The sequence below is a fragment of the Hibiscus syriacus genome, unplaced genomic scaffold, assembly GCF_006381635.1.
Source record: "Hibiscus syriacus cultivar Baekdansim isolate YM2019G1 unplaced genomic scaffold, ASM638163v2 tig00116997_pilon, whole genome shotgun sequence".
In the NCBI taxonomy this organism is placed as follows: Eukaryota; Viridiplantae; Streptophyta; class Magnoliopsida; order Malvales; family Malvaceae; genus Hibiscus; species Hibiscus syriacus.
In genome coordinates, this window is record NW_024063513.1 from 221,365 (window position 1) to 364,572 (window position 143,208).

General features: G+C 34.5%; 13 protein-coding genes, 2 long non-coding RNA genes and 4 pseudogenes across 20 annotated transcripts; 5 read left to right on the top strand and 14 right to left on the bottom strand.

Annotated features, from left to right (window-relative positions):
• Positions 1–3,799: 3,799 nt before the first annotated feature.
• LOC120194224 (probable L-type lectin-domain containing receptor kinase S.5) lies at positions 3,800–5,975 on the bottom strand. Its single transcript, XM_039196603.1, has 3 exons — positions 5,529–5,975; positions 4,722–5,447; positions 3,800–4,620 (listed from the first exon to the last, which is right to left on the bottom strand). Exons 1-3 carry the CDS (start codon positions 5,950–5,952, stop codon positions 3,800–3,802), a joined length of 1,971 nt encoding a protein of 656 aa, XP_039052534.1. The 5' UTR covers positions 5,953–5,975.
• A 1,040-nt stretch (positions 5,976–7,015) lies between these two features.
• LOC120194460 (DEAD-box ATP-dependent RNA helicase 15-like) lies at positions 7,016–11,257 on the bottom strand. Of its 2 annotated transcripts, none has more exons than XM_039196771.1 (12): positions 11,159–11,257; positions 10,953–11,072; positions 10,657–10,757; positions 10,148–10,320; positions 9,807–10,038; positions 9,587–9,705; positions 9,010–9,066; positions 8,742–8,926; positions 7,818–7,962; positions 7,657–7,740; positions 7,523–7,581; positions 7,016–7,175 (listed from the first exon to the last, which is right to left on the bottom strand). In XM_039196771.1, exons 2-12 carry the CDS (start codon positions 11,066–11,068, stop codon positions 7,031–7,033), a joined length of 1,416 nt encoding a protein of 471 aa, XP_039052702.1. In that variant the 5' UTR covers positions 11,069–11,072; positions 11,159–11,257; the 3' UTR covers positions 7,016–7,030. The 2 variants fall into 2 exon arrangements, with proteins under 2 accessions (XP_039052702.1, XP_039052703.1); XM_039196772.1 differs by having other exon boundaries at positions 7,054–7,169; positions 7,525–7,581; positions 11,159–11,256.
• A 1,221-nt stretch (positions 11,258–12,478) lies between these two features.
• Positions 12,479–15,314, top strand: LOC120194225 (annotated as a pseudogene).
• Positions 15,315–15,630: 316 nt separating this feature from the next.
• Positions 15,631–27,824, top strand: LOC120193957. 2 transcript variants are annotated; one of them, XR_005522921.1, is made up of 7 exons: positions 15,631–15,902; positions 25,305–25,648; positions 26,269–26,494; positions 26,670–26,757; positions 27,119–27,185; positions 27,265–27,498; positions 27,584–27,824. XR_005522921.1 is itself a non-coding variant. In XM_039196373.1 (6 exons), the coding sequence occupies exons 2-6, from the start codon at positions 25,496–25,498 to the stop codon at positions 27,310–27,312; spliced, it is 582 nt and encodes a 193-aa protein (XP_039052304.1). In that variant the 5' UTR covers positions 15,631–15,902; positions 25,305–25,495; the 3' UTR covers positions 27,313–27,824. The 2 variants fall into 2 exon arrangements, 1 of the variants encoding a protein (XP_039052304.1); XM_039196373.1 differs by having other exon boundaries at positions 27,265–27,824.
• A 2,979-nt stretch (positions 27,825–30,803) lies between these two features.
• LOC120193966 (protein WVD2-like 5) lies at positions 30,804–34,613 on the bottom strand. Its single transcript, XM_039196376.1, has 9 exons — positions 34,350–34,613; positions 33,531–33,768; positions 33,207–33,449; positions 33,060–33,100; positions 32,783–32,851; positions 32,539–32,638; positions 32,384–32,455; positions 32,194–32,304; positions 30,804–31,558 (listed from the first exon to the last, which is right to left on the bottom strand). The coding sequence occupies exons 2-9, from the start codon at positions 33,762–33,764 to the stop codon at positions 31,070–31,072; spliced, it is 1,359 nt and encodes a 452-aa protein (XP_039052307.1). The 5' UTR covers positions 33,765–33,768; positions 34,350–34,613; the 3' UTR covers positions 30,804–31,069.
• An 8,033-nt stretch (positions 34,614–42,646) lies between these two features.
• On the bottom strand, positions 42,647–45,092 carry LOC120194432 (G-type lectin S-receptor-like serine/threonine-protein kinase SD2-5). The gene has a single exon (XM_039196746.1). The coding sequence runs from the start codon at positions 44,109–44,111 to the stop codon at positions 42,723–42,725; it is 1,389 nt and encodes a 462-aa protein (XP_039052677.1). The 5' UTR covers positions 44,112–45,092; the 3' UTR covers positions 42,647–42,722.
• Positions 44,122–45,260, bottom strand: LOC120194433 (G-type lectin S-receptor-like serine/threonine-protein kinase SD2-5). The gene has a single exon (XM_039196747.1). It carries the CDS (start codon positions 45,228–45,230, stop codon positions 44,487–44,489), a length of 744 nt encoding a protein of 247 aa, XP_039052678.1. The 5' UTR covers positions 45,231–45,260; the 3' UTR covers positions 44,122–44,486.
• A 4,167-nt stretch (positions 45,261–49,427) lies between these two features.
• LOC120194528 lies at positions 49,428–52,311 on the bottom strand. The gene is made up of 4 exons (XM_039196803.1): positions 51,931–52,311; positions 51,722–51,836; positions 51,320–51,434; positions 49,428–51,153 (listed from the first exon to the last, which is right to left on the bottom strand). The coding sequence occupies exons 1-4, from the start codon at positions 52,029–52,031 to the stop codon at positions 50,591–50,593; spliced, it is 894 nt and encodes a 297-aa protein (XP_039052734.1). The 5' UTR covers positions 52,032–52,311; the 3' UTR covers positions 49,428–50,590.
• Positions 52,312–53,309: 998 nt separating this feature from the next.
• Positions 53,310–76,445, bottom strand: LOC120194533. The gene is made up of 3 exons (XR_005522976.1): positions 76,435–76,445; positions 64,391–64,396; positions 53,310–53,488 (listed from the first exon to the last, which is right to left on the bottom strand). It is a non-coding gene; the product is annotated as an uncharacterized LOC120194533 (long non-coding RNA).
• Positions 55,779–56,969, bottom strand: LOC120194530 (auxin-responsive protein IAA29-like). 3 transcript variants are annotated; one of them, XM_039196807.1, is made up of 4 exons: positions 56,658–56,969; positions 56,335–56,582; positions 56,153–56,246; positions 55,779–56,042 (listed from the first exon to the last, which is right to left on the bottom strand). In XM_039196807.1, exons 1-4 carry the CDS (start codon positions 56,915–56,917, stop codon positions 55,991–55,993), a joined length of 654 nt encoding a protein of 217 aa, XP_039052738.1. In that variant the 5' UTR covers positions 56,918–56,969; the 3' UTR covers positions 55,779–55,990. The 3 variants fall into 3 exon arrangements, with proteins under 3 accessions (XP_039052738.1, XP_039052739.1, XP_039052737.1); XM_039196808.1 differs by having other exon boundaries at positions 55,779–56,039; positions 56,335–56,585; XM_039196806.1 differs by having other exon boundaries at positions 56,335–56,585.
• On the top strand, positions 66,543–68,052 carry LOC120194532 (adenine phosphoribosyltransferase 5-like). Its single transcript, XM_039196809.1, has 6 exons — positions 66,543–66,849; positions 66,936–67,046; positions 67,321–67,413; positions 67,535–67,684; positions 67,773–67,831; positions 67,980–68,052. Exons 1-6 carry the CDS (start codon positions 66,759–66,761, stop codon positions 68,049–68,051), a joined length of 576 nt encoding a protein of 191 aa, XP_039052740.1. The 5' UTR covers positions 66,543–66,758; the 3' UTR covers position 68,052.
• A 6,905-nt stretch (positions 76,446–83,350) lies between the features above and the next one.
• Positions 83,351–85,267, top strand: LOC120194529 (vesicle-associated membrane protein 711-like). 2 transcript variants are annotated; one of them, XM_039196804.1, is made up of 5 exons: positions 83,351–83,481; positions 83,548–83,781; positions 84,263–84,453; positions 84,625–84,788; positions 84,988–85,266. In XM_039196804.1, the coding sequence occupies exons 2-5, from the start codon at positions 83,565–83,567 to the stop codon at positions 85,073–85,075; spliced, it is 660 nt and encodes a 219-aa protein (XP_039052735.1). In that variant the 5' UTR covers positions 83,351–83,481; positions 83,548–83,564; the 3' UTR covers positions 85,076–85,266. The 2 variants fall into 2 exon arrangements, with proteins under 2 accessions (XP_039052735.1, XP_039052736.1); XM_039196805.1 differs by lacking the exon at positions 83,351–83,481 and having other exon boundaries at positions 83,562–83,781; positions 84,988–85,267.
• Positions 85,268–88,225: 2,958 nt separating this feature from the next.
• On the bottom strand, positions 88,226–91,263 carry LOC120193884 (probable glycosyltransferase At5g25310). The gene is made up of 4 exons (XM_039196309.1): positions 90,875–91,263; positions 90,476–90,645; positions 89,043–89,394; positions 88,226–88,918 (listed from the first exon to the last, which is right to left on the bottom strand). Exons 1-4 carry the CDS (start codon positions 91,127–91,129, stop codon positions 88,253–88,255), a joined length of 1,443 nt encoding a protein of 480 aa, XP_039052240.1. The 5' UTR covers positions 91,130–91,263; the 3' UTR covers positions 88,226–88,252.
• A 1,245-nt stretch (positions 91,264–92,508) lies between these two features.
• Positions 92,509–94,383, bottom strand: LOC120194064 (annotated as a pseudogene).
• A 3,476-nt stretch (positions 94,384–97,859) lies between these two features.
• LOC120194380 (topless-related protein 1-like) lies at positions 97,860–104,554 on the bottom strand. Its single transcript, XM_039196694.1, has 25 exons — positions 104,536–104,554; positions 103,833–103,943; positions 103,545–103,724; positions 103,343–103,456; positions 103,079–103,237; positions 102,760–102,937; positions 102,545–102,665; positions 102,389–102,456; positions 102,154–102,301; positions 101,950–102,059; positions 101,786–101,855; positions 101,617–101,711; positions 101,438–101,533; positions 101,265–101,360; positions 101,053–101,180; positions 100,741–100,975; positions 100,454–100,621; positions 100,054–100,197; positions 99,696–99,806; positions 99,404–99,583; positions 99,039–99,167; positions 98,852–98,947; positions 98,570–98,758; positions 98,288–98,454; positions 97,860–98,184 (listed from the first exon to the last, which is right to left on the bottom strand). The coding sequence occupies exons 2-25, from the start codon at positions 103,913–103,915 to the stop codon at positions 97,965–97,967; spliced, it is 3,285 nt and encodes a 1,094-aa protein (XP_039052625.1). The 5' UTR covers positions 103,916–103,943; positions 104,536–104,554; the 3' UTR covers positions 97,860–97,964.
• On the top strand, positions 98,809–123,933 carry LOC120194381. Its single transcript, XR_005522963.1, has 3 exons — positions 98,809–98,819; positions 114,373–114,382; positions 123,794–123,933. It is a non-coding gene; the product is annotated as an uncharacterized LOC120194381 (long non-coding RNA).
• Positions 115,815–118,667, bottom strand: LOC120194378 (annotated as a pseudogene).
• LOC120194377 lies at positions 122,426–124,650 on the bottom strand (annotated as a pseudogene).
• Positions 124,651–135,243: 10,593 nt separating this feature from the next.
• On the bottom strand, positions 135,244–138,988 carry LOC120194077. Its single transcript, XM_039196471.1, has 5 exons — positions 138,441–138,988; positions 136,424–136,480; positions 136,248–136,310; positions 136,084–136,152; positions 135,244–135,905 (listed from the first exon to the last, which is right to left on the bottom strand). The coding sequence occupies exons 1-5, from the start codon at positions 138,789–138,791 to the stop codon at positions 135,684–135,686; spliced, it is 762 nt and encodes a 253-aa protein (XP_039052402.1). The 5' UTR covers positions 138,792–138,988; the 3' UTR covers positions 135,244–135,683.
• Between the last annotated feature and the right edge of the window lie 4,220 nt (positions 138,989–143,208).

Here is a 143,208-nt window from a genome sequence, read left to right on the forward strand (position 1 = left end):
ATTTTTATTAATATAGAATGATTACAAGTGAAGATATTTATTTTCTATCGTCGATGGTGCTTAAATTCAAAATTTTTAAAAATAATAATCATCATTTTAATTAATAAAATAAATCGATTCGTACAATTGACTAATTTTTCATATGCATAATAATTATTTCTATTACCCACCAAAAAGAGTCGATTTGGTTTCTCCATTTTCATTGTTTATCAGTATATAATATATAAAAGATGTCGGTTCACATTTGACGATGTAAAATAATAAAGTATGGTTCATCAAATTTTAATTAAGTCCGATAATTAATGACAGCCATTATTAAATTAGATGATTAATTAAGATCGTGAAGATGAGAGAGAGTGGAAGATCGATTGCCAGTTATATAGGCCAAGAGAGTTTATCTTGACATTTGTGAATATGAACATATATCGCTAACTACGTAAGTACAATAAAAAAATTGAATATTTCGATTATATTAAACTATATTTTAGTATATATATTTAATTTTATTATTTTGAAATAGAATAATTTAATTTTAGTATCAAGTTTTAGTTTCATATTTAATTAAAGCATTGAATCATTAAACCATTAACAATCAAATGATATGATAATTAGATCAGATGAGCATGTTATGAATTTGATTACTCGATAAAGATATAAGCTAGAACATGGTGATTTAAATTCGATTCAAACTTAACTAAGCTAAATCTATATCGATTTAAATTGATACAAAAATCTATAATTTTTTCGAGATTTGGAGGTTTTCACATATTTGAGAATTTTGAGGTGTTTATTCAAAAACTAAATAGAAAGAAATATTATTTTAAAAAGATGAACAACATATATTGAAACTAACATAATTAGACAACTTTATGATGAGATCGAAACATTAAAATATTAAAAATTTAGATGAATTTTCGTCCATTTTAAGTAGGTTTCGTAGAAAATGAATCAAAGAAGAAGAAATAAGAGCAAAATACGAACGTTATAGTATTGCTTTTACTGCAAATGATAACCGGTAACAGCCAAGGATTGACCAATACAGATTATCAAGAGAGGTGACCATTTTATGGAGATATCAAATTGATAAACAAACTACCAAAGTTTTATGCTTAAATTTAATATTTTTAAAAAAAAAATTAATAACAAAATCAAATTGAAGTAATTTAATTTAATAAAGAAAATATTCACAACTTAAAGTTTAATGATAGTCGTGGTAATTTACCATGTATCTAATTACTATTTTCTGATAACCCTAATTACTGCTGACTTATTGCTTCATAATGATTCTAAATAGCCATTGAGCTTATTCAAATTGGTTTATTTTTTTATGCAGCAGTTACCCAACTCTTCTCTGTAGCAGTTATTCTTCTTTGGTCGCCGGTTACCCAACGTTCTATCTTTGAGGCAGCGGTGATGGTCGTACACAGCCATCTTCCTGTCCTTTTGTTTATTTTTTTCCCGTTATTTCTTTCTATTTTTACTAGTTTTTTAAATTTCAGTTTAACATACTTTAATAATAATGTTTTCTCTCGACTCTTTTTCTGATAAATGATATCATAGCTATCGGTGTTTATAGACTTCTGATGCATGTTTCTTTTATTAGTCTTCTTCTCGGTCTTGTGATTTTACGTGATTCTATGGTTGATTGCTTTTCAGATGCATGGTTTCTCAGTTCGTTTGTGTCAGATGAGATTGTCGTTAAGGGGAGACTGCATTTTTTATTGGCCGGTTTAATTATTCTTCAAGTTGGAGTTGTTGGTGTGATCCGTTTATGTTTGTCATTGTCTCATTTGTTTGTGCTTTTACTTATCAAACTATCACTAAGCAATCATTGTTATATTTTACTTATGATAGTCTTGATCGTATTTGTTCAATCTGTAACACCGTAAACTCTGAACCATAGTACTATTTTCAAAAAAGAAAAAATGGTTTATTTTCATCGGGGCAACGAATGCGTCGTGTTCATGATCCATGAAGCCAAGTGTGAGAGATGGATTTGCTGCCTATTTACAGAGTCCCATCAAGAAGATTATATATGGTTGAATTTTTGGAACTTTAGGTGACGAGTCAACATTTTAAGAGCCGATTGTGCACTACATATATTAATTATGTGCAGTTAAGGAGATCAGAAGGTGCCCCATACCTGACAAAATTCCAGGAAATACATGTATATGCTCAAGGACTGTTTAACTCAACAGTTAAGGCGTATGTTGAATTTACTGAGTTGTGAAATCTGTACAAACTTTAAAATGCTGCTTTGAAAGAGGTTTTATTTCTTATGGAAACTGAAAATTGATAGCACTTGTCCATTTTTCTTGCAGTTTACTTGCTGATATTTGACAGTCTTTTTATTCTTAGTAAACTATACGGGTTATTATTAAATTATGATCAAAAATTAATTTGATCACCGATATTTTAATTTGATCAAACAGATTATTCAACTATTTAAATGGTTCATTTAAGCCATTCTCCGTTAATTTTTAACAGAGATGATGATGTGACAGTTAAAAAATTAGCATACTTATATATTTAGTCCTCCATATTTATGTATTTTATCAATTTAGTTCTAAATTGAATTTAATTTAAAAAATTAACCACCAATCTGAAGGTACCATGTGTCACTATATTATTAGAGAGCCAATTTAATTTAAATTTAATATTTTAATTAAATATTTTTTCTCACCAATCAGTGGTACATTATGTAAAGAGAAAACAAAATTACCATGAGTGCTTGCTAAAGGAGTTGAACAAGGGACCCCTTGGGCAAGCCTTCACCGCCAAGACAAATTGCAATTTCAACTTCAAGTTGCACAAGCTTTTATATATTTTGTTTGTGATTACTTCATATATATATATATATATATATATATATATATATATATATATATATATATATATATATATATATATATATATTAAAATATATCTAATAAATAAATAAATAAATTATATTTCATATATATATATATATATTAAATTTTAGTTAATGAGATTTAAAAATAAAAATGAATATAATATTTTTATATTTTGAATTAAATTACAATTTTCTTTTCACAATTATTTTCAAATAATTATAAATTTAAAATAAATGAAAAATAATAAAAATATTAAATTTAATTAATTTAACCCTCCAATAATATAGTGACACATGGCACCCCGGATTGGTGGTTAATTTTTTAAATTAAATTCAATTTAAGACTAAATTGATAGAATACGTAAATATTGAAGACTAAATATATAATTATGCCAATTTTATTAACTGATAGGTCACCATCTCCGTTAAAAATTAACAGAGAGTGGCTTAAATGAACTATTTAAATAGTTGAGTGGTCTACTTGATCAAATTGAAACATCGATGGTCAAAATGATTTTTTACCATAATTTAGTGGTCACCAGTGTAGTTTATCATTTTCTTCTTATCGACTTGGTATGGTTGGATTCACTCGGACAAGGTCTGAGAAATGAGAATGGTTGCATCGTAAAGCTCAATATTAATAAAAACGGTTGATCGGAAGCTTCACGTCAGTTACTCTCTGGTCCTAGAAAACGTCACAGGAAACAATGCAACGCCATTACTGTTGTCCTTCCATGTTGGGCTGATTCATAATGTCGGTGGTCAGAAAACTTATTATTTTTATACAAGGAATGAATAAATACTATAAACCAATTATTTTTCCTATACATTGAGTTCACTGCCATAAATATTTTGGACAAAAACTGAATATAAGTGTTCTTTTTGGTATCCCCAAATGATCAAAGAATCTGTATGGGTCAGAAATCTCATTGAAGAGCAATCTCATCAGTAGATTGATGAGTCAAGTGAAGGCCACCGTGGGGCACTCTTGGACTCAACATTGGTTGTGGTGGAACCAGAGGAAACTGATATATAAACAGCACCGGGTCGTGTTTCGGGGAAATCCATTAGTGGCTCATCGGGGTTCAAGAATATTTGAACCACTTTCCTTATCTTGGGACGTTGTGTAGAATCAGGGTGCAGGCATGCAAGACCAACCATTAATGTTCTTTTCACTTGTTCTCCGTCGAATTCGCCTTCTAGCATTTGATCCACACAGTTGATCAGTTCTTTTGAACCATATGCATTCCATACATAATCCACCAAGCTGTTTTCATCCATGATACCCTTTGATCTTCTCCCACAAACAACTTCGATTACTACCATGCCGAAGCTGTAAACATCGGATTCCGGTGTTGATTTCCCAATGAAGCCTACTTCTGGAGCCAAATATCCTGGAGTCCCAGCTAACATGGTTGTCATTGCTGCATCGTTTTGGAGCAACCTTGCTAGCCCGAAATCGCCTAGATGAGCATTGAATTCCTCGTCCAACATAACATTGTTCGGCTTAATGTCTCGGTGAACGACGCGGTTGCCACTGTCTTCATGGAGATAAAGCAATGCAGATGCCAACCCCGTTAGTATCTTGAATCTAGTCTCCCAGTCGAGATAACACTTACCAATGTAACGGTCGAGGCTTCCATTCGGCATGTATTCGTAGACTAAGAGGAGATGTTCACCTTCATGGCACCACCCCAAGAGTTGCACTATGTTTTTGTGCCTTAGCCGCCCTATGGTACATATTTCTGCGAAGTACTCCTTTTCACCTGTTTGATCACATAAAGAAAACATAAATCTTTGTACAAAGATTGTTCTTAAAGGAATAGAATATCATGTTTTACGAGCAGTGATGATAAGTAGATGAGACCTTGTTTCGATGTTGCTGAAATCTTCTTGACAGCTACAATTGTTGGGGGATCATCCTTGAAGCTACCTTTGTAAACACTCCCAAACCCACCGGTTCCAAGCAGATTTTCCTTACTGAAGTTACAAGTAGCCTTTGCAAGCATCTTCTGTGTGAACATTTTCGGCACGTTTGCTGCAGTTCTTGATCGGGTTTCGATTTCAACTTTCTGCTTAGCCCTCTCTCTTCTCTTTTCTATAAACTTTTGAAATGATGGAAGAAAGAATACTAATACAACCAATAATCCCATGATGATAGGAACTACGATCAACAAAATAGTTTTAACCTTTTCGAGTTTGGAGTCATGGCTGTCCGGATACAGCAATGGAATTGTTGAGAAAGTCCAATCAAGGACCTGATGGCTCTCTGGAACTCTTCCCGTTGCAGCTGTGAAGCCGACAAACACCGTGCTCGGAACTGTGTTTGACATATCAATAGATTGGTTAAGTATGCTCACTAGATTGTCCCCAGAGTATGCCATTGATATCTCAAGCATCTTTGTCCAACCATGATACTCGATTTTAACCTTGATGTTTCTTCTACTTTTGAGGTCAATACCAGCACTGTTAAGGCTTTTAGCTACAACCGGATTCATCACGCTTATTGTATCGATTCCAATATGATTTGCGTCCGGATCCCATTCATTCTTGAAAGTATCAAACTCCACGGCTAACTGTTTAATTAAGCCACCTGAAATTTGGCATGGAATTGATTTCTTATTCAGTTAATAAGTAATAAAGATGTGTAGTGTTTAAAGAGATTTTGGGCTACCTTTAGTGGACGAGTCCATGATACCAAGATAGGATCCAGAGCTGGAAGGAGGCGAACTTGAGTTATCTTGAGCAATAATGAAAGCCATTCCATCACCAGAGACACTAGAATTTGGGAAGGGAGAAATCCTGAGGGTGAAGGTGGTGAAGATGGAGGCTGGCCAGGCCGCCATGGGCACGGGGAAGAGAACCCGGCCTACTTGATCTAGTGCTGACCCTGATGAAACTGAATTGTTGGTAGGCTCTGGTGTGAGGCTCAGGAATCCGTTTCCTGCAGTCGCGGAGCCCATGCAGATTAAGCTGCCATTACTGCAACTGCTAGGATCAAAGGTGGGGAAAGAAAAAGTGCGTGGCTCAACGGAAGGGGTTGAAGAGGCTTGAACTAGGAAGGTAGTGAGGAATAGAAGCATGAACACGGTTGCCATTGCAATTGCAAGTGGAAACCAACAATGTAAAACATTCAATTCCAATGAACATATATAGAAAGGAGAAAACTTGACGTTTATGTTGTCGTTATCGTTTATTTTCGTTTGGAAAATGAGACCTTTAAAAGTAGTTACCAAGGAATATTGCAAAATATAATATTGTTTCAGAGGCGATCAAAATTCATTTTCCTGTACGCATGTGGAAGCAAGGTGTGCCCATCAGCGTTTGACTGGTAAACAAGAAATGCAAGTGCTCGTCCTTCTAACATAGTTCTAAATTAGAGAATAACAGAACCAAAAAAAATCACATCATTATCATAAGACTCCTAGAAGAAATAAAATATCAAGGTCGAAAGTTAATTGAAGAAACATTCTTATGGTAATTAAGGATTCAATTCAACAAGTAATCAAAATATTATCATTTGTCTTTAGTACTATACATAATTCTCATTTCAGGTTGAGAATACTACTTCCTTAGCTTACTAAAACATATTTCATTTTGTAGGCCATTTAATGATTTTAATTAATTTTGGTTTTTTTCCTTTTCTTTTTTCAATAATCTGAGATAAATACAAAATATTATATATTCAAAATTTTCTTAACCATTAACAACACACATCCACAAACACTACTCACACCAATGGCTTTTAAGAAGATAGCTACTCAACCTAGGACTTTTAAGAACAATTTTCTGGTTAGGTTAACACTAATTCCACTTGATGAATTCCCATTTTGTTAAAGAGTATCATATTGTAATAAGGAAGTCTCGAATAAAATTAGAATAGGAATGCTGGACTAAGCCTGAAATGGACTCGCAATGTGATGGAATACCAACCCAAAATAAAAAAACAGAGATCAACATTCAGTGATTTCAAAATCTAACAAACACATAAGGGTGGCTGTGCTCAAAATTATAAAAGATACTATAACATAACATGCAACTCTAGCATAGCCAAAACAATGGCCTTAAAAGCCTAAAATACTCTTAAGAAAATTTCCTCAAAGATAAAAGCTAAATCCAAATTTCAGTTCTTACAAAAAGCTACAATACTCAAAGTTAAAACCAACTGGAACTGCCTCAGCTGCTTCTCCCAAGCAACTGTTTTAAAAGCATTCCTTTTAAGAACAAATACACGTGGCTTCCAGCCACACAAACATTGAATTCATTTGGACTCAAAAACTCAGCTACAGTAGAACAAACCTCCTTTATGATGGCACTGCACACAAAAAATAAATCGCTAAGCAGTAGAAAATTTTGGTTATTAACCAATTAACCAAGAACAATATAATTAACACATTGAAATATTTCGTCTACCGCCCAAGAAAAAATGAAAATGGAACCTAACATCCAAACACTACGACAAAATATCATACAGAAAGAGAAACAAAATTAAACTAATTCAATGTTGATCAGGTCAAGGCGGCAAATAGTACAGCAAATCAAAATCTTTCCAACAAAGCAATTAAAACCAAGCCAAAATCAAGCATATCCTAAGATGCCCTGAAAACTGGCAAGAAATATATATGTCCAACAACTTATATAGGAAGCAGAAGGAAGACATCAAAGGAAACATATGTGTCAATTTGCTCAGGAAGCTCCTTTATATCCACCTCAAACCTCTCTTGGACCTGCAATGGATTGAATGTATTTTGATTAAGGATACATCAGGGGACAATATGTTCAGAAGTTCTCAATATCCCAACCTGGTTGAGCACATCAGAATCTGAAGCAGATGAAACAAACGTAATTGCAAGACCCTTGGTGCCAAATCTACCAGCTCTACCAACCTGCAAACAAGGATAACCACAGATTACATTTAAAAAAAACAAAATTAGTACGGTAATGTAGTCAAAATAAAACCTACCCTATGCAGGTAAGTATCAGCAGAATCAGGCATGTCATAGTTGATGACAATGTTAACACGTTCGATGTCAATTCCCCTTCCAACCAAATCTGTTGCCACAAGAATTCTTTTATGACCCTCCTTAAAACCCTTGTAGCGAGTCAACCTACAAATCATCAAAAGTCAAATCACATCATATTAAATCAAGGAGCACTACTCTTTTGGAGGAGAAATTATTACATGGACTCAGCTCACCATGTCAGAGCTCACCATGTCATCCGTGGTCCCAGCCAATAAGATCCATCCATCCCAAAGTAACTTTCAAATAGCTACCCACTCCTTATTTACATGTAGGAAATAGGTGAAGATTCACCTTGGAAAAAATTAGATGAATGGATTCTATTGGTTGGGACCACGGATGACGTGGTGAGCCGAGTTCATCTAATAATTTTTCCTTCTGGAGACTCAAACGGAAAAAGAAGGTCGATCCTCTAGACCCGTAGCACCCAATAAATAGACATTGGACACAGCAACCAAGCCATAAAGCAAGGTACCTAGATTTGGGGTCACTGGAAATAAATAATACCAAGTAAACTCAAAAGAACAAATCAAGTTTGCATCACTCTTACAAAGGGGAGAAAGGGTGAAATTGTCATGTTGCATTACCCAAAATCATCTTAAAACCAATATTTCTTTTTCCAAGTGCTTATAAATCACAGCAACCACCGTAGCAGAATATACGAAATAAGCAACCAAACAACCATACCCAGAGCATTAAAAACCATGACAGAAAACCTGCTTTAAAAACTTTTAATAAGGATTAAGGATCCTCATATTGAAGGACCTTAAGTAATTTATTTTACAAGAATATGAAGTTGGCAAGCCTCTCATTCAAAAAAGGTGTCAATGTAGAAAGAATAAAAGATGATGCTGATAAGCACAAACCTTTCTTCCTGGGACATGCCGGAGTGAATGCATATAGATGGAAAGTTGCACTCCACAAGTAACTTGTTCAACTCTGCTGCACGGTTCACACTTTTGACAAATATAACAACTTGGTTGAAGTCCAACGCATCAAGGAGGTCATTCAACTTGCGATTTTTCTCCATCTCACTCAATTTGATGTAATGCTGTCATTGGAAGGATTTTCCTAATAAATATCTTCCAAAACAAAATAAAAAATGAGGGAGGTTGAGCTAAGCTTTACAGATACCTGTACAAGACCATGAAGGGTCAACTTGGCTTCATCATCAACATAAATTTCCATTGGCTGAAAGAAACAAATGTCACAGTAAATCATATTAGGGAGCTTTTTCAAGCAAATGGAATCCGGAACAATATAAATTGCACATCCTTGAATTGAGATTCTGGTCCATAAGTCTTCTTGCCTCCTTGCAGATTTGTTACTTAGTTACAAAATGTAAGTGCTGCCTTCCCTTAAAAAAAGATTTTATTACATGACAGCCCCTCCATGCACCCCGATCAAAGAAATGCCTAACCCTTCTAACCAACCCCATCTGTAAACCCATACCTATAGCCTAAACAGACACCTGAAACAAAATTAAACCAAAATAAAACAAATCAACTCACACAAATCCACTACTTTAAAACCCTAAACGGTGCAAACTGGTGAATAACTAGCTGAAGCAACAGCACCCAAGCAGCAGCACCAGAAAAGTATATAGAGATGGGCCCACCAGATGTAGAACTTTACAAAACTATCAGAGGAAGCTGGGCATGAATTAAAAAGATACTTCACAATTCACGTGGTATTGGCCATGGAAAATTACATCTTGCATAAATTTCTTGCAAACCGGGCGAATTTCTTTGCTGAGTGTTGCAGAAAACATCATAACTTGCTTATCATGAGGGGTCATCTTGAAGATCTCTTGCACATCTCTCCTCATGTCTGCAGAAGATAAGAAGAATAAATACCAGAGGTAATTGCATAAGTAAATTAAACACTGAAAAAATAAAACCTTATCCAGTTTTGGGTCAAGAAAAACATACCAAGTGATTCAAGCATCTTGTCACATTCATCGAGAATGAAATGCCTCACATTCTTCAAAGAAAGATCCTTGTCTCTTGTCAGAGCCAATATCCTTCCAGGTGTCCCAACAACAATGTGGGGGCATTCATTTTTCAATAGATCTTTGTGAACTTTGATGTTGACACCTCCATAGAAGACAGCAACCTTGATATCAGGCAGATAAGTACTGAACCTCTCAAACTCATGACAAATCTACAAGAGGAAAACAAAAAGAGTTGACATATATCATATAACTTGAAGAAACAAAGCAATATTTTATGATCACAAAGCTTTCAACAAAAGATACATAACTTGTTCTGACCTGGTAAGCTAACTCCCTTGTATGACATAAAACAAGGGCAATAACTTGTCCTGGACTAGGTTCAATTTGCTGTAGTGTTGATAGAACAAAAACTGCAGTCTTTCCCATCCCTGATTTAGCTTGGCAAATGACATCCATACCCAATATAGCTTGGGGAATGCATTCATGTTGCACTGGCGTAGAACCAAAGAAAAGTGCATCGAAGGAACCCATGGTAAGTAAAATATAACCTCCGTGATCCGGTTAATTGAAACTTTATGATAGTGGTATATTACCTGCAAAAATGATGCATCAAACAAAAAATTAGGCCAAACAATTATTTCATACAAGAGAATATTAAAAATAATCAAACATTATGCATTCAAAACCCCATGCATGGAAAATAATAACATGATAAACAGTCAAAGAACAAGCCATATATGAACTTTAAATTATAACTATGGCTTTAAATATGAAACTGTATACAAGGTCAACAAATATGAAACAGAGAAGAAGAATCAAGAGTTTTCCTTCCGAAGGGTGCTCAAATCCAGAGTCAACAATGGAACGAAGAAGCTCTGGTTTCAAAAGGAAGTCTCTGAATCCTGAACTGTGGATGCCAACATAGCCCCTACAAATACAAGAAACATCATAATTAGAGCGAAATTCCTTCCCCTTGGATTATTTACCATAACACACAAAAGTAAAACAAAATATTCTTTATTCTTTCTCCAAAGAGAGAAAAATTAAAATTATTTTATAAATATTAAATAGCAGTTAAACAAAAGAAACGGAAAGCAAGCATTATAAATGAAGTCAAACTCACTTCTTGGCGCCTTCGCCATTGACTTTAGCAGTGACCGAGTCGGGTGCCTTCTCTTCTTCTTCCTCGTAGTCGAGAAGTTCCTCCTCGTAAGCATCGGCCTCCCTTGTTTCTCCCATTTATCTACAAAATCCCAAAAAAAATGTTAGGGCGTTAAAAAACGTAAGATCAAAAAGAGTTTCAAAGAGAAACAGCTTCGAGAGATTTACCTTTGAGCTTAATTAAAACGGGGAGAAAACTGAAGGCACTAGGGCTAGGGTTTGTAATGTCCTGCAAAGTAAAAAGGGGTTAGCTCTTTAAAAAGTATGTTTTAGTGTCGTACTTGTAGCGAGGTATAAATTGGAGCTTTTTTTATACAGGCCATATAAACAACAGAAATTTTATTTAACTTCCTAAAATACCCTAACTGCTTCTTATTATTTACCATCTCTCGCCGCTATGGCTGCGCTGGACCTATCTGGCTGTTAACGCTTGTGGTCCTTACCCATCCCACTTTTGGCCCAGAATTAAAAATATTAAATTACCGAAAATTTAAAAGCCCAATTAATTCGCATTAAAAATATTAGAATTTTATCAAACCTTCTCTGTGAATTTAAAAAATTAAAAAATTAAAAATATATTAAAATAATAATTTAATTTAAATTCAAGACTTGGAATATTTTTATTTAGATTCGTTATCTTCGATATGCATATATCATTATTTATAAAAATAGATCGAAAAGGGTGTGGAAAGACGATCGTCTCATATATTTTAGTTGTTTCAAGCAAAGGACTAAAATGCATTGTCAAGTTCAAATTTTATTAGAACATTTCTTTCTTTCTTCCATTATTCTGGTTCCATTCACGAATCATGCACTGCTACCTGTGTAAGTAACAATACAAACATTCAAGAAAGAAAACTTAACTAATCAATATGAATATTTGATTTAGGGGATGTTTATTTATTTCAGAATGATTAAGCGCTCAATGATTCAAATGTTGAATGATTCAGAGGTTCTGTATGAATTAGTTCTGAATGTGACATGTTGTTTGATAATGGCTCTGAATCATTCAGAATGTACTTTGATGCTGAATCAGTCAGCACTAAATCATTCAGATGTGATAAACAAACACGCTGAATGTTAAACGATTCAGCATTCAACGTTGAATGATTCCATTCAGAGCCAAACAAACAGCCCCTTAATATTTTTAAGATTAAATTACTTGTACAAAAAGCCAACTCTTACCCCTGTCCTTTTGCACGCAAAACACGTACATTGCTTCTGGCAAAGTGGTTGCCGGGAAGCAAAGTTGGGATCTGATTCCTACTCCAAATTGCAATGCATATTGTCGCTTTCTTCACACTTTCAAATGAGAGAAAAGCAATACGAAGTATAATTTTGGAGAGCATGTCTCATCAAAATCTTAGTCATCCATTAACCTATCTCTAAGGCAATCACCCCAAACCTCTATTCCCCCTTGTTTAGGGATATGTACGGATTGTGGGTGCATTTTTTGTCTGATATTGTTAACGCTTTGCAGGTTAAACAATGGAGCAACAAGAGAAGAAATATTTATTGCATGGGAGACTTTTTGCCACGATATATGGGATTAATGAGCTACATTATGGATGTAAAGAGAATTTTTGCCTTGGGGTAAGCAAGTATTATTTGGGGACTATTTGTTGATGAAGTTTGAGCTGCATTCATCTCAGGAATAAATTCTCATTTCTTTATGTTATCTGAACTCTTTGAACCTAAAAGTAAGGGTGTGCAACCCTCCAAAAATGAACATACTCAACATACATATTGCCATTCACCTTGAGTCTAGATAAGAATAAGTCGTACCGATAGACATGCATATTTGTCATACCGATGGAATTGAATCATTGTGCTCTTGTTTTCTTTAAATGGCGGAGACAATGAGCGCAGGCAAGTTCCAGAAAAAATGTCTTGCCAAAGTCAAGAGAACGGTGCGATACCTGCCTTATCCTTTGAAGTTTCACTAATCGCTTGTGATCTTTTGTGTTCTAAAACATTTCAATGACATCTTTTTTGCAGTTCTTAGGTCCACATCTGTATGCAACAGTCGATCTAGACAAAGAGAGGGTCGCCCGCACAACGATTGTAAGACATAAACCATAGTCACCCCATTGGAACGAGGACTTCCGCATATTTTATGCCCATTTGAACTCACATGTTATATTCGCTGTAAAGGATAACAGTCCCATTGGGCAGTGCTAATAGGCCGAGCTTATTTGCCTGTCAAAGACATAATCGATGGGTCTACCGTGACTCCTGATCTTCAAATCCTTGATGAGGAGCAGAAGCCAATACCCGGACAGTCCATAATCCATATTAGGATGCAGTTTAAAAGTGTTTCCGTGGATTAAAGTTGGTCTAGAGAAATTAAAAACCCAGATTTTGGAGGAGTTCCTTTTACTTTCTTTGAGCAACGAGCGGGATGCAAGGTTACTGTCTATCAAGATGCCAACATTTTGGATCGTTTCAAGCCTAAAATACATCTATCTGGAGGGATGAGTTACGAACCTCATAGATGTTGGGATGACATCTTTGAGGCAATTGATAAGGCCAAACACTTCATATATATAACTGGTTGGTCTGTTTACACACAGATAACTTTGATTAGGGACCCAAGTAAGCAAAAGCCTGGAAGTGAAGAAACACTTGGGCAGCTGCTTCTTAGGAAGGCTAAGGAAGGGGTGAGAGTTCTTTTGCTTGTTTGGGATGATAGTCAGTTTCATTGGCGGCCTTGATCTTTGTGATGGAAGATATGATACTCAAGACCATCTTCTATTCGGGACTTTGAACGACATTCATCATGATGATTTCCATCAGCCAAACTTTGCCTACTCTTCGATCAAGAAAGGTGGTCCAAGGGAACCTTGGCATGATATTCATTGCAAACTAGAAGGTCCGGTTGCTTGGGATGTCCTTTACAATTTCGAACAAAGGTGGTTAAGACAAGCTCGGTTTAAGAAACATCTCCTGTTTCCTAGGAGCAAGCTCAAGGAAGTGACAGTCGGGCCACAAAAGAACCTGCCTTTAGATCACAGTGAAACATGGTGTGTCCAGTTGTTTCGATCCATCGATGATGGAGCTGTTGTTGGCTTTCCTGAAAAAATTGAGCTAGCGAAGAAACTCGACCTTATCAGTGGGAAAAATACCTTCATTGAGCAAAGCATTCAAGATGCTCATATCAATGCAATACGCCGAAGCAAAGAACTTTATTTACGTTGAAAACCAATATTTCCTTGGAAGCTCCTTTGGTTGGAACCCAAAGGACGTTAAGGATGAGGACATTGCTGCTTTAAATCTCGTACCAAAAGAACTGTCCTAAAGATCGCAAGTAAAAGAAAAACAGGGGAGAGGTTCTCAGTCTACATTGTGATTTCAATGTGGCCAGAAGGTATACCAGACAGTGGTCCAATTCAGGCAATCTTGGATTGGCAAAGGAGAACAATCGAAATGATGTATCGTGATGTTGCACAAGCCCTTCAAAACAAGGGTCTAAACTCACATCCCCGAGACTATTTGGCTTTTTACTGCCTTGGGAACCGGGAGACAAAGAAGACTGAAGAGTATACACCTAAAGAGAAACCAGACACTAATTCAGATTATGGCAGATCTCAACAGTCACTCCGGTTTATGATCTATGTTCATTCAAAGATGATGATAGGTATGTAAGGAAACTCGGCATAGTTTTAGTTTAGTAGAAATCTCCTGACCTTTTATTTATAACTTCTTGTTGTTGTTGCTGTTGTTCTTGTTCATCAGTTGACGATGAATACATTATCATCGGATCTGCCAACATCAATGAGAGATCAATGGCTGGTTCCAGAGACTCGGAGATTGCAATGGGAGCATTTCAACCAGGGTTTTAAAAAACGGTCCGCGGCGATATAGCGGTTTCGCCGCCGTCCGAGTTACCTGCGACGGCCGCAATAACGTCCGCGACCGCAATTACGGTAAATTCGAAATAACAAAAAACGCGACCGCGACCGCGATTTAAAACCCTGATTTCAACCACACCATTTAGCCTACTACTCAACCAGCACGGGTCAGATATATGGTCTTCGTATGGCTCTTTGGCATGAACATCTTGGACAGCTTCATATCTCTTTCACTACTCCAGAAACCAAGAAATGTATCATGGAAGTGAATTCTATTGCTGAAAGAAATTGGAATTTGTACACAAAACGAAACGTTTGACGAGGATCTCTCGGGTCACCTGCTTCGTTACCCGATTAATGTTGGGGAAGATGGCTCAGTTTCATCACTTCCAGAGGCTGAAACTTTTCCAGACACCAAAGCTGTCGTCCTTGGCAGCAAATCGAACATCCTTCCGCCAATAGTTACTACTTAGCTTCATTGACAGCACTTCTGAAAAAGAACATGAATCGATTTATGAATTGAAATGTAATTAATATTATAATCTTAATTTTTAGGGGAAAAAAAGGGAGAAGAGTTTATCTAAAAGTAACCAACTTTAACCGCAAGGTTTTAAAGAAACTTGCAGTTTCACGACATTCAATAAAACCATAAAACCGATTAATTTAAGAGGCAACAAAAAGGGACCTTACGAAAACTGAAAAAGAGCATTTAGACTTCGGTAATTAAAACAACTGGAAACCAACCACTTTTCAGGAACAAGATTTATGTTTTCATCACGAAATATCCAAATCTATCTCTAAACATGCCGTTCCTAAGGTGTTAATTGCATTTCTTTCTTCCTTTCTCTCCAAAAGACCTTTTTGCGCTTTCTTAGTTTCATTTTCCACGGAAATTTCCAGGGAAAGGATTTGGAAAATAAAGGTATTGCTTTTTTTAAAAAAAATTTGCAGGAATTTAAGTAATTTTTTTCTTGGAATTTTGGTTTTTTACTTTGGTGATTTTAGATGCAATCCTCTGGTTACCTTCCCACTTGGATCTCTGCCGTTTTTTCCTGCATGGGGTCAGTTCTTCTTCTGCATTCCTTTTCTATTGCAAAGGAATAAAAGTTTGTAGTTTTAAGCTGTTCATTTGTGTGAAATATTATCAAATCTGACTCTTAAGTTTTCTTGGTTATAAAACAAGGTACTTAATTCTTCGTTTGTGTAATTCAAGTTTGTTTGTTTTTTTCTTTTGGTAAGTGTAGACACCTAATTTTCATCTTTTTTTTTTTATGAGTACCACAAATTATATTATATTATTTTAATTATATTATATAGCATAATTTTATTTACATTCATATGTTTATTTTACACTTGCAGGTCCATTATACAAACATTTGCATATGCCCAGCCAAGACCCAAACAGTGGGTGACCCAGTAATTCACGTGACCCGTTGGCACCCGAACCGGATCCAGTGGGGGGTCCAAACCGAACCGGTCCAGCTAGGGTTTGAAACCCTAGCATTCTTTTCCCATTTCAGGATATAAACTCCTAAAAATAGCATCATTCTGAATATAAATAAGCTTGTAAATAACATTCGAGGGGGAGAGAAATCCACAGCCATTGTAACTCAATCATCAAAATCAATAAAAGATATTCTTTTAGTTAAAAGCTTCCCTTTTGTTTCATGCTTTTTACATACATCTTGGTAGCTCGAATAAAATTTGATGAAAGCAGTAACCACCGACGAAACATGCAAAAACAGAATGAGAAGGTAGAGGACAAACCAAAAAACGACATACCTGAAAATTTTGACGATCCAAAGGTGGAAGGAGACAGATCGAAGCAAGAGAAGTCCAACGGTTTTTGACTTTTCGTTAGAAACGAAATCTTTTTTTTTTGAAGGATAAATCCTGGATTTGGACCCAAAGGACCGATACGAGTCACCCGTTGGATTTGGTGTCCATCGGCGACCAATCACGATGGTAGCTGATCGACCGACGGTCGTGACTGACAACAATGGAGAGCTGAACGTATAAGAAAGGGAACAGGGAAAGCTTCTGAATTGCAAATGAATTAAAAAATTTTGTTATTTTGCTTTTGCAGGAAACCAACTCATCCCACGTGAAAGTAACTTTGGGGTAAACTCTCCCATTGGTCCTTCAAGTATTATGGGTAAAATCTTATCAAGGCCCTCTGAACTTTGTAAATTTCTATCATGGTCACTGATGCAATTTTATTTTTTCTTATTCCGATCTCTTAATTCCGTAATAGTTTCGTTTTAGTCACTATTTTTGTGTGTTGGGTATTTTGGGTTGATTTCGAATTTTACCTTATGATTTATCCCTTTTCTTTTAGTCACTATTTACATTTAGTTAATTATCATTTAGTCCTCCATATTTCTTGATTAATTTAATTATTTATTAATTTGTTTTTGTTTTATATATATATATATATATATATATATATATATATATATATATTATATATATATATATATATATATATATATATTATATATTTTACTAAATTTCATTTATTTATTTTATCTATTTTCTTATTTTTCTTTTTACATATTTACTTTTATTTTCTAACATATTTTTAGTAGTAATTCCAACCCATTGGAGGTAAATAATTCAAATCGGGTAGTTTAAATTTAAATTTAATTTTTTTTAACTTTTCACAACTAAGACAACCGATAAATTAATTGGTACCGAAATGGCAGTTCAAGGGTGCTAATCCTTCCTTGACTGTAACCGACTCCCGAACCCGTCACATTTCTGGTACAACGCAAATCAGTTAAGATGATGTCCGACCCACCTAAATTCGTTTTAAAATGGTCGGTAGCGACTCTAACCACATTTAATCTAAGTCGAAGCCCAATTCCGGGGCCAACCGAAAGACGGTTTCGACAGCTTGGCGACTCTGCTGGGGACAGGTAAGTGAGTCAGGCCAAAATTAATTTTCGGTTATCTTTTTATGCGAAAATTTTAATTTTAAATTTATTTATTCGATTCCAATTATTTATCTTTGATCATTTTTCAAATAAATAGTTGTACTGACATTTTGTTCAATGATTTTAGATTTTTGAAAAGTTTCTATCTCTGGCTCTATACCCGAGCTCCGAACCCTATTTAAGTAGGGGGTAAAAGCGACGCCTTCGTGTGAATTTATTCTCCGTATGGGCCTAGCAAGTAACCTTCGGGATTCATATACCTTATGCCTTCATGTGAATTTATTCTCCGTATGGGCATAAGGGAATGTATCCTCCCGAGTTTAACTTAGTCCACACAAGCCTGTGATGGGTTTAGGACTAAGGGTCTGGTAAGCCCAACGGGGCACCAACAAGGAGAACTCGAGTACCTTTTTAGAACCTAAACCGGGAGATTATGGAGAACTAGAGCCCACCCCGAAACCTCATTCCAAACCCTAGGCTGCTTTGATTTTATTTCCTGCTTTACTTTCTATTCAAAGCATGTGAACTAGAAATGTATGCGGTTAGGATTTGTTTGAAATTAGCATGCGGGATAGAGATTACGTCCGGGTAGGATTAAAAAACATGTGGGGTAGATATCATGTGGGGTAAGACTTTTCATTTTTATCATTTTTTTTATTATCATCATTATCTCACTAACTTTTTTTCCTCCTTTCATTTGTATTCTTTGGCATTTTTTTATCATTCACATCATTAAAACGAGGTGTTGATCCACTAAAAATGTGTTTGTTAAACGTAAATAATCTGCATTAACGGACAAAGGGGTTATAATACAAAGAGATAAAAAACTCAGAAGTCCAACTGTGATCAAAGAATACTCAGAGGCAAAGGTTGCAGGGGCAAGACGAGGAAATTGTTACTGACCCAGAGAGTCCTTTCGAGAACTACGAGAACAAGATGGTGAAACCCTAGCTAAGCTGGAGACCATTATTGATGAATTCCAAAAACAAGTAGACAAACTTCGGATGGAGGGCTCCAATGGCACTTTCGTTTGGAACAAACTCAACATAGAGTGAAGGCCGGAGATGCAGTCATTCGAGACCTTTTTTTTTTTGGGCAAACAACTCGGCACCCGCAAAAGTTTTGCCAAATGAGCCGGAATGGTTCGACAGGATATTCAACCAGTGAAAAAGCGGAAGACGAATCAACTTGTCAGAGGCTGTGCGGGATCTATACCATCAAAAAGTTTTTTGTCTCTTCAGACGTAACATTTTTTGTCCCCAATAAGGATTATTTAGAATAATAGGCACATTTTTCGGATCAATGCCTTGGATATGTCATGCATCATGCATTTAAACATTTTGCATTTTGTTTATTTCTTTACATTCACATTAACTATCTTCACATGTTTCATCAAAAATGAGAACATTTCGATCCTATGACCTACAAAGAGCTCTACAAATAACTTTTTGACACTCACATAGTGTCACCATATCCGGTGGAACCCACGAAGCCCGCATACCCCAAGTGGTATGATGAGAATGCACATTGTGAATATCACGGCGGAGTCCCAAGGCACACAATTGAGAACTGTTACCCATTCAAAAGGGTCATACAAAAGATGCGTAACCAGAACTGGATCGACTTCAACAACTTGGGGGCATCCAAGTGAAGGAGATCATTTCATCATTTGAGGCATTCTGTTTGAACTTGTTTTTTTTTCACTTTTTCAAGTTTTTGTAAGAACGTTTGAATAAATTTATGTTACTTTAATGATGACGAGCAATGAATCACATTTGTAAACTTGCAATTCTTTGAATATCATTTGAATTAAGAAACTCTGTGAATGGTTCAAAGTTTCGGATCTTTGACAAAGTAACATGTTTTAAAACAAGGACCTTGACCTTACCCAGAATATATACCCTCAAACACCGTACCCTGCTCTTACAATTAACCAATATAACCTTTTCTTTTCATAAGGTGCGGACAACACGGGGCATCATTTGCATATGACAATTACTATGTTTTTTATTTAAGACGTTCAATGACGATGAGAATCTTTACAAATGAAAGTCGAGTAGGTGAATCCGGTTTAGGTCAGTTGCTTGAAAATTGAACTCTAAAGATGAAATTTTTTGACTTTCAACAACACCTAGACTATAACAGGTTCTTCTTAACAATCTTAAGAAATTAAATCCGTAAAGCTGAGCTATTCCACTAAGGCAATTGGTTATAGAGGAAACTCGAAAGCCCTGGCTTTATGAATAGATGTCATTCAAACCATGACATTGCTCGGACACTTGGCAATTCGGTGTTTGCTCCACTGCTTTTGTCAGGCCGAAGACTTTGTGATGAGATGAACCCTTCAGTTAACTTGATAAAAATGATTATAATGATAAGTTGTCCCTCTAAAGCAATTGGTTAAACGCCCCGGCTTTATGGATTCAGCTAGCCAGATAACGAAATTAAATCGAATTTATCTAAGCATGAAGTTTCGGTAAAATGGACTAAGGGAGTTAAGGAACACCTATTATAGTCGACTACACACGAGCACTCAAGAATTTCATTTTTAGACCGATATTTTTCGCACTGCCTTTGTTGGAGGAGCCTACAAAGCTTGAACAAATGGAAGATTTCAGAGGACCGAAATAAAATATCTAGTAATTGGTCATTCTAGTTGCGTCATTATGTCCGCAACCAAATGAAATGCCAAAGCATATTTCGATATTTAAAAAAAAATGACATTTTGGGTTACCAAAACCTTAGAAAGGAGGCTAACCTAAAGCCAACTCATCCATTTGAACATTTGTCAAAGATTTGTAACTCTGAAAGCATTAAAAGAGCTCTTGATTCCTTTGATATTTTTTGAACTCACATTTACAATTTGATTCAATTGCGAACAATATTTTACAACATTTTTATCATGTCTCTCTCCTAAAACAAGAAATAGGAGAAAAACATTTTTAAGCAGAACAATCTCATATATGAAAGGTCTGTAAAGCCAAAGCTCGGGAAGCAAATGGGGCACGATCCATTCCAAGGACCTGATTGACAGACAAGGCACGAGACTCCATCCAGAAGATAACACGATGAAGGATACTCGATTCTCAAGTGCCTTCAAAGAAGGATGGTGGTTGATTAACTCGGTAGTAAGAAGCTACACCTCAACCGACTTGACATCTTAGAACCAATTTCAGATAGGTTCGAGAACCAGTTCAAAACAAATCCAGTTCGACACAAGCTCAACCATGAGCAGCATGTTTCCAGTTAACACTTTCAAGCCAGATTTCATTTCCACGACGAAAGATATCCGGCTCACAAAATTTGGCGAAGGGGCCATCATTCATATAAAGGAAATTTATAGCACAACTTAAGTCAAGAAAAGTTGTCTGTCAACAAACAACTTTCCAATTTCATTCAGAGTCTATTTCAACTTCGCAGCGAAGAAAATTGGACTCCAGACAACACAAGTTCAACTTCACGACGAAGGGACCGCTGGTTGTTAATAAACAATTTTCCACTTTTAGAGCCAATTTCAATTTCACAGCGAAGGATATTGGACTCCAGACAACGCAAGTTCAACTTCATGACGAAGGGACCGCTGGTTGTCAATAAACAACTTCCCAATTTTAGAGCCAATTTCAACTTCAAGCGAAGGATATTGGACTCCAGACAACGCATGTTCAACTTCACGATGAAGGGACCGCTGGTTGTCAATAAACAATTTCCCAATTTCAGAGCCAATTTCAACTTCACAGCGAAGGATATTAGACTCCAGACAATGCATGTTCAACTTCACGACGAAGGGACCGCTGGTTGTCAACAAACAACTTCTCAATTTCAGAGTCAATTTCAACTTCACACGAAGATATTGGACTCCAGGCAACGCAAGTTCAACTTACGACGAAGGGACCGCTGGTTGTCAACAAACAACTTCCCAATTTCAGAGCCAATTTCAACTTCACGGCGAAGGATATTGGACTCCATACAACGCAAGTTCAACTTCACGACGAAGGGACCGCTGGTTGTCAATAAACAACTTCCCAATTTTAGAGCCAATTTCAACTTCACATCGAAGGATATTGGACTCCAGACAACGCAAGTTCAACTTCACGACGAAGGGACCGCTGGTTGTTAACAAACAACTTCTCAATTTCAGAGCCAATTTCAACTTCACAATGAAGGATATTGGACTCCAGACAACGCAAGTTCAACTTCACGACGAAGGGACCACTGGTTGTCAATAAACAATTTCCCAATTTCAAAGCCAATTTCAACTTCACAGCGAAAGATAATGGACTCAAGACAACGCAAGTTCAACTTCACGACGAAGGGACCGCTGGTTGTCAATAAACAACTTCCCAATTTTAGAGCCAATTTCAACTTCACAGCGAAGGATATTGGACTCCAGACAACGCAAGTTCAACTTCACGACGAAGGGACCGCTGGTTGTCAACAAACAACTTCTCAATTTCAGAGCCAATTTCAACTTCACAACGAAGGAAATTGGACTCCAGACAACACAAGTTCAACTTCACGACGAAGGGACCGCTGGTTGTCAATAAACAATTTCCCAATTTCAGAGTCAATTTCAACTTCATAGCGAAGGATATCGGACTCAAGACAACGCAAGTTCAACTTCACGACGAAGGGACCGCTGGTTGTCAATAAACAACTTTCAACTTCACGACGGATGATATCCGGCTGTCAGAATTTATCAGTGGGCTTTTCCGTAAAAGGGAGTCATCCGAAGATCGTCTTACTAGGTTCAGACTCGCTCAAAGGAACCACCTGAAGAATCATGACCATCTTAGACCCGTGAAGGGAAACCATTTTTTTTAAACTTTTATTTGGCTGCATAGCTCAAGGCAAGAAGGGCTATTTGCCAAAAAAAAAAGACATTTGAGTTCGACTACGCTCAGCTCAACGGCACATCATTTGCAGCATAGCTTAAATCGAGAAGGATTGTCTGCCAAAGACCCCGAGTTCGATTACACTCAGCTTCGAGGGCACGTCATTTACAGCATAACTTAAGTCGAAAAGGGTTATCTGCCAACTAAAGACCTTCGAGTTCGACTACGCTCAGCTCCAAGGCACATCATTTACAACATAACTTAAGGCTAGAAGGGTTATCTGTCACCAAAAGACCTTCGAGTTCGACTACGTTCAGCTCCAAGGCACATCATTTGCGGCATAACGCCAGGCTAGGAGGGTTATCTGCCAACAAAGATCTTCAAGTTCGACTACGCTCATCTCTTAGGCACATCATTTACAGCATAGCCCCAGGCAAGAAGGGCTATCTGTCAAGAAGATTGTCGAGTTCGATTTCAGTCAGCTCGATGACACCTCAATCACACTATTGTCCGGCTGCAATCGAGGTTTTCAAGTCGAGAAGAAGACCTGGGTTAACTGTGCCTTAGTGACAAAGAAACTGTTTTCCGGCAGCATAGCTTAAGTCGAGAAAAGCCATCTGTCGATGAAGACCTTTCGAGTTCCATTTCATTTAGCTCAAAGGTCTATCAACTGCATATTGGAGTCAAGAAACTACTTTTCAGTCGAATTTTAACCAAGGTATTTAAACCGAGAAGAAGACTGAAGTTGACTACAATTTGGCAATGAGAAGCCACGTTCCAGTTCAAATCTTGAACTACGACTTCAATTCCTTCAAGATGGACTCGACTTCGCGACGAATGAGCTATCCGCAACACAATCCGACAGGGAGTTATTCTTAATTTATCAGAGTCAAGTTTTCAACTCCGCCTGACGAAAATTTGTGTCCTTTTGTCTTTGTCCTATTTTTTGTTCCACGAAAAATGACAAAGAGGGGCAGCTATAGACACCTAATTTTCATCTTTTTTTTATGAGTACCACAAATTATATTATATAATTTATATATTATATAGCATAATTTTATTTACATTCATATGTTTATTTTACACTTGCAGGTCCATTATACAAACATTTGCATATGGCCCAGCCAAGACCCAAACAGTGGGTGACCCAACAATTCACGTGACCCGTTTGGCACCCGAACCGAATCCAGTGGGGGGTCCAAACCCGAACCGGTCCAGCTAGGGTTTGAAACCCTGGCATTCTTTTCCCATTTCAGCGTCGTTTTGAAGACCCTTCGGCCAGCTGCGTCTCTCTAACCCCGAATCATCCGCCGACCGTTTCGCTCACCACCAACAAACGTGCATGAGTGGAACACAAACAAAACAAGAGTTTTATTAGGATATAAACTCCTAAAAATAACATCATTCTGGATATAAATAAGCTTGTAAATAACATTCGAGGGGGAGAGAAATCCACAGCCATTGTAACTCAATCATCAAAATCAATAAAAGATTTTCTTTTAGTTAAAAGCTTCCCTTTTGTTTCATGTTTTTTACATACATCTTGGTAGCTCGAATAAAATTTGATGAAAGCAGTAACCACCGACGAAACATGCAAAACAGAATGAGAAGGTAGAGGACAAACCAAAAAACGACATACCTGAAAATTTTGACGATCCAAAGGTGGAAGGAGACAGATCGGAGCAAGAGAAGTCCAGCGGTTTTTGACTTTTCGTTGGAAACGAAATCTTTTTTTTTGAAGGATAAATCCTGGATTTGGACCCAAAGAACCGATACGAGTCACCCGTTGGATTTGGTGTCCATCGGCGACCAATCACGATGGTAGCTGGTCGATCGACCGTCGTGACTGACAACAATGGAGAGCTGAACGTATAAGAAAGGGAACAGGGAAAGCTTCTGAATTGCAAATGAATTAAAAAATTTTGTTATTATTGCTTTTGCAGGAAACCAACTCATCCACGTGAAAGTAAACTTTGGGGTAAACTCTCCCATTGGTCCTTCAAGTATTATGGGTAAAATCTTATCAAGGCCCTCTGAACTTTGTAAATTTCTATCATGGTCACTGATGCAATTTTATTTTTTCTTATTCCGATCTCTTAATTCCGTAATAGTTTCGTTTTAGTCACTATTTTTGTGTGTTGGGTATTTTGGGTTGATTTTCGAATTTTACCTTATGATTTATCCCTTTTTCTTTGTCACTATTTTACATTTAGTTTAATTATCATTTAGTCCCCATATTTCTTGATTAATTTAATTATTTATTAATTGTTTTGTTTTATATATATATATATATATTACTAAATTTCATTTATTTATTTTTTATCTATTTTCTTATTTTTTTTCTTTTTACATATTACTTTTTTTATCTAACATATTTTTAGTAGTAATTCCAACCCATTGGAGGTAAATAATTCAAATCGGGTAGTTTAAATTTAAATTTAATTTTTTTTAACTTTTCACAACTAAGACAACCGATAAATTAATTGGTATCGAAATGGCAGTTCAAGGGTGCTAATCCTTCCTTGACTGTAACCGACTCCCGAACCCGACACATTTCTGGTACAACGCAGATCAGTTAAGATGATGTCCGACCCACCTAAATTCGTTTTAAAATGGTCGGTGGCGACTCTAACCACATTTAATCTAAGTCGAAGCCCAATTCCGGGGCCAACCGAAAGACGGTTTCGACAGTAAGGAATCTTTTGGGTTATGTTTAGTGCTTACTTGTTGTATAAGCGAACTACAAAATGAGACGTGCAGACTAGGGGGAACACTTTGGGGGACTTCGATTCTAGGGGCATTCTTTGCTTGAAGCATTGGGTACCTGATTGCATGGCACAAGAGTTTTTGTTTTGCTTTTGAGATTTGGGTTCTACTACGGGAGGTATGGATCCTAGGTGTTGTTTATTAGCCCAGACCGAGAGATGTTTCGGGCAGAAACCATTTTGTTCTTTTGTTTTGGATTCTGGAGCATTTTTGCGTGCTCTAGCACTCCGGCTAATGGGAGCACTCAAGGCTAAATGCAAATCTCTTTTCAGAGTGAGGAACTACTTTTCTTTCTTATGTTCTTCTTTTGTTTGTTTTTGAAATGGACTAGGTTTGCATGTGAGTTCATGTGCAAGATCTAGTGGTTATATATGTTGTCTCTTGTCATGTAGACTCAACAATTTTAAGGGCTCGTAAATGTTCTGCATTGAAGCTTTAGGAAAATGGGCTTGAGTGATATTTGTAGTTGCTTTCAGTTCATACACAAGTTTGGTACCGTGCATGTTGGTTGAAGATTAAGTTGGTGCAATTTGCATTATTTACCTGCCCAGCATCTATGTGAAAATGGGTTTGAGTGGTATTTGTTGTTGATTCCCTTCTTGTCGGATATTAAGGCAGCAAAATTTGCATTATTCAGCTGTACTACGGTCATATATGTAGCTCATGCCAATGTTGACTAAGTAAAATGATTGCTATTTCACTAAGTTTCAAGTACGAGTCCTCGTTGATTGTGTTTGACATCACACATTTCGAAGTTTCAACACTTTTGAGATTTCTACCCTGCCATGGTTGTGAAAACGATGGCTTCTTCCAGCTTCTAGATTTAAAGATTAGGTTGCTGTTGTTGATAGTTGATACCGGATATGCACTTGTCTAATCCTAGTTTGTAACAGAGCAGAGGTTGTTTTGGGTGCTTCACGAAACCCTCACTGATTACCGGTGTGGAAGATCCATCTCAAAGGGAGCCGGACCAGAAAGCTAGCTTTTCTGATGATTCCTGGAATAGCAGTGCATGCGAAATGGAATATAGCGGAGTCCTGTCCCTTTCAGCGAACAACAACGCATCAAATCTTGATCCTTCTGGCAGCACAACTCAACTATCTGATTTTATAAATCACGGCAAGATCAGATAGCTTCTATATACCACTAAATAAAGTTGAATAGCATTCTATTGTTTCACATGTTTCCGTGTTCTGTCAGCGCCATTTTTACCCGATCTATCTGAAAAGATCAGCCTACCTTTTGGTAATCATATGGTGAGATAAATTTTCTAATGATGAAACTTCGCTTGCAGGTCTTCTTCTTTGGAACCAAACAAGGCAACAATGGCGTGGAAATAAGAAAACTGAAAATAGGGTGCTGCCTCGAGAACCCACGACAAAGTAATTTTCATTGTTTTCCTTATTTCAAAATATAGAACATTACTCGAGATGAATAGAATCCAAAAATCCCCTAGAATGACCTCAACTGACTAGTTTTTTTACATGATATTGGTTTTTACTTTCATCCCATGTATATAATATACATTTCAAACATAAGAGGTCCGGTCCAAGAAGGAAGAGGGATCTTGAAGCTTAGAGACCTTAACCTTATTAAGGAGAGGATAACAACCATTAAGCCAAGTTGTTTTAAGTTTTAACCTCAAATTACATGTTAAAAACAGGCATTGTTCATTCTTTGTTTTATTAAGGAAAAAATATATACATTCTGCTGGTGCTTATTGGTTACACCATTTGATTGCAGTTCGAATACAATCTACGAGAGTTTACATGGGGATTATAAGCCATTCCCCCACCCGATTCCGCTTTCTGTAAGTTTTCTATTCCTTTTTTTTATTTTGTGACGTTATTATAAACTGTTCATCCTCCTTGTTGGGTCAACTGTGACAGGAAATGGTGGATTTGCTAGTTGAAATTTGGGAGCAAGAGGGCTTATAAAAATTAAGCTGGATGATGCAAACAGAGCTACAAGATTGGAAGAGGAAATACTTTTTCTCAGAATTTTCTGGGATTGTCCGTTGAATTGTCCTATTCTCTTCTTCTCTGCTGGATTGTTCTTCAATAAAATATAGTTTACAACAAGTCCCTTTCAGATTGGCAAGAAAAAAAATTACACTGTTTCCAGTAATTCTCTGTTAGTTTTCTTGGCGTTTTTGTTGGTCCCAGTGCGGTATTCATCAATAACCCCTTAAAAGCGCCTTATGTGCAGCCCACTGTATCTCAAAACACCATAACAGTTGTCCGATGCCCAATGTGATCAAACATCAACAGCACCTCCTGTCTCCTGGCTCCAGTTGTATCATCAGTGGATATTTACGCAACTCACGACAACATCTACTACTTTTACACGTGAAAAGACAAAACACCAGATTACATGTATGAAAAGGTTAAGGTAAAGATGTGGTTTTTTTAAAGGTTAAATCCATGGCAGTTTACCTTATAAGGTGTTGTTTTCGTGTCGAGAAACCATAGGAAACTTCTTGATCACCAGACAATCTAACCCTTAATTCAACTAAAGCAACTTGACCAAATGCGTTTCACATTTAACTTGATAATATGGCAATAACCTAAACAATTATGTAAAACTTGATGGTTAAAATAAAATTAACTTTATAATTTAATGATTATTTAAGTAATTTATATATTAATATTGCAAGCATGGTTGCAATAACAGAAACTCGCATGCAGGGATAGATCGAGAGGGGTGTTGGGGTTGCTATCGCACCCCTGGAAAATTTGAAATTCTCTTATATTTCAAGTTTTTTTCTTTGTATTTTATATTGATTAGTCAATTTCACATCCCTTAAAATTTTATAACTTCGCACCCCAGAAATTTTTTAAATATAATCTCTTAAGTTCACACCCCGACATAAATTACCGTGTCCATCTTGCTCACATGTGTACGCCACCAAATTCATCTAAACAAAAACTTAATCAAAGCAGATCAAATTAAGAAATTTCCGCTTTATTTCCCCCTAAATCATTATATTGACACACCCAAACCCAAATAATAATATTACTTTTTTATGATAAATAAACAACAATAATAAGATTGTTCTTTTGACCCATACTTAATACCCCTTTTCTCATTTTCTAAACTAACCCACAGTTTAATCTCAAAAGAACATATATTCCTAATTTGCCATTGATAATGCATTATATGAACAGTATAAAATATTTTACCTATAAGAAGGAATTGCATTTGTTAAATCGTCAAAAAAATTAATATGTATAACATATGCCACTTTATTGCTTATATTTTCTTTTTTTATAAATTTTAAATCTAATCTTAATCCCTATATACACGAGAGAAGAAGCGAGGATTCTAAAAAAAATGGAGGGCTCATAGGGGATTTAAAACTTATAACACAAAAGAATATAAAAAAAGAGTAAACTACTCAGTTAACCACTTAACTATTTAGTTCTTTTACTTTTGTCACCGATTTTTCAATTTTATCAATCACACCACTTAACTATTTAATTTGTTTAATCAAACCAATAGCCGTTAATATTTGACAGCATTCATAAATGCGGACGAAGTAGTTAAAAAATTGATATATTTTTACATTTAGTCCTTAATATTTCTCAATTTGGTCATAAATTAAATTAAATTTAATAAATTAACCATTCGATTAGGATTTGACATGTGTCAGCAGAGGAGCATGATACATATCGTTAGTGACACATGTCAATACATGATTGTAATTTTTTTTATTAATTTAAATTTATTTAATTAAATAATTTTTCTATCTAATCAAGACACGTGTCACCAACCGATTGGATATGAAATAAATGGGATGAAATTGCTCTTAGGTGGAATCAAACTTGGGACCAAATGGATGCATAAACAAATTAAAAATCTATTAATAAATAAAGGGGGATAAAATGTATTTTTTTTAAAAATAAGAAATACATAGATTTTTTTATTTTTTAATAATTTTGATGTAAAGTATTTAAAAAATAATTTTTATAATCAACAGTAATTATTTTATTAATAGATTAACTTGAATCAAATATTAAAAAAATTAATTCTATTTTATTTTTATTTCTATTTTCATTTATCATTATCGAGCTTTAAAAGGATAAATACAATTTGTTGTAAGTAATAAATCATTGGGATGTTTGGTGCAATGGTTGGGGCATTGTTTATGCATCCATTTGGTCCCAAGTCCGATTTCACCCAAGAGCAATTTCATCCCTTTATTTTTTTCCAATTGGTTGGTGACACGTGTCACCTCTTGATTGAAAAAAATATTTAATTAATAAAAAAAATCTCCAATCATGTATTGACATGTGTCATGCGTGCTGACACGTGTCAAATCCCGATTGAATGGTTTTTTTATTTTTACCATGCCCTAGTTTTGCTGGTTTCATCTGTGCTCTGAACTGTACTTTGTAACCTCTCTCAACAATGTAACGAGTATTAAAATCCGTCATTGGAAATCTTGTATGTTTCTGTTGCCCGTATTCAATAAAACGTGATTTTACTTTATGCATGTAAAAAAATGATGATCGCTGCTTTGATCTGACTTCCTGTGAGCTCTGCTGATTGTGAATGATCTATAACTTAATGCTTCAAGCATGTTGAAGGAAAAATAAATCTATTTAGATGAATATCAGAAGGCAACAAAAGACGGGAAAAAATTATATACAGAGTATCCGATAAAGGTGGAAACATGATTTTTTTTTAATCAATTATGTTTCAACATCCCAATTATATGAAGTTAGACTCTGTGGATTCCATTTTGTCTTTAAATAGTCGATAGCTTTATCTCCAAATGCCTACTGTTTTAGATAATCACGTATGATTGATCATCAATGTGATATGTCAAATCGTGCCAAAAATAGAATTAAGGGATTTTTCTTCACTTGGGCCTGATTGTTGTGAGATTTAAATATTTTAAGCATTTAAATTTCTTTTTCATAGAGGAAAAATTATTTTATACTTTATTTATGATTATTTGATATATTCATGGTAGAGTTCTGTAACTCTACTTATTAAACCATGTCTCGATGCTTTTTATTTTTTAAAATATAATTAAGAATATTGTTAACTTTTAACCCAACCTACGGAATTTAAACAAATATCAAGTCACTAATATATCAGATATTTATTCTTGAATAAAAAATATTTTTTATTTACAAATAATGTAGTGAATTAAAACCATTTACCCCCCCCCCACCTGAAAGTTGATTGATCGGCCGATGCTCATAGTCTGCAAATAATGTAGGCTCTAAATTTATAAAAAAAACAAAGGCATATTCATGGCACGCAAGAAGACTCGAGTTTAATCCGAGCATATGACTAGCGATACTAAGTTTTCATTTGGTTTGGATACACCCTGTTGGATCATGTATCATCAGACTACCCCAAAATTTCCATATATATATTCAATAAACCATCCTTAAAAAGTGAAAACATGTATTGGAACAACTTGGTAGTAAAGGTGGATTGACAGAGTTGGGTGAAACAGGAGAGAACCAATCCTAACAACAAGCTTTGCAAAGCTGACACACGAAACAACCAAAGCTGCTGCTGAATATATTTGGAGAAGACGACATCATAACCCATAATGTGGAATTTTTCATGCCACGATTCATCAAATGATTCAGTGTTGAGACATCATTCTTATTTACGCAAAACAAAGGGGGTCAACAGCTTTGTACATGAACATCCATGCTCAGTGCAATAGAGCTATTGTTCCAACCCCAGCTGTCCTTGCTTTCCGATCACCAGCCCTTGATCAGTGTCAGGCTGACTTCCACCTGAATCAGCTCCAGAAACCGACCCCCGCTGTTGAGCGGGGGATAATTCCTCATTTGTCACATTAGATAAGGTTGCATTCTCCTTGTTTGTCACCTTAGATGAGCCTGAGTCTATCTTTCCCTCGGTAGTTGCTTTAGATTCAGTTAGAGATATCTGATTGGATTCCTTAGATATATTTTCCTTTATTTTTGCACTCGGCAAGCTAGTCTTCTGAGAAGGCAATTTGGGAAGTGATTTACGTTGCGGCTTTTTTGTATGGACAGGAGAAATTACTTTGGAGGAGACACTCGGAGATGCTTTCTCATCCAAACTTAGCCGGCCTAATTGAAGATCACTATTGCTGTTACCATCAGAGTTTAAAGGAGTTGTGCCTTTTCTTCGACCAAGCTTTGGAGATTTAGCTCTTGTTGTTGGTATCTGCATCAAGGCAATAAAAAAATATCAATGTTGCATAATCTTGGGAAACTCCATGCAGCCACATGAATAGGAAAATAGAAATAAAATCATAATACGGTTAACAAGTGTAGGTCAAAACACAGCATGAAATATATTATCATAAAATGATTAATGTGTCCACACACTCAGGAAAGCACAAATAATTGGCTTGTCAGGTCAGGATTGGACCAAAGCAAATTAAAGCAGTTCAGTTCAAAGTCATCCATGAAAGCTAAATGTATCAACTACAACTAACAACGACAGTTGAGTTGAGAAAGGAGAAATAAAAATTGCAACTCAACAATGTAAAACAGAGTTTTGCAGAAAAGAAAATGGCTCTGGTAGGATGATGAGGAGAGACATGCAAATGGCTGAATAAGAAATGTGTACAACAGGAAAGGTGGCAAACCTAAAGCTAAAACCTTGAAAATAACCTAGGCACCTGCATGTTCAGCATTTCAGCCCTACCCTACCCAAAAGAATATAATAAACAAAATAATATGAATGAATATACATGCCATTGTCATTAAAAATGAAATATCGAGATATTTTTTCTCATGCAAATTTCTTTATTGAAATGGTCATCTAGTATTTTACTCTCAGAAAATTTAACTAACCTTCTTTAATTCCACCTTAGAAGGTGGAGGTTCCTGATAGAAGCTTGGCAATGGAGTTGCTTTAAAGTGCAAACTCTTCCTAAACATCTTAATCTCAGCTTCTTGAGTTTCCTAGGAGAAAATTGAAGTATTATTATGAAAAGAAAGAATGAATTCTGGATCATAAACCATCAGATTCACAAAATAACACCTTGGACTTAGCTTGCAAGTTGCTCTTTTCTACTTCCTTTGCATGAATCTTTTCCTCAAGTTTAGTGTAGAACTGCACAATACAATGTTGAAGACCTCAGTTAAAGAGCTGCAGGAATACACAATATATCTTGAGAACATAATAGAAGCACCAACCTCTTTCCTTTTCTCAGCCCGTTCTCCACACTTGAAACTGAAACCATAATTTGGAAGAGTACCAACCCTACGAGGTTTGGCATCAGTTGAAGTGGGAGTTCTATGAAGCAATTAAGGATAAACATAAACATGGTGAATAGAAGCCTATAGAGTGCAGTGCCAATGAAACTCAAGTATCAACGTATTTCAAACCTCAGTCCCAGTCAGAAAGTAATGCAAAAAACATTCAAACTAGAATGGATACGAGGACTCTGAGTCTGCTTCAGATTTAGTAACAGGCTCTTTCTTGAGAGGCTTGAGCTTGGATCTCTCCCTGTAATTCAATAGAACAACTCAACAATGATAGGAGAACAAACTGTCATCATCTAGCAATAAAGATTCAGGAGAAAATATACAGATAAAAGGTGATCACTATGAACTTCCCCCTTCAGTTGGATAATGAAATCAATAATAAAGGCAAAAAGGCTTTATGAAAAAACGGAAAGCTAATAAATTGAAGCATAAGCACGAGTAGAACATACGTAGTTCCTTCAGAGAAGGCTGCATCAGAGGTTTCAGATTGCTGTAGGAAGATGAGAGGAGAAAAGCAATAATCAAAAAGGCAGGAACAATAATTGAAAAAGGGAAAAAGGAAAACAATCAGAAAAGGAAATGGTAACAACTCTAACCTTAGATGCATTGGCCTGTCTTTCATTAACTGGTCTGTTTTTTTGAGGCAGACTCAGACCTGAACTTGTAGCAACAGAACCACAATTTGAAAGTTTTAATTTCACCTCTGCACTTTTTCCATCTTTGGTTTTCTTCGCCAAAGCTGAATGAACAGTTTTGGGACCAAATGGCTTCTCATTCTTAGTCTTGCCTTGAACCTTTTGAGGTTTGGATTGCTTCACATTATCTTTTATTTCTTGTTCCTACAAATACAGACACTCCTGAATATGATATCAAACCAATGTTAATTAATAAAAGCACTCGAATAATCAGACTTTTAATACCTCAGAATCAATCAATCCCCTGCTATCCACCAAGTCATTTAATCGTTCTCTAGCTTCCTGAGTTGCTCCATTGTCATCCATTCCATTCTGCAAATAGGTTTCAATGGTTTCCTCAACATTTCCACACACATTATCTGAACCAGTATCATCCCCAGGCACCCGAAGTTGTGGATAAACACCATTTTGTTGGGCAGGTTCAAGCCCAAAGGAAGACAAGTTATTTTCTGAATCCATCAATCTGATAAAAATAAAACAAACAAAAATGTGAGCCTAATTTAAAATCTCTCAAAACCCTTGGAGCAATACAAATTTCAATTGGTCTATGTCTTTCCACGTCTATCTATTTCAGCTTCATAAAGGATAAATATCTCTCCGATTGGTTGACGCTTTTTCTTTTTTATTCCCCCCAAACAATGTTTAGTTTTCAAAGAGATCAAATATGGATATTGTAAAATTTCTAACTGTTTATAATATTCATTGTTGATATAACATTCAAGAAAAATGCGCCAAAAGAACAGTAAATTAGATCTATTATTTGCACATAAAATAGCAAACAAAAAGCCCCCAAAAAAAAGCGCAGAAAAGGCGGAATCTAATAAGTAAAAAACCGAGTTAAAATAAAATGACTTTATGTAAAGCAAAGCTCCGATGAGCACAGAGATCTACAACGCCACCAAACAACACATTTCGCTTCATATTTATCCACTTTTACCAAATAATAAACATGAAATTCCTCAGTCTTTCTTAGGAAAGGAACCAAACAGATAATAAATTCAGAAAAGAAAAATAAAAGAGATCTGTTCTGGTTTTCTTTCTTACCTCACAAAGCGCGCGATAAATCAACACTCCATGAAGCCCAGAAGAAGATTAATGAGAGAAATTAGTATAGAAAATGCGAAGGATCTGAGTAAAAGGAAGATAGTAAGGCAAACAGTGAAGAGTAAAGGATCTAAGCCCCTAAACAGGAAGATCTTCAAAATTTTATTGATTTAAAATTTAATTGGAATTTGAACTTTTTTCCCCTTTTCTGTGATAGTTGTACGAATATTATTTCTTTGAAGGCTGAAGGGTATTTTATACGAGCGGATTTCAAATCCATTTCCAGGTAAACTCTGTTCCAAGGAAAACAACACTCCCCATTACAATACGTTCCCCCCCCCCCCTTTAGATTAACAAAAATACGGTTTTTTCCCCTCGGAGAATTACGGACGGTTAAAGTAACTAAATATGTTCTCCCACTCCCCCCATTACTTATTTTTAACCATATTATTCTAAGAAATATTTTTTTATTAGATCCATTAATTGATCATCTCTAATGATTTAAAATACCTTTTTGCCTATTCAGATAGAATATTATAAAGATATAATGAGTTAATTTTTAAATTAATTTATTTTGTACGAAACAACTTACTTCAGTAATTAAAGGAATGATTTAACGCTCATTGTCAAATGATCGAGAGTATTTAGAACATATACTACTTTATAATCACCTTAACTTAATAAAAAAAATTAGTTTGTTTCATTTATAATATAAAGATTCAAATTTTGAATTCTTTAATTAAATAATTTTTTATAATCATTGATGCCAACTCATTGATCTGCTAATTTGAATATAATATTGTAGAGATCATTATGAATGATTTGTTCGACTCAATTTACTCTTCCAACGTTAGAATTTAAATTTTTTTGTCGTACTTGAGAGACCTAACATCTCATCTTGTTGTATCATATGATGGTTGATTAAATAATTTCTTATCTATTTCATATTTTGATTGTATTTAAAATTTATAAATAAAACATTTCATAATCTATAATGGACAAACTTTACCTACAAATTACACTATATCTTGTCCAAGAGCGTGTGTGTTTTCTTTCTTTGGTAGAATAAATAAAAAAATTTAACTTTAGCGACACTTTGATAATCATAATGCAATGTAGCGAAAACCGATTAGAGTCAAACTCAAGAGTCATTGCTTTGCTTTAATAAACTGAATCACCTAAATGGCAAGGCTTTTAAGCCAAGATAAAGATGGCTGGTTGGAGTCTATCTTCAACCTTGTATATTATTACTAATTTTACCCAAGCCTAATGATCTCATCATTTCAACAACTTTAATAATCTTATTAATAATAATAATTTTTGCACTCACCATTGACGGCCGCCAGACCAGGAGAGTTAGGCCAATTTTTTCTAACGGAGTTGAAAAAAAAAATATTGGCTCGTATACGGTCTCGTCATAATTATTTTCGGAGATGGGTGAATGTTACAATACTGGGAAAGACGCCGAGAATACAATACATCTTCCCAATTATTCATTTCTTAAACAGTGAGACCTCTCTAATACATCTTCCCAATTATTCATTTCTTAAACAGTGAGACCCTCTCTATACACCATAGCCCATTTCTTCATTTAATTGGTAACTTATACAGTTCACACCCTTCGGCTCTACTCATAAATATTTCAGTAATAGATCTTTCACAATGAGATCTATCTTATATAGTAAAGGTATGTAAGTACGAGGATTAATTGGGTGGTTGACCATGTTAGTCTGTTCTTTGCAAGAGTCGAAGCGTAATCTCTGAAAACAATAACAATATCAATATAACAATAATATACATATTTCATTCGAACATTTGAATTCAAAGTGGATTCTTATTTTCTATTTTTGTATTCTTTTTAGATTCAGGGACTAAACACTGAATAAAAAAACAGAGGAACTCTTCCTGTTGTATTTTTGCATCTATAGTATTTTTGCTTTGGTGGATCTTTCTCATTTAATAAAAATCTAAAATCTTGGATTACTAATTGGTGGAATATTAGGCAATTCGAAACCTTTTTGAATGATGTTCAAGAAAATATTATTCTAGAACAATTCATAGAAGTAGAGGAACTCTTCTTGTTGTACGAAATGGTAAAAGAATACTCGGAAACACATCTACAAAAATTGTGGACTCTTAAGAAAAATCCCGGGAAATTTAAAACTTTATTTAAAACAAAATAGACTTGATCAGAGTGCTCGTACTTAATGACTTATTACATGCCAACACTTTATACATAACCAATACATACTTTGTCAAATACTTGATCTGATCTTTTAGTAATGATACTGTCTTTGCCACTTCTATTCTTTCACTTCTCGTTCTTGGTACCTACGTGTAAATCACTTACACGCTAAGTCATAGACTTAGTGAGGCATATAAAATATATAATATAACCATATTTTCATATAAATAAAGACATATATACAAACACTATCAATAATCCTTTCCCCTTACCATATATCATATAACACATATAATTCATGTATGTGCATTCATATCATTGAATCACTACATATCAATATGCATGAATCTATGGTATGATAACAATATACAATCAGGTCATGCACACATGCAACTTACCTTCTTTTATCACTTTCACTTTCATTTGTCTTTCAATTTCATTGCCCATGATATTATGAGAATAGAGGTATGTGAGTACACTGAGGTTGTGCACTAATACTGTCACCACAGCTCGTATAAATGTCCCGAATGAGCTATCCAGAGGTCACACAGACCTCGGTAACTATCCAGAGGTCATAAAGAACCTCGGCAACTGTCCATAGGTCCCAAAGAACCTAGGTAACTGTCCATATGTTCCTTAGAACATAGGTATATTGTCCATATGTCTCGAAAGACATAGGTAAAACCCTCGACTCTTGGCATGCCAACTATACCTATAGCTCTCGTATATATATGGGCATTTATTTATACATTTCGTATCACTTGTTCTTTCTTCTGTCACATATCACATGTATGTGTAACCATATATCTCATATCATCACATGTATTATATAATACATGTATTCATGTAAATCATTTCATGTAATTCATATCACGTATATCACATGTGCATATAAGCTTATAGCTTCTTTCACATATACATGTAGTCACATAGCTTTCTTTCATGTAACCATGCATGTCATGTCAAATAACATATATCATATGTTGCATTTCCACTTAAGCATAAATCATATAACATAGCATCCATCTATTTCTATGTATTAATGCATACATGGTAATCACATAACAATTTAGAAGTTACTTCTTACCATAGTAACTCCATCACTGGCTCACAAGCCAATGTTAATTCAATAAAATAAGTACAAAATAAATTGCACTCACCTTAGCTTTGCTTTGATTCGATTCTAATTCCTCAATTGTCCCGAAACGGATCACTTTCTATCTCTACATAACAATACACAGATTCATATCAATAATCCAATTGATATATTCTAAACTGTCACTTCTTAGGCTAAGAGAAAAGCCCATTTCCTCTTTCAATGAATGTATGCATCGATGCACTACTTGTGCATCGGTGCATAAAATGCATTCGATGTTTTTATTTAATGGGGATGCATTGATGCACTCCTTATGCATCGATGCATAAATCCTATTCGATGTTTTCTATTTAAAATCATGCATCGATGCACTGCATGTGCATCGATGCACCTTAAACAATTTCTGGTATTTATCATCGATGCATCGGTGCACAATGAATGTGCATCGATGCACATTGCCCAGAACTGACATTTTAACACGTAAATCATCAACTCTTCCCTTAATTCTTCTATTTTAAGCCCCTATTTTGACATTAAACTCAACTACTATAACTTGAACCAACTTATATCCATGTAAATCATCTTTATCCTCAAAATCCTATCTTCTTTATGAGATTCAAGAATCATACCAAATTTTCTATATGATCTAAATCCAATTCTATCACTCCAAATCTCTTAATTTAACCATTGACAAGTCAAATTCATCCTTAGAATTTCAAAAACCTTTCTATATCAAAAGTTCATTTCTAATCTTTTAATAGAAATTCCTTTCTCATTCTCTCTTCTTGATGTTTTAAGCTTATATAAGCTTTCCTTAAGCTTATATACTCCAAGAATCAAAATCAACTTATAAATCCAAGAATTAAACAACTTAAATTAAACTCACCTTTAAATGAGGCTTACGGGAGAGAAGAAGCTGGAGAAGAAGACTCTGGATAATTATCTCATATCCCACGTGTTTTATAACCCTTAAAAGAAAGATAAATATCTTTCTGATCCAATGACCAATTTACCCTTTATTTCCTTTAATAATTACTGAATAACCTTCATCATATTTCCAATAAATCATTGCACTATTCAATTATCCTACTTTAATCACCAATTTCTGAAACTTTATAATTTGGTCACTAACCCGGTATTGAGGATGTTACATGGTTAGTCTATTTTAGAGAATAAAAACTTCTTATTATTAACTCTTGGGTTCAAGAATTCATATATAATTTAAGCGACACAATAAAATCTTTTTCTATTCTTTTATTAACATATTTATGTATCAAATCCCTTCGCCGAGAACTAATGATTGGCTATATCTACAAATATTTTTGCTCATAATGATCAAACTATATCAGGTCTTGTTTCTACCTTTCCTGTCATTCTAGATACAATTTTTAAATATTGGATCTTTCGTTATTTAAATTGTGTATCTTCGTCACTTGTAGTTATTTATAATTCAATGAATGACTGAAAAATGATTCACGGATTCAATTATAATATTTCCTTACTTTCTATATAAGTGAAGCATGCATAGTCGTATTTATTTTACTCTTTCTACCCATAAGGAGACTCCTCTATTTCAGACATTTTTTTTCAGTTTTAAGTATTTCAGTAAAAGTAAATAGTAGAATCGTGGATATGGAACTATACTAGTGACCTACCTAATTTTATTGTAGAAATTTGCGGGATCAATTATTGGACCATGCAACTAGAAATACTTTTTTCTGCGATAAAGAATGAGATTACTCGATCCATTTTCGTATCGCTCATGATCTATATAATAATCGGGCATCTATTTCAAATGCATATCCCATTTTTGCACTAAAAGGGTATGAAAATCACGAGAAGTAACCGGGCGTATTGTATGTGCCAATTGTCATTTAGCTAATAAGCCCGTATATATTGAGGTTCACAAGCAGTACTTCTTGATATTGTATTTGAAGCGGTTGTTTGAATTCCTTATGATATGCAACTGAAAGAAGTTCTTGCTAATGGTAAGAAAGGGGCTTTGAACGTGGGTGTTGTTCTTATTTTATCGAAGGGGTTTGAGTTAGCCTCTCCTGATCGTATCTCGCCCAAGATGAAAGAAAAAAATAGGCAATTTGTCTTTCTAGAACTATCGTCACACTAAGAAAAATATTCTTGTGATAGGTCCTGTTCCTGGTAAAAAATATAGCGAAATCACATTTCATATTCTTTCCCCAGACCCTACTAGTAATAAGGATGTTCATTTCTTAAAATATCTCATATAGGTAGGCGGAATCAGGGGAAGGGGATAGGAGGAATGTTTTTATGCGGTGCTAACGATTTAGTAACTATCTTTGTAGCTCCAGAATGTTTCAATTTATGCTCCTACCTATTATCTGGATATACAAGAATAATGTACAGTCTAATGAGGCTACTACAAAATATTTACTCATGGGTGGGCAAGCTATTCTATTATGGTTCATGGTTTCTCTTAACTTTATGGTTCATTGGGGTAGAGACCGAGCTTCAAGAAATAGTGAATGGTCTTATCAATACACAAATGTATAACTCCCTAGGAATTTCAATTGCGCTTATATTCATCACTGTAGGAATTGGGTTCAAGCTTTCCCCAACCCCTTCTCACCAATAGACTCCTGACGTATACGAAAGAATGCAGTTCGTTGATAAATTCTTACCTCTCTATTTATCTCTGAGATGTTTGGATATTTCAAAACTCCATGGACATGCAGAAGAGAAATGATATCCCCACTTAGAGCAAGACATGACTTTGACTTGTTCAAATAGCAATTAAGGTGAAGCAGGGTCAAGAACAACGATTCTCTTTATGATAAACACGTCAATTTTGCAAGTTCATTATTTTTTTATTTATGTATTCTTGAAACTCCGATTCGTATTTTTCATAGAGATTTCTCTGATCAACGATAGAACAATATCTATTTTGCATCATATATAAGGGATTCCCCAATTCAAACAGAAGAAACAATGTCATTCGATCATTATCAAACTGACCGTAATCTTTTTTGTCCATGAGGATCCCACCAGAGCACCTTCTACTTCTAATAGTCCATGAACTAGATTAGAATCATTCTCAACGAAACCATAAGAAGTGATCCCATTTTTTTCATCGGGTCTGGGTAGAGATCAAAGGTCTTGAGCGACCGATCTGACAAAACAACTCAAAAGATAAAGAAGTATTGTTAATTTCTTCATGCTCGTTCCATGCTCGAAATATCATTTGTACAAATAAGAATCCCCTTCGTTACATGATTTCTTCTTCGTATATATAGATATAGGATCTAAAGGGAAATTACTTAGAAGTACATTTTGTACAACAACCCTTCCTATATGATAGAAAAGGATCACATGATCCTGAACCGATCTTATCTGGGATCACAAATCCCAAGTTTGTCTATGATTGGTAGGTCTAATTGTATTAGTGTTTATAATTGATTTCTTTTGTGTAATACTAATCGATAGGGCCTCATTGGTAAGTGCTCAAGGATTAAAATAACGGAACGCAAAAGCAACAACGCCCATTATTTTGCAATTGTGTCGTGGTCTGAAACGATATTAACTAGTATAGCGGTGGATAGCAGATTCACGTCGATAGTGGTTCATCGCACCCTCAAATTAGCGGGGTAAAGGTGGATAGCGCCGATAATAGGACACTATTTCCGTTTTTCAACCGTTAATGAAAAAAATAAAAAAGAATGTAAAAAAGTTGGAATTCTCATCCAAAAACGCAAAGATCGAACTTGGAAGACTCACCATCGGGTAAAAAACGTAAAAAAATGCTAGAATTCTCACCCAAAAAAACTTTTAAACTATAAAAAAATAGAGAGCACATCATCGGGCAAGACTCACCATTCACCACTCACCAAGGCAAAGATCAAACCGGAAAGGCGACAAGCTGGTAAAACAAAACTGTTTTGGGGAAAATCTTGAGTCTGATAAACTTCGTCGCCAATAAAGAATATGGTAGAGTGGACGTTCCTGTGAAAAACAAAAGGGTGAAACTTGAAAGTGAGGAGACCTAGAAGTAGAGACTTGAAGAGAATTATATTAGAATATTAAACAGCTTCTGGAAATTTCTTTAGTTTTTATGTTTGGTTTTTAATTCAAAAAAACAGTAAGTATATACGGTCGCCCACTCCCATTTCCCGTTTCCCTTTTTATTTTTTAAATAAATTCTTAAATATATTTTTAAGGGATAGATTAATTTATCAATCATCTCACCTTTTACAATTTATAATTTAATTATTACTTTAGAATGTAAACTTTAGTTTTTAATTAATTTAGTCATAAGTTTGTGTTCTTTAAGTTTATACTTCTATTTTAATTCTATTCAATATATCATATTTTATTCAATTTAGTCGTGTTGTTGCTTTATTTATTATACATCATACTTATGCGTTCTTACTTTAATGATTGAATATCTTATTTCTTTTAAATAATAATGTATTCACAATATCATCAACTCATCATTAATTATCTTATCCTATCATCGGGTTTTTTATGTCTTCTATTTTGTTAAATTATATTATATATATTTAATTATCGTTTAGAAAACATTTTAAACATCATTAAAAATGACTCATTATAATTATAATTATTATTTTTTAAGATAAGTTGTGCGAAATTTAAAAAAAATTCAAAACTGCGATACCTGCAATGATCACGATGATATCTGTTATGTTTACAATCACGATAAATATGACGCGACTGCGACCGCTATTTAAATCCTTGGCTACAATTCCAAGACTTTCAAAATAAGAAGGTATGAGACGCATTGCAGTCGTTGCATCTTCCAATGACACATGACGATCCTGGCGTCCTCGGACGAGTACCGTAACATTCACCCCTCTCCAAAAATAATTTGGGCGAGACCCTCCACGTGCCAATAATTTTTTTCAACGACCCATAAAAAAATAATTCCGGAGAGTTATAATCAACACTAGGCCTTGACTTGTATTATAGCTAATAGCTGATGTTACAAAAAAAAATTAACAATAATCTAATAAATATACATGCCAGATGAGATGTTTTTAACATATTTGATAATAAAAATCTATGGAATAATTCCAGTAACCTCTACTCGTTTAAGTGATTGTTATCTTGGACCAGAAAGCCGTACAGCCGAAAGATAAGCATCGCTGTTGCAGTCCGATGGTGCTGAGGCTGATGCCGAGGACGTGCCCTCTCCGCTCATCGTCATTGATTTGAAGAAACTCGAATAAAGGCGAGATCCTAATGGAGATGACATTGGTGGCTTTGAAACTTGGGAGAGACCTTCTAGCATTTGAACGACTTTTGTCATGGATGGCCTTAAATGCATATCTTCTTGTATGCACCATAATGCAACTTTGATTGCAGTATAAACTCTCTCATCTTCCCCTGCTATGGTCAGCCTCGAATCAAGGATATCTCCCGGCTTCCCTTCGTCTAACATCTTGAAAGCATAGGATGGCAAATAGGATTTCTCTGAAGATTCTCCAGGATCGAAGTTTTTCCTTCCGCCGATGATTTCCAATAGCAACATGCCGTAGCTGTAAACGTCGCTCTTCTCTGATATCGCGTAGTTTGTGATCCACTCGGGTGCAAGGTACCCTCTGGTGCCCCTTAGGGTGGTGAAAACATGGCTTTGCTCTCGAGTCATCAGCTTAGCCAAGCCGAAATCCGAGACTTTGGCTAGGAAATTGTCATCAAGCAATACATTCTCTGGCTTTATGTCACAATGCACAATCTTTGCATCACAATCTTGATGGAGATAAGCTAACCCTTTAGCTGTTCCTACTGCGATATTGAATCTTGTTCCCCAATCCAGCAGCGCATCTTCTCTGTTTCTCTTGAAGATCCATCTTTCTAAGGAACCATTTGCCATGTATTCATAAGCAAGAAGTCGATAGTTTCCTTCAGCACAAAATCCTTTCAATCTCACCAGGTGCACGTGATGGATACTGCCGATAATACCGACTTCAGCTCGAAATTCTTTCTTTCCTTGACCGATGTTTTCCAGTTTCTTCACAGCTACTTGAGTTCCATCCGGAAGAGTCCCTCGGTACACTGAGCCAAATCCTCCATGCCCGAGCTTAACCGAGAAGTTATTAGTGGCGGTCCGAAGGTCATTGTAAGTGAAACGAGTTGGCATCCCAGTTAATGCCTCCAAGAAGTTATCCTCTTCTGAGGTATCATCAGGAGATCCAGGCATTTTCTTCTTCCTATTGTAGTATCGATATGCCACAAAGATTAAGCCCAAACTGACAAGAACCGTAGTTACAGCTATAATCACAACATATGGGAAGCTTTTCTTGCCGCCGCCGCCATCCCCTACACCATTTCCATTGCTTGACATTTTGACAAAAGCAACTAAAGCAGACCCCTGGTTAGAGTTTTGGAAGCTACCAACCTGGTCAAAAAGGAAACAATTCCTCGAGCTGTTTTCATAGAACATAGCCATACAAGAACAATTACTCAAGCAGGATTCTTTGCAACTGCTCATATCGGTATTCGACGATGGAGAAACATAGTTGACTGCAAAATAATCTAGCCCGGTTCCGGCATCTACAAGGCTTACAGATTCCTTTCCCTGACTGCAAGGAGAGTCAATGCCTGTTTTGCAGGCGCTTGAACTAAGCGGTGACGGACACTGGCATCTGGTGTTGCCTGAAGGTCCTGAACAAACAAAATATGGCTGGCAAGCTTCTGGTGTGCCACAAGGATCGTCCGGGATCTTAGTCGATGCCGTTGACCCTTTAGCATGGAGATTGAAGAAAGATATAAAGCCATCACTTCCCAACACTGCAATCCAAGTGGCGTTTGCATCAGTAGGATCCGAGATTGTAAATTGCCACAACAAGGCTTTGCTTTCGTCAAATTAACTCCATGAATTTCTATCAATGGATGCTGAAGTGACCACCCCACCATTCTTATTAATGTTTCTTCGTGTGTCCTTCCCCATTGACCAGTACGGCTGTGGGGTTGAGTAACCTGCTGAAAGAATCATGTCGCCGGACTTGATCTCGAGAATATAGCTCAGGTTACTGGGGCTAGAATCACTTACAAGTCTCATTCCTTCTCTAAACTCTTGGTCCATAACGAGGGTATTGGAAGGATGAGCAAAACTCTGCCATATTAGCGTGCCATCATTCCCTTGCAAAACCAAGTTCCCTGAATCCAGCAACACCATTGCTGAAACTCCTTTATCACCGGTATTTGTCGTCCAAACAACTTTTCCTCCTTTCTGCAATAACACGTTGCCGTTCTTGTCAAAAACAAAGGGATCAGAATTCGAAACAAGAACGTTCCGGTTAGCTGCCCAGATCACTTTTGTGGTCTCCATGTGCACGACAACAAGGAGAAACAATGTGACATCTGAGGTAGTGGTGAGGCCAAAACCAAATTCTGAGTTGTTAGATACAAGAAACAACCCATCATTGTCGATCCAATCCATTTGAGTTCCTTGAAAACCCGGTTCAATCGACCCAATTCTTCGAATGCTAGCTATACAGATTTCAGAGAGGAAAAGGCCAGAGAGTGCAAAAAATCCCAGCAAATGAAGAAAACCCCTACTTCCCATTAGAAAACTACCAAGTTGAGAACCAAAACAAGGAGTTTTCATAGCAGACAACAACAAAATAACCCAAAAAAAAAGAGAGAATATTTTTTTATCCTAAGAGGCTAGAACCAAAGAGGATATATAGAAAATAAAAACAGGTTTTCTAGTCAACAATAATTTCTGGGTTTCAGAAAATCAATCCACTAAACTCCTCTCAAAACATCATTAAGCTATGGAGGTAGCAGATTTGAAGATGTAGACATATTTAAGTTAAATATTCAACAAACTCTGGATTTTGAAATACAAAGCATAAACTTCAGTTCAGGGGTGAGAAACCAGACTATTGATCTGTCACCAGCTCAAACGGGAAAAAAATTAATAAAATTGAAGGAAGAGAATCAAAAGAGCCAGCTATAAGTGATGGCACTCTTCATTTAACCATGAAATGGAATTTACAAAAAGACCCGAGCGACTAGAATCGATGGATGCTCTTCACCTTGCCATGAAAGGAAGACTTTTTGGATGAACGCAAACATCAGTAGAAGGAGAAGCGAACTCAGAACAGAAGTACTCCCCTGTTTACACCAGCAATTACCTATGAAGGAGAGAGTGAAGAGAAGATCGAAGATGAAAGAAAAGGGGTGGGTCGCACATTTTGTTGGATGAGATTGCATAAACAAGTGCATCTGCAAACATGGGTCTCTGGCCTTTTCCTAAATCTGTTTCTGCTTCTGTCATGGAGTTGAAGGGAGATCAGAGCTGCCTTTTCCATCCCATACAAGCTGTTGTATTTATATATATATATATATATTGGTTTAGAAAATTGTTTTCATTTTGTGTTCACTGATGTTTTGGTCTTCCAAAGATGATATAGAAACTGTCAAAAAGCATGGGGTGGGGTTGGGTTGATACATCCAATAAATGAATGTAAGAGAAGTGAAAAGAAGCACTAGTCAAAAGTGTCGTGCCACAAAAACATGGGATGGAACTCCGTTGGCTGTTGAATGTACAAAACTACACATAACTGTCTTCATTTTTTTTTAATTAAAATAATCCCAACCAATACAAATAAACATCCCAAATAAAAAAGTTTTTAACTTTTTTTTAATAAATATCAGCTGAGCAATGTTTTCAACTTAATATATATTAACCTTAATAATAGTTTTGTTCGGTTCATTTGTGAAAATATAATATTCTTTTCTTTGGTTGAGATAATATAGAATAATATTTTTATTTAAATTTTCTTAATCATACTTAGTGATGAAAGAAGTTTAATTATATTGATAGTGAAAGTTGACTATAAAAAACTAAAGGTGACACGATGACAATAATATACAACATATTATAATTTTATTTAAATTTTCTTAATCATACTTAGTGATGAAAGAATTTTAATTATATTGATAGTGAAAATGTCAAATTTAGACATTATGTTGTAAATTTAAAATATAGTATTTGAATTATATTTGAACTATTAATACTATAATATTCGAGATATATCAACTTAGACTATAATAAAAATATAAAAGGATATTTTGCGATAACCCGTTAATAATGTTTTTATATATAAAATATTTTATTAAGAAAAACATGTTATTAGTTATTCATATGCAAAATAAATAAAATTATTCATATTCTAATATATGAATTAATCATAATTTCATTTTATACTTTTAGTCAGATTTAATTTAAATAAAATCAAATAATAAATATTTTAAGTTATATGTCGATAATTAACTAAGTTAAGCCTAGGTTAAACAAAAGGCAATAAAACTTGTAACCCAGTGGAGTTAGGTGGAGAAGATCCTGAAATTTGTTAACCCAAATAAAAATTATAATGAATAATTTAAAGGATTTTGATCACTGACTTTGATGAAATTTACAAACCAATATTTACTAACTAGTCGTTGCCGTGCCCGATGTAAAAATTTTTTTTTAATTTATAAAAGAAAAATGGGAGGCTGCCACCAAAAGTTGTACAAGGTTATCATGGAATTGAAAGAAAGAAAATAAAGCATTGTTATTATATAGTTTTTCGTACTCAAATAAAAATTATAATGAATAATTTAAAGGATTTTGATCACTGACTTTGATGAAATTTACAAACCAATATTTACTAACTAGTCGTTGCCGTGCCCGATTGTAAAATGTATTTTTTTTTAATTTTATAAAAGAAAAATGGAGGCTGCCACCAAAAGTTGTACAAGGTTATCATGGAATTGAAAGAAAGAAAATAAAGCATTGTTATTATATAGTTTTTCGTACTTGCTCTTGACGAAATAATTGACATGGATCATAAATGTCAGTACCAACTATGTATTAAATAAATAAATTAAAGATTAAATATATAGTAGACGCAAACACTATTAAAATTTAGCCTTATTTAATCTTTTTTATCACTACATGGATAAAATTAATCCATTTATTAGTAGCTGGATGCCAAAGTCAATACAAGAGGGTAAGGTGGCACCAATGGGGATTTTGATACTGTAATCTGTCCTGAATCTCGATCGATGATCCATGAAGCCACACGGTGGCAGAGAAACAGCATCTCATGGGGTTCTCGCATGGATATGTATGATGGAGCTAATATCGGGTCTGCTCCCATCATTTCACATCCATCTTAATTATCAATCTTATCTTTTACTCATCATTATTTAATCTGGGTTTAGACATGAGTTAGGTAATTAGGAAGGGATAGATGCATGATTTTAAGTTAAGGGATGTAAATTTAAACATATAAAATTTTAAAAGGTGGAAATAAATTTTTAATAAAATATATAAAAAAAAATCTAAAATATATGATAATTTTATATTTTTAGATAAGAGTGACTACCCAACCACGGTGCATGGGGTTCTGTCTTTTGCAAAGTTTAAGGTTAAAAATGCGTCAGATCACATGCACTCAGTGGCGAGTGGCGATCGTGCATGAATATGGGCAGCTTGTTGGAGTTGGAAATCCATTATGATACCATGTTGATGTCACTTTTCTTCCTGTGTATCAAATTCTCATCTTATTTGAACCCCAACAACCACGAAATCATTATATTATTGGAGAGCATCTAGAAACCACAAAATTACTTGGACCTGTTAACTTTAGACTTTATACTCCGTTAATTTCTGAAGATAAGTCGAGTGTTCATATGTATATGCATATCACCACTAATCAACTCTTCTTTACTTTCACATTAAATATATTGTTTTTGTTAAATATAACTTCGTGAAATTAATCTTTCTATTTTAATTAGAGTATTTTATAATTATGGACATGAAAATCTTTGACAACCTTTTGTTGAAGAGTCAACCGCGGTGAGGGAGGGTGGCATGACCAAAAGGTCAAACCGGTGGAGACTGAGGAAGGCTGCAGGTGACAAAAGGTCTTTACTTGGCTTGAAAGAAAGATTAGTGGACGTGTTTGAAGAAAAAAAAACCCAAAACAAAACATAAAAAATGGTTTTTGTTCAAAAAGCATGCATTAGGTAATGCTATAAACCTTTTGAAACCTTCAGCTTTGTGAATCAAAGTTGATAACCCTTGTATGCGTGTTTTGAATTTTGGGTAGAAAAATAACAAAATCGGTAAAAAAAAATGACCGAAAACATTATTATTTTGACCGAATTTGTTTACTGTGTTTACCTATATAGGTAATTAGAACCGGTTAAAATAATGATGTTATAGGTTATTTTTTTACCGGTTTTTTTATTTTTTGTTATTTAAAATAATAACAAACCCGGTAACACTTTATTTTAACCGTATAATAAAACGTCGTACGTGAGTGTTTCCCAATTGCCATGGAACCTTTGCATTATTACCAAGTCCAATGGCCCAATTATTCAAAACCCTCATACCTACTGTTTTTTCTAGATTATTTTTTGCAAGCCCAATCTGCACGGTGGAGATCAGGCTTTCTCAACAACTCGCCACGTAAGTTAATGAGATTATAATGTGTTAGAATTTGATCTCTATTCTATTCTGTGTTTTTTACAAAAAAAAAAAAAAGATTAGATCAAAGATGACTCTCTAATCCAAAACCATATCATACCTAAGACTCAAATGAGATTTACATAAAAATTTACAGATTATCCTCCAAGAGTGATAGTAATAGAAATTTACGTAGTTTGTATAGATTCTCATTATTTTGTTATCAAATAACTGGGAAGAGAATAAGGCACAACTTGTATACTCTCTCTTCAGAAGTTCCCAATTGGAGCCTCTCATGGATTAAGGGACAAGAGTCGGACGGTTCCAAGCTCTGATGCCAAGAAACTAGATACCCTAAACTTTTTTTTAAGACAAAATAACATCACCAGAAAGGTTCATATTCTCCACCACATTCAAGGTTGATGAAACCAAAGGAAAACAAAAAAGATTTAGAGTCTGACCCCACCACTGGCAGCAGCCAATACAAAAAAAAAAGCATACCTCATTAAAAAAAAAGTAGCCACAAACCCACTACTACATCCAAAACTCAAAAGAAAAGAAACGAAAAACAAAGCACACTCACCAGTCATCCATCAATGATTTCTACCCTTCCTAATTACACCGACCATAAAGGGTCCACACATCAGGCATCAAGAATATTGACCCCGAAATAATACCGGTTAGATCTTTGCAGACACCCTTGTCCCCTTAGTCCTACAAACCAACATTTTTCTCTTCAGATTCACATTTATTTACATTTTCCCTTCATCTTAAATCTAACAAATCATACATGATAATATAAAGTCGGTGTGTCACAACCACACGAAAAGCATACGGCTAAGTTTACATTCTCATGCTTTTCCAGTTAACTGTTTTTAAAGGGTGAGTTTTTACCAAATATATTTTGGTCCAGACAGATGGAATGGTGTATCAAAAGTGAACATGATAAGAGTTATGTTTCTACAAGCAGAAAAATGTAAGACAACATACTTTGTACGTCACAGGTCAAGAGTCTCTTCAGTCATTTTGTTGGTGATTCCAACTAAACTCATTCACATATTGCAACCCTAACATTCTTGCAACATTTTAACACACTGCTCATCCACACATAACTTTAACTACAAAAAAAGGCAAAACAAGGAAAAGAGCTTCAGCAGCACATACTCACCAAGACAGTTAATGGTCTTAAAGGACGATCTAGGATCCTACACACTATATTCTTCCAGTTAAATCGCAGCGAGGAAGCTTTTAAGGCAAACAGAATCGTTGATCGACTGGTGGAGCATAAACTGCCTTTCGTTTGCTCAATGTTGCATCTACATTCATATGTCCACCTTCAAGGCTCAATTTGTTTGAAAATGAATTGAAGGGGGCATCTCGGTTGCTCCTTCGAAAGGAAGATAAACTTTTATCAATTGGTGGTGTAAGATGACTGAATCTGTTCCACTCTAGAAAGGTGGAACCACTATTTTCAATTTCCTTGGGTTGACTGTTTCCAGCACTCAGGCAAGGTGTTGAAAGGGGCCCAAACGCAACGATAGATCACAGGTAATTTCATGTGGATTGTTAGAAATATTTCTAACATCTGTCTGGTTTATCTTACTCGAAGAGTCCACATCAGGAGAGAAGATGTCACAAATGACACCCATCTTATCGGATTCTACTATGTTGGTAATTGACTTCGGGGAGATTCCATAGCTATGCTGCAGTTCTTCAACTTTAGGGTGGTTCCCATAGAAAAGAGGATAAACCGAATACATAGTTAGAGCATGCTTCTCCGCATTACTAGGAAGAAAACCATTCTTAGATGGAAAAGAGAACTTGTTGGTGACACGGTCAACGATCTGAGCAACGTGTTTCTGAGCATCAGTGCCCATATGTGCCACATTCATGGTTGTATGTTTTATGAATCCAGAATAACCGGACATGCAGTGTGAATTAGTTAAGAGATTTCCTTGAGTAGTGTTCCCTGCTTCTTGTGTGCCCGGGTTAAGGTAATACCTCGGACTGCAATTGCGTTGACTCCTCAAAGTTCTTCTTGCAGCGCAGCCTAAATTAAGAGCAGCTAGCCAACAATAAAATAGAAATATTACATCTCAGAAAAAAAAGGTACAATTTGAAGCAAGTTATGTTCATAATTAAAGCCAGAAGCAACAAAAAACCAATAGTAAATATGCAAATATTTGGCTTCAAATTCAAACAGAGGAAATTAGGTGCAAAATTGAGAGTACCTTCAATACAAGGTTGAATAAACTCTCCAGTTTCAGTACTCTCATCAAGCCTAATGATCGTGTTAATGGCATCATTGGTTCGATCCCAGAGGGTTTTAATTTCCATGTACTCAGCCTATGGAATAATTAGATTGCAAAAAAAAAAAATATGAGTTTGACATAACCAATCTCATCCCTTTACCTAAAGAAGAAGATAATACTATAAACATGCTTGGTATGCTTCCCAGATATACAAGCAAAAAACAGGTAACAAAATTGTGAACGTTTTAACTCATCAATTAGCAAAAAACAACATAAAATATCATGATCAAGGCTTGTCCTTTTCAGCGAAACTTAAAATGGCATAGCAGAGGAAGAAAGATAAACAGTGCTGAATTTCAACAAAAAAGTGCAAAAATTTACCTCGGAATTGGCTTTAGAATACATAATTTCTTCTGCTTTTAAGACAACAACAGGGAGTTTCTCTTGCCATTCCTTGTTCTTCTTAGTTGCTGAGCTATGAATCTCATTAACAACTCTAAAAAATCCAAATACACATAAAAAAAGGAAACAACTTAGTAGAAATACATTTACATGAAAAAAAATACAAAAAGTAAGAGTGGGGGGAAGACCTGAAAATTTCTTGAATGAGAGAACCTCTCATGGGTTGGTGTCTATCACTGTGCCAAGCTCTTCTTTCACAGATATACGGTCTTGGACCTAGTCTAGGCATCTTCAATGATTCCTTTTACTGAAGAAGAAAGAAAAAAAGAAAGAAAGAGAAGAAAAAAAAGCCCTTTGCTTCTTCAAAGAGAAACAAAAACAAAGGCTTAGCCAAGGCCACCAGGATGTATAGAAAACTTGTTAGTAGATCTACTCAGGAAAAGCTTATGCTTTTTGGTTTTCCTTTTTCATACACCGCCCCCCAGAAACAGAATGCAGTATTGTGGCAAATAAAAGACATTAAGCAGTGAAAGATAGAAAAATAAAAGAAAACGGGGAGTGGCTTCCTTTTCCTGTATCTTTTGTCTCAAAATCATTTTAAGGAGAGTTTAATTGATGAGTCTTGGTGTGTCCCCCAGTTATCCACATGCCTGTTTCCCCCAGCCCCAGGAGTCTATCTCTACCTTTTTCTAATAATATTTTTTTAATTGTGTTTATTTTGACTGCCCAGGAGTCTCTCTATACCTTTTTCCCAATAATATTTTTTTATAATTGTGTTTATTTTTACTGTCCTTTTACATGTTAATTGTGTTTATTTTGACTGCCCAGGATTCTCTCTATACCTTTTTTTCCAATAATATTTTTTTATAATTGTGTTTATTTTTACTGTCCTTTTACTACTACCATGTATCTTCTTGTCCTAACCATACATACAAAATACAAAGGGTAGTAGTAGTGTGGTGGTGATGGTTGATGAATTGATAACATTGTCACTGTCGGTGGCATATCTATGTAACCCCAACCTCTTGCCCCCTATGTCATGTCCTTCCTCTATAAACACTTAACCCTATCAAGCAAATTCTCCATCACATTTCTCACACCCTTTGCACCAAACACATGGTGGCCTCAACTGGTGCCCTTCACCCCCATACTTTCTTCTGCAAACATGCCTGCCTGCTCCCCATTGTCATCTCTCATGCTACTCTCTGAAACCCCCCTCACTTCACCTAATCCAAATAAAACAAACAGTGCCAATTAAGATATCCTTGCGAAATAATAATAATCTAACAAAATAATGCCACTCAATTGAAGGTTCTATATGCTGGTGAAATCTTTAAAGAAATTTTATGTTGCTAATGAAAATTCATTCATTAAGACCACCCACCTTCCGCAAAAACGTTAACTATCATATTCATAACCTCAAATTATATTATCCATGCATGCGTTTTAATGAAAAGATGTGTTGGTTATTATGTTTAAGGTTTTATACACACTCGTTTTTGTCTGAATTTTTAGTCATTTTTATTTTTATTGTATATTAATTATTAAATAATAAACATTATTTTTTTCCAGATTACAAAGCCCAAGCTAGACCTAATTACAAAAGATCAACGGGCCCTAAAATCGCACCAAGGCCCAAGATAGCAAGCCCAACTACTGTGGGATTTCCAGAAACCCTAGGGAGTCAGCTAACCCATGCACCGCCAAGTCAAACCATTCCCGTCGTCGCTTAGGCTGAGCCTGTCCCTTCGCCGCCGTTTCAACCAACAGTGACAGAAAATCAATCAAACAGTGACAGAAAATCAATCAAACAATGAGAAAATCAGTAAAAAACAAATCAAACCCAATAAAATAATCAGAGAAAATTATGAAGCATTGAGTGCTCACATTAGGGGAATCATTCCCTAGGTTAAAGGCACCGGAAGTTTTACGGTGCATCACCGATTAAAATAAGACATTATCAGTTTTGTTATTATTTAAATAATAAATTCGATAAAAATAATTAAAAATATTATTATTTTTATCGATTATAATTACCGATATAAGTAAATAAGATAAAAAAACTTGGTAAAAAAAATAATATTTTAAATAGTATTTTACCGAAAATATTATTTTTACTGTATTTATCTATATCGGTAATTAAAACCGTGAAATCGTGATCGATCGACAGACGATCGACGATGAATCAACGTTTTAAACCGTCCGAACCCTAGGATTAAAATCATGATGCCACGCAATTTCGATGGCCAATCGACAGAAAATACGATGGTGTATAAGTAGGAGGAAGACAGGGACTATGACGGTGTCATGGTAGTAAAGGGCGGTGGTGGCGGAATAAATTTAAGATTGGAGATTTTGGGGTTGTTTTATAATACAAGAAAAGTTAGTTTTTTTTTATAAATATCATAATATTTGTAATATTTTATTTTTAAAAATAAATTTCAAAATTATCAGATTGTGACACATGTAACTTAACGGGGGAATTAACGAAGTTAACGGCCCGAACACCTAAATGGGTAACGGTTGCACCTTTTAGCACATGGATGAGACGAAAATTAGTTTAAGCATATATTTAAAAAATATAGTTTAAACACTTATTTTGATATTAAGACAATTTTTTTATAAAACAATGGAAATATTTATTATTGGAATACTAATCAGTTGCTTTATGACACAATCAGTAAATGAATTTATTATTGTTGCATAAAAGACTTCATTTAAAGAGAAATATATTTTTATATTAATTTATATTCAAATTTTATAATTACTTTTTAGTAATATTGATTCTATATTTTAAATGTCTTTTACGATTGCAATGTATCTTTTTTCTAATATTTTGATTACCATTTCCCAAATGAAATATACGAGACTCTAAATTTAAAAACGGTAACCGCAATAATCTTAGTGATTAATGTGATGGTTATTTTTTTAAAAAAAATTTAAAAAATCTTAGTTCGAGTACCAATAATTGTAAGGTATTTGAACTCTTATTAGTAAATGATTGAAAATCTTTGAAATATATACTACCACTTATAATCACCCCAATTTAATAAAAAAATATCAACTTAAATGAAATTGATAAGATAAATTTATGTGGAGAAAATTGTTTTATTATAAAATATGGGATCAACCAGATTTTTTTATATATGATCTATTGATCAGCTAATTTGAATCGAGTATTACAGAGATAAAGACGATCTTCCTAACTCAATTTGCTCTGTTTGTAAACGTTATGATTCAAACCCCAAACATTACTTAAGAGATCTAATGTATCGTCCCGTTAGACCAATTGGTTGTTCGTGATTTTTTTTAAATTTATCTTATTTTGATCATTAACCCTAAAAACTACGTCGAGTTAAACTAATTAAGGTTAAGATTTTTGTTTTTCTAGTACACTCATAATCATAACAGATCTAAAATATAACCTTAGTTTACCGCAACTATAAAAAATCTTCAATTTATCATAAGTATTTACATTATTTTCTCTTCAATTATTACATATATTGATGAATCCTATTGGTTATTAGTAACTCAAATTTGTTTCGGGAAAAGTACGTATAAATTAAAGTTTCTTGTGCTGTTTTATTGGATTTAACTCATCGTTTACCAAGAATTTTAATTTTATTTTTACTTAGTGTCCAATTTTAACATAAAAATGTGCTTGGATTCAAGCATTTGATTCTGTAAATATACTGCTCTTGAAATGTGTAGTTTAGAACTAAAGTAGACGCTTCCTTTTTAAAAAAGAATCCTAAAAGAAAAAGGTGAAAAAGCACTCAAATAAAATTCTAGTGGTATTTTTTATTTTTGAATTAATCACTTGTATCTGATATATTGATCGACTAATTCAAATTAGGGTATTGTAAAGGCGAGGGCAACCCTTCCAACCTGTTTGCTCTACTCACAAGCGCTAGAGTTTGAACCTCTGACCTTACTTAAAAAATCTAGTACCTCATCCAGTGGTATTACTTTTTAAATAAAGGGTACATACAAAACGTGATTAACAAGAAATATTACTTAAACAAAGCTCAGTACATCAAATAAAGCAAGCTAATCGGAATTAATTATATGCTTCGATCATATGGTTCATGCTAGCTTAGACTATATAGAGATATATGCTCGCACACAATCATTTAACATGTTTTTACAACTACATACTTATCGGAAATAATAATTTGGTCTTCAAAGCATTGATGTTTGGTAAACTAGTAAATTTTCCTTATGACAGTCGACTGTAGACCCGATATTTCAATCCCGGTTCCTTATTATCTTCAGCCGCTGCACACTCCTCGTAAAACTTCTACAACTCCAACATTAAACAAACTTGTAAAGGTACATGTTAAATTTGATGAAAGAATTTGCAAACATTGTTTGTAATAAAAGAAGAGCAGAGAAAGGGCCGATACTCACTGCCATGGAATATCTCCTGCAATCAGCCAATCTCCTTCTTTGTCTTGGTAGGTGAGAATATAACGTGTATAATCGTCGTCACCACATTTCTTGTCTGTTCAAATAATATATATTGAGACTTTGGCTACTTTTTTTTTTTGAATGAATTTAGGGAGGGAATTATTATACAATTTGTGACGTACCTTTGGAAAACATTGCGATCAAGGAGTTGGTGAGGGTTTGATAAGATAGATAAAGACTTATATCAACCTTTCTTGTGATTGCCACTCCTTCCATCTTCACCTTAACATAAATGGATCTGCTCTTCTCTTTATCTGCAACTCGGTTGTTCTCAATTCCACCGGCTCCGTTCGGTTGCTTGAATATTTTCTTTCTCCATGTTTTAATGGGTGGCCACCCCACTACTTGTTCAACTTCCTCCTCATCGTTGCTGCTACAGTTTCAGCACAAAACTCAGTACCTTTTGTTTGGAATCATTAAAAGAGGTAAGAAAAGAGCTGCTTACTCATCAATGGCGGAAAAAGTTGTTTTCTTCTGATCCTTGTGATCTTCTTCCTCGTTTGGCTGACCACTCCAAAGAAGCAAGGTCTTCGTTTTACGGTCTTGTTTGAAGTTTCCAAAAGCCTGATCAAAACTACGTTTGCTTTTGTCACTGAAACAACCCGTTTGTTTCAGGTGATGCAGTCCGTGGTTGTTCAAGTCGAAGCCCTTCATTATGTTTGGTGTTGGGAGAGCAAGACCGAGTTGAAGCTCCATATCAGGCATGGGAAATCAAGAGTAGGAATTAACAATGCTAAAAGCCAATAAAAATATGAAAGAGAGATGGGGGGGGGTTAAAGAGAATGAAAGTGGGGATGCATTTATATACGGGGAATATGAGAAGGAATTGACCTGTGTCATGCGGAAGAGGGGAAGTTAGGGACAGCATGGAAGTTGGGTCGGGAAAAAGCCTAGCAATGATTCGGACAGGTAAGGAAAGGATATTAAATTTTACGTAAAAATACAGATATAACATTAAAGATTCAATATATCTTGAATGATATAGGATGTTTGTGTCTGTGATTTATACTAAATCACACTATTGTTTTTTCAACTAAAATCTTAAATCACATTTATTATTTATAGGGTTGCAAATGAAATGTGTATAGAAGTAAATATATCCATACTAATTTCTTAAATCTCAGTGAAAGTCTAATAAAAAGGAGTACAGTAATAATGTACAAATTTAATATGCTCGACTAGGTGTGCATCCTGAGATTATAGTCCACCGCCTACTTGAAGTGAACTTGGCGGTAACAAATGTAAAAGTTATAGTCCGTGCACGTGAGTTTAGTATTTTAAAACGCGTACCAACATGTCGGCAGATGATCCTCAAACACATCATGATACATGAACTCTATTGTTTCAACAATAACAATGCATGATAATGGAGGGGTTTAAATCATTCCATTCATCTTCTTCATTGTAATGATTTGGAACGTAAACTCTTCTTCCCCATTAAAATAACCAGGTTTCCTTTTGTCGGAGTTTGATTCTACAATCGTAGATCAATAATAGGGGAGAGAGAGGAATGAACTTGGACAAAGTCTGCCAACAACTTATTATACGTTTGGTATGTGTTTTTTTTTTCGGTTTCTTCGCTCACGTTCGTCCATTGTGGGGTTGCGAAATTAAGGGGCGAAGGACTTTATTTCGAAACATATGGAACGAGTTCCCTTGTGAAGTTCACGTGATGGGCTCGACATGTTAGCCCCCGAACCGTGGCCATTTACCCCGATTAATCCAGTTGCTGCTGCTGCTATCCCAATTCTTCATGGTCAGTCGCGTCATGATTCACTCTGGTTTTGGATCATCATGCTCGTGTGGTGGAACCCAACAGGGGATAGATGTATTCCATATTGGTCACATAATTTCCTGTCCCTCTAGCTGGCATGTGCGTGTATGTATATTTCTCACATTAATTTAAACGCTTTGTACCTCTAAACTTGGTTGAATTCATGCAGTTTTGTTATACTTCCGAAAAAAGACGGAAGACTATAAGTTCACTGTTAGTCAAAAATCTCATATCAATTCGTATGTTCATCAAAACCTTCAGAGAATTGGATTCTCTCAAATAAAGGTCATCAAGTTAGTTATTGTTTATGAATGAGACCTTTAGAGATACTTTTAACATACCCACATGACTTAATAGAATGAAATCTAAAATCTGACTATCAAAATTCGCCTAGCATGCGAATCTATGAATATGGCAACTGGCACTTGCAATTATCTCTCCTTTCTCCTCATGACCAATCCTCTTTCTTCATCCAAACAACAGTTCAATCGATCATTTATCAATCGTGATTCGTAACTCTCCACCCAAATCAAAAGAGATAAATCGTTGTTTTCATCCAATTAAAACTAAAAGCAATCGAATCCCATTTATGTACCAAATTTACCGCATATCTAACAGTAAAAAAGTTATTACCACAATGAAATCAGTCTCCAATGTCCGGCAAGACACACGGTCCACACGCTAGGAAAGCAAGTGGGGAGATTTTCTGTACCCTCCTAAAAGCATCCATTCATGTTTTCTCATCACTGAAACAAAAGGTCCCCTACAAGGGATCAAAGCATCCCTAACCAATAACAGCTATTTAAAGAAAGACCCCTTTTTTTCCACCGGCAGAGATGATAGGAAACTCTTCAACAGATGGCGACAACACTCAGAAATTCAATGTCTCTTACTGTTTTCGTAATTCACTGTTCAGCCTTCCCAAATGCGTGTTTATGGGGTCAGTCATGTCCCTTATAAACTCAACTATTTCAGAGGCACACGTGGGGGACGGGATGGCTCACTCTACCTTATCTTAAGGGTACATCTCCATCGCTAAGGGTTAGTAGTACTGCCCTTATTCATGACACGGTTTTAGTCGCTGGCTTCAGTGGAGTGCAATGTGATGGTAACATATTTGCAGTCTGAAAAGCATCCAATGTGTTGTAAATGTGAAAGAGATCCGCCTCTGTTTTTTTACATTTAGGTTCGAACTTTGAAATACCCTTCTTCTTCTTTTATTATTCAAAGTCAAGATTCAAAAAGATTAGGCAGTAGAAAAAATGAAATAGATTTTGCATCATTCGGTTTCTTGATTTTAAACAATCAGCCGCAAAGAATGTCAATTCCCTGAAGGGGTGTTGGGATACAAAGCAAGGACATCATCATTCCATTTTTGTTTTTGCGTATGATTTTGGGTCGTCCTAATTGCCTGCCCTTTTGCACTTATTTCACGTTCATCTTGTTTTACTTTCTTACCTCTAATTTGATAAAATAAAAAATTGAAAGGATGGAAAATTAAAAGATTCATCTCATTTTCTTTCATAACAAGCGCACTCAAAAAACATTCCACTTTTCTATTTAACCAATCAAGACCTTAAATTCGGAGGTCTTTTACGGAAGCTGCTCTCAACCTGGTATTGGGGGCAACCTACTATCTTACCTCCTCCTTATCCCATTACATATGGGAACAAGGGACATCCATTTTTTTTTCTAAACTCGAAGTGTTCAGCATTATCAGACGAGAGAATGAAAATGTTGCTTTTTGTAGGCTTTTATTTACCAGAAAAATGAGTAAGCCCAATTTGAATCCTCTGAACCTACGACGTAAAGATAAAGAATTGAGAAAACAATGAAGTTGGGTTGTAGCCATTATCGAATACAATGTGTTTATATTTCAGTGCATATAGTCTCTTTGCCACAGCCCATTTCGATATATACCCTGAGAGGAAGGCACGCCTAATAACTTGGACCCTGCCATGGTCCTGGAATGAAACCACTCTTAGTTCAAACGACTTAATTAATGGTTTTTAAGACCAAACTCTCGGCCTGAAATTAGATTTTGAATTATTGGTTTCATAATAACAAAAATGGCATGTGGCGAATTCTAGGCCGTAAAAATAGTGCCTCGGTCCACCAACTATGTAAGGGGCTCAAAACGCAAAGGAAATAGTTCAATAGATGATTTTTTTTTTATAAGTGAGAATGAAAAGGGTAGTCTGATATCAAATTCAAGATTTTACGTTAATCCATATTTTATTATAATATTTTTTTTATCATAATACCATATATTCGATATCAGACTAGCTTTTTCATTCTCACTTATAAAAAAACAGTAGTGGGTACCCAAATTCCAAGGGCAATCTTTTTCAAATCTTAAATTGTTAGATTTTCTTTGTCCCGGTACAAAACTAATTGAACATTTGACTCTTCAAAGTATTGATTTGTATGAAGTTGAAAACAAGCGAAGCTAAAGACAATGTTTCCATTGTCATTGGATAGGAGAGATCGTCACACTGATGATCATCATTGAACATCATTATCAACAACGCTATTTTAAAACGAAAACAAAATCAATCGTCTTAGGAAATCTCGTTAATTAAATTTTAGCCATCTTTTAAAAGTGAATACTATACTCATGGTGGATTAAAAGTGAACTTAGCTGGGTAGGAATCATTCAGGATATTCTTCGGTATCAAACAATACGTAAAATTAAAATAATATTATTTGAATAATAAATCGATTTGATGGTGATGTAGACGAAATGAACTGAAAATGTTCACATAACTGGATCAGACTGGAATCCCCGTATGTCGGATAAGCATAAGCTGTAAAGTGGAGTTTGGAGATTTGGTCGAGGCTCGGTATTTTATTCTTCAACGGATAAATCCCATTATGATTTGGAAGTGGATAGTACGAGGTCCAGTTTAACTTTCTAGATCACATTGTCTTTGTGGGTCAAACATTATTTTTATTTTTCTTTATTTATTGACGTGGAAGGGGGAGGGGAGATTAGGATTCGCTACAAGGCAAACATTGCCGACACCAAATTTAAGTCGACATAACGAGAATCACGAAATTGTTAAGTCAACTTAGCTTGCAAACGCCAAACTGTTTTTGAAATATTTGTGTGGAAAAACAGATTTTGATTGTTCTATTACACGACTTGCGTGTAAACATGTTTTATGTCGATTTTCCATATCTTGTCTCTAAAACTCTTTCGAAATGACGAGTCTCTTTATTCAGTAAATACAATTTAACGTCTAATAATTTCAATATAGTTGAAGATATATTATAGTTGAAGATATATTTCTAACCGTGCGACATGCCCATAACTATTGTATAACATTAAATGGTTAACAAATGAGAAAACTTGGCGCGGATTGTTATCTTGCATCTAATTAATAATAAATTAGGAAGATAAATTCGTCATGTCTTAACGTTGTACAATGTTTCTCTATTCCAATCTGGCACATGAAACTCTGAATTTTGAGTGTATAATCTGGTTTTCTCCCTCCATGAGGAGAGAAGACACAAAAAATACAATGATACAAGAGTCTTATTCGTATTTTTACGAAAGCTCTCTTTAGCACGTGACTCCCATAATGCAATCCTCCATTCATATTAGAAGAGTTGTGTAATATTATAAACCCGATCCAAAATATTTAAGGTATATGAGATGTTGTATCGGATCGTTAAAGTGATCAACAAATTTAAAAAGCATTCAATTTCAAATCCAACACATCGAATTTACTTTTTAAATCATCTATATTGAATAAATTCAAAGCATAACAGTAATAGAGTGTTTATTCAAAATGAACATTGAATAAGAAAAAATATAAAATAAGACTATAACAAAGATTTTAGTAGTAAACTCTTATGAAAATGTATGTCTACTAAAGTAAATCATATATTGTATTATGAATATGAGATGCTGGGAATCCTCCTTGATTGTGCTCCTCTAACATGAACTTAAATCTGTTAACTTACGTACGAAAATAAATTAAATGTTAAGTGTTATAAGTTTAATGATATGCATCTATTTCACTATATTTCATGTAATTTATAAATACAAGCATACAAATCAAACATAAATGAGGAGGCATAAGTATCACATGTTAACATTAATCATCGATGCTCAACGAAATAACATTCATACGTCGAATTACATAAGAAAAACCTTAATTTATCATAACGTGATATACATACGTAATAAATGATTGTTGTTATAATTGTAAAACCTTAATTATTTGTTCAAGAATATTAACTTAAAAAATTAGAATGTTATAGGGTGCACCACGACCGGCTAATTAATTCACTATTATCTTCAACCAATCCGACCACCTTAAACCACCGTTGTATAACATTAAAATTAAGGATAAATTGCACATTTAATCTTAACTATCAGTTTTGATCTATTTTAGTACATAAACTTATAATTTTTTCAAAATCATACCTGATGGCTTAGTTTTTATTTCATTTTAGTATATCGATGTTAAAAACTTAATGCATTTAATATTTAAACTATCAGTTTTGACATTTTTTAGAATCTAAACTTCCAATTATTTTCAAAACTTAATGTTAAATTTTGATACGTGGTACTAAAATGAAACAAAAATTAAACTTTTGTTATGATTTTGACAAATCGAAAGTTTAGATACTAAAACAGACCAAAACTAATAGTCTAGGCATTAAACACATAATTTACCCTAAAATTAAATAATTCAAATATAGTTTAAGCATTTCTAAAAGTACTTTTAATGCAGACTTATACATTTACCTTACAACCCAGTTTTTTTTTGTTCCTTTTCCTTTTCTCATACATCATTAGTTCCTGATCTACAGTCATGGCTGCCCCTAACTTACCCATTTTTGTTAACTCTAAATGCCCAATCGTTGTCATTTCCACCATAATTATGATTCATTTCAACCTACCACCCATTACCATGAAATGGCAGTGAAGTATTAACTTTGCTTCTTGGAAAACTTAACTCTTTATGCTACATAATGACAGTCATCTTGACGACAAGAAATCTGATCCATTACCGACAATCATACAAAATGACATCTTGACAATAAGAAGACTGCTGTCTTATATTTTGTTAATTGTCTTGCTTAATTTATGTCCATTACAACTCTGCTGGTAAAACCGTTAAGCCTGCAATCCACTAAGGTTAACGACTGTTAACAGTGGGAAAATTTTTCACAAAAAATAAGAGGAAATGTTGGAAAACAAGGATTTAAAACAAAATGACACGTGGTAGTTAAAGGAGTGGGACCATTCATGATCATAGTTGACGGTGGAGATTGAAGAGAGCAGTTACGTGAGAATATCATGAACGTTGAAAGAGAGGGAGGATGATGGGGTAGAAAAACATAAAGGTAACCATAATTGTGAAAAAAGGGAAAAATCAAAGAGGGCTGTGAGTGAGGATCCATCAAAAACTCGAAAAGTGTTCACGATAATGTTACCATTTTCTTCAGTACACTCGCGTGCGCATGAACAGTACGTCCATTTTTTATTTTGTGGGGTCCGTCATATAAAACTGCGGCACACGCCCGTTCATCTGCGCGTTTATTTACTATTTTACCGTTTTGTTTTATTTTTAAAAGAAAATTAGACCAATGATTATTGGATTATTAATAATAAAATAATACTATATTTTAAGTAATTAAATGAATTATACATATATAAACAAACAAATTGCATGTAAAACTCGAACATTCCCCGACAAAAAGATGTTCATATAGAATGAATTTTCAAACATGGCGTCGTGTTTCACGGGAATTCTTTACAGTGTGTTAACAACATGCATGGGTTTGAGAGCCGTGAAAAAACGCAATCTATATGATGACGTCACGCGTATCTACCTCTGGGCCCCTTGACATTAAAATAATAATATATGGTCAATTGTGGAAAAGACAAAGCGCCTAGATTTCCAATCTGCCTACGTGGCAGTATTCCACTGCGGCTCGGTAAACCCCACTACTTTCTAGAGCCCCTCATAAAAGCCGTTACGATCCCTCCATTATTCCACGTGTATGGCCCATCTAGACTCATTCACGTTACCCAACTTGCCACATCATATCACTGTGAGAGCTCAGTAAATATTTCAATACTTTTCCAACGTAATTATTTTTTATTACAATTTTAACTATTTTTTAAAAAATATCTGATTCTTTTTATGTAAATAAGTAATTATAATTTTTAAAGGAGTGAAGTTTTCAATAAAGAAGGAAGTGCTATGTGATTCTTTTTATGTAATTAATTTATTATTTTTTTAAATTAATCATTGATATCTGATCTATTGATCTACTAATTCAGATCGGAAACTGCAGAGGTGAGGACGACCCTCCCAACTCAGTTTGCTCTATTCGTAAATGCCATGATTCAAACCTCTCACTTTATTTAAGAGATCTAGTACCTCATCCTACTAAATCAACTGATTGATGGTAATTAATTTACTATTATAATTATAGGTATGAAAATATTGTTATTTTATTTAAATATAAATAAAGCGACCACTCACCTCAGGGACAACTTCTCAAAATCTGAAAAATCTTCCGCTACATGATTCTCTGCCTATCGGTAGCCGTCAGTTAGTTCCGTATGACGAGAATGCCCTTACTTCGTTCTTCTCAAAAGACTGAGAACGGCGGGTTTAGGAAAAGAAAAGTTTACAGAGCTCAGCTATTTTGTGGTATTTCATCGATAAAAATTTAAATGTTTCTTTTGCAAGAAAAAAATAAAAGGAAATATTCCAGGTCCAAAATTTGTGTTAAAAATATAACAAATATTTTTTAAGGGTTTAAAGTATTTTTTTTATTTGACTTCTTCATAAAACAGTCTTTTAATTTGAATTAAAAATCAAATACATTTACTTTTTAATCATTATTGAAATAAAAATATTATTTAAAAATGAAGTTAAAATAAATTTTTAAATTTACTAAAATATTTATTTAGAATGCTTCTAGTAACAATTTTACTTGATCCATTATTCAAATGATTTTTAAGTATCACCAGAGAGGCGTATTTTAATTTTGAACGTGTGAAGGATCAATTATAAAAGTAATTGTGGCAGGTCTTAAAAGTCTATGATAATTAGGTTGGACGTGTAAAGATAATTTGTGAATTGCTGCATGCTTGTTTTGAATAAAAATATTTTTATGAAAAATATCACGAAGGATATCAAAGTAATTGTAAATGCTTTGGACAATGGACCGCTTTTTTTGGACGCCAAACAGGCCTACCAAAATTAAAATGTAATATCCAGACAACGTCGATGGGAAGGAAAGGTTTAAAAAAAGAAAAATGAAAAGGGAGAAGGTTTCTTAAGGCTGCGTTTGCTTGTTGTTTAAATAGTAGTGTAATTGGTAATTGTATTGAGATTATGGAAAGAAAGCCTGGGTTTTGGAGAGCCTTAGATTAGATATACTGACTGAACAGTGTAGACATCCAGAAAAATTAGATCTTCTATTGGAAATTGCATCTTCGTAATCCCACTTTCACCTCTACGCGCGTGCTGGAACGAGAAGTGGCGATTCTGACTCACGGCTGATTTGAAACTGCAACACGTTGATTACATAAATTTGGTTTTTCTTCCAAATTTGTACATATCTAAAGATTAAAAAAAGTGTAGAGCTGTAAATATGTTAATTGCGGTTAAACTATTTTAAAATCAAATTTTAATATTAATATTTAATTTTAAATTTAATTTCATAATATTAAATCTTTATATTGTATTTGTTTAAAAATATTGATTCATTCATTAATTTATGATTATAAATTCACGACTTAATAATTATAAAAAGATAAATCATATTTTCAATGCTTCACGTCTAGGTTTTTATCTATTTAAACTTTAAAAATATATTAAAAATACATTATTCAATTAATAATGACTTTTACTTTTAAGATTACTGATTAAATTAATAAAAAAATATACATAAACATGAAGGATAAAAAATGTATCAAACAAGATGGAATATTTATCTCAGGGCATGTAGTGTATGAATATTTATTTTAAGGTTAATGCTTAATATATGCATTCATCATATTATAGTCATTAAGTTGCGATCAAACATAATTAATACATTTTAAAAATACATTAGACTATGGGTTGAAAAGATGGGGAAATCAAAATGAAGTCTCATTCTTTTGTAATTTATCAAATATTTTTTAAACTATTAAAAAAGTCAATCTTAAACTGAATCTCAATGTTTTTCAACACAAAATCTCAATGATTTAACCAACTGTGTACTGATCAGACAAATTTCAAGTTATATTTATCTATTTATGTCACATCGAAATTCAACTAACATTTCTGGAGCATATGAAATTTAAAGAAAATGTAGGTAAATAACACAAGATCGAGGAACGCGGACATGCTAAAAGGCAAGTACTGAAATCAGATTCGCCATAAAGGAATTTAATGGGGAGCATGAGTAATGCGTGAAGCGCGTGGGGTGCATGCCTTTAAGGCGGCGTGATAAGTAACAGTGACTTGGAGCAATGGTGCCCGGAACTGGCCAGCATAAATAGACAAAGGATTATAGTATTGAAAGCCACTTACCCTCTTCCTCTCTTCTCTCACACACACCAGCACCAACACTGGGAAGAAAGAAAGAATTGATCTTTTTAGGAGGCAAGAAAAGAAGCGAAAGAGTCCGATTCAATACTGGACAGGCCCAGAAGTGAAAAGAGGGGACCCCCTATATAATATTAATAATCTCTTTGCTTCTTTGTCTCTTTGAAGAGATTATCGCAGAGGAGAAATCAGAGTTGGAAGAAGAATGTTTGCAGCGGAGAATGGACTCAAAGGTGACCCAAGGCTACAAGCCATATCTGACGCCATTAGAGTGGTTCCTCACTTCCCAAAACAAGGTTCTTTTTTTCTCTGTTATTCAGACTGAATTTGTTTTCTTTAAGGATCTTTGATTAATCTCGTTGTTTGTTTGTATGGTTTGTAGGGATTATGTTCCAAGACATAACAACCTTGTTGCTGGATCACAAAGCGTTCCAGCATACCATCGACATCTTTGTCGATCGCTACAGAGACATGGATATCTCTGTAATAGCTGGTACTCTGCATCTTGTCTATTCTTCTCAAACACCCTTTTCTTTGCTTCTTTTTTTAAGAAAACAGTTAAAACTGCAAATTTTGTTTACGTGTTTTCTGCTTCTACTTTTGCTTTTGTAATAATTATATTTCTTTAGGAAATAATTTGCTCAGTAAACTGATCTTTTACCCTTCACTATTCCTTCTCTCTGTTCTGTATCCTTCTCGTTTCTCTTAGTACTAGTACGGGTTCCTCTTCTTTAATTGCGAATTCAATGTTGCAAATTTATCTGTAGGAGTGGAGGCTAGAGGATTCATGTTCGGTCCATCAATTGCCTTAGCCATTGGTGCGAAGTTTGTTCCTCTGAGAAAACCCAAAAAATTACCAGGTACTTGCTAGTGTTATCTCTTAAGTGTATCAGCGAGGGCTGAAAATCTGAATAGTTTTTTTTTTTAATTTTAAAAAAGAGTAATGATATTTGGAGTACGAAACTGACTGCTTATTTGTAGGTGAAGTAATTGCTGAAGCTTATGAGTTAGAGTATGGAACAGACTGTTTGGAGATGCTCGTTGGGGCCATTCCGCCCGGAGAACGTGTTATAGTAATTGATGATTTGGTCGCAACCGGGGGAACCCTGTCAGCTGCCATAAGACTCCTAGGTAAAATTTGGGCTTTCTTCTTCTTCTTCTCAAGTTTGTTGATGATTACCATCACATGTCATATAAAATGAGGTTAGTGTTTAAATAGAACGTGTTGGTGCTGAAGTTGTCGAATGCGCTTGCGTTGTCGGACTCCGCGAGGTCAAGGTAAATCCTTCCCTCCCTCGTTTTAAAAATTTGTGATAAACTGAGATTTTGAAGAGAACTTTGTTATTTTTGCTGTACCGTAACATTGGTCTTACTGGGTTGGAATGCAATGATCGATGGCATGGGGTTGCTTGTTATCATTTTTCAGGGGCAGCGCAGGCTTAATGGAAAGCCACTCTATATCCTTGTGGAGCCACGCGAAATAGACGGTTGTTGTTAAGGTATTTATGTTCTCTTCATGGATTTGCAGCAACTATATTAACACGATCGTGATTATAATAATGCTAGAATTTACTGGTCATTTTTTTTTAATGTGTTTTGGACCTTTGCAGTAGTTCATGGCTTTGTACCAGATTAGCGGTCGATTATCTCAAGTTGATGTTTCGCAGAGGGAAAAAAAACTAGCGATGAGCAGCCAGCAGCTTTGCTGCTTAATTTATGTCTCCTAATTGTTGGCCAACGGAATATGTCCCTTGACAAGGCTCATTTTGTATGATTCTTGTTTTCTTGTTAGTTTTGTGTAATCTTTGCCCTTGGGCTTGAAATTGTATCCCCATCCACAAATCGCGATCAAAGCATCAATGAAGAAACGCTGTTTCTCCTTGCACATTATTTGTCATTAACCGTGATTTGTATCTCTTAGATTTCCTTGAAGGCATTTAGGCCAGACACGAATCTGAATTCGACATTCAAATTCGAATCGGCATAGGGCACTGAGTAGACTTTCACATGGGAGGAATATAGAACTCCCCATCCCTACTTGTGCAAAACTCAAAACACAGCAGCGTGCAAGACAATGCATCTTCTCAGCAGTACATTCTTTGGAACAGACGGAACCACAAAATTTCACAAGCAATGCTGTTAAAAACAGCAGCGTCTGATTGATTACCAGGAACTATTCAGTAGGGACGTACTATTGAGTAGAGACTGGCGGGTGGGATATATTAATGGATAAAGATATAAAATTTTAAGAAGAGAAAATAACCTTAGTGTCAAAAAATCTCATATAATATACGATTTTAATCAATTTTTTTCGGATTTGTCAAAATGACCAACAAAATCGCAATGCGATCGCTAATTCGCAACGCGATCTCCATTATCGCAAATTCGCGTTGTATTTTCGCAATGCGATAGTTGAAAATCGCGTTACGATGGTCTACAATGTCGTTGCGATTTTCCCAATTCGCAATGCGAATAAGTAAATCGCAACGCGAATTGAGAAAATCGCAATGCGAATAAGTAAATCGCAACGCGAATTGGGAAAATCGCAATGCGATACTGACTATCGCAATGCGATAATACAAAATCGCAACGAGATACTTACTTTCGCAACGCGATACTGACTTTCGCAACGCGATTCTGACTTTCGCAACACGATAATACATAATCGCAATGCGATTTTCAAAGCGCCATTAGTATCCTGGCCAAGTATTTTATTTTTAAATTCCAAACACGAATATTAATATATTGGAACACTGAACCGTCCACAGTATATCTCGTAATCGCAACTCATAACCTAAAACCTAAAATCACAACTCAGTCCCATCTCCATCTCTCACTCTCTCACCCATCTCCGACGAAATCCGTCCCCTTCTCCGGCGAAATCTGTCTATCTCCATCTCTCAGAGCCACCCTCACAATCAGAAATGGAAAATCAACCAAATCAACCAACGAGGGTTAGTTTTTTTAATTATTTTCTTTTTGAAATTTTTGCATTATTATTAGGTTTTTCATATTGAAATTGATGATAAGTTTACTGGTAATTTCAATAATAGATTAACCATTTCACTTAGATTGCTTATTAAATCAACCGAGAATCGCAACACGAAATGAAAATCGCAACGCGATTTTAGTTTCGCGTTGCGATTCTCTCGTTGCGATAGTCATTTTCGTGTTGCGATTTTCATTTTCAGAAACTATTCTTCTTCTGCAAATTGAAACTTGAATGAATTGCATTACTTCAACCAAAAAACAAAGACAAATAAGAAATTCACAGTGTTGCAAATTTAAGTTTGAAGAATAAACTACTACTCTTTATGTAAAATTATTGTTTTTGGTATATCTTCACAGTGTAGTTTTTGGTATATCTAACTTAGTATGTTTATTGTTTTTGTAGAACTTTTATTCGGCTCAATTAACCTTAAGAAATAAAGTCAGCCTGGCCAAAACAATTGCGTCGAAGCTTTCACCTGCACAAAGAAAAATGTTTGAGGATACTTGCTTCGGGCCATGGCTGAAAGTACAACATCCCGGTGGAGATGCGATGTTGACACACCTATTTCTTCAAACCATGACTAGGGATCTACCAGATACTATACAACGTCGTGATGAAGAGATATGGTTTGATTTTCCACCGGCGTATACGTGTTTTGGACGGGAGGAGTTTTGCTTAATCACCGGTCTACGCTTCGGACACGATGATGTAGGTCGGTACACTAGACACATTACCCGCCCATCATGGTTATCCCGAGTTCTGAATCTACACGTGGAAGACCTGACGATATTATTGAATAAGAAAGATGGTTTTACTCAGATGGATGACGTCGACGTTGTCCGAGTATGCCTTCTAATTCTTTTGCATGCCGACTTTTTAGGCAGAGAGGCCAGACAACCTATTCCAAATGATCTAATCAAATTGGTAGAAGACCTAAATGCGTGAAACCTATTTCCGTGGGGCTCGTATTTATGGAAAGCTACATAGAATAAGTTATCGTCTGCCTTGTATGATCAAAAAAGTTTGCATGGCGATGGTTCCAAATACACTTTGACAGGTTTTATTTGGGCCTTTAAGGTAAGAATTTTTATATAATGTTTCCAAAATTATAAGTAATTATTTAACAATTACTAATGTTTGTTATTATATTGTTTGTAGATTTGGATATTTGAGGCCTTTCCCGCCATGAAGACATATGCAATAAAAACTTCAAATAATATTCCCAGGGCTATTTCCTGGAAGAGGAAACGAACCTTGCAATGGGAAGATTTACTACGGTAAAGCGTTTTTTTGATGGAACGGTTGATGAGCAGCCTCCACTTCGGGAGCCATCACCTCACCCAGAGCTATCACCTCACCCAGAGCCATCATCTGATCGACCCAGCTATACACCTCCACAACGACAGCCATCACCTATTCTGTCACATCATCGAGCCTCTTCTCCACCATCACCGCAAGATAGGCGACCGGCAAAGATGGCACGACGTTTATCTCCCTGTTCTCCACCTCCACCTCAACGGGATGAGTTAGGGGAGTTACGTGATGAGGTCAATGCCTTGCGTGATGAGGTCGGTACTTTACGCAAAGACGATGGTGCATGGCGTGTTGAGGTGTCTACATTACGCGGTGAGGTAGCCGCTCTACGTGAAATGGTAGCATCGTTGCAGAATGAGGTTCATACTCTACGCAACGAGGTAAGTTTAAGATTTTTCATACTCGTAATTCATTCGGTTGCTGCCAATACTGCTAAACTGTTTTTGTTAGTATTTGTTTTTGGTTTTGTTTTTGTCTTTTGGTTGAAGTAATGCAATCCATTCAAGTTTCAATTTGCAGAAGAAGAATAGTTTACTTTCGCAACACGAAAATGACTATCGCAACACGGAAATGGCTATCGCAATGCGAAATGAAAATCGCAACGACAAAATCGCAATGCGAAATGAAATCGCAACGACAAAATCGCAACGCGAAATGAAAATCGCAATGCGATTTGTGTTTCGCGTTGCGATTTTGTCGTTGCGATTTTCATTTCGCATTGCGATAGCCATTTCCGCGTTGCGATAGTCATTTTCGCGTTGCGATTTTAAGTTTCGTGTTGCGAAAGTAAACTATTCTTCTTCTGGAATGTTTATATATGTTGTCCTTTTAAATGTTTATATAAGTGCTTACTTCTGGAATGTTATCTGAGCATTTTGTGAACTATGATAGAATAATGACTTGGGTGAATACAATGCTAGTTTGAAACATATTTGTCTTTGTTTAATATCATGTCTGTTTATTTACTGATTTATGTATTAATTTTTTTTAGCGGCCCAATAAGGTGGATGCTTTACGTCGGGTTTTCCTTGCACGACGGAGTTCACGCATCAGACGGCGTGGACGTGCTATTACGTCTCCGTTCACCCCAATGGTGCGAAGACTCCACAAGAAGAAGCCCGACTCACCGGTCATCCCTCAAGAGTCCCCTCCAATCGTTCAAGAGGCCCCTATTCTCCCTCAAGATTCCCCCCCACCGTTCAAGAGGCCACTGTCATCGTTGAAGAGGTCCCTCCCACCATTCCAGAGCCCGATTCACATGGGGTAATATATCGAAGTATTGAGAAACCCCCAACGGTTCCGGACATGATGGATGAGAGTTGGCTCTCGTATGAGTTACCGGCTAGTACCCTTCCGGTATCTGAAGTGGAGAGGAGACAACTACCGGAAACAATTGTGGATAATACCCTTTGGGCTAAGACCGTAGTTGATTTTTATCTACATGAGCGGAGCCAAGGGTGTTACACTGACATCAGCAAACTCAACGATGAAATGTTTTTGTTGCTTGATCGGTCTTGGTGGGGTGTGCTATTAGGGGTTGAAGACAGTGGCTATTTGGATGGGGAGGTCAGTCTTATATTTGTCTTATATATGATTTTGATTAATTTGTTTAAAAATTAATGTAATTCACTAATATATGTATTTTTTTTTGTAAAACAGCATATCGATGCGTGGGTGTCACGTCTACTAATAATAAGGAAGCTTAGGAAAAATAAAAAAAATTCGCTATATACAATAATGCCGACGGCTTTTCACGCAGTTCACTTGAAGAATCAACGAGATGAATCATTTTTGTTGGACAATGGACAAGCTAAACTTTATCCTGCATGGTGGGAGGTCGATAAGGTTAGTGTTTATTTTTTAAATTTTTTAAAGGTGTTCATAAATAAGTGCGCAAATAAATGAATTATTACTTATGATCGCAGGTGTTTATCCCTGTTTTGGAACGTCGTCACTGGCTTCTCGTCCAACTTCAGCTCCCATCCCTGAAGATAATAGTGTATGACAGCATGATCAATTACATATCACTGTCTGATTTGAGAGATATTTTCAAGGGATGGAGCTCTCATTTGGCTAAATTCTTGGATGGGATTAAGTATAGGAGTCATTCTGGACACAAGAAGCCAAAGAAGTTCAATGTCACAGTTGTCAGAGACGAGACCGCGCCACAGCAATCGTCGGGAGCCAGAGGGGATTGTGGTCCTCTCGTATGCCTTTGCTTGGCGCGTTTGACGACGGGAAGCACAGAGTTTTTACCTCCCACCGATAGAGATAGAGCTGCAGTAGGCTTGTGGTTTCGGCATTATATGGCTAGAGCAATATATTCGAGACGCTGCCTACATGCATCCGCGTTATGAAAGTGTCCATTGTTAATTGGTAAGTCAAATGCAAGTTTTGTTAACATATATACTTCTTTTGGTTTGAAAATGTTTGGTTAAGTACCTAGAATTCAATAATTTGTTGTTTGTAGGTTTTATATGTGTAGGAAGTCTTGTTTGAGCAAATGTTTGGTTTCTGCAGGTTAATCCTTAAGTGAGCTGCGTGAAATGGATGTACGGGGTCACAAAGTTGTGGTTTCATTGATTCAATAATTGATGAAGAAATAAGAATTATTATTATTTTTTGATTGTTTAATTGATTTGTAAAAGATGATTTGTAAATGTTGATTTGTTTAATTGATGTGTACATAATTTGTGTTGAAATGTAATAGTTGATTTGTTGATTTTCAATCTGCTTTATGTTGAAGGCAAAACAGACTATCGCAACGCGAAATGGCTATCGCAACGAGAAAATCGCAATGCGAAATGAAAATCGTAATGCGAAATGAAAATCGCAATGCGAAATGACAATCGCAACGAGAAAATCGCAATGCGATTTTCATTTCGCATTGCGATTTTCGCGTTGCGATAGTCATTTTCGCGTTGCGATAGCCATTTTCACGTTACGATAGCCATTTTCGCGTTGCGATAGTCAAATGAATGTCTAATAAGTGATAACAACTGAACAGATCATAGCAATATTCAAACTCAAGTTACTAATACATGCCTAACTGAAAATGTTAAAAGTGCACACATAAAATACACATAATGCAAGTTTTGTTAACATATATACTCCTTTTGGTTTGAAAATGTTTGGTTAAGTACCTAGAATTAATTGTTAAAAGTTTATGCATGTTAATCCTCGTTGCCTTTTTCATTTCGCATTGCGATTCTATCGTTGCGATTTGCATTTTGCATTGCGATGGTCAAATGATTGCCTTTCGCAACGCGATTCTGACTTTCGCAACGAGATAATACAGAATCGCAATGCGAGTTTCAAAGTTCGCAACAGGTTTTAGTTTCGCAAGCCAAATTTTTTGTGTATATATCTACGCAGCAGCAACAACTCATAACCTAAATCGCAACTCATTCCATCTCCATCTATCACTCTCTCCGGCGACATCCGTTCCTATATCCAACGACATCCTTCCCCATCCGGCAACAGGTCTTAGTTTCGCATCTCGTTTGTTTAGTTACAACCATGAAATCATCTAATGTTGATCATGTTTGGATAGATTTGTGTTTTGGAGGGTCATGGGAGAATGTTCATGGTGTTTTACAATATATGCCTTTACCCATGAATCTTCAACTAAAACTGTCAATAAAGAAGTTAACTTATGAAACCCTAATATTACGTGTTTCAAAGAAATTGAATTTAGAGCCCCTAAGTGGATTTAGGCTATCTTATCAGAGAAATGGTAAAGTTTATTTGTTAACCGACAATGAAGATGTTGAACGATTCATTGCTTACATTAATGTTTCAAGTGATGATGTTACATTGTATGTTGTTGAACCTAGAAGTAGTATTGTTGGGTCAGTAGCGGGTAGTAATCAACTAAGTGGGTCTCAAAACCCACAGCCTTTCTCTAATCCAAATCCAAATCAACTTTCAGCACCAAATTCCGGTTTTCGTATTGACCAATTAGACGATGATGAGCCAAGAGAAAAAATTGTGAGTACTAGTCAGTATTCGAAATTTGATCTTGGTCAATACCCGGACTTTGATATTGGTCAATACACGGATTTTGATGATGTTTCAGAAGAAGAAACAGACCCTGCGTGTAATGATTTTGATATTGGTCAATACCCGAATTTTGATGATGAAACACCCATTGCCGAGGAAGATGTTGTTGATGATAATGAGGAGGAAGTTACGACTGTGAATGAACATGTTGAACATCCATTCTGTAATTCATATAATCCTGAAGAAGAAAAAGAAGAAGAAAAAGTCCCCGAAGAAAAGAAAATGCCACGGGAGTATAACTGGAATATGCCAGAATTACTTCAGCTACCGGAAGAAGAGTTGGCAAAGAAAGCAGTTGATTGTTACACAAAAGTTATTCGTATCAAGAAAGATGATTGTTTTGATACAAAGGAAGACTTGAAGATAGCTTTGTATACGAAATGTGTGGAAGATGGCTATCAACTAAAAGTTAACAAATCAAGCAAAGATCGTTTCGAAACAAGGTGTACGATTGACAAAAACTGTACGTGGCGTATGATTGCAAATAGGATAAAAGATTGCGCAATGTTTCAAGTTAGGACTTTTATTGATAAACATACATGTTCAAGAACCCAAGTTTTTCCTCACCATAGACAGGCAAACAAAAAGGTGTTGGGTGGTTTTCTGGCTGAGTTAATGTTTTTGAATGGCAGGGTATATCGGGGACATGAAATTATGACTGACATGAATGCTCGGTTCAAGATTAGTATATCATATTCTCAAGCTTGGAGAGCCAAATGTTATGCCTTGGAATTGTTGAGGGGGTCGCCAGAAGCATCGTTTGCCCAACTGCCGGCTTATTGTCACAATTTAAAGCTGAAAAATCCTGGGTCGGTAACTCATATCAAAACAGATAGAGATGGACGCTTTGAGTTGTTGTTTATCGCCATTGGTGCTGCGGTTAGTAAATCAATATAATTCTGTTGACTCATTTCTGTTAGTTACATGCATTTCACATTTAAATGATTATATTTCTTGTGTATATTATTTTGTAGATTCGTTCGTTTATTACTTGCATGCGCCCAGTTATTATAGTTGACGGAGCACATTTGAAAGGTCGATACCTTGGAGTAAACTTATTAGCAGTAGCCATGGATGCTAACAATGGGATATTGCCAATAGCTTACGGGGTTGGCAAATCTGAAACCTCTGATTCATGGACATGGTTTATGGGGCATCTTAGGGATTGCATAGGTCCTATTAGCAATCTGACAATCATATCCGATAGGGCAAACTCAATTGACAACGCTGTTAGAAGGTGTTTCCCAGATGCTTTTCATGGACTTTGTGGTGTTCATTGTATAGAAATCTAAAATCAAGGTCTGCTGGTATAAAAAAGCACAAATGGACATACTGGAAGGCTGTAAAGGCTTATCGGGAAGTGGATTTCAATAAGCATATAAACTGTTTAAGACGTGTTTTGCCTCAGTGTGCTCAAACACTAGAAGATGTCGGGTTTGAAAGATGGTCAAGAGTACATCAACTTGGAGCAAGATATGGTTTCATGACGTCTAATAGTGCAGAATCAATTAACGCTCTAAGTCGTCATTCCCGGAAATTACCCATTACTATGTTAATGGAGTTTTTTCGAGCCTCTATTCAACAGTGGTACTACAAGAAAAGAAACCATGCAGGTATTATTTCTTTGAATTCGTAACTTATCATATATTTTACTAAGTATTATTTATTTAAATTTACAGGAACATTGGAACATCGTGTTACACCATGGACTGAAAAAAAGATAACGAAACGTGTTGTGAAGTCAACGTCATGGAGAGTTGAACCATGTTCAAACACTTTGTTTGAAGTACTGGATAATAACTTAAATGGGCTTGTCGATCTTAATGCAAGGACGTGTAGTTGTATGAAATGGCAAACATCTGGTTATCCATGTGGCCATGTTATAAAAGTTGCTCTTCATCTAAACCAAGATGATTCAAGCACATACGCTATGGATTGCTACACTACAGAAGTATATCGACAGACTTATGCCGAGATTGTCTACCCTATTTCACATCCTTCTGAGTGGGACATACCAGATGCCTTACAAACAGTTTTGCCACCAGCCATGGACAGAAGGCTACCTGGCCGACCAAAAAGTCACGATCGTATACCGTCTAAGGGTGAAGAGAAGAAGAGATCGACATGTAGTCGGTGCAAGGAAAGTGGTCATACAAGGTTGACATGTGGATCACCAGTGCCATCACAATCATCTTTTCCTCTACCAAAATATGGATCATCATCAAAATCCAAAGCTCATATGGTGTTAAGAAAAAGGCAATCAAAATCGCAATCATCTTTAAAATCCCAATCACAACTGGCTTCACCTTTTGGGACTGTTAACTTAGGTGATTTTTAAATGCAAACGTTGTATTATGTAGATTTTATGTGTGAACTTTTAACATTTTCAGTTAGGCATGTATTAGTAACTTGAGTTTAAAAATTGCTATGATCTGTTCAGTTGTTATCACTTAATAGGCAATCATCTTAATGTCTATCGCAACGCGGAAATTACTATCGCAATGCGAAATGAAAATCGCAACGAGAGAATCACAATGCGAAATGAAAATCGCAACGCTAATTTCACAATGCGATAGTACTTTTTGCCTTCAACATAATGCAGATTGAAATCAACAAAATCAACCATTACATTTCAATCAATTAAACAAGCACAAATAAGAATTATGTTAACATCAATTAAACAAATCAACTTTTACAAATCACCTTTTACAAATCAATTAAACAATCAAAAAATAAGCAATAATTATTAGAGAAAATAACACTTCTACTATTGAATCAACTTTTGCAGCTATACATCATTTTCACGCAGCTCACTTCTGAGATTAACCTGCATAAACCAAACATTTGCTCAAACAACACTTTCTACACATCTAAAACCTTCAAACAGCAAATTATTGAATTCTATGTACTTAACCAAACATTTTCAAACCACAAGCCTATAAACATACCAATTGTTTATGGACATTTTTATAACGCGGATGCAGGTAGGCAGCGTCTCGTATATATCGATCTAGCCATATAATGTCGAAACCACAAGCCTACTGCAGCTCTATCTATATCGGTGGGAGGTAGATACTTTATACTTCATGTGATCAAACGGTCCAACGCCAAGCATACGAGAGGACCACAATCCCCTCTGGGTCCTTTCGTTTGTTGTGGTGCGGTCTCGTCTCTGCTAACTGTAATATTGAGCTTCTTTGGCTTCTTGTTTCCAGAACGAGTCCAATAATTTATCGCATCCAAGAATTTAGCCAAATAAGAGCTCCATCCCTTAATAATATCTCTTAAATCAGCCAATGATATGTAATTTATCATGCTGTCATATACTATTGCCTTAAGGGATGGGATCTAAAGCTCGACGAGAAGCCAATGGTTACGTTCCAAAACAGGGATAAACACCTGCAATCATAAGTAATAATTCATTCATTTGCGCACTTATTTATGAATACCTTTAAACTCAATCTAAAATAAACACTAACCTTATCGACCTCCCACCATGCAGGATAAAGTTTAGCTTGTCCATTGCCCAACGCAAATGATTCATCTCGTTGATTCTTCAAGTGAACGGCGTTAAAAGACGTCGGCATAATTGTAAATCGTGTATTTCTTTTATTTTCCTTAAGTTTCCTAATTATTAGAAGACGTGACACCCACGCATCGATATGCTGTTTTACAAAAAAAGACATATATTAGTAACTTACATAAATTTACAAAAAAATAATCAAATGAAAATATAAGAAAAATATAAGACTTACCCCTCCATCGAAATAGCCATTGTCTTCGACCCCTAATAATACGCCCCACCAAGACCGATCAAGCAACAAATAGATATCATCATTGAGCTTGCATATGTCAGTGAAACACCCCTGGCTTCGCTCATGTAGATAAAAATCAACTGCGGTCTTAGCCCAAAGGGTGTTATCCAGAATTGTGTCCTGTAGTTGTTTCTTCTCCTCTTCAGATACCGGTATGGTACTGGCCGGTAACTCATACGAGAGCCAACTTGAATCCATCATGTCCGGCACGTCAGAGGGTTTCTCAAGAATCCTACATATGACGCCATGTGAATCGGGCTCTTGAATGGTGGGAGGGACCTCTTCAACGATGACAGTGGCCTCTTGAACGGTGGGAGGGGACTCTCGAGGAATGATAGGGGCCTCTTCAACGATAGGAGTGGACTCTTGAGGGATGACAGGCGAGTCGGGCTTCTTCTTGCGGTGTCTTCGCACTATTGGGGTATACGGAGACTTAATAGCACGTGCACGCCGTCTGATGCGTGAACTCTGTCGTGCAAGAAAAACCCGACGTAAAGTATCCACCTTATCGGTCCGCTAAATAATTAAATACAAATATCAGTAAATAAACAGACATGATATTTAAACAGTGAAAACAAAGATAAATATATTTCAAACTTTCAACCAAAAGACAAAACAAAGACAAATACTAACTTCACAGTGTTAAAGTAAAAAGTTTAGCAGTTTTGGCAGCAACCGAATAAATTTACTAAGCAATCTAAGTGAAATGGTTAATTTAAGTGAAATTACGAGTAAATTTATCATCAAGTTAAATATGGAAAATCTTAAACTTACCTCGTTGCGTAGAGTATGAACCTCATTCTGCAACGATACTACCATCTCATGTAGAGCGGCAACCTCACCACGTAAAGTAGACACCTCCACACGCCATGCACCATCGTTATCAAGTAGAGTACCGATCTCCTCATGCAAGGCATTGACCTCATCACGTAACTCCCTTGACTCATCCCGTGGAGGTGGAGAATAGGGAGATAGAAGTCGTGGCATCTTTGCCGGTCGCCTATCATGAGGTGATGGTGGAGAAGAGGCTCGATGATGTGACGGGATAGGTGATGGCTCTCGTTGTAGAGGTGTATAGTCGGGTCGATCAGGTGATGGCTCTGGGTGAGGTGATGGCTCTCGAAGTGGAGGAAGTAGAGGCTGCTCATCATTCGTGCCATCAAGAAAACGCTGACTAGCTTGCCACCAATCAGTGGCAAGCTCAGCCTCCGTGGGTGTCAGTCTCATTAATGGAATGTTGGCCTCCTAAAAATATAATAACTCAAACAAAGTTAAACGTCTACTATTAATAACTTGTTTATATATGATAGTATTTGTGTTAACTTACATTATTTATTGTCGCATATGGTATTAAGGCTTCCCAATCCAACAGATGTTTCCTCTTCCAGGAAATAGCCCTGGGAATATCATTTGAAGTTTTTATTGCATATGTCTTCATGGCGGGAAAGGCCTCGAATATCCAAATCTACAAACAATATAATAACAAACATTAGTAATTGTTAAATAATTAATTATAATTTTGAAAACATTATATAGAAATTCTTACCTTAAAGCCCAAACAAAGCCTGACAAAGTGTATTTCGACCCATCGCCCCGTAAACTTTTGCGGTCATCAAAGGCAGACGACAACTTAGTCCAGGTAGCTTTCCATATATACGAACCCCACGGAAACAGATTCCATGCATTTAGGTCCTCTACCAATAATATTAGCTCCTGAGGAATAGGTTGTCTGGCCTCTCTACCTAAAAAGCCGGCATACAAAAGTAGTAGAAGGCATACTCGGACAACATCGACGTCATTCATCCGAGTAAAACCATCTTTCTTATTAAACAATTTCTTCATGTCGTCGACGTGTAAGTTCGGTTTCTCTATTGACTCATCAGGAAAAACCATGGATAACCATGATGGGCGGGTGATATGACGAGTGTACCGGCCTACATCATCGTGTCCGAATCGTAGACCAGTGATTAAGCAGAACTCCTTCCGCCCAAAACAAGTATACGCCGGTGGAAAATGAAACCATATCTCTTCCTCACTACGTTGTATACTGTCGGGTAGATCGCTAGTCATGGTCTGAAGCCACAAATGGGTCAAACTAGCATCTCCACCCGGATGCTGTACTCTCAGCCATGGCCCGAAGCAGGTTTCTTCAAACAATTTTCTTTGTGCAGGTGAAAGCTTCGAAGCAATTGTAGTGGCTAGGCTAACTTTATTCCTTAAGGTCAATGAAGCCGAAAAAAATTTCTACAAAAAAACAATAAACATACCAAGTTAGATATACCAAAAACTACACTGTCAAGATATACCAAAAACAAAACAATAAACATAAATAGTAGTTTATTCTTGAAACTAAAATTTGCAACACTGTTTTTGTCTTTTGGTTGAAATGAAAATCGCAACGAGATAATGAGAATCGCAACGCGGAAATGACTATCGCAACGAGAGAATCGCAACGAGAGAATCGCAACGAGAGAATCGCAACAAGAGAATCGCAACGCGAAATGACTATCGCGACCAGACAATCGCAACGCGAAATTAAAATCGCAACCGCGAAATGAAAATCGCAACGCGAAATGAAAATCGCAATGCGATTTTTGTTTCGCGTTGCGTTTTTTATTTCGCGTTGCGATAGTTATTTCCGCGTTGCGATTTTCATTCTCGAAACTATTCTTCTTCTGCATTACTTCAACCAAAAGACAAAACAAAGACAAATACTAACTTCACAGGCTAAACAGTTTAGCAGTATTGGCAGCAATCGAATGAATTTAATAAGAAATCTAAGTGAAATGGTTAATCTATTATTGAAATTACCAGTAAACTTATCATCAATCTCAATATGAAAAACCTAAAATAATGCAAAAATTTCAAAATAAAAATAAAAAAAAACTAACCCTCGGAGGTTGATTTTCCATTTCTGAATGATTGTGAGGGATTTTTGACTGTGAATGGTTGTGAGGGATTTCGCCGGCGATGGGGACGGAAATCTTCGGAGATGGGGACGGATTTCACCGTAGAGAGTGAGAGATGGAGATGGGACTGAGTGTTGTGATTTTGGGTTTGAGGTTATGAGTTGTGATTACTATGGACGGTTCAGTTTCCGATTTATTAAGAAAAAATTCGTGTTTGGAATTTGAAAAAAAAATACGCGTTAATACGAATGGCGCTATGTAAATCGCGTTGCGAAAGTCAGAATCGCGTTGCGAAAGTCAGTATCTCGTTGCGATTTTGTATTATCGCATTGCGATAGTAAGTATCGTATTGCGATAGTCAGTATCTCATTGCGATTTTCCCAATTCGCGTTGCGATTTACTTATTCGCATTGCGAATTGGGAAAATCGCAACGACACTGTATACCATCGCAACGCGATTTCCAACTATCGCAACGCGAAATGCAACGCGAATTTGCGATAATGGAGATCGCGTTGCGAATTAGCGATCGCATTGCGATTTTGTTGGTCATTTTGGCAAATCCGGAAAAAGTTGGTTAAAATCGTATATTATATGAGATTTTTGGTCACTGAGGTTATTTTCTCTTTTAAGAATTATAGTAGATTATTAATACAAGAAATAAAAAAGAATATAGTCACTAAAATAAATTTAATAATTTATTTATAATTGAAATTATTGTGATGTTAGAGAGATGTAATTGATATAATGTAGTTAATAAATAATATGATATAATTAATGTTTTATATTATTAAGTTAATTGAGAATATGACAACACTAAAATCACTAAAATAAATTTAATAGTTTATTTATAATTAATTTAATATTTTAAATTAAATTTACTGTTTTCATATTTATTTTGTAATGATTATATATATGAAATCATTACGAATAATTTAATATTCAAATTATAATATATATTATATTATAATTAATGATAATATATATATATTATATATTATAGTTAATATTTAAATTATAATCATAAGATGTGACATGTGTCACAATTTGATTGGAGAAATAAATTTATTAAATTGAATTGAATTTAGGACCTAATTAAAATTTAAGAATTAAAGTTAATCTTGATGATCAAATTGATTAATTATAAAATCTAGGTGATTTAATCTACAAATTTAATACATGACTAGAATAAAAGATTTTAAAGTTAACGCTCAAATTAAGGCATTAGAAAAATTAAAAACAAAATCAGGAACAAATTGGATTAAATGAAAATCCAAGGAAAAAAATAATATACTAGTAGTGACCAAAATGTAAGAAAACAAAATAAGGTGCCAACGTCGAGAATAAATAACTTTACAAGGACTCATGCCCTAATTATATCAATTTTTTTAACTGCCACGTAAACTATTTCATTAAATGTTAACTTCGTGTGGCCATTTCGAATCCATTTAAAAAATTTAGTGGTACATTTGTCACAATTTTAAAAATGATGGTCATTTCGTAACCTGGCCCATAGTTACTTGGTCATTTATGTAGTTTACTCTATAATGTAAGGAAATGGTGCATTTAATTTAAGCCATTTTAAAATACAATGCCGAACTTATCTAATCCTAACGGAGAAAATGCCAACTTGCGTTCCTTCCTTCTATAATAAAGGCGTTTCACTCGTAGTCCACTTGGCCCCTTTCCCATCCTCGTAACGCAATGCCAAAAGCTTGTTCATTGTTTTTTGTTCTCATATCAGCTGATTAATTGAACTACTAGATTAGAAAGAGAAATTCAATGGGGGGCAGCCTTGTTTTCCATTTTCCGAATGATCTGTGAATCTGTTCAGCTTCCAGCAAAATTAATCAATTTAGTGTGAGGGAGAAGGAACTGTGTCCTTCGATAATCGGCCGAAGCGATATAAAGAGTAATCTAGATGGCGATACTGTACGCTCTGGTTGCCCGTGGATCGGTGGTGCTGGCGGAGTTCACGGCGGCGTCTACGAACGCAAGCGCCATTGCCAAGCAAATTCTAGAGAAAACAACGGGAGACAACGACATTAACGTTTCGTATTCGCAAGATCGATACATCTTCCACGTCAAACGCACCGATGGACTCACTGTTCTTTGCATGGCAGACGAAAGTGCCGGAAGTAAGCCCATTATCTTTTCTTTTCTTTTTCTTCTTAATACTGAACTATAATTGATTAAATGAGCAATTTCAGTTTCCAACCATTTTCGATTTGTTCAAAATTAAAGGAAAAAATAAGATTAAATTAGGCGATTGATTAAAAGTTCAAGTGTGCAATTTCAATTCTAGAATGGGGAAATGCTTAAAAAATCATTCCGGTGGTGATCATATCATTTCGGCAACGGTAGCGATGGATGCTATGCTTTGAAAAAATAACACTCATCTTCGGGTTTCGAAGGAATATTTCAATTTTAGCGCGACATTCTGTTGATTTTTCATTAATCAAACCGAGAGTTAATAGTTAGAATATCCTTCTGGGGTTATGGTTAGCAATTTCTTTCTGATTTCTTCTTTGTTAAGAACCCTTTTTGTCCAATGTTGCTGCTGATGAACATTTTCTTTGGTGATGGTGAATGTGTTTATTGTGTTTTTTTTTTTTGCAGGGCGAATTCCTTTTGCATTTCTCGAAGATATGCACCAGAGATTTGTAAGGACATACGGCCGAGCGGTACTTTCAGCCCTCCCCTATGCCATGAACGATGAATTTTCAAGGGTTTTGAGCCAGCAAATGGAATATTACTCCAATGATCCTAACGCTGATAGGATAAATCGCATAAGAGGTGAAATGAATCAGGTGGGTTTCAAATGCTTGAAACTAGATTTCTCTTTGCGTCGCATGAAAATAAAATTTCTATTTTGATCTGTGTTTCCAAACTCCAAAAATTTGACATGTTATGTTTAAGGGAAGCCCTACAATAACTGCAATTATGGCCATATCCTTATGTTTTCTTTTGTGTTGTAATAGGTGCGAAACGTTATGATAGAGAACATTGACAAAGTTTTAGAGAGAGGTGATCGCCTAGAATTGCTGGTTGACAAAACTGCTAATATGCAAGGAAATACCTTTAGATTCAGAAAGCAATCTCGCCGTTATAAAAACACAGTGTGGTGGAGAAATGTCCGGTTTACGTATGATTTCTGAACTTTAACCACATAATTTGTATGTTTACATTGACTAGATTGAGTTTGGAAGTTAAAGTTACAAAAGAATTGCATGATTTTCCAATAGAAGAGGTATCTTTCTGTGTAAATTTGTTCCTCGAAATTTCAGTGATGCTAGCTAGGATGGGTGAATTGATCACTTACTGACTTGCTGGGCATATTGCAGGGTTGCTCTGATAATCTTCCTGCTGATTATTGGTTATATTGTGCTAGCTTTTGTTTGCCACGGGTTCACGCTACCTTCCTGTATCTAAATGGGGTCAACAGTTTGAGAGTTTCCAACTCATTCTGCAGCACCATGCCCCTTCTTCCTCCGTTTTGGTATACTTCGTTTTATTTTTCTTATTGTCTGCTTGGGGATGCTTCTGTTTCAATCTCCTCCGCAATGACTCGCATTTACTTTCTTTGTTTATCTGATATTCCTATGTGAAGAGCTACCACTTTCATGCGGCACTCATTGTTTGAACTTGAAACTTGTTGGTATTTGTCTAACGACATGGGTTGACTAATCATATTTATTCCAAGACAATTAGACAATAAATTTTTGTGTGAAACGTCTACTTATCTTCATTGATACTCTTATTTTGCATACTATAAAGTTGTTTTAGCTAATACAAACATCAACGGAGTGATGCGCAAGTCATTCATGGCCAACAGTTGCATGTCTTCTTGGCATATCATTTGTTACGTAAGTATTGTATCCATCATAGGAGCTCAATGAGATCTCTAGATCGGAATGTAAGCATTATATTCATACTGAAAATGCCATGATCTTTAATCTAGTTTCCAGAAATATTACCAAACATGTCGCCTATAGGCTCTTTTATTATACTCTTTAACGTTAAATTTAGTGAATTATATACATAACTACTATAATTTAACTTTTTTTTTTAAACAGAAACTTATGTACACTTAACTAAACTTATAATCATGACTTCTATTTTAGTTTCCTATACCACGTAAGCAGCCTTTTTAATTGATGTGCCTTTGAGTGGATTTTATTTTTTTGAAAAAAAAAATCAAAGAGAGTTTGGAAAGGAAAAAAAAAAAAAAAAAAGAGTAATTTTAATTCTTTGTTTATTTAAGCATTTAGAGGTAATGACGTTCTAACAATTTAAACAAAAAATGCTACTTTTAATAATAAATTATTACATTATAACAATATTTTCGGCGAATCAAAAATGTAAATAAAATTTTATAAAAAATTATTTCTCAGTGATAATCTTTTCTATAATCAAACTTCCACATAATTTATTTCTTAACCATTAACATTTTCCGTACACTGAGATATTTCACATCATTTTAATCTTCATTTCAAAGCCCAATTTAGATTTTCGATCGACCCAATTTCGGTGCTGGGAGCCTCTCTTCAAATAATCCATTTTCTTAAAACTGAAAAAGGAGAAGAAGAGTTCACGAACGCAGTGATTATATTATATACTAACCTTCATTTCTAAGTATGGATTTTGATTTTCAATTCAGAAATAAACTTTCGGCATTGAAAAGTAAATCATAAAAAGCAGGAATTATCTACCTTATCCTTCTTCTATCATTATTTCATGTTTAACTTCTTTTTTTTTTTTGGATAAGTAAGATTTTATTATCCGAATAAGGTTCAACAAACAACCAACATCCCAAGAGGGAGTAAAAACCCCTATTTACAACAAAAAATAGCTTAATCTAGACCCCAATAATTACAAAGATTAGATTTTATATTATCAGATCTATTGATATCTTTACCACTAAGTTGAATACGAACAAACTCTTTGACAGATTGAAGAACTTGGGATGTTGTTCTTGATCCACCTTTGAAAATCCTTCTGTTTCTTTCCTCCCAAATCAAGTAGTTAAAAGCGTTCCATGCAATTCTTAGAATGATAGAAAGTAAGGATTTTCCCTTCCATTTTTGAGCAGCACCATCTATCATTGAATCCCACATATTGTGAGTATCACATATGCTGGAAAGATTCATGATAGAGTTCCAGATCGAAGAAGCATAAGAACATTCAAAAAACAAGTGATTTCTGGATTCAAGTTTCTCATTACATAGAATACATAAACGATCAGTAGTTATTCACATTCTAAAAAGTCTATCACGAGTAGGGAGACGATCAAGAAGAGTCATCCAAGAAATCATGCTATGTTTTGGGATATGAAGAGGAAACCAAAGTATTTTCTGCCATAAATAAAAACAACACATACATAAATAAAAATACATAAACTATGTAATTCATTTCTATAGAAGGGATCAGATGGATCGGCCAGAGATGCTCGGATTAGCTGGGAACGAATTTGTTCTCCCAAGTGTGAAGGGGGTATCTATGGGGACGAAGAATATTCTAATTTAGAATAAAGCGTGTATGATAAGATGCTTATGATTCTTTTTTGGCTCAAACTAATTTGCTTTGAGTGGCATGGATTGATAAGTATGTTTTGAAGGGCTGCTTCATTTGACAAGCCCCTTCGAAGAGTTGCAATAACTGGGCTTGGAAGAAAATTCTTCGCTTAAGGGACGATTACACGCTTGTTGATAAGTTAGATGGGAAATTTCAAGCAAGAAAGGTCTGGGAATCACTTAAGATGTAAATCGGAGAAGATTCCTTGGTTTAAGGTTCCACTTTTCCTTACTTATTTAAAAAAGACATACTATATGGTCACTTTCGTTTTTATTTATTTAAATATGGTCACTTTCATTTTTATTTAATTAAGATGTGGTCATCGTGGGTTAACTGTCGTTAATAGTTAATAGATTAGGTGATGTGATATTTTAGTATAATCACACATTTGGTCCATGTTATTTACATATTATCTCAATTTAATCCTACTTTTAATAAATTAAAATAAGTTTAATACTCCAATCAAATAATACCACGTGTCATTAGTATCACGTGTCATGTCATATGTCACCATTCGGTTTGAGGATTAACTTTATATAAAAATTATGAAATATTATGAATTTAAATGTATATTTTTAAATTAAAATAAAAATAAATTAATTTAAAATTAAGTTAGTCCTCCAACTTAATTGTGACATGTGGCACGGACACGTGGTACTAGTGATATGTGTCATCATTCAATTGAAGGATCAAATTTATTTTAATTTATTAAATGTATGACTAAATTGAGAGAATATGTAAATAACATGGACCAAATGTGTGAATATACCAAAATATTTAATGACAATTAACTGGTGACCACATCTTAATTAAATAAAAACGAAAGTGATCATATGTTAGGTTTTTTGAAATCAGTGAGAAAAAGCGGACAAAACGCAAACAATAATACTGATTAATCATATAGTTAACCCATTATTTATATATCAAATAATTTTTATAAATTAAATTTAAGGAGAAATAATAAATTGAAAGAAGATTAACGCATGTGCATAATATATGATATATGACTATCATGTATTTGAAAAGAATTAAGATCTATTCGGGTCTTGCATTAATTCTCCTAAGCCATATTGAGTGCAGTATCATGTGAAACATATCAAATCTCTTAGAAGGTTGGTTTAACATAAAATGTTTACGCACGATTCTCACACCGTCTTGAAGTTTCCGGTATTTTTCTTCTGGAATTGCCAATAAAATCTCTTTCAATCTCGGAATCTTCGTTGTTTCCACCTGTACCGAGAAAGCCTCCCACCGCAACACATCACTGAAAGGCAACACATAGTTATCCGATAAAATAACCGGCACACATTCAGAGTATATGGCCTCGACAATCCTTGGACTGGCAACTTCATACCCACTTGGGCATAGACAAAATTTTGATTGCAGCATGTAGGAGTAATAGTCTTTGTTTTTCGGGAGGTATTCGTAAACCTGCATGTCATCATCTCTGCCTTTCCAGTGTTGGAGGAGATGCGGGCGGATTGGACCGTGAAGTCCACCGGCAAAGAAAGAGAGATACGGTCGAGAAGCATTGCACGGTGGCGGGTGGATGAGTTTAGGGGATAAGTAGCCACCGTTGAGGCTGATCTCGGGAAGGCTTACGTCCTTTTGTGGATTAAAGCCTTCGGAGGTGTTGGCATTGCACAACACTCGAATTGAATTGTTGTAGAGGAGCGAGTTTCCTTTTGATGCATGAGGCCCCTGCAAAAGGAACATGAAGCGATATAGTTTAATTATTGATTTCGGTCGGTTATATAAATGGTTGTAATATAATTAATGTAAAAAAGAAAGAAGGAAACATAAGAGAGGAGAAAGAGAAACTGACCCAATCATGACAAGCAAGCATGAAGTGGTCAGCGCCATGAGTTCGATTCCAGAATGGGTGTTTGGTGGATATCACCTTCACATAATCTGAAACAAACTGCTTAAGAGGAGTAACGTTGAAACTAAGAGGCGTGTAAATATACTTGACCATCCAGGTGACACTGAAGGGCATGAAATAAACGTGAGCACGTTGTGGATCATTTGTCCTGAACCTCTTAGCCCCATGCTCCATCTCGTGTATGAATCTGCCTTCTATCGTGTATATTTCCTTACATGGCCCATCGTGGACTATTGGCACCTCTCCTTCTGTGTACACATAAACTTTGAATCTCCTTTCCATCTCTACATAACTCCTGTACTTATAATTAACACAATAAATAAATTTATGCTAACTGTAATCCAAAATTTATTAGTCATGATTTTGACACCTTCGCCTGGTATTAACAGTTAATGGTTAATTATATGTACTATATGAATACGAGCAATATCATCATTGAAGATGTTGCTTAATGATATGGACATGCATGATGAGACTAGATCTCAAGGAGCATATATATACTACAAAACGCGTGCATAAGAACATTATTTTTTCAGATAAAACTTAAAGCAGATAATTCTAAATCTTTTTAACATTCACTCATTGAATCACCTAACTAAAGTATACTGATTAAAGATAATTTGAGGCATTTTCTCTTGTCATCTTCACACCAATTTAACAATAACGACAGCAGAACACCTTGCTACTACCATACAAGTAAAATTATATTCTCCACGTGTTGAGTAATAATTTATGCAAGCAAGTTGAATTTGTGTTTCTTGGACCACATTTAAAAGCCCACTACATTTTTGACCCAGCTCCAAAGCTATCCCTCATTATAACCTTGCAAATTGCATAAGACTTCACCACTAATACAAGATATAGATATATATATGGACCGAATAAAAAAATAGTTTTTATTTAATTTTTATTTACTATTTAAAAAAAATATAAGTTTTTAATATAAAAACTTTAATTTATTTTGAAATTGTGGACAACAATACTTAAATACGCCGTGCACGTGTAAAAGCGGCAGCGGCACTTTTTCAGTAGCTAGCTAGCTATTATAATACTTATCGAGTGTGGAATGTAAAGAAGAAATGAGTGCGTTGGCGAGTGCGCAACTCCTCAATTCGTTTTAATTTCCCCGCCTTGGCTTCAGTCGGAAGAAAACAAGTTCTCAATTATTAAACTCTCTTTGAATTACACAAAAAATATAAAGACATATCTATAATTAATTTACTATACCTTCGAAGCAAAGCAGTTTCGAAGACTCTTTTTAGTAAAACTTTATTAACTAGCAAGTATAACACAGCATAACTTCTATTAAAAAAGTATAGCATGAACTAATGATTTCCTCAGTTTTTTTTGTTAAAAAAAAAGAAATTAACTCTTACTGATAAAATGCGCTTGGATTACGATAGACATCTCCAACGGGAACGTCGTTACCGTTCTTGAAAGAAGAAAGCCTAACGATTCGAGAGATGGCCGCCGAGCGAATCGAAGCTCGAGCTCTGGCTAGTCCTTGTTCTAAAACTTGTTCTCTGCTTAGTTTCTTTGTTTCTCTCTGCAATGAAACGATAACATATAATTAATCATATTTCATTAATATTTTTTTATAATAACAAAGAAAATAGGAACAAAATTGAAGCGAGAGATGAAAAAAGTTATGAAACATTAAATCTCGTTTTAAGATACTGATCTCTGGCATTTATCTTTAAGATTAATCAAACTATTAGCTAACAATTTCCCCCCAATCCGTTAGAGAGGGAGAGGAGGGAGATAGAAAGTTTTACTACAACGGTGCTGTTTCGGTTGAGGTGATGATCATCATCAGTTGATCTGCTGGAACTAACGGCTCTGATTTGACCAGAAGTAGAAACGATTAGTCTCTGCAACTCTAATTTAGGTCCTGGCGATTCAAGAGTTGGAGCCGAGATGCTCATGAAGGAATTGAAATGATTATAGTTAACTAAAACCATAAGGATCGTGAAAACACATAGGCATAGCAACGTGAAAGCCGACACTGAATATCTACAGCAACCCGCCATGATATGAAAGCTTTTTTTGATTTTCAATGAGAAACAATGTGTTTGGATAGTGTGCTACCGTGATCCATTTTCTCGAGCAAATTATGAAGGAAAAAGCGAGGGAAAACGGCGATTTCTACATAGTAAAATTAGAGAAGGCGTCGCGGGAGAAGCATGAAGAAATTTGTTTGGCCAGCCTTGGTGTTTGCCCAATTAAATACCCGTTTGAGGGAGTGGTGAAATTACTTATTTGACCATGAGAGCTTATTAATTGATAATGCTAATTAATTTGTTATTAAAATGTTGGTGTTAATTAAAGTTATATATAGAATCTATTATTTATCTAAAACTTAAAATTTAAAAAAAACTTTGGACCATATATTTTATGATATAGAATTATCTTGATATTATTATTGTATTTTTAAATACAATTTAAGTTTATATCCACAAATAAAAATTTAAAATATAATATCATTTTCATTTAAATATCAAAAAGTATTTTTGGTCAAAATAGATATCTAAAGTATTTAATTTTCTTTTATCCAATTTTTCAAAAAAAAAAAATTGACATTTGATATTAACTAAAAATACTTAAGATAATTACATGAAAAAATTGAATACTTCATATAGCTTGATCAAAAAATTATTTTAGGTGCCTATTTTAACCCAAAAAAATAAATTTAGATATATATTTTTATAAAAGAATAATTTAAATAAAAAAATATAAACTTTTATTTTACAACATCATTATTATCATATTTGAAAACATCAACATAAAAACTCAAAATATTGTTTGATGTAATTTAATAATTTTATATTTTAAAATTTCAAATTATTTGCATATTTTTCTAGATTACATACTTTATATTATTTTTGTTAATATCATTGCTTTTATTATTATTATTGTTAAGTCAAATTTTTTAATAAGATTAATTTTTTATAAAATAATTATGTGTTTAAATAAAATAATCACAAATATTGGCATTTTAAAATTATGTAATATTTAAAAAAAATTCGCCTATTTTGACATAGTTTATACACTGCCTAAATATTTTTCATTAAAGATGAAAATAAAAATACAATTAAGAGAGTAACTTTTATCTCTTGTTTCTCTGAAACGTAGGATTTAATTTTTTTTTAGAAAAGATATAACAAAGTTACATTAAAAAAGAAAAGGAAAATAGAACACATTTTTTCATTATTATAAAAAGTACATATATATTATAACTGATTTACATCTACATATTCGTGTTTTTTCTTATAACGTAGGATTTAATTCTTTTAGGAAAAAAAGAATAAAACTAAGTTCAAAAAGAAAAGGAAAATAGAACAATTTTTTCGTTATTATAAAAAAGTACATATATATTATAACTGTGATCTACATCTACACATCATATTTTATGTGCAAAATATATTCATTAATCTGACAATACTCGGTTAAGCCTCCTAAGCCATACTGAATGCATCACCATATGCATTATATCGTATGGTTTAGCCGGTCGATGGAGCACGAAATGTCTTTGTACGGCAAGGACCCTCCTTTGTTTTTTCAAATATTCTTTCTCGGAAATCCCTTGCAGTATTGTTTTGATTTCCGGTATCTTTCCGACGGGAACATGAACGGAAAATTTACTCCAGTCGAGAACATCGTTGAACGGTAGCACATAGTGATCGGAAACAATCACCGGAACACAACCGGCAAGTATAGATTCAACCTCTCTCGGGCTTGCAACTTCGTATCCGCTAGGGCAAAGGCAAAACTTACTTTGGCTTATTAGTTGAGTGTAGTTTAGGGTTTTGGGGAGGTATCGGAATACTCGAACGTCACAGTCTTTTTGTTCCCAATATTTGAAAAGCATTTTCCTCAATTCCCATGTTGGCCACCTGCGAAGAAGGCTAGAATGGAACGGTTGTTTGGATGTTGGCCCTTTCGAGGCTTTCCCAGCTCCCCATAACGAAGGTACACTTCCGGCAGTGAAACGTCTCTATCAGGTTTGAATCCTTCAGAGGAGTTGGCATTGCAAAGAACTCTAATGAAATGCTTGAAAAGCTTCGGATCGCTGCTGAAACGTCCGGTGCCTGAAAACAATCATTTTGATCATAGAAATGAACCAACTGATAACGTACGTAAAAGTATATATTATATACCCAATCATGGCAAGAGATCATAAAATGATCAGCTCCATCGCTTCTATTCCAGTAGGGATATCTGGTTGATACAATGCCAATGTAGTCCTTTACGATGTTCTGAAGGCGCTCACGAGAATAATTCGTATATGGCCTGTAAACGTACTTCACAATATTCACGACGCTAACGGGGAGGAAAAATGCAATGGCCTCGTCAGGGGTTGGAGCTACGAATGGTGAAATATCGCTCTCCAGTTCATCAATAAATTGCCCCTCGATGGAGTATATATCATTTACAGGACCTTTATGAAAGAGCGGTGCATCTCCTTCCTTGTATGGCCACACTCTGAATCGCTTCTGCATCTCAATGTGGCTCCTGAATTATGCATTAACTAGATTAGCTAGACCGATTCATTCCGAACCCTATCACTGTATCACACGTGCGCTTAATCAAAGGCAAACTCAGCTGTTCTCCCGACTTTCTACTCTTCCAACTGAAGATCTCGGGGTTAAATGTTTAGATGAAATATAACCTTGATTGTAATCATGTTTTCACATGGTCCAATATCCAAATAGAACTATATGCAAGAAGTAATGTCATCAACTAAACTTGCATTAAGCAGTAAAGTTGAAAGGGCAATTTCAGTTTGGTTCTTCTTCAAATGACTAAACACTAAAAGCTTATGTATGAAAAGGTAATAGGAAATTTCTTAACTGATGAAAAGCGCAAGGGTTTCTATAAACTGATCCTTTGGGAACGTAACTCTCCGGCCTGTCGATGTACACCTCCGAGATCGAGATGCCGCTCGTATCGCCTTTCTTGCCCTCCCCAGCCCTTCATTCAGAATCTCAATCTGGCTCTTCTGCGCCTGTTCAAACAAAATAAACAACCAAAACGTTAAAAATAAATACTAAAAGCCACCATGATACTTTCATTATATCAGCTTGACATTATTACTTACGAAGCCAATTCCATTCTGAAAAATCGGAGCAGAACTTGGAGCCGGAGAGATTGAAAAGTGAGAAGAATTTAAATGAGAAGAAAAGGAGTAGAGATGGTGGTAGCGGTGATTGAGGGAAGCGAAAAAGAGGATGAGGAAGACAGATGGGTAAATGAAGAAAGGGATGGTGCAACCGAGGTCAGCCATATAACTGAAAATACTTGGAGTGCAGCGTTGGTCTCAGTGGGCAGGATATCAACTTGAACAAGTAGAGGTTTAGTGAATCACTGACTCTCCTTTTTCTGCAAAAAATCCAATCTCTCTTAACTTAATCAGTAATGTTTGTTGGTAAGCCAACATATATCCTTAAAATTTAAAAAACTCCAACGTTAGGCCTCCTCAAGTTTATATCATAATAACAACTTGATTAATGTTATATCATATGCATTGTTTTTACTTTTATCGGAAAGGTGTTACCAACAATAATGCTTAAGATTATGGATATATTATCATAATTAAAATATAACGATGAAGTACGAGTAGAAGCCCATTAAGCTAACGTATGGGCAGCAATGTTGACAGTACGATAAATAGATCAAACTCGAATGTATTCACGAGTAGACGATAGAGGACACGCTCATCCGAATATAAATTTACCACGAACAAATCGATTGCTAGTTGAGCAATTGATGAACTACATTGACGGTATTACTCTCAGAGGCCAATCCAAATCCATCATCAACCAAATATTTGCTATAAAAGTTTGTGCCTCATATATATATAATAGAAATATACTGTTTTAAAAAATTAATATGTTTGATGATACAAGTTAAATAAATATAATCTTAATTAAAAAAATATTTAAACATGTTTTTAAATAATAATTAATATTATTAGAATTTTATATTTATATTTAAATATTAGATTGAATTTTTAAAATTATCTTTTCAGTCTTAAAATCAAAATCAAAATTGTATTTAAACTCTCTGATCTAGCTATATTTTGAGTAACAATTTTCTTTTCTTTTTTTGGATTAAATGAAAACCCTCTAGTAATTCATTTTCAAGAATTAACATGAACTATTAAAATGCGTAAGCTGAGTCAGCTGCCACCGAATTTTAAGGTTGGCCCATTACCATCAGCCGAACCGGTAATTCACGAACAACAAATTGGATTGAAAAAGTACAGACGGCGATTGATGGCTCAGATACCGGATGAAAGTGGAATGTGAGTAGAAACTGAAGAAGATTCTGGCATACGTTGATATGATCAAAGTAATTGAAGGTTTGGTCACAAATTACATGTTTGGACTGGTAGTTGGAGTTCCCTCAGATAGCTTGCTTCTATCCCTTTCTCCCTTCCACCACATGCAGTAAGCTTCGAATCTAAGCTGTTTTTCTGCAAAAATGGATCAAACATCAAACCAAGTCAATCGACATTTACTTTCAATGCTAAAGTCCCACCAAAAAGCTTCGAAAGATCTGCAGAAGAATCCCATTTTTTTCAACACATGAAACCCAACCCACCATTGATCCTTTCTTAGACCTTGAAAAGGATGCGAAACTCGTTTTTAACAACGACCCTAATCTTTTCAAGCTCTCTCAACTGCTTTGCGACCTCAAAAGCCTGCTTGAAAAGCTCCAAAAATTTCAGGGCTATAGGCTGCCCTGCATCCTCAGACGCCAAATCATCAAATACAAGATTTACCAAGTCGCTTGTGCAATAGAGACTGATATTCAAGCCTATTTTGATCGAGAAATCGTTCAAAACCTTGTGGGAACACTTGAAGGTTCAGCTGATGAGGATGAGAAAGTGAAGGTTTTGGTTGAGTTTGAGAAGCGTCTATCTCGAGGTTTTGATATTCATTTTCAAGATTTAATTTTGAAAGCCAAAATATTCTCGATTCTCGAACATTTACTTTGCGACTCTTCATGCTCGATTAGGGTTCGAGATCAGGTAGCACTAGTGATAGCTTCATTGGTTAGATTTAACATAGATGTTTTAGTGGGACTGGTGCTAATGGGTCCAACTGTTGGAGCTTTAATATCAATGTCATCTTGTTGTTCCATTCGAGTTCTGTCTTTGCTGATCAAGTTTATTAGAATCCCTTTGGTTGATGAACTAGAAGCACAGAAAGAAATCCCAAGAATTATAAGCCTTTTAAGCTCAGAAAATGTGGCGATTCGAGCTGAAGCCATAGATTGCATACTCGGGATCGCGTATTATGGTAGAAGAGAAGCCATTGAAGCAATGCTTGAAGCAGGGTTGGTGGAGAAGCTGGGGAAGTTTCAGGGATTAAAAAAGCAATCCCATGTGGATGAAAATGGGACAAGTAATGAAGAGTGCTCAAAATCAGACCCAGAAATGGAAAGCAACGAAGATGATTTATGTGAGGAATTTTCCACTTGACGATTGTGTTGCAAGATTTGCAATGCAATTAGAATCAGGGGAAATGTTAAGTAAAAAGGAGAAAAGAGAATTTAAGTTGGAGATTTTGAGGAGAGTTAGAGAAGCATCTGTTTCTAAGGCAGAGATAGCTTCCATTGTTGCAGAGGTACTATGGGGTTCCTCCACTTGAAATTTTAGATTTGAGGCTTACATAGAGTTCGTGCTATAGAAATCTGTAATTCATATTTTCTAGTTGTAAATAGTTTTAGGCCAGGAAAGTCGAGAAAAATGTTTTACAAGCATGAATTCCTCATAATAATGTCTTTCAGCTTTGCCGAGACTAGAGGAACTTCAATTTTTTTGTTCTTTTGAAAGGGGTTTTTCTAGAGTAATTTAGACCATTGTTCTTTAGGTTTCGCTTTGGTTTCTTTAAGTTGTCACTATCTTATATTAATTATTTTGTTGGAAACCAGTCATGTCCAAATTAGATGGTCTAGTGTTAAAGGTTCAGCCCAACATGACTGATTTTCGCCGAGCAACACCAGTTGATTTGCCTTTAACAGATTGAAGCAACAATAACCTTGCCTTTCTTAATAAAGTTTGGACCAAATTCAGAATTTTTTTGCCAACCGATACAAGAAAAACATTCAAGTGCAGATATGTATTGCCAAAATTACCAAGGAATCAAAACTAAAAGCACAAAGACTCTCTCTTTACCTTTTGTTCTTTATTTCAACTTTATTGCAAGTTTTGCAGAATTCTATTAAAAAGAGTTATGATAACTTTGGATGCATAATCAACTTTACTAACAAAACAATAATAATAATAATAAGACTACAGGCAGCAGCAGCAGCCAACAGAAGAAAAAAGATCAGTAGGGATTTCCTCCTCGAATGAATTTAGTTAGAAAAAGATGAGGCAGAGTTTTCTTCCTTTCATCCCTCCCTGAAAAACGTTAGATGTTCACTAGAAATTATTAACCCTCTGGTTGGAATCTTGGTATCAACAACTGACCCAGAGCATGTTTGGAAGCAACAAGATAGGAGTGTCTTTTTATGGTGCCGAATACTGAATTGAGCTAGAGCTAAGCCATACAAAAGCTCAACTGCGTTTGTGCATATATGATGCTTCATGAAGTTAAAAAAATCAGAGGCTGGTGAATGAAATACCAACTAAAAGTGAAAATACCATTTTAGAAGGAGAAACCAAGTTTCATATAGGAAAAAGATAAAAGTCTAGCAGTCTATAGGGTTTTACATTTTTTTGGCTAATACAGGAACAGAAGAGAAACTGAGTCTACAAGCTCACTTTGGCCTAGGTCTACCAGGTATTACATTAAGAAAGAAGAACTATATAACCTAATTATATATTCAAGAGTTCGATAAAGCAAAGCAGATTTATCAGCCCTGGGGTTGGGGTTTGGGTTGATCCGAGACTGCAGATTGCGGAGCAATGGTACTTGCCGATCCACTCTCAATGCGTTGCGGTTGGGGAACAACATCCCATTTGCCCTCAGATTCAATTGGTTCAAACACATAAACACTGCCATCGGTTAGGCCTATGGCAAACTGGTTGGGTTCTTGGGGATGGGCAGCAACTGCAAGTGGATGAACAGTTGGGCTGCCATAGATGAACAAAACATGTGTTAAATAGCAAATAACCATCCATTTATCATCAACAAGAAAAATAATGGAAGCAATATAGTTATAGTTGAAGATATTACCTGACATCGGATGCCAGATAGGCAGTGGGACTTATCTGGCACTGTAATTGAAGGTTTGAGGAACTGAATATGCGCACTGTTCCATCCATGAAACTGGTGCACACCAACTGGCTATCACATGAAAATATTCCATGGGTGATTCGTGCAGAAGATTCTCCAATGGCCAACTGAAACGACACGTAACATTCCAATTTTAAAACTTTCAATCGAACAGATACTCCAATTTCATCTGTTTTTCCTTTTTTTGCTAACAAAGAACTCCATTGGCATATATATACATACCTGCTTTATACACTCCAGTTTCCTCACATCATATATGGCGAGTTGAGTTGAGTTTACAGCCAGCAAATGTGTCTGATCCTGCTGAAACTGTATCTGGGTGTCTGACCTTGCGGTTGGCGTCCTTCCTGCAGCAGTTTGCAAGAAACAACCATTCTTCCTTTCCCAATTATTCAAGTCCCACACGATGATCTGTGATATGAACAAGATAAAAGATTTCATGCCTGGTGGGACATCGAACCAACAGTTTTTCGTATGTATGCATTTCAGGAGGGGGAACTTTACCTGAGCATCAGCTCCAGAAGAAACAAGTATATTCAACAGATGGGAAAAGGCAAGACCAGTGACTTTCTTAGAGTGACCCTTAAGCTTGCTCTTGACCTTTTATAGGAAAAAATGTGAACATCAATGAGTTCTCTTTTGTGCTTATAGATGATGAAATTTGTCCTTCCCTAATAAAGATAAAACATACCTCGTCTAGACGAACATTGTATATGTAAACTGTGGAATCATCCATGCCAATAGCGATTATATTGTTATCTTGAGGGTGAAAAGCAAGATATGTTGCCACAGGTGGCGGAGACATGAATGTTATCATTTTCTGTAGTTATTCACAAAAAGTCTAAAGTGGTTAACAAAATTCAATACGCTTCTCAGTACCATTCAAATGGGGATATTCGGATAATGCCTCTTTTGTTCTATAAGAACATTTTATGTTGCAAACTATACAAGTGTTTAGAACCATCTTTCCTGGAATAATACCTTCGAAAACATAGAGCAAATTTTAACACACCTAAACCATTGTAAGTAATTGATCGCATGATTTGAAAAAATTACCTTAAATGACATCATGTTGAACAATGAAATTTTGCCTCCTGATGCAGACATGATGTAGGAGTCATTCTTGGATAATGCAAAACATGGCACAGTTTCAACCGAGTTACCCTCGATAAGATGATTGGTCATCAATATGCCTGATGCCGGTTGCACTAGTTGAGGGGTAATCTTTGTTGTTGCCTACACAAATAGTTTGATAGAATATAACCAAATCAAAAGTTAGCACTTTTCTGTTCATTAGGTTCTTCAGATTGATTAGGAGATTCATATGATATAGAGGCAATTTCTTTACCTTCCCACTCAAATTGAGGTCATTTTGTGGCCATTTCCACAGTAAATGAATAGCGTTAAATGCTAATGCCAAAAGGGCATTACCTGAATTAGTATAAATCAACCTTCCGATCTGAAGCAAGTAACAAAAAGAAGCCTATCAGAAATTTATGGCTACTACAAGAAAACAAACAGTTCATTAGTTTCTGAGGAAAATTCTATGCATTAGTTCTGATGGTCGACTCCATCAGTATATTCAGATATTACATTCAATTCTTTTAAAGTTGTTTTAAGCAATTAAAAAGTAACTGAATAAAATTTATTGATACTCAGTATCAACAAAATATTCAGTGATAAACTTTGATCTGTGAAAATCATACCCTATCTGTTTGGAAACGAGCTGAGAGTTTGAGAGCACGAAATTGAGCAGGTGTGCTGATTTCAGTGAGTTGGCCTGCTCTTACTGGGTTTACTTCTTCCGTTGATTTCGCTCTTGTATCCTCCGACTTTTTTGAGTCACCATTCTAGCAAATGCACCAAAAATATTAGTTTTAAAATTATATTGAATAAACTTGAATAGACCAAGATTCATTAGAGAGTTGAGATGAGAAAAGGAAAGAAGAAAGAGAATCAATGCCAAAATAAAAGGTAAAAAAGAGGATTTAAAGACTGAAGGTCACGGTTGAGAAGGAAATGAACCTCAGGTTATCGCTTTTATAAAGCATTTTCCATAGACTATACTGTATTGGCAATTTAAGAATTCCAGAATAAGTTAATTACCATTGCTGGAGCATCAGATGGAGGTGGTCTTGGAGCAATATGGGAATGAGTTTCATATGTTCGCATCAATCGAAGACCATCAACAGTCGCCAAAATTTTTATTTTATTCTCATTTGCAGAAACAGCCAACAGGGAACCCTCCTTGTTGAAACGGATACGAGGACTTGCCTTGAAATCAGAAAAATTTATCAGCAGAGTGAACTGTGAATCTTATGGTGCAAAATATGTAATATTCATTCAAGCATTTATCCACAGCCTACATAAATGAAAATTAAAAGTGAACTAACCGGTAATCCTCCCTCAGCATCAACAGTCAATAAAAGAATGCAATTTTCCATATCCCAGAATTTAATTGAATAATCATCACCAGCTGCCAAGAAACGATTCTTGGCAGTATCAAATTGCACAACACCCAAATAACGTTTGTAAAATCCTTGGTAGGTTCTCTTCACAGTACCTTCATTTTCATTCCATTCAACCATGTGTGACTCCCCTTCTTTTGTGGTTCCACATGAGAACAACCTACATAAGCCATTGTTCATAAAACAGGAAAATGATGAAAATAACACTAGTGAAAATATGACTTCCTATATATGAACCTTTTTCCATCAGCACTATAGGCCATTGTTGCACAGGAGCGACCAGGAGCATGGTAATCCACCCTGGATCCCATCATGTCATATAACCATGCCTTTATCTTGCCATCCACTGATGTTGAAAAGAAAAACTGAAGAGCGAAATCATAAGCCACAAGATGCAAAGTAAGAAAATATCAACAACAAAAAACCTGTGTATCAAGCATAGGCCTTACATGAACATTTTCTTTGTAATGAGGACAGACAGAATGTACCGCAGCTTCATGACCTTCAAATGTGTATAATTTAACGCCAGTACCTACGTCCCACACCTGAACTCAAGAAATTAGTATAGAAGTTCTGTTATTCTCATTATAAATGAATATATAACTATTCAATCATAACGAACCTTGATGGTCTTGTCATCACCACAAGTAATAACCGATAGTTGCTTAGAGGGGTTACAAAATGCTAGATCATTTACAGAACCAACATGAGAGTCAATCTACAAATCAAATGTAATATCTTTTAGAAAATTAGATAATAATATAGTGTACTACATTGTAGGAAGAAGATATGAGAACACACCTCCAAATGATGTCTAACATCATTCCCTCCAAAATAAGTGTACAACTGCAGCATATGTTTAGATATCCAACTCCTGCTTGGAAAGAAAGCAACAACTTAAGAGAAAATATTGCTACTAAATTGGTAAGCTATTTCAAACACTAAAGTGATGCCATATGTTCAATCTCACCAAACAAAGAACCATCAGGGCTCCATAGTATACGTCTTACTGAGACAGACGGATCTTTGATTAAAGCTGCCTGTGTTGCAAAAATTGTTGAGATCATCTTGGAAAAAAATGAAAACAGCTATAATCTCATTAGATTCTTTTCCTTATTTTCAAAAGAGACATACCTTTAATGCCATCGAACTTGCTCCAATATCCCACACCTGAAAGTTTCTTGAAGCTAACTTCTCTCTTGAACTAACTTCCCACAAACTTATGTCCCCAATGTTTGTTCCAGCTGATAGTAACATCATACAAGGAGATATTAGTCACGATCAAGCCAACCAAACAAAAAAATAATCTGAAATAAAGATCGTAAAAGTAAATCTAACCCAGAAGGAGAGTTTGTTGAACAGGATGAAAGTCCATGCTCGTGGTAACTGATCCTTGGTTCAATGTGCGAGCGACAGTCTTAGGCAATTCTTCAGTCATGTTAAATTGAAAACCATTCTGAGAGGGATTCATTCCCGGAATTATAATCTGACCAACATGAACAAAACTTCAGATATAAGTAGGCTATAACTAAAACAGAAGTGTACTGATGTACTTAGAGTATAACACACTCACCCTGTCAGAAACTGCAGAAACCCTTGCCATTGACATATCAGACCCTAAGAGACCCTTTGACACAGCAGCTAGACCTCACAATAGAACAGATAAAGAAATGAGAAATTATGTTTTAAACCTCTAGTTATAGCTTGTAAAATATAACTGATTACTTACTGGGATTTGACTGACCACCAAGGCCAACTCCTCCAGAAACTAATTGGTGATTCATGTTTGAAGGAGTTGTCACCCACACATTTAAAGGAACTTGAACTGATGTTGATGCAGGTTGGAATGACTTACACAAGAGGAAGATATGAAAAAGTGTTTACTTTATATGGTGGAATTCAGCAAAAGATGATCAGAAAACCAAGCCAGTTGTTTATGCTTACCCCATTTGCAGACACTGGAATGAAGCCTTCTGTTTTTTGTGCAGAAATCATAAGCTGATTGTTTGCTGCTAGTTGTGTGTATGGATCAGTGGAATTTCTACAACTGTGATCCACCATAAGAGTTTTGATATCAGGATTTTGCCTAGGATTTGGACAAAGGGAATGTTGCCAGTTTAAGCTGTCAGATGCAAATTGAAATTAATTTACCTTTTATTGATGAAAGTTTCTAGAAATCCAAAAAATAACAGTAATTTTGATTCAATCAAGAAGAGAACAGTCTCTTCTCTTTCACTTTAATGATCGTCAAAGAGAAGTTTACCTTTGATTAATGAGCATTCGTAACCTCGAACTTTTAATGTTAGGGAACTGCAGCTTATCACATAAAAGAGGATTTGCCTCAATAAGCTTCTTGAGCTCAATCAACATAATCGATCTTGCTGTCTTTGCATCTCTATAAGTTGATAGTTGGTCATTCTCCCTGCGGAAAATGAGTAAGTTACTAAAGTCCACCTGAGGGAAATGTTCATAGAGTTTTAACCAACAAGAAACAATGAAATTCGCAAAACATCAACAGAACATATACCTAAAATTATCTAATGTCAAGAGCTGAGTGATTTCCTTGAATAAATCCTCATTAAAAGAGGAAAAAACTTTAAGATCCTTGGTGAGGATATCGAGAGCCTTGGTCCTATCAAGCCTGATCAATGTAATACCATAAAAAAGCATAGAAAATATAATTAGATGAACTACAGCAAAAAGGATAATCAAAAGACTCTTGATTTTACTTGTCCAATGCCTCCAAGTATTTTTGCTTGCGGATTTCAAAAAATATCTTCATGGAATAGCGATTATCATCGACTTTAGTGAACCCAGAAAGATACTGCTCGACCTCCTCCCATTTTCCGCAGAGGATCAGGTCCTCAAAGTGCTTCGCGCTGAAAAACATCCCTGATTCCTGCTGAAGGCTGTTCAAAACGTTGAAAACTGGCATATTAAAACAATCGCAAACTACTAAAAGGGAAAAAAATATATCATTAACGGTAGTGCTTTTGGTGTTTGGGTTGAAATTTTACATGTGAACAGTTTCCTTGAACTTTTCTTCATCGAGGAACTGCATGATCAGGAAGATTAGATCTCTGCTAAGCGAAGTCGTCATTGAAACTAAACCTTCTTTATCTCTGCAACTTTACAATGAAGCTCAATTAATTGAAATGAAAATGAGAGATTCTCACATAAGACAAATAAACATAACTGACAAAGGGACCGCTTCTTTTTTTTCTTTTTATTTATATGTTATTTCTTTTACAATATATTGTCTAACATGATTAAAATATGAAGCAATGGATTCAAGGTTTGTCTTTTTACTCTCAAATCCTGGGTTAAACGCTTGACAGGCACAAACAAACAAACACCAAACGGCAATGCCGTGATGGAGCTTTAAAATGAAAGCAAAACATCAGAACACGTTTTCAAAACGTAATCAGGAATTCAGAAATCAGAGGTAATTGATTGAAACTACTGATGAAAATCTCAGAAGTGGAAAAAAACAGATCGAAAAGAACGGAAGTACAGATTTACAAGAACGAAATTCCCCAAAAAAAACAAGGGGTTTTTTTAATAAACGATCAAAAACAGTAAAGTAACTTTAGTTAGTGTGTTGAAATTCAAGTTGTTGTAAAGTAGGATGTGTAGAAAAGAACATGTGAACAGAACTTCATGTGAGAGAGAAAAAAACATATAAAGGTAAAAGAAGAAAACGATGAAGAAAGAGCTTACTTGGGCAAACAGAGAGCAAATCGACGAAACAAAGAACCAGAGCTTTCTCTCCTTGTTTTTCTTTTCTTTTTCCAAGGGGATGCCGCTTCTTGGATTCTAAAGGGACTAAGACAGACGGGGGATTATATAGGGTAGCAGCAGTTTCGAGGATAAGTATTGTAGCGTATCATGATAAGGGCATTGCCCAATGATAAGCACATTTTTGAGTTCACAGGGGCTGAAATGTGGGTCCCTCTGACAAAAGCTCGGCCGACAGCTGTCTTAACTTTGCTAAAAGATGACAACAAAAGTTGAGTTATAATCCTCACCTCGTTTGAGTGAGTGAACAGCACTCGCTAGACGGTTTCTTGCTTCTTAAGCGAAGGAATAGTGTTAAAAGGCTCACGCGAATTTAAACAAAACACAAGGTATTTGCTAATAATTTAATACGTAAAATATAATGTTTATATGAAAATATGAAAGTTTTAAAGATAATGATATAAAACGTGTTTAATGTATTGTATAATTTCAAAATATTTAATTAAAATTAGTTTAAAACTTTAAATTTCATTGGGTTAATTTTTCAATATTTCAAAAGTACTTTCACTAATGGCTTAATATACGATTAAGGAAAGACGCTAACGATTTTGTTATTTTTTTAATAAAACCGGTAAAAATTACCGGAAACATTATTATTTTTACCCAAAACATTATTGAGAGCTTTACCGAGTTTGGTAATATATCCGGTAAAGCACTTTAAAATATTATTTTTCTATCGATTATATTACCAAACCCAATAAAATATCCAATAATAATAAAATAAATAAAAATAATAATATTTCTGATAAATTTTACTGATTTTATTTTTAAAAAAATAATAAAATCAATAACATTTTTATTTAATCATATATTAAACTGCAACACGTGAGACTTCCACGATACGAGGATGGAGACCACTCTGATCTTTATAATGCATGACACTGACGTGCGGACAAAATTAAAAGAAGCCTACTTTTCTGTGCAGTCCAAAGTCGAAAATAACGCATTAGTTCTAATGTAACGGACAATAGCACGAAACTTTCGTCCCTCTGACTCGGTTCGAACTCGGAAAGATGCACTTTAAAATCTAAAGGGTAAATTATACCAATATTCACTAATGTTTGATTTAGTGTTCGCTTTTACCATTAATGTTTGAAAAATTACAAATCGGTCACTAATATTATCATTTATTACAAAATGGTCACTAACGTCTGATGTTTGAAAAATTACAAATCGTTCACTAACATTATCATTTGTTACAAAATGGTCACTAATGTTATTGTTTGTTATAAAATGATCATTCGACTTTAACAGCCGTTAATAAACAATTACTGTAGTAATGAAATACTGACACAACACGTTAAACTAGATGACTCAGCATGTTTGACCGACCCTTCTTTTTATTTTTCATCTTTTTTTCTTTTTTTTTTCTTCTTCTTCTTTTGTGAATAAAAAATTATAATTCACAAACCCATCATCCACAACCAAAATAACGACATCAGTGGCAACCCTAGAGCTTTAAGGAGGTTGAGGGCCACTTGTGAGAGGGCAAATAGAACTCTCTCATCAACTGCCCAAACCACCATTGAGATTAACTCCTTGTACAAGGATATCAACTGCTGACAATGTGATGATTGTTTCATGGCGTTGCATGGCGTTTTGCGCCATTATTTCTGTTTTAAATAATAGAACATGTCAGAATTATTAACTCATAATTCTTCTTCTTTATATCGGTTCCTGGCGTTGCCTCTGTTTTGCGCCAACAACTCAATATCATCCTCGCAAGGTGTTACATGGCGTTGCCTCTGTTTTGCGTCAACAACTCAAGATCATCCTTGTAAGGTGCAACTTCCTTTGCTTGGAAATTTTGTTTCATGAACACAACACCATTGGAACTACAATAGCTTGTGGGTTTACCAAAAGTCAAACTCATTGACGTCCTTGGTATTGGTGTCCTTTCTTTTAAGTTTACATACATTTAAAACACAATGAAATTTGGGGTTTAACCGTTTAACCATATTGAGATCTTGGGTGCGCGCATTGCCAAGTACGTTTAGTTTTACATAATGTGCAAGTTATGTTACTTTCTATAGCTGAAACATAAATGGATGTTCACTGTTCATGCAAAAAGGATGTTCATTGTTGTTGTTAGAAAGTCGAACTCAATTATGAAGAAGAATGTATAAACAAAGCAATGTGGCAGTGTACTAAACCACGAATATATGTTGGTAAATATTTTTTCTTTAATTATTTGAAACAACACGACAAACAAGGCAATAATTGAAAAATTGAGAAGCATCTTCAAAGTCGGTTTACTAGATATATATATATATATATATGTATGTATGCTTGTTAGTTTTTAAAGCAATACGAATGAATGGAAAAAAATTAGAGAAAGTGAGGAAAAATACGAGTGAAAGAATTAGAGAGATTTGAGATAGCTTAGCAAAGCTATAAGGTGTTTGTAAACTAGTCGCAGCTAGTGTTATATTATTGTAATATTGGTGTAACGTCGTTGTAACGTATTTTGTTTCGTATCAATAAAAGTTTGAGTGTTATAAATCACCGAATGCTCATCTACGCTTCCAACAAGTGGTATCAGAGGACGAATGAGCAAGCCCTACAAAGCAAGATGAATGTCAACGAAGGAGAAGCTAGCAGCAGCTACACACAAGGACGAGGAAATCGTGGTGGTTATCGTGGTAGATACAGAGGAGGACGAGGAACTCGTGGACGTGGTGGTCGATCATATGGCACCGATCAAATGAGTAAAAGCAATCCAACATCAGGTCGTGGATGAGGATTTAGAGGCCGAGGTAGAGGCAGATATCAACAAGGAAATAAATTCTAGGTACAATGTTATAATTGCAATAAGTATGGTCATTATAGTTATGAGTGTAGATCTGCTCCTAAACAAGAAGAAAGAAATAACGTAGCAACAGTTGAAGAAGAAAAAATTGAAAAATCTCATATATTCCTGACTTACAAAGGAAATGAAGAATTCAAGAAAAATATTTGGTATCTTGATAATTGTGCCAGTAACCATATGTGTGGTCAAAAGGAACTATTTGTGAAATTAGATGAAACAATCCATGGATGAGTAACGTTCGGAGATGACTCGCACGCAGAACTAAAAGGAAAAGGTGAAGTCATGATTACTCAGAGAAATGGAGAAAAGAAATACATTTCAGATGTTTATTATGTACCTGCTTTGAAAAGCAATATCATCAGTTTTGGTCAACTCATGGAAAAAGGATATGAAGTGCAGATGAAGAATCGTTCGCTTGCCATCAAAAATAAAGAAGGAGAATTGATAGCCTAAGTTGATATGACTCGAAATCGTCTCTTTACAATTGATATCGAGTCGGGAGAAGTCAAGTGCATGAAAACCGCGATCAAAGATAATTCATGGCTATGGCATCTAAGGTATGGACATCTTGGATTTTCTGGATTGAAGTTGTTATAAAAAACAAGCATGGTGAAAGGAATACCAGAGATCAACCCTCCAAATCAATTATGTGAGGCTTGCATCAAAGGAAAGCAACATAGACAAAGCTTTGAAGTTGGTAGATCCTGGCGTGCCCGAAGACTACTGGAGATAGTACACACAGATATAGTCGGTCCTTTTGACATACCATCTCTTGGAGGTAACAGGTACTACCTAACTTTTATTGATGATTTTAGTAGAAAATGTTGGATTTATATCTTAAAAGAAAAGTTAGAAGCACTGGAAAAATTGAAAGAATTTAAAGCAATGATAGAAAAACAAAGCGGTCAATATTTGAAGATACTCAGATTAGATAGAGGATGCGAATATACATCAAAGTTATTTGATGAATTCTGTAAGGAGCATGGCATCATCCATCAACTGACAGCCATATACACGCCACAACAAAGTGGAGTTGCAGAAAGAAAGAATCGCACAATCCTGGACATGGCAAGAAGCATGATAAAAGGTAAACATCTACCAAGAAATTTATGGGCTAAAGTAGTTCGATGTGCAGTTTACCTATTGAACAGATGTCCAATAAAAAGTGTGAAGTATTTGACGCCAAACGAAGCATGGAGTGGTCAGAAACCAGGAGTTAGACACCTCAAGATTTTTGGATGCATCGCATATGCTTATGTTCCTGAACATACCAGAAAGAAGCTTGATGACATAGGAGAAAAATGTATTTTCATTGGCTATGATGAAAGAAGCAAAGCTTACAGATTATATAATCCTGTTACAAAGAAAGTAATAATTTCAAGAGATGTCGAGTTCGATGAAGCAGACTATTAGAGATGGAGCAAAAAGGAAAAGAAAGTTGAAGGACTATTTTTTAATGAAGATAAAGATAACAATCTTATCAATCAAGATGAACAAGCTGATGTACCATCGTCGTCAAGCAGCAGCAACGATGCTAGCAACATAATAGAAGATTCTGAAGCACCTTCCACAGAAGTTCGAAGATCCACAAGAGAGAGAAGAATGCCAGAAAGGTACAACGATTATGAACTAAATAATGTTTCATTTTTCTGCTTACTTGTGAACAGTGATTCAATAACATACGAAGAAGCGGTTGAAGATGACAAATGGATGAATGCAATGGATGAAGAAATTGCATTAATATAAAAAAATGATACATGGGAGCTAACAATACAACCAAAAGGTTATAACTCAATTGGAGTAAAATGGGTTTACAAGACTAAGACCAATAAAGAAGGAAAGGTCGAGAAACACAAAGCGAGGCTAGTTGTCAAAGGCTATAAGCAAAGACAAGGAATAACTATGATGAAGTATTTGCTCCAGTAGCAAGGATTGAAACCATCAGACTTCTCACATCAGTTGCAGCACAAAAAGGATGGAAAATTTATTAGATGGATGTGAAGTCAGCATTTCTTAAAGGCTACCTAGAAGAATAAGTTTATATTGAGCAACCACCTGGATACTTTAAAAAGGGACATGAAGACAAAGTTTACTGATTGAAAAAAGCTTTATATGGTCTGAAGCAATCCCTGAGAGCATGGAACACGAGAATTGATGAATATTTCCAGAGAAATGGGTTCATGAAGAGTCTATACGAGCATGCTTATACACAAAGAAAAATGAAGACGGTGATATCATGATCGTGTGCTTATATATAGACGACATGATTTTCACAGGAAATAATCCAGGTATGTTAAATGATTTTAAGAAATCTATGACTAAAGAATTTGAAATGACATATTGGAGAAATATCATACTTCCTTGGAGTTGAAGTGAAACAAATGCAAGAATGAATATTTATATCACAAAAGAAGTATGCAGAATAAATTTTAAGAAAATTCAGAATGGAATATTGCAAGCCGATAGCTACTCCAGCAGAACCAGGAATCAAATTAAGTGTGAATTCAACAAGAGAGCAAGTGAATTCGACGTTGTTTAAAAGCATCGTTGGAAGTCTAAGGTATATAACTATCACACGACCAGACATAGCATACGTTGTGGGATTGGTAAGCAGATTCATGGAGAATCCGAAACTAGATCATTGGATTGCAGAAAAAAGAATCCTCATATATGTCAAAGGTACAACAGATCATGGTTTGTTCTACACGCGATCAGAAAATTCGAAGTTGGTTGGTTATTCTGATAGTGATTATGGGGGAGACTTAGACGATCGAAAAAGCACAATTAGATATCTATTTCATATCGACTCTGCAGCATTTTCATGGTCATTAAAGAAATAACAAACGGTAGTTCTTTCAACATATGAAGCATAATACATAGTCGCAGCAGTGTGCACTTGCCAAGCAATATGGTTAAAGAATCTTTTGAACGAACTAAATTTGGCACAAGAAGAACTGATTACAATTTATGTCGACAACAAGTCTACAATTTCTCTTGCCAAGAATCTAGTCTCCCATAGCCGAAGCATGCATATCGATACAAAGTATCACTTTATACGAGAGCAGGTGAAAAACAAAAATGTTGAGCTAATTTACTGCAAAACTGAAGATCAACTAGCAGACATTTTCACAAAGTCATTGAGAGCATATATATTCAACCGACTCAAAGAAAAGCTTGGAATGGAAAGTCGAGTTTGAGGGGGAGTGTTAGAAAGTCAAACTCAATTATGAAGAAGAATGTAGAAACAAAGCAATGTGGCAGTGTACTAAACCACTAATATATGTCGGCAAAGATTTTTTCTTTAATTATTTGAAACAACATGACAAACAAGGCAATAATTGAAAATTTGAGAAGCATCTTCAAAGTCGGTTTACTATATATATATATATGCTTGTTAGTTTTTAGAGCAATACGAATGAGTGGAAAAAATTAGAGAAAGTGAGGAAAAATACGAGTGAAAGAATTAGAGAGATTTGATAGAGCTTAGCAAAGCTGTAAGGTGTTTGTAAACTAGATGCATCTAGTGTTGTAGTATTGTAATATTGATGTAACGTCGTTGTAACGTATTTTGTTTCGTAACAATAAAAGTTTGAGTGTTATAAATCACCGAGTGCCCATCTACGCTTTCAACAGTTGTAGCAAGTCATGGAAAAAATGGAGAGCTTGAAATGAGTTCACTCGAAATAATTTAATTTATTCTCACTTTTATCAGAATGTTGATAGGAGGTTAAGTTATCACTACAATCTTTTTACTTGTAGTATGGGTGGTGTTAAAATGGAGTCGAGAAAAGTTGAAATCCACTTGTTTTTGTGCATAGGCATTACGTAATTGCATGGGTGGTAATTTATATATGTTGAAGAAGAAGGGTCGAAGGATCGGTCAAACATGCTAAGTCAGCTGGTTTAACGTGTCACATCAGTATTTCATTACTGCAGTAACGATTTATTAACAGCGGTTAACGTCGAGTGAATATTTTGTAATAAACGATAACGTTAGCGACCATTTTGTAACAAATGATAATGTTAGTGAGCGATTTGTGACTTTTCAAACATCAGTGGTGAAAACGAACACTAACCCAAACACTAGTAACCATTGGTGTAGTTTACCCAAATTTAAATTAAATATAAAAATGCTTAATGCGTGTTCTTTTAATTTGTTGAGATATTTGATTTATTCATGTTTGTGTGAACTTTTTAGTTAGTTATAGGTTTAGTTTGAGTCGATTTAGGGTTTATTTTACATTAAAAATAATAATTACATAAAAATGTAAGTGCAATTAATAATAATTATATGAAAGTATTTCAAGCATTAGATTTTTTAGATACATCCTTAATTAATAAATTAAGGCTTAATACATTTTTAGGTGCCTAAACTATACATCAAATTGATTTTTGGCGTCTAAATAATTTTTCGTTAAAAATAAGTGTCTAATGTTTTCTCCGTTACACTTTTAGATGTCTACTGTTAAAAAAATCATTAAAGGACACATGTCACGTTCAAATTTTTTTAAATATATATATTAAAATAATATTTTATTTATAAACAAAAAAAATGACATGTGTCACTTATTTTTTTAACGGTATGCACCTAAAAATATAACAAAGAAAACATTAGGCAACTACGTTTAACAAAAAATCCTTTCAACACCAAAAATCAATTTAAGATATAGTTTAAATACCTAAAAGTATATTAAATCATAAATTAATTACCCAAATCTAATTAAGTAGTTACATTTCAGATTGCACCTTTAGTTAACGATTTGGTGTATTTTGTTCAATATTAATAACGAACAATCAAAATTCGAATATTTAAATTTATTTAAAAAATTAATATTTTATTTGAATGAATTAACAGGTCATTAAATTATAGTCTTACCTTAATATAAAAGCTAAATTAAGAAAAGCGAATCCAAGAAATTTAATTGAGGTTCAAATATAATATTGGAGATAATTTTTAGGTTAATTGTAGGCCCTTGACGTTAGTTTTCAGTTAACTTGAATTTGATTTATAAAATTAGGTTAAAAGTTGTACCAAATTCCAAAGAGAAACTGACGCCTGAAATGGTTTCTGATTCCTTGAGTAGAAAGGTCAAGCATGCATGCGTGCCAAATTTAAATATACATTTAATATCTAAATCAGTTATCTTAATAAAATAATAATCAATATTCAAATTTTAATTATTTTTATTTTTAACATTAACTTTTAACAATATTATGATAGTATTACATGTCAATAACAATGGTATCGTATATTTTAAAAAAATATTTGCAATTTATTAATTAATTAATCTCACCAATTTCTTTCTAATCGACTAGTCTTCACTCTTCTCATTTATTTTATTTTTATTTGAACCTTCAATATATTTTCTTATTTTATGTAGAGACAGCATTTTGTTTGTTTTTTCTGTGTGCAAAATCATATTTTCTCTGTCCCCTAAGTTTACTTTTTATTGATTTTAAGAGTTAAAACTTTTTAAATTTTTATCATAATTATTTTAAATATTTTAAATAATTAAATTTCATAAATATATATTTCAAAATTACTTGATTCAAGGTTTTTGAAATGTATTTTTATAAATAAAAAAATTTAAATAATAAAGAGTTGGTGTTTAAAATAAGAGGTATAGGGTCAATTCATGCCAAGAGCAAGAATTCTACTTTTTTATTTATTTTATCCCCATAGTCGATGACACGTGTTATCATTTAATTGGTTGAATAAAATTAATTAAAAATATTGAAGTGGAAATAGAAAAATGATGCGAAAATTAAAAAATTATAAAAAATTGACATGTCATACCACATCAAGATTATCATTAATGTTTTGTAAAAAAAACAAAGTTTAGGTATTAAAACGAAATAAAAATGATAGCGTAAGTATTAAACATACAATTTACCCTTTTAATATTTACTTAATAAGAACAATTTAATTAGTTGTGTGTTTTAGGGTGTTGCTTTAGTGATAGGGATGGTTACTCGAAAATTTTGGTCATACTTGTCAACCCGGCCGACTCAAAAAATTTATATCCTCCGCCTGACCGGAAATAATATATTTACTAAAGAATATTATTTTATTTAATAAAAATAGAAATTTAATTGAAAAATAATAATACATAGAGCGATATTATTATAATTATTCATAAATATATAATGTAAAATTATATATTTTCTTTGGGTCGGATATCATGTCTATCCCTATTTAGTGATGTGTTGTATGGGATGTGCGCTATAGGCTCATCATTATTATATGTAGCTACTTTTTCAATTTTAATTAAAAAGCTTAATTTAAAATAATTTTTATACTCATCTATTAATTTTTACAACTGTTACCATATTTATATTTCATACTTTTTATAGGTCAACATTGTAGTTATCATATTTATTTTATGAAATTATATATTTCAAAATATTTATCCAAAAAAATACTAATACAACAACTACTAATATTTTTGAATTAATAGAGTTCAAAAGTTATAAATTTGAGCAAACACGTCCTTAAACAATACTAGTACGAGGAATTTGTCAACCCAGTGGGGTTAGCATCGGAAGACAATAGCAACGAATGGACCCCACTATGGGACCCATGTGCAGCAACAGACTTATATAAGGCGCGTACGTAACACTTCCATTTTACCTGAACCCGAGCCAAACCAAAATGACTGAACTGAGAGACAGAGCTTCTCACGCTAGCTGGACCCCCCCCCCCCCTCTCTCTCTCTCTCTCTCTCTATATATATATATATATATACATATATTATTTTAACATCTTTCACTTTAATTTTTCTTCATTATGTGAAGCTCACGGCTTCGACTGTCAACATCAATTTCCCTTTCCTTTTTATTAAATATTTAATTTGGATACTTTTGGTAATTTAGCCGTTTCTTTTTAATTTTGCCATTTGCTCCTTTTATGTGTTTTGAGTTTGGATCTTGACGAATCAATGCCATAGAAGACTGGAAGTAGTTTCAGTTTTTCATGTTTTTTAGGCTTAAAGGTTACTTATGTTTTTGTGGTAGATACAATTAAATTTATCATTTTCACTTTTATTTTTATTTTCACATCAATTTAACTCTGAAAATTATTTAATTGTGTCATTCTATACCATTCTCTTTATTTAAAACCCTAAGTTAGTATTTATAGATAATAGGGTAATGATTTAGTGTTTAAAGATTATGATTTAGGGTTTTAAGCTAGAGATAGTGTTTAAGGATTATGATTTAGGGTTCTAAGCTAGGGGTAGAGTTATAGAATAGTGTAATTGAGCAACTTCGAATGTTAAATTGATATGAAAGTGATAAATTAGATCTAATACATGGGCAAAAGTTTTCATTTTCCTTTTTTTATTGTTTTTTCATTAAGTCTTCGTAGAAATACATGATTTTATATTAGAAGGCAAAATTTATAAAAATTTAAGGGGATAAGCTTATAAAATCTTAGGGGACAATAATTTTTCAATATAAAATATATAAATTATATGAGAAACTAAAATTTTTAAGAAATAACTTGATACATCCATGTCGGTGTCTCATAGTTGTTTTTCATCTGCGATTGTTTTTTTATTAGACCATAGTTGTTTTCCATGATAAGTAATCCCTTTTAATTAGACCAAGGTGAATCGTTTTTTTAAAACCTTGCTTTGTGAATGTTATATTGGCTAGGACCATATTGTCTCTCGATTTTCGAGTTCTTTAAATCAAGTTAAAACTTAGCTCAGTTTAGTTGACGATAACCAGGAATTTGTTCAGAAGACGCCACCGTGACCTATTGCTTTTCGTTCTCTCAGTTGGGAGGATCGGGAGGCTAACGCGGCGGAAAAATGCTTTCAAAAAATTTCATGGGTTGGACTATTGGAGCATGCTCAACGATATTGAAGGTCTACCTTCTTCAAGACTTTGCCGTATATCTTTACCGAGTTCCTAAGTAGGGACAAACATAATATTTTATGTTAGGAGTAAACTTCTAAAATTTTCGAATAGGGTGAACTTTATTAAGAAATGATGAATTATTCAAATATGGTTTTCTCGTGGCCACAACTGGTGGCGATGACAAGATAATTAAGGTTGTTTACGTTTCATTTAATCTCAAATGATAATTTTGCATCATGGAGAAAGTGATCAATCAGTTAGTTGATTCTTTCGGGTGTGGAAGCCATTACCAGGAAGATGTCCATGTAAGAATTACCCTGGATTCAGCTATACAAATAACATGGGACGTAAGATGATCGTCACATTGCCCAAAACCCAAAACACGTTTCAGACGAATTTAAAAGTACGGAAACATCAAAACAAACTTGAGCAAATAAGCAATTGGCAGAAACAAGTAGGCATTACTAATCTCAACCTACGAGCGAGTAACCCATCAATTGACCAACTGATGGGTCTCGCAAAATGCATGTAATTATGTTATATGTTACAGATTAAATCAAATGAGTTGGGACTGCCAGAAGTTCACACCGGAAAGAACATTTTATTTTATTTTATTTTACTTTTCACATCTTCAAGCATCCACCTTTGCTGCAACAGATGCATAACTCACTACTGTCTCTTGTTGTTTTGCACCGACTAGATTGTTCGAGTCGAAGGAATTTGATCTTTATTCTTGTTGAGCTGTTCCTTAGCATCTGAAATATTCAAAGATAAGCATGATCATTAAAAAAAAAATCTGCATCTGAAATATTCAAAGGAAACTGAAACAACCATTCTACTAGTAGGCTTTTTGAGGCACTTACATGAAGGAAAACACTGATTGGATGGCGTCCACAGATAGTATTGTGATACTCCGACAGATATTCTTTGAATGCATCTGCATCTCCAGTTTCTATTATATCCATGCTCATCTTGTCCAAGGCTTCTATCGATTTATGTACGGCACCATACTTCTTGTCATAGTGCATGTAATTAAACCTGGCACCAGAAGGAAAAAGCTAAATATTAGTGACATAATGTAGAAAACCAAAATCATTCATCCAAACATTGAATAAGCTTTGATGATTCGTATCATATAATAGAACCAGGGATAAAAACCATTGAACAACAAGATTTCTTTAAAAAGAAAATAATGTATTTGTACTTTTAACAGATAATCAGTAAATAAAACCATCTATGAACCAGCTGAATAAGTAGTGTTTGAAAATAGAAGTAACATTTCATAGAACCTGGATCATAAAAGTCTACAGCACACAGCTTCCCTTTTAGGGGTTTAGCAGTGAGGTAAGTTTCTGGTATACTAAAAGATGTAGCTAGTATACATATGAAGACATCTTGTACATCATTCATGACAAATATGGTATTTATGCCAAACAAAAAAGTTGAGATTTAAGAGGAAAGAAAGACTGAATCCAGCATACCGAGAACCCCAGTGACAAAAATCTGACGATACAGAGAATAAATTTTGAGGATCATCTATATACTTGGCCAGCAACTTTCCATACATTGCTTCATTTTCGGCACTAAGAGCACCAACCAAAATTGGTACAACTGTCACTGAATGCCTATATCACCACACCCAAAATCAACTTCAATTAGGATCAAGTATAGAGAATTACTTAATATATGTTTAAAAATTACCCCTCAAATACTTTTGCAAGATAAGGCAAGTGCATTTCCATGCTATGCCCAGCTTCATCAACGCGAAGATTCATCAATTCAAATTTTCCTGTGGCTTTCAGTTCCTCGATGACTGAAAGATGAAAAAATTGACTACTTTTGTATGGAGGACAAAGAGGCTTTGGGATTGGGGGGGGAAACACAAGCCGCTCATTAGGGGAAAAGAATTACCAACCAAAAACCACAGTCAATTGGCTCAATAAAATATAGTATGACATTTTACTAGACTTGTCAACAAAGCTAATCTGATATGATAAGAAGAAAAATGATATTTAGTCCAATGTAAATGGACATCACTCACCTTCCATATCAATAGGTAAGTCCCCTATCGGTGTCTTGTACATCATAGCAGTTGACAGAGCACATTTTGGAGTGAAATAATGGTGAGATGGACCAAGAAGGAATATCCGAGAACTGCACTTGTAGATTTTCTTGAACATCAGTCAATTTTAATAATAAATGAAACAGATGAAGTAATTAGTTTTTAGCTCAAACATTACAATCTTCATATATTCAGTACAAAACATCTGAACAAAACATCTGAACAAAATTTGGCTTAAGATAAGAATAATGATTAAAGAAAAGCATATTTCCTGAGAATCGAAATACAATATGTGATATTAACTATAACAATCAAAGAGGAGAAGTATAACGAAAGGTGCACATGTTCGTTGGGTCTATATTTCCAAAAGCATAGGCAGCAGCACGTCCTGAATATGAATAGCCTGCATGCCTGAATTTCCCAAGCCACCACCAAACCAGAGACGAGAATACATTAAAACATCAATTATGTTATACAGAAACAAACAAAAAGGTGACACAACAACTTACGGAGCAATTACACCTCTTACATCAGAAGATTTAGGCAAGCTAGTTGCACTAAGCCACCCATCGAGCTCTTCCGCTAGTTCTTTTGCTAAGAAAATTGCATACATTTATATATGTAAATGTGTGTGTGTGTGTGTAAATATATTATTTCACTATAATTTTCTTAAAAGCCTGAATTGCAAAGGAAATAACTCACACCTAAGGCATGAATAATGAAATACATAAAGCCTTCCAGTACGAGTTGAAAGCATCAATGTTTTCAACTTAAGATCAGTTGAATGAATAATGTTGTAATTCAACACTTAAATAAATTATTAAAAAAACTTTTTTTCAGCTTTACTTAACAGAAGACAAATTCATTCCAGAAATAACTCTGTCTTAATTGAATCTTCGAAATTACTTAGCTTAGCTCCTAAATCTTCATTGTTTTATTGTTTAATTTTCTCGATACTAACAATATTTTTTTGCCTCAGCCTGATCATTCGCAAAAAGGAAAGCAAAAAGCATGAATCGGAATTAATTACGAAAATCGGTAGCGGTTTGGAGGAGCATTTAAAGGACTTACAGTTATCAGCGTACCAAGATCTTGCATGAGAAGCTCTTCTGATTCTTTCCATGGAGAATAGAGCGAAAGCCCCAATCTAATCTTTCGGTGGAAATTAGGATTCAGGCTCAGAAACGCTTTAGCGATCGTCAAAAGAAAGATGAACAAAGAAACAATTTTCTATATATAAAGCACTCTCTCTACTACACTGATTCAGGGAATTGGTGCGAAGTATAACGAGGAGAGACTCCAATACGTTAACTTAAGCTGCTCCTGGAATTGTTACTCTATGCTTCAGCACCATTCCTCCTCCTGGTCCTCTTGGTCTTCTCAAGGCTTAAATATATGGGTAAATTACGTGTGTAGTACCTAAAGTTTTACCTTTAGTACGTTTTAGTATCTAAAGTTTTAATTCTTACAAAATCATACCTAATATTTTGTTATTGTTCCGTTTTAGTAACCCGCCATTAAATTTTTTATTGAAAATCATACAAAAAGAACTCTTACCTAAAACAAAAATATTAAATCCAAAAATACAAAAAAAAAACAAAACTTTTATTGAAAATGACATTTAACATCAAGAAAAACTTTGTAACTTTCACAAAATTTATAGTTTCTATTGAACAATATGTTGTACGAAGTGATAAAAAAGTGATTAACAAACCAAATTATTTAACAGATTATTTCGCTACACAATTCTTATTATATCGATAAATAACCTTTTATAAAGAGGGATCTGACAATACATGATCATCAATAAACCAAACAGAAAATAAATGTTGTGAAAAAAGGTACCAAAAGCCATTAGAAACATGCCACGAGAGCAAATAAAAAGCGTACCAAACTAGAACAAAGAAAAAGCGTGTTGACAAATTTTTTTATTTAAAATTGAAAAACTAAAAAACAAGAAATAATATAATAATAATAATAATCACAAACAATCGATAATCAATATTAAAATTGATGTGACCGTTAGTTGAACAACAAAAAATGAAATGCCTCACAAAAATATTAAGAAAAAATAGATTATAAAAAACCCTAATTCAATTACATAAGCGCTTTTAAAAACACAATTTAATCTCTGAAAATATCATACTAAATTATTTTTCTAACGGCTTCTTAGATGGGCTTTATTATATTAAAAATACCAAAAATTATTTTTTTATAAATAACCCTCAAATTATATTTATAAAAAAATATCATCAAATTGCTCATATAGGATGACCTTGTATTCTGCAAAAAAAACGAGATCAAATCTCACTTTTTACGAAAAATAAATTTTATACATTTATTATTATTTTTATCTAATATTAAGTGACTTTGTCTTAAAAAATTGATAGATCTCATATCCTATAAAATTTGAGGTCCATTAAACACGTGAGGTAATCTTAAGTGAATAATTTAGAGGTATTTTTTAACTAATGCTGTTTGGTAGATATTCATCCAAAAAAATATAATTTTTAAGGATTTTTTATATAATAATGCCTTTAAGATGTTCACTAATAATTTCGTCTCAAACACAAGGCGATTGCCGAATAAGAAATTGGAGTGGACCCAAAAACCACTTGAGAACCAAGAAGAGCTCGCTGCCCAAGGAAAAGGGATTAGCCTTTGAGTTTGTCCACGACGAGTCCGCATTGCATATTTTAGTTTTTCGATTCCAGCTAATGAGAAGACACCACAGTTGCCGCTTCTCCCGGCTTTTAAGCATGATTTTCTTCCCGCCATTTTTTTGCAACATATTTTACGATTCTTAAAAGTATTTAAAATTTGTCGTATATTTTAAAATAGGTGTTCAAAACTTAAAAGTTATTAATTAAGATTTATTCTTTTTCCTAAATTATAGGTTTAATTAAAAATAAAAAACTTTTGAGGAAAAAAAATCAAAGGTTTTTATAATTTAAAAATTAATGTAACCCTCGTATTACGATTTCTCTCAATTTAACATTTCAATTCAGAAAATCAATATTATATGGCCTTTTGATTGATATTTTTCATTGTTGACAATTACGATATCGATGCGATAGTTCACAATACTGATGTAATGATGTACAGTGCTGACATGGCGAATGACATGACATATGTACTAAATTGGGTTTTTGGTTTTGTTCGAGTGTCAAATTAGTTCTTTTATGTTCAATGACTTATATAATTTTAAAAAATAAAGATTATTTTGAATTGTAAATATAAAAGTATTCAAATATTAAAAAAAATAACTAAATATAAAAAATATTAAAAAAAAATAATATACATATTAAAAATGTTAGAATTATTGTAATTTTTTAAAATTAAATATATGTAATATGTTTTTGTATGTCTTTTAACATGTTTTGATCTTTTTTATTTGTTATTTGGTCGATTTCATTGTTTAGTTTTATTAGGGATGAGTTTGATATCCCTTCGACTGATTAAGATGATATTTAGTTATTATCTTGTTGATATGTCATGTTTGGACCCTCAATGTATTTAAATATATCATTTGCATTTGGAGATAATTTTCTCACGATGTTCAATTCTGATATCAATTACCTGTGGTTTTTCAATAGTTTGATCACTTATTGTAGTTTATTTGTCGGTGTAATCAGATTTATTTGCTTTTTTATTTTGTTCAAGCTTTTTTTCGACGTATTAAGTGGCTAATTCCGAATCAATTGTTATATAAAATATTCTAATTACCTATTTATTTACACTTATGATGTAAATTTTATTGTAATTTTAAATATTTTTTCTAATAAAACTAACTGTTGTTACTTTTGTTATATGTAATAGAGAAAAAGACATGTACTGAAAGGGTAAACAGATTATTCCAGGGGCCTGTACTTTTGGGCAAGCTTTTGAAACTCGCTTAAGGCCCAAATATCTTATTACTGTTTTCATTTAGCCGGGCTTCAGAAAATTTATCAAAGGTTACTGTTGGTTTTTTTTGCCCCAATAGGATAAACAGGTAAATTATTTAGGAAAATATGGTAAGCAGAAATTTTTTGGATCTATGTTATTTTTTATAGTTTAATAAAATTCGTCATTCATGTTGAGGTGATGAGTTTTAATAAAAAATATTTTTTATTTAAACTCGTCACGTCGAGATGATAAATTATAATAAAATATATTTTTTATTAATTTTTGTATATCGAGGTGAAAAGTTTAAATAAAGAATATTTTTTATTAAAATCTGTCATCTCGACGTGATGAGTTCCAAGTCACTGTAACAAATACCGTAGATCTCTAAATAAACTTTTATATGACTGTAGGACTAATCAATTACACTGTTTGCCTTTGTAAAAAAAATTCGTTACTGTTTTCATTGTAGAACATAAAGGTCATGTCAAAGGATGTTTTGATTGCATTGGTCTTAATTATTGTAGCTCCATTAAGTTCAAATGTTGCACTGCACCAGTTAGTTACTTGGTAGATTCAAATATTAATGTAGAGGGTAATCTCTTAAGTCCATTTTTTTTAACATGACAACGACTTAAATTAACCCTAATGCATTTTTTTACTCAATTGTTCCTTTAGAAATCGGTATTATTACCCTTTCAAACCTTCATTAATGTATTAATTGGTTGACAATGGCTCTCTGATTTGTTTTAATTGAAGTCCCTCATTGTTTTGAGGTTTATTTACTGGTTGAGAAGGGGCGCACCGTAATTAGATTTATCGTCTAAAATAATTAAGTAAGCCAAAGTTTATTACACCGTATCCTCGCAACATCTTACAATTCTTATTCACAGATACGAAGAAACAAAAGGAACAAAAAATCACAATCTGCCAACCTACAAATGGAATTTACTCTATAAATTAACAGTAAATATAGATTTTTAACTTTCTAAACAGTGTTGCATGGCACCAATCAGGTTCATCGATTTTAACCTCATCCTCTCTTTCTCAGGCTGATTGATCTGGATGCTCTTCCATGTACCCGAAACCGATCTCCATTGTTTTCACCTGCTGCATTACTTAATAATTCCGTGTTCAAGTTCCTGTAAAAGTTGTAAACTATGCTTCTATACGAGGAAGAAGACATGCGTTACTCACCTTACTTTTTCCGTTTGTTCTTGGAGACGGTTGAAGTGGACGGATTGCTATGCCAGTTCCTCTTCCTCTGATTGATGAACCAATTGTTTATTTGCTTTAACTGTAAACCTGTTTCCTGAACCAACCTTGCCTTATCTTCCTCCTGCAAGTTTGTCGGGCAGATATTTAGGAATAGTTGACAAGGGAAAGTTCCTTTGTTTGTTTGTTGAATGAAATTTCTTCATGGTGGCCTTGAACTTACAGTCGGGTATGGCCACTTGGAATGCGACTGCCACCAAGCTTTTAAAACTGAAGTAGTGTCACCGGGGAAGTTTTCCCGCCCTTCTCTTGCGCAGAATTTCTTCCCTAATGTCCTCAATCTTCTCCTTGTAACCCTGTTTGAGTTCATGTTTGAGTTCTTGCCTCACACGCTCCATCAAAGACCTTTCACTCTCAGTCGGGACCAGGGCCCCCAATCCCATTGAATCTGGACCATCCAAACCGTCATCAAACAAATTCGCATCATTTTTCTACTTGGTCTTCGTCATCATCCGACATTGTTGCTCCTGTGCCTTCCCCCGGAGATACTCCTGTATATGTAACGCAAAAAATTGGGAAACTGAAAATCAATGACAGATCGGTTTATATAATAAAGGAGCCTTCAGTGTTCGAGAAACTAGGGGAATTTGCCAACACATCATCTGCTAGATATGTAGACCGTACCTGTTAAGCTCTGTAAGGATTGCTCAATTTCCCAACAAGCCATAACCGCTTCCATTGCATGGACCCGAACATGTTGTTGCAATTGCTCTTTAAATGAGCATAGCAACAGAACATAATGCGTCTACATCATCACCAAAATTACGTTCAACACAACTTCAAAATACAAATGATGCAATAAAATGTAAGCATTCGAAGAAATTGACACCAATGTTTCCATTAATGTAGTTTCCTCTGTGCTATTGTATATGTGATTCTAAGAATCATTATGAATTTGTATATGTTTAATCCAAAATGAATTCTCATAAACATGTCATTATTTGTGTGATGCACTTGCTAAACAAATAATTATCATTATATAGCCGTAAGTATCATAACTAAGAATGGCCCTTGTCTAAATTTCATTTTAGAAAGAACAAAAGCGTACATCTAAATAATTGTTGCATGAACATAGTGATGGCAAAACGTTTGAAAAAGCTTAGGTTCTGGAAATTCGGACAGCCTTATATAGCAAGGAATCAATCACGGAGCAGTCAGAGCAGCAGTTAATTTTTCTCATTTCTCCAGGCATGCAGTTAAATTACCGAATTGCCATGGATATTTTTCACTAGAAAATCAAAACGGGTATAGGAAAGAAACAATAACAGCATAACAGTTTGCAATAGTACTGGTACTGAATGAGCATACCATGAATAGATCAAGCTCTTTCTCATCGCCGACCAAGCCTTGGGCCCCACCATCCAGAGCCGAGTATTTAGCCACCACTTGCTGTGACGTAGCCAGCTGAGCGTCGATCCTCGGAAGCTGATCCACCGGCGTGGCGGTCCTCAGACACGCCACGTGTGCAGACAATAGCTGCTCGTACAAAGGGTGGGCAAGTATCTTCGCCTTGTACCTTGCATTCTGCCAATTTGAAGTCCCTTCTCCTCCTCCGCCTTCCACCGCAAAACCTTGGCTCTTGTTGTTATTATTCAACTCACTGTTGCTTCTCTCCAATTCTCCAGATTCCACAGCGACCATGGATTCCCTATCAACTCCTCCTCCACCTACTGTTTCCACCGCTGCCATGTCACGGATGGCATCACCGTGGTTATGTTGAAGAAACGAAGACGATGAACGGGAGAGCCACTGGTTGGGAGCTCGGGAAGCCGAGGTTGGCTCGGAAGCATTTGTAGTAGTAGTATGAAGGTTAAGGAAATTAGGGTCTGAGAAGTGAGCCTGGGGTATTGGTTGCCGGAGGAGAGCGCTATTTAACCAAATTAGGAGCTGAGGTATCCGTTAGTTGGTTCATTTGTTGCTGTTGGTCGGCAAAGTGCCGAAGTGGAAGGTCTTGAGAGAGATGGTCGGGGTTAAACGCCATGTAAACCTTTTTACCTTGTGTTTTTTCTATAAATCAAGACGTATTGGAAAGAAAGATTACGATGAAGAGGACGATGATCGTGAGGTCATGGTTTGATTGAGAGAGGAGACGACGGAAAACAAGGGTTTTTGTTTCAAAAGTCGGGGGTAGTTGAGTTAAAGATATAGGTTTTGCATTGCTAAAGGTGAGGGATTTAAGGATATTATATTATAAAGGGTTAAGATATGTGTGTGTGTAAGAAACGTTGTTAATGATAGAGTCTGAGTTAAAGCGATAGACAGAGAAACCAATAGCAAGACGGAGGGATTGTTTTCAGCTGAAAATATCTGCTTTTTCTTTTTTATGAATATAGTTGTAGAGCAAGATTTTTATTATGGCAGGGGGGAAGGGACCATTTATTATTTTAAAATTATATAAGTTTATTATTATATTAATTATTATTTAAAATAAAATAATAATTTAATATTTTTTGAGTCACTGGCTTAACATTATTATATAATTTTTAAAAATCATGACTTCGATCTTTAGTTGTAGTTGTTCTATTTAGTATTATATACACTAAATAACATTTTTTAATTTTTAGTATTTTTTAGGTGTGTTTTACTTTTATCGTTTAAATTAGGAAATTATGTTTGTTTCTCTTGATAATTTTCTGAGATTATTCGTTCGATTAATATTTTATTTAAGATTAAACTTTACATCTTCTTCTTAAAAGTACGAAATACTTTATCAATATACTTAAAATTTATTGGCAAAATATTTTCTACAATAATAATAAAGTTAGTTTATTTAATTTCAAATTGTTGTTAAAATTAATATATTAACCATAGTTTTTCTAATATTATTAGCCTATTCACACACGCAGAAAAAGGGACTGTTGTTCTTTAAAATACTATTCGTAGCTTACTCTTAAAAAATGAGAATATTGTTCTTTTCAAACTATTTATAACTTCCTTTTCCTATGCATAGAGAGATAAAATTATTTGACCTTTTGCCATTAGAATATGATTGTTTTCATCCAAACTCTTACGAGTGAAGATACGCCAATAATTTTTTAATTACTATTAATAAGTGATTTTAATGATAGAAAGTCTAACTAGATTAATAACATAAATATATAATTATCGAATTACTTATTATTGAATTAATAAAAGCAATGTATTAATTTTTCTTAAATTAAGTCGTATTTGCTTAATAATCTTAAGTTCTTCTATCTTTTTTCATTTTGATTGATGAACGAAAATACAAGAATTTATGTTGGCTACTATCATATTTTAATTTCTTATATCACATCTTTTTTATTTCCTTTCATTTTCAATTTTTAATAGTTATGGCACAATTTCCTCTTCATTTATGGTACATTTATCGGTGTAATTTTTATGATACTTTTTAGACATTTGGCTGTTATTTTAGTTCATCTTTTCTCATGGTTGGATTTAATATTGTCATGACTGATCAAGATGACGCTTATTTGTTCTCATAGTGATCTTTCCTATTTTGGACCATCAGATTAGATTTGGATACCTCATTTGCATACATGAATAGTTTTTAACTTTGTTCGATTCTGATTTGTGAATTGTCGATGATCTTTGAATAATTTTGTTCCGGCTGCTAATCAATTCAAACAGAAATGAAAATGTATACTAAATTCTCATCCAGATTTCATTTCATTTGAGGAAATTGAGAAAAAAAATTATCCCGACCAGACCTCACGAGGCTAAGTTCTAAAAAGGTATAACAACGAAACTACCTGAAAAATGTCTGGAATAAACCCTTGAGTCACAAGCATCGCTGATTAGTTATGGGGTTTCATTTTCTCCCTTAAAGTGAAAAACTCATACGCGTAATGCGCTGGGTACCGCGTCCGTAAAAGCGGTTACAAATACAAAGTACATCATCGTATCTAGAAACACACATTTGTTTATACTGTGTGGTGAGCAAGCGTAAGCCTGTACCTTCAAACTGTGCGCGTGTTTTCCTTGTCAGTCAGTGTTGCGTGGCGAATGTAAGAAGCTGCCACCGAGGAAGAAAATAAAAATTCCTTGTCTTGTAGTGGAATTGAAAAATTCCGAGTTTATTTGGGTTTTAACGAGTTACGTGAGTTAATCCACTTACGTTAAACAGTGAGGGTCGGTGGGGGGACACCATAAATCACGTCGACCCTCTCTCCGCCACTGTCGGGACAACGACTTGGAGGACGCTCGCCCAGAATTTGGACCACAAATGGTCCCCAGGGCTGAAACACGATCCCGGCTTAAAGCAGGGGCTCACTAACAACCGGAGTGGGGATCACCGGGTATTTTAAATTCCCTGTCAGACGCCGGTGAGTTAATGAATGCAAACAGTTGATGGTAGCTAGGAAGTAGGAAGCCCTAGACGGGAAGAGAGTGGCTAACACAATTTCATAAGTAATTTTTATCCTAAAAGTAAAACCATTTTAATGATACGTAAATTAAAAACAATATAATTAAAATATAATAATTAACTCCGGAATTCACATGTAATATGAAAATGACTATGAGAAATTCAGCTTCAAATTAAAGTATCCGAACACTTGAGTGGAAGGTTATTTGAGGAATACGTGTGGAGCTCCAAACTCACAGAAAGTGGACCGATCATGAGAGCCGCGGACTAAGTTCCGTGGAGCATCCGATACGATTGACCACAGTCACGTGCAATCGGGCAGGTCTTTCAACATTAACGAATGGGGTACCGCCACGAGTACAGTTCTGACCACAGTTACGTGGACCCCACACGTTTTACTGGAAAGACTGCTACGTCGTTTCGAGTAATATGAATTTGTTAAATTTCCTGGTTAAGGTTAAGGACTCCCTGTGTTTGTGTCTGTGATTTTGATTGATCTTGGTGAAATTACAGTGACTGTATCTATACGTAAAAATTAATTTGAAACAAGCTATTAACTAAAGACCGAGTCAACAATCTTTAATTAAAAGATGTCAGTTCACACCTTTCATCTTTTTTAAGTTGGTGAATTTAATATTAATTACGAGTAATTTTTTTTCTTTTTCTTCCCTTTAAGTAGAAAATGTTCCAAAAACATGTAAAAAATGATACACCCTCGTCCCACTAAATTATTTTTTATTGACTTTTTAAAAGGTACAATTTTTAAACTTTGATCATTATTATTTTAAATATTTTAAATAATTAAATTATATATTTCGAAACTATTTGATTCGAAATTTTAAAATATATTTTTTATAATTTTATCAATAATAATTTTTAAATAATTAATAGCCAAAGTTGAAACAAAATGACAAAAAAGTTCAATAAGGGATAGTTTGAGTGAGATGGATGGAGTAATTAAGAGAGTAAGTATATTTGGTGAGTTGGTCAAGCTGTTCATCTTTGTTATCTCGTACTTTTTAGGGCGTGGATTCTATACCTACTAAGAGCACACTACTTCTTCTCCTTATAGTCTCTATTCTCTTCCTCTCTATATAGGATCAAATTTAAAGTTTTTCAAAAATAAATAGTATTTAAGAATTGATTTATTTTTATTATCAGTATTTATACATAGTAAATATAGTTAAATAGTTAAATTTATTAAATTATTTATAATTTATGATAAAATATACAATTAATAACAATCATGTGTTATTATATAAACTTAATAGATTTTTCTCATTGGTGTGCCACACATATTTTTTTTTATCTTTGTTGATCGGTGGTGGCACCAACTTTAATGTTGGTGGTCGACTGTCATTATTCTTTATTTCCTTTTTTTCTATATCGCATCTTTATTTTCTTTTTAATCTTCAATAAGTCTGTATGTGTTACACGTTTTCATATGCCTTTTTGGCACGTTTATTATGCTTTTTGGCATGTTTTTCGGTTCTTTGGTCGTTTTTTATTTATCGTTTTTCTAAGGGTTGATTTTTCATTGTCACGACTGATCAAGATGACTCTTATATGATATATTGTGATCTTCTCTGCTTTGGATCCTTATATTGGATTTGGAAACCCAATTTATGTTTGTGGATAGCGTTTCACGTAGCTCGAGATTGATTTATAGTTTGTCGGTGGTCTGTCAATAGCTTGATCTCCTTTTGTGGTTCGTTTGTCGATGCAATCAGATCTGTTTGTATCTGTCTTTGTTCGAGTTTCTTGATTAGATTTATGTGATTATAAGTTACTAGTTTTGTTTCAATGATTATAGGAAATTATCCTAATTATGTGCTTAATTTACAATTATGATTGTAAATCTTTATTGTAATTTGGGATATTTCTTATTTTGAATAAAATTAAATGCTTCTATTAAAAAAGATATAAACTTATTTAATAGCCACATCAACAATTATGTTATCGTTTAATTGTAAGTGATTTAATTGAAGTCAAATTCATAATTTAATGATCTAATTTACAATTGTTTTTTAATAATTAAAATAAAAATCAATATCATAATTCAGTGTCCTAGAATATAATTTACCTTAAAATTTGACTATATATAAAATTAAAAGTAAATTGTTAAAAGGGATACAAAACTCTTGTAATATTATTTCGTCTGTTCATAAAATATAAATAACAAAATTTTTAGTACTCGAATAATACATGTAAGCAATGGTTTTTTTATCGACCTCCAGTTTCAAGGTTACACTATGATTAATCTGAACCGACTTGAGTTACATACACTTTGTTTTAGTGGGTGCTTCCAACAAAAATTTTCTATATACATAAAGACTCGAACATGGGATCTTGATTTTGCAATGGTTTTAAGAACACTGAAAGAAGAAATAATGTACAACTTCCATTCCATTTGTTATTGGGTGAAGAAAAGAAAGAGTAGATGTCCAAGTCCGTTACGCGTGACAAAGGGCTGTTGTCTTTTCCCCACCAAACCGATATGATTCGCCTTACCCCATAATCATTAAAGGGTTAATTGTGCAGTGTTGATGGACTTAGTGCAATTGTCGAAGTGCACTTGTCATCGAAACGATCGTGCAATGTTAAAAGCCACAATGGGTATCTAATTTGCGAATAGAGGATAATCATTAATATGGTTATGTAGCTGTTTCTAATTAACAAGATGCCTTTAATCATTATTATTCATTTTTATATTGCATGGCTTTTGAATCAGACGTTTGCGAAGGTTGATATGTTGAAATATCAATCGACAGGATCCGAGGATAGTTTTATCATGTTCCTTTTGTTTTTGTTGGAGGGGCTGTGATGTTGATGATACAATGGCTAAATTTGGATACGAGTTTGGCATCAATGGCATGCTGGCTTTCATCCCTTGTTCCCTTACCCCCCCCCCCCCCCGTCCCCAATACCTCAAAATTAAGCTTTGGTTTCTTCATGGTTGGACCACGTGAAAGCTAACAGTCTTCATGGTCCACAAACGCCACCTCCACCTCCACTCCACCGTTCTTCTCTCAACCAAACCCTAATCCCTCAGCCAACCATATTTTATTATCATCATCATCTTTTAGGGTTTGCAGAATCCTACTGGTCCTATTCGATCAATGTAAAGGTTCAAGCCTTTATCTGTTATTTTGTTCTCTCGTTTTTGATATATGAATATGCTTTTAAAGATATAACAATATCTGGCATTTTCTGTTTGGTATTAGTATCCGATCATTAATATAAATCTACGTAATATGGAGTATATTCATTTTCGCCTCTTTACTAGACTTAGTATTACTTTTATACGCCTTTATTGAAATGATGAAGTGATTTATGTAATGTCACGCCGTTTTCTTTTTGGTTCCAGGACAAAACTCAGAGTTTTCATGCTCGACAAGAACTGTTACTGAAAGCTGATTTTCTCTATTCATGATTTGATGTGACCAGGCAAGGACACCCACATGGAAAAGCCATGGACAGAGATTGAATATCAATCATCAATCATGGATTAGTTGTTGTTTTTATCAAAAGAAACAATGATACTTTCTTTCGCAATGTTAGTCTAATTAATCATTTTTAATTTAACTATTATATATTATAAACGTATAACGAGTATTTAATTATAAAAACTTGTAAACATTATTTTATCAAATCTTAAGGTGAAAAATTGTGTGACCCGTCCCTTGTAAATTGGATGGGGATCCACCTCCTGATAGTCTTTTACTTGTAATTTTATAGATTTTTTTTTATCATGGCGTGAGACTTTCTCCTTTAAGGACACCAAGGGATGAACTGTAAAAATATACATGCTATTAATAATTTTGGATAAACTTGTAAATTAGAATTTATGGGTTCGAAATTTTCACATGCTTCTTGACAGATACTGCATATTAGTCGTCGACGACCAAAATGTGATAGAACTAAAAAACATTGTTGGTGGACTGACAGAACAGAATCAAACACTGTCAAAATCAACATGGTTATAATTGCAATGAATTTCACGTGGCAACTTGCAAAGTCGATGTGAGGTTTGTTGGGAAGAGGAGATTCCATCAAAGAAGGTTAGAGCGATTAATGATCGAATATTTTCCATTTAGATCAACCACTTCAAAGAATTTTAATTTCAATGTAAGCAACGTGAATGTTAGGTTCACTGGAATAAATGTTTGCATCTCTTAATAATGTAATATCAACTTATCAACCTCTCTCTCATAATTCTTAGAATTTTTGTTTTTTTTTTTTTATAATTTCTCTCTGTATGTATGCCCAGAGGTGCTTCAATCGTAAATCATCTTCATAGAGGAATCTCATGCCTTTTGGATTCAGTTTTCCAGGTTCATTCTCAAGCACAGTCGATGCCTCCTTCGTCCCCGGATGGCGTTAGATTTAGACTCGTTAACCAACCACCAAGAGCCCCCACTTTCTTAAAGGCATGAAATGTTAGGTTTATCATCTCTAAAAGACATGAAATTTACGATTTAAAACGAGATGAAAACGTTAATTTCGTATCAGAAAAGAAGAGACATTAAAATTTAAAAACGACTTTATATATTCTATCAAGCATACCTTTAAAAAGTATTAATGATAAATATATTGAGTATATTCAATTAGCTCATGTAATCATTCTTAAAAGATAGTATCTCATACATTTGGAGCTCTAATCTCTTTGTAAGAAAAAAAATAAATAAACTACTCCAAAATAATCAATGTAAAGCGGCAATACTTTTTATTTATTTATAGAAAACGCCTAGTTTTATTAAAAAAATATTCATAATCACAATGAAGATTTACAAATATAAAAGTGAATGTAAACTTTATTATAATTAGAATAGTTTTCTATATCCATTGACACAAAAATTAGTCACTTATATCACACAAGGGCCAAAAAATGAAAAGATTAAAAAATCTAGCTAATGCTCGAACAAAATAAAGATACGAACAAATTTGAGTTTATCATCAAACGAAACACAAAAGGGGATGAAGCTAAAGAAGGCCACCAGAAAATCGCAAATCAGAGCCAAGCGACGTGAGAAAACTATTCACTAACGCCAAACGTGTATCCAAATCAATCTGATGGTCCAAAGCAGAGAAGATCAACATGATAACAAATAAACGACATCTTGATCAGTTGTGAGGATGTCAAATCTAACCCTGAGAGAAAAAGATAAATGGAAATAACGGTAAAAACCCGTAGACTACCAAAAGGCAGAGAAAAACATGTCAAAAAGACAGAGATAAATTTGCATCGAGGCAGATAACATGTCACAAAGACATAATTATTTTTATTAAAAACTAAAAAAGACAACTGGCGGGCGACAACCAGAATCAAAACCGATGTCGGTGTCGATTAAACAAAATTAAAGAATAAAAAGTTAGATTGATCAATAAAATTGATACAAATTGTAAATAAAGGGGAAAAAAGGGATAAGAGAGTAGGTATATATATATATATATATATATATATTGGTTCTCAATAAAATATATATCTTTAAAAATGAGTAAAATATAATTTTATTATAATCCCAAGATTTTTCAAATTTTTAATATTTTTAAGGGGACATGAGCCCCAAGTCCCTTCTACCTTCTCTTATTGAAACATAATGTTATTCACGTTTATAGAGATTCCAAGGATAACGTATTGTCCAAAAACCAAAGATTCAAGTTCTGACACGAAACGCTCATTTTTGGGCGTAGTTCATACATTTTAATTGTGAAGAAGTGTAAATAGTGATGGGATGCCATTTTTGTGTACGCATCTTCTGATAGGGAGATGGGCAAGTGTTTGGGTGAGCTAGAGCTACTGGGCTAGCTTCTTGCAATACAGTTAAAATTATGGGGGTGACAAAACTTGTGTACCCAGACCATCTTCAATTCTTTAGTCAGTGAACGATGGTGAACGTCAGAGGATACGTTCAATAATGGTTTTCTCTAATATCTTTTTCGGGAATCTAGAGTCCGAACCCGAGAATTTGATGATAATGTAAGAACAATGTGAGTGGTTTGACTCTGAGAAATCTAATTTTGAGTTGGGCTTCTATGCTATTGGCTCTTTTGTGCTTCGGATGGGCTTGAAATGGTTTAAAAAAACATAATGTATCAAAATACCCCTAACATTTGATAGTACTGTCAATTTTGCTCGTATTCTTTTTTTGTTGGGAACATTTGACCCCAAACTTCTTATTTTGGGTCAGAAAAAAATCACTGTTCGATGAAAACCGTTAGACAACTAATAGTTCATGTATTAGTAGATGATGACGTGGAGTGTCCATGTCATGATAGATGATGATGTGATAATTCCATCTACGATTTTTTTAATAAAAATAAAAAATTATTTTTAATATTTATCCAATGAGATGATGACATGTGTCACCACCTCTGGTTTAATTTTAAAAGCAAACAAAATATGCATTAGCAGAGAGTTGAACCTAAGACGTCATGCATATAATCCAAACAACCAACCACTAAGATAACATTTTATTTTGAATTATTTTTGCAAGGAAAAGTATTTATATAGATATTTTGTTCCTTACACATTTTATCAAAGACCTTCATTCTTTATTATGCTGCAAGTTCTTTTTCCTTCACATGGAACAAGAAAGAAATATATAGCTACAACTTCTCTATTTTCTTTCTCCTTGTGAAATAAAACTCTTACACACAAATTAATTCTTTTCAAGTTGTTCTTCAAAACGAAATCACGAAATCTGAGTACGTAACATCTTATTCCCATATCAATGTTTGAAGGATTATGGACAAAGATCCACGAGGAAGAAGCAAAATGGTACTAGCGGCTTATGGACAAAGAAAATGGTGAGCTTATTCCCATAACACCTTTCCTCTTACTTCACTCATTTTGTAGTGTTAAACCTCTCTATTTTCATTATTTCCTTTCACGTTCACCATTGTCGCATCTATCACTTTCCCACCTTTCCCTTTCCTTCACCACCGAAACCCTTCCCCGATTTCTTGTAACTTTTCTTTCCCAGGTATGGCTGACAATAATGATGACCATCGATATTAGAAATTTAGAATTAAGTAACTGATATCATTAGATCTAGAATTTGATTCGTTATTTGTTTCTTAACTCAGTTTTGCTTAATTGTTTTAGTTGTACAATAACCTAGTTATTTATAGTTAATTTATTTTATAAAATGGATATTCTAATCTTCTTTTACATCTCAGTTGGCTATTTATTTTTGCAAAATGTTTGTTGATTTGTTTGTGTTGAAAATTACAATGAAAGAAGAAGGTGTTTGATAAAATGCGTGAGAGTCGATACATAGAATAAATATTAAATCTTACAAGAGATAATCAAGTTGTTGGCTTGGCTTGTTGGTAATGTGCATAGTCTTTAATCTTAGTAACTCGAGTTAAATACCCCAAATGCAAATTTTACAATTTCATATCTAACCTAATGAGATGATGACACATTTCATCAATGCATTGATTGATAATTATTAAAAAATTATATATAATTACTTTAAAATTAAATTAATTTTTGATGACGTGACATTTGTCATTTCATCACTTTCGCACATGTGACACTACCACGTTAGTGTGTGATATTATATAAATTTATCATATCATTTTCATACGATAACCATTGATTAACAAATTTAACAATACTGTCAAACAATAAAATTATTTTATTTTAGAAAAATAAAAACTTCTCAACAAACCACTAATTTACCTGTGTCTCTTCCATTGGCTGGATGCCATGGTCCAATCACCATCTCTTTCTCGTCAAAATGTTAGGTCTGGCTTGTCAATCAATCCTCTTCAAAATTTTATTTTTGAATGTCAAAAAAAAATAAATTAAAAAAAAAATGAAGATTTTGCTTTTTTTTTCTTCCGAGCGGCAAAAGGGGGTATACATGGCGAATCTACGAGATTATGATATGCACAGCGATCAAATTGCCTCAATGCCATGTATGTGTTCCCTCCTCGCAGCTTAAACGCATTTAATTAAAGACAAAAAGGTCATAACCCGACAACTAATTGTATAATCGGACAAATACTAAAAGTGCAAGGATAAAACCAAAAAAGCAGGTGTGCACAGTTTTATTTCAATTAAATTAATGGCACCGTTTTTTACCAGAACTCCTATAGCTGTGATTCTTACAACGCTCCTTTTTCCAAGGTTGGAAATTCCAATCATCGGGTAAGACAAAGCCTTTTCACGTCAGTCAAAGGAACATCACTGACAAAAGCTACCGAGTAGCTACCAGCAAAACCAAACACGAGCTATATAGGCAAGAGTCAAATATATAGATACTGGCTACAGCACGAAGGTTATAGAGAGACGATATCAATCCTTCCTGAAAATCCTCCCCGGAATTACACATAATAATTGAAAGGGGGGGGGGGGGCTGTAAACTGAAAACACAGTCTGTAACAGCAAAATTCTGAAATTAGTTTTCAAGAAGCTTATACGGCCAAGCCATCAGGTTACACCTACAAATAATTCACAGTTATTCCGATTAAAATTCGTAATTATAAAGTAAGCGAGGGTTCACCCCAACGAATATTGCAGGAATGTTGGAGCCTGCACCATGACAAGAATGCTTGCCATCTACAAGCTCGGAATTTCTACACTACTCGCGGAATCTTCTCCCTAGCCGGTCAGCTTCTTTTGCCTTTTCAGGGCTTCTAACCTGGAGCAAGCTCAAACTGTGATATTTGTAGCTTGGTGAGAGTATAAGTATAGTTAATCAGCAAATAGCTCATTGCCGTGGCCAGTCTCATTATTTTTCCTGCAAGTCCTCACCGGTTTCTCACAGCCTTCAGCTGCAAGAAGGTCTAAGTAGTCGAATCATCTTTTTCATGTGGTGCTAATATAATGTCTCGGTGACAGAATCATCTTCAACGGGCATCATATTTAGATCAGGCAGTAAAGCCGTCCCTACATTGCAAGAATCTAGCAGTTCTTTGTGATCATCAAGAGCGTGTGAGGGTGAGGGACCGTAGTCGAGAGTCGGGAATACTCTCTGACGAGGTTGACAAGAAGATATTTCCTCCGGTTCATTCTTTGCAATTTTCAAGTTCAAATCAAGCTGCAGTAATAGAAGTTAACATAAAAAGAGGGCATTAGAAGAATATTTCTCAAAAGGAAATGCAGGTTTCTTCATAAATTCTCAGTTTTGGCCAATTATATGAAAAAAATTTGCAAGATGGTTATTAATGAATGGTCATATTAGTAGACTCAAGTAACTAAAGAAACATTTTGCTGACCTTAATTCTTTTCAATTTCTCATTCTTGGCTTTCTGTTCTTTGCAAGTAGCACGCACAGATGCTATCACCTGTTCAACGAACAAGAAGATGACTGTAAGGTTGCCTAGAAGCAATCAACAAGACATGATGAATTCAATACCGAGTTGAAGAACATTCGACGCACCTTTTTCAAAATAACCATTTCCTTCAGAAGCAGATTTTCCTCCTCCTTAAGTTCAGCAAAAGTCTGAAAATATGCCGAATTCTTCCGAGTTAATATACCCATGAATCATCTTCAGATTTTTCTTGCATAAAACATTTCGCATAAATATCATGAACAGTAAAGATCAATTACTTTACCTTCTTCCTTCTCGATCTCTTGGAAGTTGTGCCAGTAGTTTCGTTACCGGCAGTACCCTGCAGCATACAGCAACCAATCATTAAATTTAAGCCCAAGGCAAGAACCAACAAATTGTCTGAAGTGGTTAAATATACCCGACCCAAAGGTAGGCAAGTTGGGTCAACTAAGACCCTCGAAACAATTAAAATCTGATATTGATAATAAGCTTTCATGGCTGTTCCAATGGCGGATTCGGATACAATGTTGGAAGACAGCGAGAGTTGAAATTCTGAATCCAATGCCACTAATATTGCCGCTTCTTCTCACACAATGAACCAATAGTAACACGCCACGTTATATTAATGTTAGACACATGATTGAATTTAATGCTTTATGACTCTCTATATATAGTATTTATACGATCGACGTCACGTGAATTTAGGGATGGTAACACGGTGGTTTCGGGCATGGGATTGATCCCGTTTAAAAAATATGTATCCGTTCTTACTTAAAAAATCACGAAGATTTAAACGGGGATCCTCATCAGGTAATCGGAAAAAACCGCGTGGAAACGAGTATCCCCATTTAACATAAACAATTATTTAAAATGGTAATTTTCACCGCGGAGATAACCACAGTAAAATTTACTCGTTTAAATAACCGTTTACCTTAGATAGTTATTTTCACTGTGGGGATCCCCGTTACCATTTATATATATATATATATTATATTAAATTAAATTTATTAATATTATATATATATTTATAAAATAATTATTTTATATATTTATCGGGCCGGGTATTCGGAGCGAAGATTACTAAACTCGTCCCCGTTTAAAAAATTCAATTTTTTCACATCCCGTTTATCATTATGAATTCGACCCGTTTAATTCAATTTTTGATTTTCTCCTACAGGTTCGATTTTTTTTTTTGCCCATCCCCACGTGAATTCCTATTATATTATGACCTTACTGACGGCAAAGAGTTAGTCGGTCACTACGTGTATAATTTATAAAACCTACGCTTCCCTTCACTTACTGAAAATTTTCTATAAATCGGACGGTCTATGATCCATCCAACGCATAATCATAAATGATGGAAGAGTGTGGGGCCGAAACTCTTAAAAGATATTCCCATCTCTGAAAAAGCAAAAGCCATTAAGATAAACACGAGAGAAAAACCCGGACAACAGATGGAAGTACAGTTACAGATAGCGATTGGAAGAGAAGACCCACAGAATTTAACCGTACCCGCGTTGCACTTGATAACTTCTCTCCTCGCAACCCAAACAAAAATGCTCCCACCAACACCCCTCTTTCAGTGGGCCCTACTTATTTCATTATGACCGAAATGCCCTTAAAGGAGATCCTCTAGTGGGAAGTTTCCTGGTTCATACGGTGGGGAGGTGGACGGCATGTAAATGTAGAAGTAGCCGACAATAGAATGACGGGTGACCAAAAACGAGGCGAGAAGAAAATGTTAAAAAAAATAGAGTTCCAATCTGCTAATGGTGTTGTCCTCGCGTGAAAACTGTAAATATCCTTTAAAACGGCAGGGCATTTTGGTCCTAACGGAAAAAATGATGACACTGCTTGTTAATTGGTTTATTCAATTTGGTATTGATGTTATCCTGTTAAACCGATGGTCGGAGAGATACGAGAAAAGTAATAAAAAAGAAGAAGCGCAGATTAAGCCTTAGCGAGTTATTGTACGGAAAGTTTCGTCCGCTGAAAATGGAAGGAAAAAATAATACAGTCGAGATTCCAGAAAACCAAAAAGTATAGGTTTACATGACACAGAAAGAAATAGGATCAAGTAATTGAGGAGATTAAAGAAGGGAGTTTTAACAATAGAAATAAGTTATCCAGTAACACAAGAATGTCTCGTCCACGAGATACAAACAGAAGACGATGGTGGTGGCATATAAATTGACATGCGATAGAGGGTCATTTCAGTCAGCACCGACCACCGCAAGAAACGCCGAAAAATCAGCTGCTGGAAACGAGAGGGAGAGAATGAGAGACAAGTGAAAACAAACCTTGGATCTGGAAGTTGCGGTTAGTTGGGAGCGAGAGACATGCTTACTGGTCTCTTCAAAGCCATCGGCGTCAGAAGGAGATGCAGAGCCGCCGCCGCAGCTCCAAGAAAGAGGCGTTGTTGGGCTACGCCTAGTGCTGGCTTTGAAATCCCCGTCTCTCTTGTCGTCGCATCTCATCGACATGGGTTTAGACCTGGGTTGACGTATCCCCCATTTGAGTGCAACCACCGCAGATTTCGAAGCCGGAGGCGCAGTCTGCTCTTGTTTGAGCCTTACGAGTAACTCGACCACCATGTTGTCGTCCGTCATCGCCTCCCGAACCCACTCGTCCTTCACCGTCATCGTAATCATCACCGCCAAAAACCAACACCAGACGAAACAAGAAAAGGAAGAGCTCAGATGGTGACGAAGACTGGATATGAAGAAAATGATAATATATAGGGTTTGCAAGAGGCAAAGAGAGAAGATATCAGAGGTGGCGAGGAATGAGAGAAGAAAAAAAAAGTTACAACTTATAAATGTGAAAGAAAGTGAAGGAGATGGGTGTGGGCAATGTATACATATACGAGGGTGTCTTTTTTTTTTCTTTTTATTGTTTTAGGGTATTTATTTTGAAATTTAATAGCATAGCAACAAATTTTTTTCAAGTCTTAAGAGAAAGATTTATCCCTAAATTATACATTGAGTTATTAAGGAGTTTTTTTTTTGAGATCTCATTTCAATACTATAAATATAAGGAGTTGAATATTATTATTAAATAATTAAAAATATTTAAATAAATATTTTCTTATATTTATCTCATTTATCAAAGAAAATTATAAAAAAACATTAAAATATAAAAATTATTAATTTTATTTTAAATAGATAAAATCAGCAAAAAGAATATTCAAATCAATTTTATTTTAACCAATAATATTTCAAAATTAGAGAACTATAAATAGTAAAAAAACCTTTAAAGAGAATAATTCAATAAAAATATATAATTTAAATAAAATAGGGTTGATTAAGCCTTTTTAAAAATTGAAAATGTATTAAATTTATTTGCGTGGTGAAGTATATTCCAGTTATTGGGTTCGATTTCTCTATTCACGAAAAACCAACGGAATGTTCATCGAAACGTTTGATGAAAAATTAGTTTATGTTAGTTTATTTATTAAATAAATGAGTATGAATAAAATTTAATATTTATTTAATTAAATAAGTGAATATAAATAAAGAGTTCATTCATTCATTTACATCTGTAAATATTATGTGATCCGTTCATTTATATTCAACATAATTAATTTAGTATTAATATTTTAAAATGTAATTAATTTTAAACTCAAATAAAAATACTCAATTAATTTAAAAAATTATAATCATAAAATTATTTTTAAAGAAAATACTCTTTTCAAATATAAACTCAATTAATTTTATTTTTATTTATTTATATTCGTTCATTTGTGTTCATTTATTTTTTAATAAATAAATTGTATTCTTTAATGAATGAACACAATAAAAAGTTATATTCGTTTAATTATTTATATTCATTTATTTATTTAACTAAAATTAAATAAACAAAATAAATATATACTATTCGTATTCGTTCGAATCGTTTAGATGTTAAATTTCTCGTTGCATGTTAAAGGGGGCCGCTTCAGAACGCGCGAGTGATGTGTGTGGGTCTGACTCTGACCTTTATTTTCAATCCATTTTATATTATTATTCTTTTTTCTAGATGAGATGAAAAGAGAGTAGGGTTCGTGGATGACATGTGGAGCTGACAGGTTTTCAAATTTAAGGGTACATTACTTGAATGACCATCCAATTATAGGGTTGATATCGATATGGTCACCATTTTTAAAATTATTTCAATATAATCACCTAATTATTTAATTGGTTTTAATATAGTCACTTACTACTTACACAACAGTTAACAAAATTGATCTAATTATATAGTTAGCCCTTATAACTTATACATTCTTTTTCCTTTATTTTTAATCCATTTTATGTTATAGTTTTCTTTCTAGATGAGATGAAAATAGTAGGTTTGTGACGTGGGAACTATCAGGTTTTAAAATTCAAGGGTAAAATACTTGAATGATCACTTAAAAATAGGGTTGATGTCGATATGGCCACCATTTTCAAAATTGTATCAATATGACTACCTAACTATTTAATTGATTTAAATATTGCTCACCGTTAACATTTAACAAGAGAGCATACGTGAAAGTTAACAAAATTATAATTACATATTTAGTCCTTAAAACTTATAAATTCTCCCAATATGGTATTAATTTTAATTTAATAAATTTATTTATCTAATCAAATTGTCACCTTTTGAAGATAAAATAATTAATTTTTGTGTTTGGACGCCTAAGAGAATCGAATTTGGGTCCCAAGGGTAGCCTACACACACCTTAACCATTAAGACAATTCTCACGCTTGTTATCAAGATAATACATATTTTATATCACTTGTTCGAGTTTAGGCAGAGAAAGTAAACTAAAATAACTTATTTATATTTTAATTCAAGATCAATTAGTAACCAAGCAAAGTATTAACCAATAGGTTAAATCTAATATTTAGAAATCAATTACAATATTTTATATATGTTATATATTATAGTTAATGATATAAAAAATGAAAGAAATAAAAATAGACAAGTAATGACTTAAGTCTAGGCCTAATGAGAATATGATAATACTTAAATTGCTAATAAAAACTAATAGATTATTTATAATTAATTTAAGATATTAATACTTTAAAACAAATTTATTTACTTTATATTTATTTATTAATGATTATATATATATAATTAAATTAGAAATTCATTTAACATACCCGAACTCACGAACATAATTTAAAATCAAAAGTTTAATTTATAATTTGAAATTAATTTTTTCTTATTAAATATAATCATTAAAAAATAAATATGAATACAATAAATTTAGTTTAAGATATTAAAATCTTAAGCCAATTATAAATAAACTATTCGGTTTGTTTTAGTGATTTAAGTGCTCTCATATTCTCAATTGGCCTAGATAAGTTTTCCTTATTCATTTTTATTTTTTATCATTAACTATAATATATAATATATATATAAAATATTGTAATTGGTTCTTAAATATTAGATTTAATCTATTGGTTAAGTTTTGCTTGGTTAGTAATTCATTTTGGATTCAAATCCAATTAAGTTATTTTAGCTTTTTTTCTGCCTAAACCTGAACAAGTTGTATAATATATGTATTAACATGTTAACAATTGTGTGAACTCGTTCAATGGTTAAGTCTTGCGAAGGCCACCCTTAGGACACAAGTTTGGATCCATTTGACGTCAAAACTCATCTTCAATTATTTTCTCTTCAATTCAAAAGATGATACATGTCATCTTTTGATTGAATTGAAAGTTTATTAAATTAATTTTTTTTAAAATATAATAAGATTGTGATATGTGTAGCAATTTGATTGGAGAAATAAATTTATTAAATTAAATCAAAATTAGGACTAAAATGAGAGGATGTATAAGTTATAAGGATTAAATATGTAATTATACTAAATTTGTTAACTGCCATGTAAATATTTCTCCTTAATGTTAACGGCATGTGGCTATATTGAAACCGATTAAATACTTGATGGTCATATCGACATCAGCCCCATAGTTGAGTGCTCATTCATGTAGTTTATCCAAAATTAAATTGTTTTAGGGTTAAGGCTTCGGAAACTTGTAACCCGCCGCCGTCCATTGCCCTTTTCATATTTTGACCTTATCAATCTGTATACATACATGTATACTTGTTTTAGGTTATTTCTCTGTAGTATTATACATCATGTTTTTAACTTAAGTTAATTTTATATTTAATTAAAAATTATCTAATTTTCAAATATAGAAAATTTACTCGTAAAAGCAATATGTTATATCGATTGTTATATGTGAATAGAATCGATTGTTGATTATTATTCTTAAACAAACCAAAAATTGTGTCTTACTTTGGTTCGAAGTTCAACAAGTGTTGATTACTAATCACGTGATGCATCTTATAAAATGAATCTGCCGTGTTGAGGTTTCATGGCACTAACCGGGCATAAGCTACTATAAAGCCCAAATTAATTTTATTGATAAAGTATATTCTACACTTACATAATAGGGTAGGCTTTCAAACAAGAAGGAATAGTGTTTAATTATTATTAAATAATGTCACCGTTCTGTACCAACAAATTATAGGTGAGGGAAATAAAAAGCGAGAGCAAGTATATGATGATATGATTAGGGAAAGGGAAGCTATGGATAGCGTGGGTGACAATTCGTCTTTCGGCGCTCTGTATTTTTGCTCCTTTTCTCGGCCACTCTTCTCTTTGCCTCCTGTCGGCGTATATCTGTAACCCTTTCATTGCGTTGCCACTCTCCACCAACCAATTTCATCGTTGGTTCTACTTCTACCATTGCTTTTTATATATGGGAATATATGCACAGGTACTATGCAGGTTTATGTTAGAATACATTTAGCTAGTTAGTCATTGATCTCTCGTATTCTTTTAAATTGTGAGTTCTAGACTCACTAAGGGGGTGTTTGGATGGGGGAATGTGGGATTCTCATAGGAATGGAATCCACATTCCCCGTTTGGTTAGCTCGGGAATCTCATTCCCGGTAATGTAAGATTACCAATAGTGGAATTTTTGGGGTATATTAACGGGAATGTCATTACCTCAATTTCCTTAGGTATTGTTGAATTCTCGGCGTTTTGGACTAAAATGGCTTTACAATTTTTTTAAATATCATTTTTCTATC

Bases quoted from the DNA above. Each gene is read 5' to 3' on its own strand.
- LOC120194224 (XM_039196603.1), bottom strand. From the start codon at position 5,952: ATGGCAACCGTGTTCATGCTTCTATTCCTCACTACCTTCCTAGTTCAA. The intron at 5,448-5,528 runs GTAGCCCAAAAT...GCCAAATTTCAG, and splicing joins CATGGACTCGTCCACTAAAG to GTGGCTTAATTAAACAGTTA. The intron at 4,621-4,721 runs GTCTCATCTACT...GTGATCAAACAG, and splicing joins TTCAGCAACATCGAAACAAG to GTGAAAAGGAGTACTTCGCA.
- LOC120194460 (XM_039196771.1), bottom strand. From the start codon at position 11,068: ATGGGAGAAACAAGGGAGGCCGATGCTTACGAGGAGGAACTTCTCGAC. The intron at 9,067-9,586 runs GTAATTTTCCAT...TGTTTCTTTCAG, and splicing joins GCAAGAAATTTATGCAAGAT to CCAATGGAAATTTATGTTGA. The intron at 7,582-7,656 runs GTTGGGATATTG...AATCCATTGCAG, and splicing joins ATTCTGATGTGCTCAACCAG to GTCCAAGAGAGGTTTGAGGT.
- LOC120193957 (XM_039196373.1), top strand. From the start codon at position 25,496: ATGGATCCTAGGTGTTGTTTATTAGCCCAGACCGAGAGATGTTTCGGG. The intron at 25,649-26,268 runs GTGAGGAACTAC...AGTTTGTAACAG, and splicing joins AATGCAAATCTCTTTTCAGA to AGCAGAGGTTGTTTTGGGTG. The intron at 27,186-27,264 runs GTAAGTTTTCTA...CAACTGTGACAG, and splicing joins CCCACCCGATTCCGCTTTCT to GAAATGGTGGATTTGCTAGT.
- LOC120193966 (XM_039196376.1), bottom strand. From the start codon at position 33,764: ATGGATTCAGAAAATAACTTGTCTTCCTTTGGGCTTGAACCTGCCCAA. The intron at 32,639-32,782 runs GTATCCATTCTA...ATTGCTTCATAG, and splicing joins GAAGCAGACTCAGAGTCCTC to AACTCCCACTTCAACTGATG. The intron at 31,559-32,193 runs GTTAGTTAAATT...GCCTTGATGCAG, and splicing joins CTAAGGTGGAATTAAAGAAG to ATACCAACAACAAGAGCTAA.
- LOC120194432 (XM_039196746.1), bottom strand. From the start codon at position 44,111: ATGAGCAGTTGCAAAGAATCCTGCTTGAGTAATTGTTCTTGTATGGCT.
- LOC120194433 (XM_039196747.1), bottom strand. From the start codon at position 45,230: ATGAAAACTCCTTGTTTTGGTTCTCAACTTGGTAGTTTTCTAATGGGA.
- LOC120194528 (XM_039196803.1), bottom strand. From the start codon at position 52,031: ATGCCTAGACTAGGTCCAAGACCGTATATCTGTGAAAGAAGAGCTTGG. The intron at 51,837-51,930 runs GTCTTCCCCCCA...TGGATTTTTTAG, and splicing joins CTCATTCAAGAAATTTTCAG to AGTTGTTAATGAGATTCATA. The intron at 51,154-51,319 runs GTACTCTCAATT...ATTGTTGGCTAG, and splicing joins TATTCAACCTTGTATTGAAG to CTGCTCTTAATTTAGGCTGC.
- LOC120194530 (XM_039196806.1), bottom strand. From the start codon at position 56,917: ATGCCTGATATGGAGCTTCAACTCGGTCTTGCTCTCCCAACACCAAAC. The intron at 56,247-56,334 runs GTACGTCACAAA...TTATTTGAACAG, and splicing joins GATCGCAATGTTTTCCAAAG to ACAAGAAATGTGGTGACGAC. The intron at 56,043-56,152 runs GTGAGTATCGGC...TTGGAGTTGTAG, and splicing joins GCAGGAGATATTCCATGGCA to AAGTTTTACGAGGAGTGTGC.
- LOC120194532 (XM_039196809.1), top strand. From the start codon at position 66,759: ATGTTTGCAGCGGAGAATGGACTCAAAGGTGACCCAAGGCTACAAGCC. The intron at 66,850-66,935 runs GTTCTTTTTTTC...TATGGTTTGTAG, and splicing joins TCCTCACTTCCCAAAACAAG to GGATTATGTTCCAAGACATA. The intron at 67,685-67,772 runs GTAAAATTTGGG...GTGTTTAAATAG, and splicing joins AGCTGCCATAAGACTCCTAG to AACGTGTTGGTGCTGAAGTT.
- LOC120194529 (XM_039196804.1), top strand. From the start codon at position 83,565: ATGGCGATACTGTACGCTCTGGTTGCCCGTGGATCGGTGGTGCTGGCG. The intron at 83,782-84,262 runs GTAAGCCCATTA...TTTTTTTTGCAG, and splicing joins GGCAGACGAAAGTGCCGGAA to GGCGAATTCCTTTTGCATTT. The intron at 84,789-84,987 runs GTATGATTTCTG...GGCATATTGCAG, and splicing joins TGGAGAAATGTCCGGTTTAC to GGTTGCTCTGATAATCTTCC.
- LOC120193884 (XM_039196309.1), bottom strand. From the start codon at position 91,129: ATGGCGGGTTGCTGTAGATATTCAGTGTCGGCTTTCACGTTGCTATGC. The intron at 90,646-90,874 runs GTAAAACTTTCT...GTTTCATTGCAG, and splicing joins ACCGAAACAGCACCGTTGTA to AGAGAAACAAAGAAACTAAG. The intron at 88,919-89,042 runs GTCAGTTTCTCT...TTCCTTTTGCAG, and splicing joins TGCTTGCTTGTCATGATTGG to GGGCCTCATGCATCAAAAGG.
- LOC120194380 (XM_039196694.1), bottom strand. From the start codon at position 103,915: ATGACGACTTCGCTTAGCAGAGATCTAATCTTCCTGATCATGCAGTTC. The intron at 101,361-101,437 runs GTTCGTTATGAT...TCTTGAGTTCAG, and splicing joins GTGATGACAAGACCATCAAG to GTGTGGGACGTAGGTACTGG. The intron at 98,455-98,569 runs GTATGTATATAT...GTGTCGTTTCAG, and splicing joins AACTGGAGTGTATAAAGCAG to TTGGCCATTGGAGAATCTTC.
- LOC120194077 (XM_039196471.1), bottom strand. From the start codon at position 138,791: ATGATTACGATGACGGTGAAGGACGAGTGGGTTCGGGAGGCGATGACG. The intron at 136,481-138,440 runs GTTTGTTTTCAC...TGTATGCTGCAG, and splicing joins CCGCAACTTCCAGATCCAAG to GGTACTGCCGGTAACGAAAC. The intron at 136,311-136,423 runs GTAAAGTAATTG...GCATATTTTCAG, and splicing joins AGAGATCGAGAAGGAAGAAG to ACTTTTGCTGAACTTAAGGA.